Raw genomic sequence first — 121,896 nt, 5'->3', positions numbered from 1 at the left:
CAAAAGCCAGACTGAACTTCCTAAAAACAGTTGAAAATAAATTACAACTAATTATTCAAAACAGGAGCTGAGCTAAAAACAGAACTGAAGTAAATTAAAATAAATTGATGAGAACAGTGCTCAAAGATGAAAGCTGAATAGAGTTGACCTAATTTTCCTTTGGTCTCTGAAGCTGATGTTGCTGAAGAGGTCCTTCCTCTGTAATTTTAAAGAGCTTTAAATGGAGAACAGTAGGTTAAAAATAATCAAATTTTAAAAAAGCAAAGGACTAAGTCGTCAAGCCCAACTGGGTTAAAGCAGCCTTAAACGAGGCAGCTGGAGATCCCAAACTGGATAACACCCCATTCCAACTTCTCCCGTGAAGAGGTATTGCTGGAGAGCAGTGTACATGTCTGGGAACCCCCATGAGTGTACCTTCTTCTAAAGGGCTGTCACAAATGAATGTAGATTACTGCAAACCCTGGAGTCCCGTGGATGGAGAGAGGGCAAAGGTCGTATAAACCTACCTTTTGATCCCTCCCCCGGCTCTCCAGGGCCTGTAATAAGCGCCACGTGGATGAACCAAAGGAGAGTTACCAAAGGATCCTCTCTGCAAATAATCCTTTAGATAATTAAAACTGAAAGGATTTTGAAATTCAAGTGTACTTTCTGCCATTTGTGGTGGGGTTTTTTTTTGTTTCCATTTTACCATATTTTAATAAAAATACATCTGGAAAAAAAAATCTACAAAGCCGAATAGAAATGAGTCCCGGGGGAGAGGAAGGGTGGGCAGCAAGACAACCCCACACCCAGGCCCAATGCCAGCAGACGAAGGGATCCAGCCTGGGGGCCCAGTGACAAGGAGCTCCAAGGAGATGCTACTTCTTCTGTTCGGGAGCAGGTCTGTAAATCCCCACCACCACAGCTTGGTCTCGCTTGTAGGGCTCCAGCTTCAGCTGCTCCTGGGGTTTCATGTTCTCCTGCTGCATCTTCTTCGCCTCGAAGGCGAAGACGGCCTCAGGCGCCGCTGTGGAGTCGATGCAGTTGGCCTTGATGGATATGACGAAGTGCCCTCCGTTCTTCAGGAAGCTGTGAGCATTTAGGGCTACAATGTGTGACTGGTCGGGCGGGGCCATGTCAGCAAAGATTTAGTTTCCTGTTGCATTTCACGTATCTTGGACAATGACGCAAACTGTTTGGCTTTATTTTGTTTATAGGTGTTTTGCTGCTGTTTCTGGTACTCAAGCAGTAGCACAATACGATAATGTTTAGGTTGCAGACACTGCAGGAAACATTTAACTCCAAACCAAGTTATGTTTTCACTGAAATTAGTTGTTTTTAAAGCAGGGGTGGGCAAACTATGGCCCGGGGGCCACATCTGGCCCTTCAGACATTTTAATCCGGCCCTTGAGTTCCCACTGCAGAGCGGGGTCCGGGGCTTGCCCCACTCCGCATGTGCGGTGGCTCCGCACGGCTCCTCGAAGCAGCGGTATGTCCCCGCTCCAGCTCCTACGCATAGATGCAACCAGGGGCCTCCAAACACTGCCCTCGCCCCAAGCACTGCCCCCACAGCTCCCATTGGCCGGGAACCATGGCCAATGGGAACTCAGAGGCGGCGCCTGTGGATGGAGCAGTGCACAGAGCCACCTGACCGTGCCTCCACGTAGGATCCCGAGTGGGGACATGCTGCTTCCGGGAGCTGCTTGAGGTAAGTACCGCCTGGAGCCTGCACCCCAACCCCCTGCCTTAGCCCTGATCCCCCTCCTGCCCTAGGAGCCCCTTGGTCCAAGCCCAGAGCACCCTCCTGCACCCCCAACCCCTCATCACCAGCCCCACCCCAGAACCTGCAGCGCCAGCTGGAGCCCTCACTGTCCCCCTGCCCCAGTCTAGAGCCCCCTCCCACACCTTGAACTCATTTCTGGCCCCACCCCAGAGCCCTCACCCCCTCCCACACCCCAACCCGCAATTTTGTGAGCATTCATGACCCGCCATACAATTTCCTTACCCAGATGTAGCCCTTGGACCAAAAAGTTTGCCCGCCTCTGTTTTAAAGGTTATCTTATTTTAAAGAAAAGGAGTACTTGTGGCACCTTAGAGACTAACCAATTTATTTGAGCATAAGCTTTTGTGAGCTATAGCTCACTTCATCGGATGCATACTGTGGAAAGTACAGAAGATCTTTTTATACACCCAAAGCATGAAAAAATGGGTGTTTACCACTTCAAAAGGTTTTCTCTCCCCCCACCCCACTCTCCTGCTGGTAATAGCTTATCTAAAGTGATCACTCTCCTTACAATGTGTATGATAATCAAGGTGGGCCATTTCCAGCACAAATCCAGGGTTTAACAAGAATGTCGGGGGGGGGGGGATAGGAAAAAACAAGGGGAAATAGGGTGTTGGGGGCATTTAGGGCACTGGATAATGTACACAACATCCCTTATGGGTGAACACTTTTCACAAGCTATCCCTCTATCTCTGACCTATAAGTCCTCATCCTTTCAGGAAACCCACACCACACTTTCAAAAGATGAGCCTCGGATCTTAATTCATAACCTTCCTAGATACTAAAAATCATGATCCTAATAAAGACACTAGATTTATGGCTTATTACAACCATCTGTAACTCATCAATCCCTCTTTATACCCTATGACTACAGAGGAGTTAATGGGCCACTTCATCTTGAATAGTCCCTTAGATATTTGCTAATTGCTTATGCTAAACTCTGTTTGACCTTGTATTTAGCTGGGACCCTCTGAGTATCTTTCCCAGACCTGAGGAAGAGCTTCATGAAGTTCAAACACTTGTCTCACTCCCACAATGTAAATTGATCCACTAAAAGATATTACCTCACCTTGTCTCTCCACAGTCTGAATAGTGAGCTTAAATTGCCTTCAGCTGTCTCTTTATAACAAACGGCCCTTAAAGTTCTAAATGTTTTAAAGATAAAGATATGACTGACTTATAGAAAGAACATTAAAAGAGCTTAATAAGAATTATAGGCCTCCATTCAGCAAGCATTTATGAACATATTTAATTGTAGGCATGTGAGTCAATGATATTGTTTTCAATGGGACTATTCATGTGCCTAGAGTTAGTAACCTGCAGGACTCCAGACAGAGGTCTTAAGAACACTGAGATTCTTGCCATATTCTTATAATAAAACAATAATGAATGGGGGGAGGGAAGGGAGGGTACACATATACCAATGCCTTTGTAGAATCCAAAGTGCTTGGCTACACGTCCTATGCCTCAGACTGCTAAAAACCATTCTCCTGTACTAAGAAAAGGAGTACTTGTGGCACCTTAGAGACTAACATTTATTTGAGCATAAGCTTTCCTGAGCTACAGCTCACTTCACATCATGAAAGCTTATGCTCAAATAAATTTGTTAGTCTCTAAGGTGCCACAAGTACTCCTTTTTTTTTTTTTTTTTTTTGCAGATACAGACTAACATGGCTGCTACTCTGAAACCTGTCATCCTCCTGTAGTGAAAGCTGTGCCTCTGGTTTTGGAATAGAGGATCTGAATCCATCCCCGGTGTTGCCAGACAGCCCCACAGGGCCAAGGTGTTTAGCACAGGGACATTTACTAAGTCCCAAATGGTCATGGATTTGTTGACCACTAAGACTTTTCCCTTCCCTTTGGGGTGCTCAACGGGTACCCCTCACAGTCCCTGCGTCGCTCTTCTCCCCATGTCACAGACAGCCAACTCGACACAGCGCCATTAGGTAGCTTGCCCAAGGTCCCAGTGCCCCGCACCGTGGGGAAGCTGGGCTCGGGAGGGGGCTCCGGAACTTGGGCCGGGCTCTCGGGGCGCGGTGAGGCTGGAGCGGCAGCAGCGGGGGCGATCCTGCAAGCAGCAGACCTGGCAAGCAGGCGGACAACACCCGGGGGCCAAGCGACTGCTCTCTCCTCCCACACACCTGCGGCGAGCGGCCCCGCAGCACCTGATCCCTGGCAGCGCAGGGGTGCCGCGCCGCGCAGCTGGGAGGGGCCTGACGATCACATGGGCGCTGCCGCGGGGGCCATTGGCTGCGCCCTGCGCCGTGGTTGGCGGGCCCCGGGCTTGGGCTGGCGCCCCAGCTGCCGGGCCGGTCTCAGCCGGTCTCCCAGCGGAGCCGCGTGGCGTGTGGCTGCGCGGCGCGGGCTGCAGGGTGCTGCTAGCCGCCGGGAGCCCCCGTGGCCGCCCCGCCGGAGTGATTCGCCCTGCGGCTGCCCCTACCTGCCTGCCGCGCCCTCCGCCAAGGTTTGTTGCTGCAGCCCCGGGGCGCCGGGGCCGGGAGCTGCAGCCGGGGTGGTGCGGGCCCCCGGGCAGGGAGGCGGCTGCTGGTGCGGGTGCAGCAGCCGCGGGGGAGCGGTGCCAGCAGGGATCCCCCCGCCCCCGGCCCTGAGAATCCGGCTGCTTGGGGGAGCGTCAAGGTTCCCGGACAGCGGCGCTGCCCCTCGCCTCCCTCCTTTCCTCTGCTTCGCCCCTCCCGCTCTGTCTGCACGTGCGTGGGGCTTACCCGGCGGCTGTAGCTCCAGTGGCTCTTCCTTATGCAACAAACAGCCGCTTACAGGAAATGCTAAGAATAAAAGTGATGTTGCTGGCTGCCAGTGACGGATCATGTCTGCGCTGACTGACCGGGCAGCCCCAGAGGCTGGCCCGGGACTGTTAAGGACAGAGCCCGTGTCCGATTGCCAGATCAATACCGCTGCAGGAAAACTGAACATCTCTTGCCACCCCTGGTGTTCTCAGATAATTGCACAAAGTCCATATTTGTGTTGGCCGGGAGACCCTGTTAGAAGAGAGGTTAGAATTCACCCAGTACTAGCAAAGTGAACTGAAGCAGGCAGGAGCAGGACTAGTGTCCCCAGACTGATAGTTATACATACCCACCGTCATAAAAGTAGCTCTGCCTTCCCCTGGCATCAGGGGCATCCATAAACGCTTGGAATACCAGCTAGTGGAAACTGAAAGGGTAACTAGTTTTGCAGTTGACAGGAAGAATACTATAGTTCATCCAGAGAGATTTTCCTTTTTAAAATCTCTGTTTAATACTTTTACTGTGTGTGTGTGTGGAGCATTGCATGCCAGAGTATGATACTGGAGCAAGCCTTGGGTATGGAAGTGTACTTGATTTTATCCCACTGGGGATACATCCAGCTAAAAAAATCAGTCTCTTTCTGGACCCTCTTTCCCCATATTGCATTATGAAATCAGTGTGCAACCACTGATTATTTGTGGTTTTTCTAATGGGGTCAAATATTTTCTTGATGTTGCACTAGGCACAGATAAAGAAAGGGCCTTAACCTATGTAATATTAACATTTACTACATCAGCACAGACAGTCTTCTGGTCAATGAACCATCTTTATTTCCCTGCTTTTTAGGTATCCTTGCCATTAAATGGCAGTACAATAACACGTCTATAGTGTCTGTTGTATGGGAATTTCAGAGCATTGTCTATTAATCCTTGCAACCCCTCTCCAAGTTGAAGTTTTATTATCCCTGTCCTAACAATGTGTGACCTGAAGTCCAAGGTCACACAGAAAGTCTATGACAGAGCCAGTATTTGACTCTTAAGTCTAGTCTCTAGGTGATTGACTTATTGCTTGATAAAACCAAGTCTCAGGAATGCTTTTTGTAATGGTGCTGAAAATGTGTTTTTCCTGTCTATAGCAGCAGCTAAATTAGCTTCAGCACCAATTTGTGGTATATGTTGCCGACCATTGTTGTCAATGATGGTGTTCTCTCTCTTTCAAAATATATCTAGGGAAGGCTTAATTTCTGTGCCATACAAACAGGGTTATGTCCATCAGCTCTGGTAGCATTAAAGATAGAAAAGAAATTACCTATGAAGCCAAACGATAAGCAACTGCTAAGTGGACAGGGGCTATTGAGCTTCTAAAAAGTAAAATCTGATGGGATGCTACCAAGGTCCTCACACCTTCTTGTCAACTCAAGCCATCTTGATTATCACTAAAGTTTTTTTTCTCCTGCTGATAATAGCTCATTGTAATTAATTAGCCTCTTACTCCACTTTTTCGTGTTCTCTGTATGTATATATCTCTCTTCTTACTATATGTTCCATTCTATGCATCCGATGAAGTGGACTGTAGCCCACGAAAGCTTATGCTCAAATAAATTGGTTAGTCTCTAAGGTGCCACAAGTACTCCTGTTCTTTTTGCGGATACAGACTAACACGGCTGCTGCTCTGAAACCTACCAAGGTCCTGGTCCCCCAGTGTAACCTATCAAATACATTTTAGCCCTCTTTACTTCACAAGCTAAAGGTGCCCTAGTTTAAAATCTGTTAACTGTAGATCTGCTTTTCCAGTGGGTCTACACTCATTTTCTTCATGACTAAATTAAGGGCTTCAACAGTGAACGGCAATGAATGTTACATTATTTATTCACCATTGATCTTGGATCAATACACCAAGTGAAATGCTGTGAATTAAATCCATTCTCAGGGATTTATAACTTGGCTGTAAATCTTGTATTGTCTCATTAAACTTAACTTACACGGTCTTGGCCTGAGAGTAAATTATTCTGATGATATTTTATGTGCCTTTGTGATGTCTACCAATTCTTCAGCAGAGGCTACTGTACAGAAAATTAAAGTGTTAATATTAAAATAAAACAGTTTTTGTCCTAGATCCTGGACATATTACTTGTAGCCATTTTCCACATGGCATGAAACAAACAAGGAATGTCTAAACAGATACTCTTATCTGCTGTCAAGATTGCTTTGATAAGGAGACAAAGATTACATTGACTGTGCAAGGTGGGATGGAGGATGGCAAAGTATATTAAAAAAAATCGTAATCTCCAGAACATGATGCTGTGTATATGATGGGAGTTCTAAAATCCATTTAGAAGTGGGACCACTGTCTGTGTAACGTTTACAAACCCAGGGGAGATTAATAAAGCAACAACACTAATTCTAAAATAGAGAAACTTTCCATGCTGCTACCACATAGGTTATAACCATCAAAGGTAATATTGATAAGAACAAGCCTGTTCCTGTCATGACCATGTTAAGAACTGGGTAAGTTAAAGCAGTCACGCACACACAAAAATTAAATATCAAACATAGCACTACTATAACTCATTGGAACGTGCAAAATCTGGTTCCTCCATGGTATTCCATTGTTTAGCCTTGCTAAGCATTTTACTTCTGTGTGACGCGTGCAGCTTTGCTGGATGCACCAGTTTTTTACTGAGAGCACGTTTAGGTCACTTTCCTCTGACTTCAGACAAGTGTGTTTCTTTCCACTAGAAGTAGGTAACAACCAGGAGATACGCCAATTGTACATCTTCTTTCAGGGCATCTTTCCTAATTCCATTTCTGGTGAGTCATAAACTAATGCTGTTGCAGGAAGTGCTTCCAAATGCAGGAGAATAAGAAATGAAATGCATGGCAGCAGTCAGAGAAAACTAGCCAGAGCTGGCGCTAGGCATAAACAGACTAAGCAATTGCTTAGGGCCCCAAGCAGCTCAAGGGCCCCCACTCCATTATTAGTATGTGTTGGGGTGGGGGGATTCCTGATTAGGGCCAGCACTGGCTCTGAAACTAGACATATGTTCTGTGGTCAGAAGCACTTGTAACCGTGAAATAAATGTGATAGGTGTTGCTTTAATCCAATAGTGTGATTGTCCTGAAAATTGTCAGCTGAAGTTTGTTCTCTCTTTACCCCCATTCCTCATTGGTTCCCTGCTCTGTATTATGGTGCTGATTCAAAGCCTACTCTGAATTTAGTGGGAGTTGACTTCAGAGGGCCTTGGATCAGGCCCTGTGTCACTAGCTGGTTCTTCCCTCTCTCCTGATCCCATCTGTTGCTGTGTCATTTCCTCCTCTTGCAGTCTGGCAGTTGGTGGGTGGATGACCAAGAATCCTGAGTCAGTGCCTCATCGCAGTGGCTGCAAATGGTCCCTGTTACTGCACCTCTCTCAACCACAGTGGAATTGGCTAGTCTTAATCCAAGGGACCCTGGGTAATCTCTAAGGATTAGACAATGTTTTGAGGATTAAAATTCTGAATTAGAGCCTAGTGCTGGAGACAGACATCTTGCTGAAATGTGGCATACTTTGTGATGCAAGCAGTGTGGGAGCCCAGAGAAATAGACTCTAAAACCAGTTTCCAAGATACGTACTAACGAACACCTGATTATTCAATCATGTTTCTTTGGTAAAATACAAAGAATATAAGGTTTTCTTCTGCCTGTTAGAGAGACAATTTACAATTAAAAATGATTAAGTTCCTTGTCTTCATGCAGTTGCTTCTTGTTTTCACGTAGTTTTATAAATAATTTGTAGTATTACTAATAATGCACTTGAGTAGTAATATTTTTTTTTAAAATGAGCTTTTCACATTTTAGGCTGTTTCTATTTTTGTATTTCTTTCAACAGTGAAACTAGATTACTCAGTTATGTTTTTGTTTCTGTTCACTTCCATTTCCCTGGTTCTTCTATATTATCACAATGCCAAACATTGCAGGGGGAGGCTAACATCAAAACAATTTTTTCCCCCACTGAAGTGTTTAGAAAATACAAAAAATCTCCCTCTTTCCCCCCCGCCCCCTCCAAACTCTTGGTTTCTGTTAAGACTTGTAAACTCTTTTATAAATTTGAAACTCTGTGAAAGTGTTTGTTTGGCAAAGCAGACTAAAAACTGGGTTACAGGCTTTGGACCCAATCCTGCAAAAACATATGGAGGTACGTAATTTTCCACACGTGGGTCTGCTTCCCTGTAAAAGTCTTTGGCACCAGTCTTAGGAATGGATCTGCAAAAATTTACTGTTGGCCATACTGGTTGGCTTCCACAGGCTCATGTTTTTAGTGAGGCTCCGTCTACACTAGAAACTTCAAAGCGCCACCTTGGGAGCGCTCCCACTGCAACGCTTTGAAGTGTGAGTGTGGTCACGTGCGAGGGCTGGGAGAGAGCTCTCCCAGCACTCCTGGTAATCCACCTCCACGAGGGGAATAGCTCTGAGCGCTGGGAGCGTGGCTCCGAGTGCTGGGAGCCTGTCCACACTAGTCCTTTAAAGTGCTCAAACTTGCTGTGCTCGGGGGTGATTTTTCACCCTCCTGAGCCAACAAGTTAGAGCGCTATAAAGTGTAAGTGTAGACAAGCCCTAAGTGTTTGCAGGAGTGGGCCCTTAAATCATGTTTGAACACCGGACTGACATTTTCCAGTGTGATATCTGCCTCCAGCACTAGGCTCAGAAAAGCCCATTGTAATTCGTTGTTTTAAATAAATATCACAGTTTATTCATGGTGACAAGTGCTTCTTACCTTGAGAGCAATGGGTGAGTGAGGTAACACCTATTTTTGGACCAACCTCTACCTTGAGAACATCTTGGGTCCCATTTTCCAATGGTGCAACTCCTTTGACTCTATCAGAATTACACCAGGGATAGATTTGGCTCAAAATCTCTTGGGCTGAGTAAAATGGGTGCAGTTTTCTCTTATCCACTTAGCAAGAATAGGCACTGATTGCCAAACAAAACTTTTTCAGAGTCCCCATACAAATTTACTAAAGAACAAAGCCAGCATTCTCAACTTTCAACTAGCTGAGAATCATCTTGTTGTTTTTTTGACCTGTTAAAAAGCAAAGTGCGTCACAAGTGAGGTTGGCACTTTCTAACACCAGTCAGTAACGCTCATTTCCACATTGTTAATTTTAACTATCTGTTGCCGAAACTTGCTTTCATGAAAGGAATCAAGGCTCTTTTTCAGTATCTCTGTATTCTTTGTATTCTTCCAGTCTTGCAGACTGGCTTCCCATCTCCTTCGTGGAACAAACAGAGAAGACTGTCTTATAGGACCCTGATTTAGCACCTCCAGAAATGCCCTGGGGCCTAAAAATGTATTCCTCTGTGGGAGTAGATTCGTCTCTTGGAATCTAGCACGCAAAGTATCTGTTTCATTCATCTTTAAGGAAGAAAAGGGGTGGTATTAAAGTGGTATCAGTGCATCAAGCACCTGCTCGTTGCCGCTGTACAAAGAGAAAAGGAGGACTTGTGGCACCTTGAGACTAACCAATTTATTTGACAGGTTTCAGAGCAGCAGCCGTGTTAGTCTGTATCTGCAAAAAGAGAAGGAGTACTTGTGGCACCATAGAGACTAACCAATGTAGCTCACGAAAGCTTATGCTCAAATAAATTGGTTAGTCTCTAAGGTGCCACAAGTACTCCTTCTCTTTTTGCAGATACAGACTAACACAGCTGCTACTCTGAAAACTGTACAAAGAGAGATTTGTTTCCCTTTCTATCCTTTTCATCTTATCCGTGTGAATGAGGCTATGAAAATATTGTGCTGATGCATTCTTTAACGCTGTTACTGTCTACAACTTTCTCTTTCTGCTTGTGCCCCCCTCTAAGCCACCAAAGTGATGTTCCATGTAAGGGTGAAGGGGACAATTTGTACTACTCCACCTTTAAGGAACAACTGTGGTACAAAGCACTACCACCCTAGAGGAGGCTGGCAAAAATTTGCCCCCCTCTTCTTGAACAAAATGCTCTTTTTGGAAACAATGTTAGAGAGGGGAATGAGGAAATTAGCAGGCTGAATGCATAGGGCAACTAGCAAAAGAAAAGATGAGCAGAGCAGACACATTGTTCTGTGTAGTCCAGGATTTTATATTAAAGGTGACCTACAGAAGAGTGAGACAATTGAGCCTGTGACCTCTTTTACTGCTTGAAAAGTGTAAGGCTGTTCCTCCCCACCCCCCCCAAATCTTAGAAATATCAGGCCTGGTCATTCCTAGTTTTGCTGGGGAACTTTTTGGAGGACCAGAGAAGTGAAGTGGGAGCTTTCTCAGCCCTCAATTAAGGGGGAGGAGATGTTTCACACTTTAACAAGAGCTTCTCTTCCAATGTGTTTTTTTTTCTTCTGACGCTTGAATTAAAAAGCGGTAAACAAAACCCCAATAAACAAGAGTTTGAAACAATCTGAATAAAAATCTGTTTCCATCTCAATTGCTCAGGTTTGGCTGTCTTCATGTTGTCTTCCTACTAGTTCTCATCTAGATGTTTGATGTAAAGAAAGAAGCAAAGTTAAAACCTTAGGCCTTCTTTAGGCACTAGAAAGAAAGAAAAGTAAACAAACAAAAAGAGAACACAGTCTGATTTTTTGTCTTTTTCAGGTGGCCATTAAGGATATATCTTCACTGCACAGTTAACTGGATGCTTAGCACTCAGGTTAACTTAGCCCAGGTGGGAGCATTCTCACAGCAAAGCCCTACCCATGTTACTGGATCCCTGTTTTCTGCATATCCAGGGGGCATATCCTGTTGTTTTTTGTGCTGGGGCTTCCACAACTAATTGTGGGAAGACACTTTTCAGCATTTGAGTGGCTTTTGCTTGTATCCCCACTTTAACTAGGATTGGAACATGCCCTTGTTGAAGTGGAGCTGGAGCTCTGACCCACCCCGTCAGCCACGAAAATTAGCCCAGGCTTAAAGCACCTCCAAATCCAGTTTCAGAGGTTTTTCTGTGTGGTAGGATGGGGGAGAGTTTGGGCTAAAATGCAGGCAAGAGCCTGGGTTAACTCTGAAGTAAAGACATACTCTCAATGGGTTTCTCCATAAGGCTTTTGTTTTCTACAGGAACCTTGGCTTAGAACTTCCTCTAGCATTGTAAAACCTGAATGGTGCTAGGCCAGATTTCACATTTACTGGAGGCAGTACTGAATCAGTGTTGTTTTAAGAACTTATCTTGCTGCAAGATGATCTATGCAGTCATAGGAAAGTTACACAGTATTGTGACATTTTGGGGTTCACAGCAGACCAGCAAGGGGTTGTCACTGCCTGTCCTGTAAATCTGGGTGCTTTCTGTGCTATACTGCTGTGGCTAACAGTCCTGACACCAACTGCCAGCATTACAAGCATGCAGGTCCCACCCTGGCTTCACCAATCAGTTACTTTTTGCAGAGTGACCCCAACATCCCCCCCAGTCCTGAATTTCCCCAAAACTGTCTACCTCTGTAGTGTCCAGCCCTCTCCTGGACTGCTCACAAAAGTTGTTAGTCAATATGCTGCAGCTCATTAATTTAACTGGTGTTTGACAAGCAGTCTTATTTCAATCACACAACTGAAGTGGTTTATAGTAAAAGTGAAACCAGTTTATTAAACAAAAAGTCACATAGGTTTAAGCGATACCAAGTATAAGGAAAGAGATACAAGCAAACAAAAGTGAAAATATGGTTCTAAGACTAAAACTTAATTTCAGCAAGTTACAGTCTTTGCCAAAGTAGGTTTATTATCTAAACTTAGTTCCCAGAAACTTCAGCCCCCTTGGTTGAAGAACCCAGTGTCCTGTGATTTCAAGAGCTCTAGCCCCTTGAATCCCTCAAGTGATAACTCAAAGGTCTTTTTGCCCCACTTATATCACCCAAAATTCATTGTCTGTTTCAAAAGCCTGGAACGCTTCCTGCTGTTCTTCCCTTCTTGTGGACTTCCCTTCCCTCTGCTGATTTCTATGTAAATAGGGCTCCCACTGGTTTTATTCCACATTGCTTAACTTACACTAGAGAAATGTAGATAGTTACCTTCCCTCCTGTCTGGGAGAAAATTATTTTCTCCCAGTGTTTAGTCACAGACTTTAAAGCATAAGATCATGGAGTATCCATAATTCCTCACATTGTATTAATACATACATTTCACAATGACATTGATCACCAGTGTGTCATAGGCTGTCAGAAAAGACCTTACTCTATATGCTTTTATAATACAGTACTGTTGTATACAATCGGTTAATTCAGTTGCTTATCATTTAAGGTACAGATCCCCTCTTTATAGACCAGTAAACCTTTGAAACGTATATTCAGATAAAGTTCCTTTTCTCCTGCTGGGAAGAGACACCATGTGGTCTGGCGAAGACTTAATGTTGGTTCCTTCCCGTGTTAAGTTGATGGCTTTGTTTACCTTTTATGTAAATGCATTTCCAATGACTCTCGATTTACCTTGAAGACACATGCAAGCCCGCAGAACCACATTCTGGGTGGGGTGGGGTGCCTTTTAAAAACATGTCAGCATGTTTTGCCTATGTTTCCTATTCATACACCACACAATAATATTAATGGTCAGAGAGTTGTGTGGTTTTCTAATGGTACATTACACAACAACTGTTAGATGTATTGAGTATGTCAGGTCTGACAAGTTGCTGACACAGAGTAGTGAACCACCCGTGGGCCTCTGGGTCACACGTGTAAAGCCATGGTTCTAAGTAGAAAATTAATCCAATACACCACATGCCTTCTTTTTTTGTGTGTGTGTTCTAAGGCCAGCTGTAAACACAGACCTCAAGATGGGGATGAAGGGGAACTTTTACACTAGTAGCAATTGATGAAAGGTAGATACCGGGGTAAAGCACATGAATAATTGGATGATCTCTTGTGCAGAATTACTGAAGTGAGGTGTGAAAGAGAATGCAATGTTTAAAGTTAGAAGAGGGCTGATAAATGAATGGAGATCTTTATGTAACTTTTGTGTGTATATTTCAAGTTGTATTTCTTAAATGTTTGTTATTGCTAATAAACTCTGTCCATAGCCTGTTTGTTTCTGTCTACATCCAGTACTCTGATCAGCAAATAATGCATAAACGGATTGTAAATTAAGCTTTCAGGTCAAAGGTTTCAGCTGTGGGTATCAGTGTTATGTGCAAAGATATTGTGTATACAATACTTATCTGATTCTGATTAGTGCCTTGCACTGATGCAACTTTTGACACTATTATTCATTAATAAACCTTTCTCTAGTGTACTAATGCAAACATCCACTAATGATTCAAACCTGTCTACCAACTTACACAGTATAGACAGATAATGCTTTTTGCACAAATTCCCAAAAGGAAGTCAATAACCCTTTTAGTCTGACAGTTTGTATATTAAAAGTTAACTTGTTGGTCCAGACCAGTGAAAGGTATTACATTCTCTCACCTATCTACTCCCCCTCTCGCCCCCACAAGCACCACTATGGCTACACTTTCCACATAAATTAGCAATTGCCTTAATCAAAGATTCAGAGAGGAACCAGACTTCACGCTTAATCTATCCGAGGTTTAAAAATACAAAGCAGAAGCCTACATGCAGAGTTCCTCACAATGACTGCTATCCAGAAACTTGCATATGCATGCTCCTTTTCCATTTTTAAAATATATATAATAAATCCTAAGCCTTCTCAAACAGGAAGACAGCCAAAGAAAGAAACATGAAACCTTTGAGGCATTTTTTTTTCTCTTTAAAAGTTTTATTTTAGGTACTTGTTCTATAATCTATACCAGGCCTATTCAATATTTTATCTTGCCTGCATCTATGGTAGTGGAAGATGGAGAATAATCCTGTTCCTTCAAAAATACCTAAATCTCTTGTAGTACAAACACATCTTCATGTCTCATACTTCTTTCTCTGCGTCAAAAGTTGTGATTCTAGTCATTTACCTAAAATGCACAGTGAAAAAGGAGTAAGGATGGGTTGTACAATACAAGAACAGAAAAAAGTAACAGCTGAAATGGGGGAATGGATGTAAAAAGCATTAGAAGTCTGTTGGACTGGCACATCTTTGGTAGAATGGGTCATAGAGATCTGAAACTGGCCTTCCCTAACAAAAGAGTTTTAAATCTATATTATTTAAAAAGTTGTGGACACGTAAATTTTGTTGTTAATTTGGTAAGGGATTAATTGTTGCTGAATTGAGATAGATCAATCCAAGGCACTCAAACCAATTTAAGATTGTCCACAACAGACATTTACACCAGTGTAACAAAATCTATTTTAAAGTAAGACTGAAATCAGTGAAAATTCTGTCAGTATACTAGCCTTGAGTTACAGGAAAACAAGAATTGTTAGTAAATGAAGACAAAAAAGATTGGAAACAGGATCAAGTATGGCAGGTAGAGGAGATAAAGGGCAGCAATCTGACAAGATAAACACGAGTAAATTGAAAAGGCCTAGATCATACCATTCTGCAAGTGAAAGGTGGGGGGATTCTGTTTTTTAGACTAAACCTAATCTTATAATTGGAAATAAGGTCTTTGTGCCCAAGGCACTATCCAAACATGCAAGTTGCACCAATTTAACTAAAATCTATTTAAAAACTGATGTAATTAAACTGGTGCAAATGCATGGCGTAGATGTGCACACATCAGTTTCAGACTAATTATATTGATATAGCATATGCCTGTAAATTTCCTGATGCAAGCTAAATCAATATAAACCAGGTTTAAATCAAATGCAGTGTCCCCACAGAGTTTTGCACCATTTAATTACATCAGTTTAAAATTGCCTGTTCAGTTACCAGGCCAGAGTTGAAACACTGCTGGGGCAGTATTCAGGGCTACTACCCCTCTGGATTTCTTCTGTGGATAAAGAGAGGACTGCAGGCTTCAGAACTTATGTCCACTTCTCCCAAGCATTCCATTCATTTCCCTCCCACCCCCCTTTTAAGGGCTTCTTCAAAGGCAATTACATTTGTCTGAAAATATTTTTACCTGCCAGTTGACCAAGTTTGCATAGCCTTGCACTGAACTTCTCAGTTTGGGGTGTAACATGATGCTAAACCAAAAGGGGGCAGGGGACATGGAACCACTGGCATCTGGTTAGCAGCTTCCAAAATTGCCGATAGTTTAAAGAACTGGCTGATGACAGCCATTAAAGCCTTCTAAACAATCCTCCCAATGCAGTTTAAAATGGTTGGTGACACTCTGAATGACTTCTCTCCCAGAGAGAGAAAGAATAAATAAGAATGACGGACCATAGGGACTCTGGCCTGGGGGGAAGGAGACATGAGCACCCCGAGTCCTTGGTGTCAGAGGAAAGGGGGGGAATGCAGAACTCCTGGCATGGAGGCAGATTTACAGGGAGTCCCTGAAATAGAGTGGGATGGGAAGGTGGCAGCAAGCTTGAGGGGGAATGGAAGACTACAAGGAACCCCTGCTGGGTGCAGTGAGTTTGGCCACCAGAAGAGACAAACTGTGACCCTGTATTGTTACAAGTAACACCTAAGGTTCTTTCCACTCAGTGTATGTCTACGCTGCAATTAAACACTCATGGCTGGCCCAGGTCAGGTGACTCAGGCTAGGGTTGTAAAATTGTGGTGTAGACATTTGGACTCGGTCTGGAAAATCTCTACACCCCAGTTCTATAACCCCAAGAGCCTGAGTCAGCTGACATGGGTCAGCTGTGGGTGTTTAATTGCACACCTTGTAAGGCTAGAGGGGAACAAAAACTCATGATATTTTGAGGGCCTGTCTCCCATGGTTTTTGAATGCTTGGGATTAGCAATACTGGGAGAGGTTCTAGAGAAGGCTAAGATAAGACTGGAGCAAGTTCATCATTATTTTTTTAAAATAAAAATAAAATAAGGAGGGCACTTTTGAACTGGCACCCGAGATTCATGGGATTATTTGCAGATGGTGATGTCCTTGCTGTACACTTGAAGCAGCATGGGTGAGGATGTTCCTACACTTGGAAAGGTATCAAAGTAGCTATTCCAGAATGTATATTTAATGGCTCAGTATGGACACTTACTCTGGAATAGCTATTTTTGGGACATTTCCAAGTGTAGACAAATCCTCAAGGGGAGTGCTGCTGATGAAAGCACAAAGGAGGATTTATGCAGAAGGGGAAGCGAGGCACTAGGGTACACAGGCAGTGAGGTTGCCTTTTTCACCACAGCTGCAATCTCACCAAGGTGGGAGACCATAGGATACCTTATCTACCTCTGAACTGAGACTGCTTCCAGCATTGAGCAGTTGATGCAGCATAATAGGCTATAAAGGTTAATTATCAGGAAAGATTAACGGGCCTTGTCACAGCATTCGCAAAAGATCTGGGCAGGTCATAAACATACATCATCTTGCATCCTCAGGGACTCTTAGTTATTGATTTTTTTATTCTTCAGATTTCGCTGATTTCAGAAGGGAGTTAACCTATGGGTCAGTCTAGCTTGCCTATCCCTCTGGACATGCTAGACCCCGGCATTAAGTATCTAACATGTACACACGCCTTAATCCTGGCCATAAGCTGCGATATGCCCCACTCCACCTGCTGTCCCGCAAACGCCGCTACCGCGCATGCTTCGGCTAGCCCTGTAATATTTTTTAAGAGCTGTGGCGATGGGTATATGTGCTTGTTATGTGTGAGTGAGCATGATTGATGGGAAGGGGCATGCCAGTGAGCAGGAGCCGTTCCCAGCCAGCATGCAGTAAATATGCATTGCTGTCTAGTGCATCTTTCGGGCAGCAGCGAAAGTTCGCATTTTATAACCTACCTTTGTTTCAGTAACGCAATTACCTGCAACCCCCTCCCACTGTCAGCGCCTCCAGGCCGTGACACCAACAGCCAGAGGCCACCGGCAGCGGTTCGCTTTGAGCTCCCCTCCCAGCGCAGGGATCAGCCTGTCTCTCCAGCCAGCCAGCGAGGGGCAGACGTAAACAATTTCCTATCCTCCCGCTCCGTCTGGGCAGCTTTGCAGACGAGGCGGCTGCAAACTTTACGGACGGCGCGCGAGGCACAGTCTGCGGGGCGGGGGGCGCGGGACCCCGGCCGCTCGCGGAGAGGCGCGCGCGCGCGCGGGCTGCCGGCGGCTGGGGCGGGCTGCGGAGGCGGGTCTGCGGGCAGCGGCTGACAATGGCAGGGGCGCCCGGGCTGCCGGCGGAACCTCCTCGCCGCACGCCGCCAGCCGCGGGCTTTCTCTCGCTCTCTTGTCGCGCAGGAAGTGCCCGGTGGTGCGCGAGGCTGTCAGACCTGAGGGCGTGACTCTCGGCTGCTGGATTCCCGGCCCCCCGCGCCCGGAGCCCGGTGAAGCCCGAGCTGGGTCCAGCTGAAGCAGGCAGGAGGAGGAAGGAGGAGCGCAGCCGGATCAGGTACAGAGACGGGGTTGGGGGAGAGGGAGGGAGAAGCAGCCGCTGCCCCCGCGCCCCCCGGCAGCCCCCTCTGCTAGGCAACGGGGTGGGGGGGGGGTCCATAACCTGGACCATAGCGTCTGCCTTGTACAGCTCCTCCGGCGCGCGGCGCACGGGGGGCTGCGTTGGAAATGGGCACCTTGTTTTCCTGGCTCAGGACTTCGCACTGAGCATGCTTCTTCCCTGTGGCCGGCTTGTTCCAGCCTGTGATCGCCGGCTGCTGCTGCAGCTTCAAGCCCTTTGTTCCTGCAGCCTCCCTAAATGATCTTATCACGGCCGGGGAAGCGGCTAGGGAGCCTTCAAGACAATGGTGGTGTCGGCGAGTTACCGGAGCGTGAGAGAGCCGCTCTGCTCCGGGGGGAGAGATACTTAAATGTTACTTTGTTCAGTTTTCAGATGAATAAGCACGGAGTGAGCACGGGGCTGTCATTTTTCTCAGGCAGCGATCTGAGATAGGGAAGAGCTAGCTGACCTCAGCTGCCTGTGTGGAAGCAGTAAGTTACCTTTAGTCTTACTCAGCCAGACCTGAGTGTAATTGCCTTTATCGGCTGACAATCGGAATTACCTGGGAGTCAAAGCTGCTGATCCAGACTTCTCTGGATTAAGCCACTAGGTGATTGATGCTCCTTGAACATGCCCTGTTCTTGTGATGGGCAAGATGCATGGGCAAGCAGCACAGGCCTTCAGGCTTTGCTGTCATCTCCCTTCCACCTACAGACTCCCAAACAGACTTCAGATTTCTTCAGCTGCAAGAGATGGGGCCCTGCTTCCCCATCTACATCTTGCCAAAGGCAAAAGCGAGCACCTTTTTCTCTAGAAATAAATTGGAAATAGTGGTATTTGACAAGTTTGTTGTGCAGATCTTTGCTTTCCATTTTGAGGTTTAAAATTCAGCATCAGAATAATGATGATAATGAGTGTGAATAATTTCTTTTTTTGGAAGAGAGTTATTCTGAGTGGTGGGAATACATCAGTACAACTGTACTTAATCTCTCTATATAACAAACACTGCTTAGAGTATAAACAAGACTGTTATTGCACAGAATAGCCAATAAAAGGGCATGTCAAATGTATGGGATCATTCTTTCTTTTTGGAAAGCACTATTTGGCGTTTGATTGTTATACAGCCATGTAAATATACATGGCACCTTGCCATGTGTTTGTTGGAGGCTGTTGCAGTAAAGATGCTTGATTTATAATGAAATATGTTTAATACATTTATACATTTAATAGAGCAAACAAATACAAGTACAAGGGAAGTCACATATCTGTGTTATGTATTCTTTTTGCTGACCCATCACACTGCCTGCTCTATCTTCTGAATGATACTGAAGGAAATGTAACTAGCCAGGGGCATGGCTAGTGGCTGCGCTAGGAAGTAGCTTTGATGGACATAGGTTTGGTGTACATGACCAATTTATGGTGGTATAACTACATCGCTCGGGAATGTGGAAAATCCACACCTTTGAGCGATATAGTTATACCAACCTAACTCATGGTATAGGCAGCGCTGTGGCTCCCATCAACAAAGTTTACTGCCTCTTGGGGAGGCAGAGTACCTATGCCAACGGCATAGGTAGCATCTTCACTAAGCATTACAGCATCACTGTAAGTGTAGACAAGCCCATAGTACCTTTTTATCTTCTTTCATACTTTTGTTTGATAGGAGTTGTTGCCTTTTCACTCAACTGACTCCTTGACTCCTGGGTGTCCAAGCACTAAATGTTCTATGAGGGAACCTCATGAATGTGTCAGCTGTATAAAGTGTTGTGCAATGATTTAGATATGATCTAAATACTCGTGGGGCATGTAAGTGAGATGAGACTGTGATTTGCATGAAGATGCAATTTGTTGCTGGTGTAACCATAATCTACAGCTGAGATACAAGTGGAATGCCCTAGTGCAGGAAAAGAGGGGCACTTGGGGTAGGTGTGGATGAGTGAGTTGGCATATAAAAGGAGACAGGTAATATGCATTGAGTATGTAGGGCATGTGTATTCAAGATTACATCGCAGGCTTGTGGTAGTGACATAAGGGCAATTCCGTAATATTGTAGGATCTCAAATGTTTGAATATAGAAGGAGCCTAGAGTATTAAAGAGCATTATTAAAATAAATAGAGGTATGCCCTCCCTTTCATGCCCCCAACTTAATTCTGCCATAAAGTTGCTTTCTAGGTAATATGCACTGTTTACAGCATCTTAGACACCCAGGGTTGCAGCACAGCTTAGACACCCAGGTGTGCCTGAGTTTGTTTGAACACTTGTCTCAGTAACTTTTAAAACAAAAGAATGTGATACCAGCCTGACTTTCAGAACTACTGAAAACCTTTAGTTCCTGTTGATTTTAGGTGGAGTTTTAAGTGCTCGGCACTCCTGAAAATGCGGTCCATGGTATCTGATTATTTTTTTTTTTTAAGCAAGTGGGCTATATGCTTCATATACCTATAGCAGACCCAGCTATGACTCCCTGGGTGTGTAGGCTGTTCATGGTAGTGACTAGTGACCTGGTCATGTATCCTTTAGTTGCAGAAAGTCCTTTTTGCTGCTGTCATTGGTGTGTGTTATGTCAATAGGACCCTGCCCCCAACTCACAGCATACACAAGTTCTGCACTTAAGCATCAGAGAATGGGACTTATACTTGGCACCTTCATGCATGTCTAATTGACACATGGATGATGATAGTGCAGTTCACTGGCAGTTTGGATGCCAAAATCTGAATCAAGGCTCTGTTGTCAAATTGTAAGTACAAATTATAACTCTTAGTACACTTTCATTTGAAAACTTTACATTTTGAAGAGTGATTTTATGATTTTGTCAGAATTATTTTATTCTTTATGCTAACAGGGAAAATATATAGCCCAACCTTCCAGGACCGTGTTACTGGGGAGCTAAGGAAAATTGAATGTATTAGCTAGAGTGGTGCCTGGCAGTTACAGATTTTCTAGTTTTAATTAAAATGATTTAGAACAGGAAAGAATTTGCTGTGACTGTTTTTGTAAACTGAGGATTTGTACTTGCAAACAAAAGTTCCACATTGCCAGAAAGCATTGTTAGGTTTATCTACGTAGCTGTGCAAAAATGACAAACTGGCAGAATGATCCAACTTCTGAAAAAAACCCATAAAATAGCTGGATGTTCTTAATTATTTTTGACAATTGTTGTCTCTTTAATTTTAAAAAGCAGTTAGAATGGTGTCAGGGCTACTGGTGCTTTGGTTTAGTAGGGACTAGTATGCTTAGGTCCCAGTCCTGCAAAGGCTGAGCCATGTATTTAATTTTATGCCCACGAAGAGTCCCATGGGCATCAATGAAGCTACTAACATATTTAAAGTTAAATATGTCTTTGCAGGATCAGGGCCTTAGTTTACATCTAGGACTGCAGATTTTTAAGACAGATTGTTTACTGTGTATATACTGTGGGTCCAGTTCTCAATCACATTTTCTGGCCAGATGTCCCACAGCACTTTATCTGTTTACCTGATTTGAATTTATTTCAAACTAATTTGGATCCTACTTTATTTGTCTACAGAGATGGTTCATGTAAATGGTCCATTGTGAAACTGAGGGCTAGTCTACACTAGAAGCTCTATAACAGTGCAGCTGCACTGCTATGGCATGTCTGGTGAAGGCTCTCTATGCTGATGGAAGAGAGTTCTGCCACCTCCGCCAGAGGTGGTAGCTGTGGCAGCGGGAGAAGCTCTCCTGATGACATAGCGCTGTCCACACTGGCGCTTAGGTCGATGCAACTTATGTTGCTCAGGGGGTGGCTTATTCAGACCTCTGAGCGACACAAGTTTAACCAACATAAGTGTTAGTGTGTACAAGCCTGTGCCTTTTGCATTTTCAGTGAAATTTACAATTAAGGCTATGTCTGCGGTACCTCTTATGTCAGCAAAACGTATGTTGCTCAAGGTATAAGGAATAAGCCACCCCCCCAACTGACATCAGTTTAGCCAGGACACGTGGTAGTGTGCACAGTGCTATGTTGGTGGGAGAGCTCTCTCCCATTGGCTTAGAGCAGCTACACGAGAGATCTTACAGCGCCACAGCTGCGTAGGTACAGCTGTGCTGGTGAAAGCTCGCGGGTGTAGACGTGGTCTCAGTCTAGGTACATAACTCCAGTATGGTTAAGGAAAGGCAAGCTCCTTTCTGGTATGCACTGAGAAGGCTTGATAATTGAAGGAAATGGAGAATGCTCTGTTAGTGTAATTGGGGGAATATAAACCAGCATTCTTTTGATTCAGTGACTGGCTTCCTGCCCCACAGGGAAGAGGTGGTGGCTTATTCACTTGGAAACATCTCTCCAAATGAAGTGATAAACTAGAGTGTCTTTGTTAAAGAGTTTGAGGAAAGCTAGAAGCTGAATCTACAAGTAAAATAGCTGCATAAAAGGATGAGGGGATTATTGAATCGTTACTAGAAACTATATGTCTATATGCAAGGCCTCATGTATTCCACATGCAGTTGACCTAAATCCTGCAACGGGGCTCCCTAGTTTCTGCATCAGTTTGATGTGGCAGCAGATTTGCATAAAAATTGGAGATTTTGATTTAAATAAGAAAATAATGCAGCTAGTGTGTTATACCTTGAGTGAGTTTGTTTGTATTTTAATATGAAAGTTAACGTTATTCTGCCCTTACACAATCTATATTGAAAATTGGCAAGTCAATTCTGTGTTATAGAAGTTGTCACTGGGGAAGTGGGATTTTTTTGGTGCTGGGTAGAACATGTTCATCTTGCACCTGATAAGGCTTGAGAGGTAATTTGGGGGATAACTACATAAGCACATTTTGTTTGCTAAAAATGATCAGCAGTGAAATGAACACTGATATTTAAATCATCATTGTTAGGCTTCAAGATTAACACCCCATTGAGATACGTGGAGCAGTCGTACTCGTGAGGCTTTTTCAAGCTATCTGCAGGCGTGGGTTGACTACACATGGCAGGTCTACACTGGGAACGTACATCAGCATAGCGACATCTCTCAGGGTTGTGAAAAATCCACCCTCCTGAGAGACGTAGCTATGCCAACCTAACCCCCAGTGTAGACGGTGCTAGGTTGACGGAAGAATTCTTTCATCAACCTAGCTACCGCCTCTCAGGGAAGTGGATTACCTACATTGACAGGAGAACCCCTCCTTTCCTGTTGGCGTAAGTGGTGTCTTCACTGAAGCACAACAATGGCGCAACTCAGTGCTGCAGCAGTGCCAATGTAGTATTTTAAATGTACACAGCCTAAGTGTGGCCATAGCCACAGTGCTTAATGTGATAAAAGAATCCAAATAGAAACCAAAAAGCGGTGTCAGTTTATACTCTGCTCACTGCTGGGTCTGGTCTGTAGACAAATTTTCAGTTAGGGATGTGACTCTTTTGCAGTCCTAGTGTAGATGCAGTTATACCAGTATACCATATTTCCCTTCCTGTATCAAAATACGCCATACCAATATAAGCACTTCTGTACTGGTACAAATGCATCCACAATAGGAGGTTGTACTGGTTATGACTATACTGGTATATTTAAAGCAGTAGGACTTGTTTATGAAGATGAGGCTTTGGACGATTTTCTTTGCAACTATATTATAGCTAGAAATGTATATTTTAAAAATTATAAAAATAGCTTCTGTGACTGCAGAACGGTGGAATATGTAGGCATTAGCAATTATCTTCAAAATTAAATAAAAAATGTAGTTACCACATTTCACTGACCAACTCTTTTTTTTGTAATATAATTTATGTGGGTTTGTGTGTGTGGTGTGGGGGGAAAAATCAGATCCAGCTAAGGCATTATTTATATCTATTTCCTACCTTCTTCACTGTTCCTATTATAACTTCATGGATCAGCTGCAGGTTTTACTTTGCTGTGTAGACGTACCCTATCTGCACAAGGTGCTGAAAACTTGGTGGAGGTGGATTGAGGAAGGCAACAAACAAACACAAAAAGGCCTGTGGATAAGAAGTAACTTGTCTGAGGATTTTGTGTCTCTCTCCTGTCACCAGGCCTGATGCAAGTTTTTGGTACCTTGTGTAGCTGGAACTTCACATTACAGAATATCAGTATTCCAGCGAGAGAGAAAAATAAATCTAATGGATTGGTTGTTCAGTGCATCAGTGACATCCACAGTTATGAAAACTTATCAATAACAAACTCAGAGTAACTGTGGTGTCCTGAGTCAGCCTATTGTAATTTGTTTATGTAACACCAGTTTTAGTCTGTGCTGATGGGCTATTTTATTTCATGTGTCTAAGCCATGTGAGTCTTCGGCTGCAGGAGAGAGTGAGAATGGAAGGAAACTGTAGTCTGCTAAAACAACAGCTACAGTCATTAGTGCTGTTAACACCAGCTGCCAGGGGAAGGAAAAGTGGTGGAAGTGGTAAAGATGTATGTATTTAATAGGGCTGTCAAACAATTTAAAAACTTATTGTGATTAATTGCAAGATTAAGAAAATAGTCTCAATTAATCGCAATTTTAATCACACTGTTAAACAATAATAGAATACAATATAATTATTTTTGGATTTTTTTACATTTTCAAATATATTGATTTCAATTACAACACAATACAAAGTGTACAGTGCTCACTTTATACAATTTTTATTACAAATATTTGCACGTAGAAAGATAAACAAAAGACAGTATTTTTCAGTTCGCCTCATACAAGTACAGTAGTGCAATATCTTCATTGTGAAAGTGCAATTTACAAATGTAGAATTATTTTTTTACATAACTGCACTCATGAACAAAATGTAAAACTTAGAGCCTACAAGTCCACTCAGACATACTTCTTGTTCAGCAAATCACTAAGACAGACAAGTTTGTTTACATTTACAGGAGATAATACTGCCTGCTTCTTATTTACCATGTTGCTTGGGGGCTGCATCTTGCCAGAACCCACAGCCATCCCTCAGCCCTCTGGCCATTCCTGGCTCACCAGGGGCGCCATATCAGATTTTCGTTTGGGGTGTGTGTGTGTATTGGGGAGGAAGTGTGTGTGTGCGCGCATGCAGGTGCGCATGTTGGTGGAGCGCTGTCTCTTTAAGCAAAACACTCATGAGCCTGAACACTTTTTCAGCCAGTAGCAGCTGTTATCAGCAGCACTCACTCCTGAGCCACCAGCAGCAGCAGACAGGCTCCCCCTGTTCCCTAACTCCAGCTCAGCGGCGACCATGTACACAGGAGAGGGAATGGGAACACCCTTACATCACCCGTTCTGGCAGGCTCCCAGTCCAGAGCAGCTTGGCCAGGGTAGGCTCCATGCGGGAGGGAAGGTGGAAGTAGCAGTGGAGCATGGCGGTGGGAGAAGGGGCGCCCCTGCCCTGTTGGCATGCAGCAGCGCCCCCCTGAACTTGACACCCTGGGTGGTGGCCTCCCTCGCTCACCCCAAGGCTGTCCCTATCCAGTGGGGAGGTGATGGTGCAGGCGGTAAGGGCCTGGGCTCCTCCCTCCCCCATGAAAAGTGTTTAACTGGCTCTCCCAAATCGCTTCAGCCAGTGCCTCCCTCTTTTCCTGGCTGCTGCCAGTCCGGTCTTCAGAGGTGGGCGATTAACGCTTGTTTTAAAAAGAAGTGTTAATTTTGTGAGGTAATTGCAAGCATTAACTGCTATTAATTGACAGCCCTAGTAGAAAGTACATGTTGCTTTAAACAACACATGGCTTTGTTTTCATTGTAAAAAAGGTGCGTATTTATATTGAGATATCTGCCTCCATGTAAAATCTTAATGGAGACAAGGCAGATAGATTTAACTTCATTGTAGCTAGTAAAGGTCAACTCAATACTCCTTACCTGGAGTTTACTTCACAAAGCCATGTCAAGGTAAAAACTACCTGTGCCTTGTCTTCTCTAGGATTTTACATCAAGGTAGCTATCAGGATAAAAACACTCCATTTATGCATGTCATAGCCACTTTTTAGGTAATAGTAAGAGATTTCACTGATCTGTGCTGGTTTTGTGTAATGAAGATGGATAATGGCCTTATTTGCCTACTGTTCATTGTCGTTGTTTTGATCATTCCCTGCATAGCCAAGAGTTCATTTGTTGTTAATAACAAAGATAGCCATGCTCTCTCCTAAAGGAGCTAGATGTAACTGCCACCACTTCCTCTGGTGATTTACCCAGGCTATCAGCAGAACCAGTTTTATCTGGGTTGAGCTTCAGCCAGCCAGTTAGCTCTTCAAGTCAAGTTTTGGGTTAGTCACTGGGAAGTGTTTGGTACAACATCTGGGTGAGATGAGACTGGTGCAAAACTAAGTGTCATTAGCAAATTGATGATGTCCTCTCAAAATGTGCCTTGCATCAAAATGTTGCAGTTCACCATCTTAATTCCTAACTGTGTAATGTATGGGAAGCCCATCAAAATTGGGCTACACCTGCTCCATTTTCATCCTTTGCCCGGAGGGGACAGATTTTTATGGGTGTGGGGAGACTGTCAAAATAGGGTCTTACACCAGTTTTCACCCTGGTCCTAAGGAGGGCACACTTTATCAAGTATGGGCCACCCATCAAAAAATGTCCTGCCAGAAGTGAAAACTGGAGGATGAGGCATGTTTTGATGGGCTGCCACAGCTGCTTTTGTGTCTTCCTTAGGGTCAGATTCAGTGTACTTGGGAAAGTGAAACCCTTGCTGAAACTGAGGGCAAAATAAGGACAGGGGCCTCACCAAGGCTTCAGTACTCTTATGTATTTATGCGCATCCCGTATATGTGCTCTTTAGGAATGCTAAGTTTGCACATACTCCTAACAAAAAGGTTACATATTGACACTACAGTAATACTGAACCCCAAACAGTGAAGGGGTAGAAAAGAGATTTTGTGGCAGTGGCAGGCTGGCAGAGTTCTTTTTGAAGGATCATTTTAATACTGCTGGGGTATTGTAGCAATATTAATGATCTGTTAAGTCACCTGAGCCCAGATTTCAAAGGTATTTAGGCATTACTGCACCCAGCATTGCAACACCTAATTGATTTAGGAACCTAAATCTCATTTTACAGAAGGAGTTTAGGTTTTTAAGTGCCTATATATGAAGATAAATAAATTGGCCTTTTAGGCAGAATATATATTAAATCACTAGGCCAGTGTGTGAAATGTAAAAATAAATTGGCCATTTAGGTAGCAAAGGAGAATGCCCAATGCCAATGGTTATCTTTATGGTTGCATTTAAATATTATCAAATAGTCAACAAACAGCAATGCAGGTTTGAACACAGTGAGCTTAAAACTAGCTCAGATGCATACGTGCACAGGTCATCTAGTCGGATACCTTTTCATCAGCAAACAAGACAAGAGGCTGGTGTGTTTTTTCTCCATCACATGATCAGTAACTAAAGGTCATGTGTGATTCCTGAGGGTATGTCTACACTAGAAGTGCTGCAGCTGCACTGCTGCAGTGTAGGCACTTACTCTAGTGGCGGAAGGGTTTCTTCCTTTGCTGTAGTAAATCCACCACTCTGAGAGATGTTAGCTAGGGGCCTGTCTTCACAAAGGGCTTGGCTACACTTGCGAGTTGGAGCACATTAAATCAGCCCCGGGCGCCCTAACTCCTGAAGTGTCCACACTGGCAAGGCACGTAGAGCACCCAGACTCCGTCACTGAAGCGCCCTTGGTAATCCACCTCCGTGAGAGGTATAAGGCTTGCTGCGCTGTGATGCCAGTGTGGACGCCCTGGTCTGTTAATGCGCTCTGATCAGCCTTCATGAAGTGTCTCACAATGCCTGTTCTAGCCACTCTGGTCATCACTTTGAACTCTACTGCCCTGCCCTCAAGTGACCAACCGTCAGACCTACCCTTTAAATTCTCTGGGAATTTTGAAATTCCCCTTCCTGTTTGCTCAGGCCGGCGTAGAGTGCTCTCAGAGCATCTTTCCAGGTGACCATGCCTCCAATCGCCAGGCGATCCCCAGTATGGAGCAGTGGCGAGGTGCTGAACCTCATCAGTGTTTGGGGGGAGGAAGCTGTCCAGTCCCAGCTGTGCTCCAGCCATAGGAATTATGATACCTTCGGGCAGATATCAAGGGCCATGATAGAAAGGGGCCATAACCGGGATGCAGTGCAGCGCAGGGTTAAAGTGAAAGAACTGCGGAATGCCTACCACAAAGTGTGAGAGGCAAACCGCCACTCCGGTACTGTCCCTGCGACCTGCCGTTTCTACAAAGAGCTGGACGAGACTTGGGGGCAACCCCACCTCCACTCCGAAGAGCACCATGGACACTTCAGAGGCTGTGGCAGCCCAGGGTGCAACAAGGCAGGAGGAGGAAAGTGGGAGCGAGGGTGCTGAGGAGGAGGGGGGCCCAGAGCCAGAGGACGGCTTGGCATCCCTTGATGCATGCAGCCAGGAGCTGTTTTCAAGCCAGGAGGAAGGTAGCTAGTTGCAGCGGACAGTGCTTGTGGAAGAACAAACAGCAGAGGAGGTGCCCGGTAAGCGGCTTTTATTTTGGGAAGGAAGTTGTTCGGTGCGGGCTGTTGGGGCAAGGAGGACTGCAGAGAGAAGGGTTAGGGCCGCGTGCATGCCTAGATGTGGAATAGGGTGTTGATGTGCTCTCTCACATTGCGGTAATCAGCCTCAGTGATTTCATCAAAGGTCTCATGCAGAAGCTGGGCAATCCGCTTGCGCAGGTTCCTTGGCAGAGCTACTGTGATCCTTGTCCCAACAAAAAGAAAAGGAGTACTTGTGGCACCTTAGAGACTAACCAATTTATTTGCACATAAGCTTTCGTGAGCTACAGCTCACTTCATCGGATGCATACTGTGGAAAGTACAGAAGATCTTTTTATACACATAAACCATGAAAAAATGTCCCAGTAAGGCTAACATGTCCGCGCCAGTGTGCCGTGTGGGGCAGGGGGGACCATTGCTGCACACAGGAAAGCCGCATAACGGCCAGGGTGGAAACTGCATTGCAGTAGAAGACCCTCCCTTGCTTCCCAGGTCACCCTCAGCAGCGAGATATCTTCCAGGACGAACTCATCCTGTGGAAAATGTGGGAAGAGTGTTCAGTATAAGGGCCCCCTGCATCTGTTGGCTCTCCCCAAGGCACAGCACCCCAGAGGACAGTACCACCCTGAAACAATCAATGCCCCTTGCCCCTGTGGTTACTCACCATTTTGGGGCTCTTGTGGGTTATGTGCATTCGCTTTGGGATGGGCACTTTCTGCTATTGTGTGCATTGTGCTTGTCTTTAAGTTTGGCTGAATCATTGCTCTGTCTCGTGTGAGCAGTGCTGCCTCTGTTAAGCGTTGCATATTGGCTTTACAGATGCAACCTTGAGATCCCAGCCATCCTTGTTATCCATGTCCGAAAGGCTGCAAAGAATCAGGAAGTGTCTGCGAAGAAGCAAGGAGGACTTTCTGCATGAAGTCATGCAGCAGTCCCTTATTGAAAATCAAAAAGTACAGGAGTGGCGGGAGACGGAAAGGAGGCTCCGCTAGGAGAGTGCAGATCACCAGCAACAAAACACGGCGTGACTCCTAAACATTATGGAGTGCTAAGCTGATGCGATGCAGGCACTCATAGCACTGCAGATGGAGCAGATCCGCGCGCCCTCTTCCCCCCGCAGCCCTTGTCCCAAACTCTTTCCCTTGTGCCCCCATGTCACCGTCAACTCACTTTTCCCAACATCCAGTTTCTTATTGCCACCAGCTGCCTCCAACACCTGTAGCTTCAGCACCCAGCTCTGCAAATTACGACACTTACCCACGGAACTCAACTCCCCATCACCATGAATTTTAGGCAGCCTGAATTTTAGGCAGCACTCATTGCACGGCACTCCAGACAGGAAGGCTGAATATGATAACAGGACATACATAAATCTGTGATTGTCCCGGCCCCACCCCCTCCTCCCACACAGCACAGATGTGTCAAGCCATGTGTGTTTCCCCAGCAGTTCTGTTTCTTTTCAGTAAATGAATTTTTTGGCTTTGCAAACATTCTTTATTGCATTAAGTAAAAGATAGCGTAGCCCAGGAAAGCAACAGGCACTGCAAGTCAGTGCATCATACGTAGCAAACACAGATGCCTACTAGTATGGGAACCACTGCTCTTCACTCCTGTGCAGGGCACCAAACATTACTGGTGGCTTTCAGCATCAGATTTCTCCCTCAAGGCATCCCTAATCCACAGCGCCATGCTGCGCCCCTCTAATAGCCCTGCTCTCTGGCTCTTCAAATTCAGCCTCCAGGTGTTGAACCTCCATGGTCCATGCCTGAGTGAAGCTTTTACCCTTCCCTTCACAAATGTTATGGAGGGTACAGCACGCGGCTATAACCGTGGGGATGTTGTCATTGGCCAGGTCCAGCTTCCCATACAGACAATGCCAGCGGCCCTTTAAATGGCCAAAAGCACACTCCACAGTCATTCTGCACTGTTGTTGAACCACTCCTTGCTGCTGACAAGGCTCCCTGTATATGGTTTCATGAGCCATGGCATTAAAGGGTAAGCGGGGTCTCCAAGGATCAGAATGGGCATTTCCACTTCCCCTACGGTGATCTTCTGGACTGGGAAGAAAGTCTCAGCTTGCAGCTTCCTAAACAGGCTTGTGTTCTGAAGGATGCGTGCATCATGCACCTTTCCTGACCAGCCTGCGTTAATGTTCATGAAATGCCCATGGTGATCCACAAGTGCCTGGAGAACCATTAAGAAATACCTCTTCTGATTTATGTACTCGGTGGGTAGGTGGTCTGGTGCCAGAATTGGAATATGTGTGCCATCTATCGCCCCTCTGCAGTTAGGGAAACCCATTTGTGCAAAGCCAGCCGCAATGTCATGCACATTGCCCAGAGTCACAATTCTTCTGAGCAGGATGCGATTAATGGCCCTGTACACTTGCATCAACACGATTCCAGCGGTCTACTTTCCCACTCTGAACTGGTTAGCGACCAATTGGTAGCTGTCTGGAGTTGCCAGCTTCCACATGGCAATAGCCACACGCTTCTGCACCATGAGGGCGGCTCTCAGTCTTGTGTCCTTGCTCCGCAGGGTGGGGGCAAGCTCAGCACACAATCCCATGAAAAAAGAAAAGGAGTACTTGTGGCACCTTAGAGACTAACCAATTTATTTGAGCATGAGCTTTCGTGAGCTGTAGCTCACGAAAGCTCATGCTCAAATAAATTGGTTAGTCTCTAAGGTGCCACAAGTACTCCTTTTCTTTTTGCGAATACAGACTAACATGGCTGTTCCTCTAAATCCCATGAAAGTGGCTTTCCTCATCTGAAAGTTCTGCAGCCACTGCTAGTCATCTCAGACTTGCATGACGATGTGATCCCACCACTCAGTGCTTGTTTCCCAAGCCCAAAAGCAGCGTTCCATTGTGGTGAGCATGTCCGTGAATGCCACAAGCAAACTTATGTCATATGCGTTATGCGTGTCGACATCATCGTCGGACTCCTCACTGTCACTTTGTAGCTTAAGGAGTAACTCGACTGCAATTCGTGACGTGCTGGCGAGACTCATCAGCATATTCTTCACAAGTTTGGGATCCATTACTGCAGACTGAAAGGGAAGACAGAGCGTGCAGTACAAAAACCATTGGAAGATGGTGCCAAATGTGGACAGAAGCACAGGAAGTGCTGGGATGCGACGCGATGCATCATGGGATATTGGGACAGGACCCAGGATGTCCCGTGCCCCCCTTCTCCCTTCCCACCAGCCACAGCACCAGAATGGGAAGAGGTGCTCTGTGGGATAGCTGCCCATAAGTCACCGCTCCCAATGCTGCTGCAAGTGCAGCAAATGTGGCCACGCCACTGTGCTTGCAGGTGACAGTGTGAACATGATAGGAAAAAAAACCCAGAAAACGACCCTATAATCATGTAAAGCTACGCTGCTGTCTTTTTTCTATGCTTATCTGTCCTTTCTACTTTGTTTATGGATAGAAAGAATGTGAACTGTGTGTAACCTGCACTCCCTTCTTTTGGGAAGAGAATTCCTTATACAGATAAGCCTCCATGCTCGTACCTACCCCAGAACTTCAAACAGACTGGGTTAACCGGTTCGAACTGGAAGAGATATCACAATGTATGTTGAACCAAGCTATAAAAGCTCATCCCTGTTCTTTGTTCGGGGCTTCACCATTTTCCTCTGAAAAGGAATTGGTGAGCCCTTCAGCTGTCGTATTTGCTAGCAATAAAGTGCCTCACTTTATCAAAGAGCCAAGACTCTGTGTTTTGTTTGGCTAATACAGAAGTCCAGGGAAGGCTACCCTCCTAACCCTAGACGGGAGGGGAACCCTTTTTCCCTAACAAACACACGGCAGTGCTTTCCCTGCTCCGGTCTCCGAGGGCTGGTTTAACTCACAGTGCTCTACATCTGCAAGTGTAGCCATGCCCTTAAAACGCTACAGTGACACAGCTGTGCTGCTGTCGTGCTTCAGTGTAGACACTAAGTATGCTGGCTAGGAGGCGCTTCTCCTGTTTGGCATAGGTAATCCACCTCCCTGAGAGATGGTGGCTAGCTCAATGGAAGAATTCTACTGTTGACCTAACAGTGTCTACACTGGGCATTCGGTCAGCTTAACTACATCTCACAGTGTGTGAAATTTTTCATAGTTAAGGTGACCTAACTTTGTAGCGTAGACCAGCTCTGAGCTGCAGTGAGGGATTAATTCAGCTTGTTTTACGTGAATTAGGCAACCTCTAAAAGATGTAGGCTGAAATCCTGGCCCCATTGAAGTCAATGGCAAAACTCTAATGACCTCATTGGGAGTTTTGCAGTTGACTTCAGTGGGGCCAGGATTTCGCCTCCAGATTTTGTGCAGAATCTGAATTATGCAGAGAATAGGGCGGTGATGGAAAGAATAACTAGAGTCAGGGTCCCCTTCAGCAATTGGTGGTGAATGCTGAAATGGATTTCCAGTGCCCTTGCCTAAAGATAATAGTATGATACATTTTATTTTAAAACAGAAATACTAGTTAGTGAGGAAAACTCAGAACTTTTGTTGTCCTTCTTTCCAGGACAGGATCATAATATTTTGTTTTGTATTTATACTGCAATGTAAATGATAGCTATAATGATAAGGAGGATCAGATCCCTGGCGCTGTGTGTGTGTGTAGGAATAAATAGGGAAGAGAAGATTTTTTCAAATTAAATGTAATACTAAACATGAACGGGAAATATTTTTTTTTTATAAAAGCATGTAAATACTATTTTAAAGTATTGCTTGTTGCACTGCAACCTAAGGCTAATACTCTTCAACGATTTCTATGCAACCTGTTTCCTGCAGTCACGTAGAGGTCTGTGGGGCTCTGTATGAGCCCTGGGATCTGCCCACATGGTGCTCATTGCAGACCTGGAGGCTCAGTACCTCTTTACTGACTCCTCCCCCTGCTCCCATGTTGTTGAGAATTTTATAACAAAAGTTTGCTTTCTGAAACACTTATTTTGCTAATGTAAGGCTTTTTTAGACTCCTAGAAATCATCTACATGTTTAAAGAGGGAGAATCCACTATAGCTTTGGAATGATTCTGCATCTCGCAGCAATAATTGAAATGCTTAGCTGAGAACTGCTTTTTTTGATGGGCATCCTTCATTATTTATGTAGCATTCTGTCCTCTGTGCAGTCATCGCCTTTCACACTCTTTCTTTCTGTGTGCTCCCTGCCTACAGCTCTGATGAGTACTTTGTTTCAGTATGTCTCCTGTAGCTCAAACTGAAGGGAACTTTGTTAAAACAGGCATAATATATATAGGTGGAAAGGCAGGGAAAGGAGAGCTCTTATTATTAAACATTTCAAAGCTGACTTCAGCTGCTATTTCTGCTGTTTTCTATCAAAGGGACACTGTCATCTTAAAAAATATCGTCCTTCTGCCTAAATTTTTTTACCTAATCTTGTTACAAGTAACACCTAAATCTTATACAACTAATGTGTCTACACTACGAAATTAGGTCAAATTTATAGAAGTCGGTTTTTTAGAAATCGGTTTTATATATTCGAGTGTGTGTGTCCCCACAGAAAATGCTCTAAGTGCATTAAGTGCATTAACTCGGCGGAGCGCTTCCACAGTACCGAGGCAAGCGTCGACTTCCGGAGCGTTGCACTGTGGGTAGCTATCCCACAGTTCCCGCAGTCTCCGCTGCCCATTGGAATTCTGGGTTGAGATCCCAATGCCTGATGGGGCTAAAACATTGTCGCGGGTGGTTCTGGGTACATATCGTCAGCCCCCCGTTCCCTCCCTCCCCCCGTGAAAGCAAGGGCAGACAATCATTTCGCGCCTTTTTTCCTGAGTTACCTGTGCAGACGCCATACCATGGCAAGCATGGAGCCCGCTCAGGTAACCGTCACCCTATGTCTCCTGGGTGCTGGCAGACGCGGTACGGCATTGCTACACAGTAGCAGCAACCCCTTGCCTTGTGGCAGCAGACGGTACAGTACGACTGGTAGCCGTCATCGTCATGTCTCAGGTGCTCCTGGTCGCCTCTGTGAGGTCGATCAGGAGCGCCTGGGCAGACATGGGCGCAGGGACTAAATTTGGAGTGACTTGACCAGGTCATTCTCTTTAGTCCTGCAGTCAGTCCTATTGAACCGTCTTATGGTGAGCGGGCAGGCGATACAGACTGCTAGCAGTCGTACTGTACCATCTTCTGCCGAGCAGCCATGAGATGTGGATGGCATGCAGTCCTTCTGCACCGTCTGCTGCCAGCCAAAGATGTAAAAGATAGATGGAGTGGATCAAAACAAGAAATAGACCAGATTTGTTTTGTACTCATTTGCTTCCCCCCCTCCCCTGTCTAGGGGATTAATTCTTCTAGATCACACTGCAGTCACTTACAGAGAAGGTGCAGCGAGGTAAATCTAGCCATGTATCAATCAGAGGCCAGGCTAACCTTCTTGTTCCAATAAGGACAATAACTTAGGTGCACCATTTCTTATTGGAACCCTCCGTGAAGTCCTGCCTGAAATACTCCTTGATGTAAAGCCACCCCCTTTGTTGATTTTAGCTCCCTGAAGCCAACCCTGTAAGCGCCCCTCCCAGCGTCAGAGCAATGGCAAACAATCGGGCATCTGAGAGTGCTGTCCAGAGCAGTCACAATGGAGCACTCTGATGGGGCTAAAACATTGTCGCGGGTGGTTCTGGGTACGTGTCGTCAGGCCCCCGTTCCCTCCCTCCCTCCGTGAAAGCAAGGGCAGACAATCATTTCGCGCCTTTTTTCCTGAGTTACCTGTGCAGACGCCATACCACGGCAAGCATGGAGCCCGCTCAGGTAACCGTCACCCTATGTCTCCTGGGTGTTGGCAGACACGGTACGGCTTTGCTGCACAGTAGCAGCAACCCATTGCCTTCTGGCAGCAGACGGTGCAATACGACTGGTAGTCGTCCTCGTCGTGTCCGAGGTGCTCCTGGCCACGTCGGCTGGGAGCACCTGGGCAGACATGGGCCAGGGACTAAATTTGGAGTGACTTGACCAGGTCATTCTCTTTAGTCCTGCAGTCAGTCCTATTGAACCGTCTTATGGTGAGCGGGCAGGCGATACGGACTGCTAGCAGTCGTACTGTACCATCTTCTGCCAGGCAGGCAAGAGATGAGGATTGCTAGCAGTCGTATTGTACCATCTTATGCCAGGCAGGCAAGAGATGAAGATGGCTAGCAGTCGTACTGTACCATCTTCTGCCGAGCAGCCATGAGATGTGGATGGCATGCAGTCCTTCTGCACCGTCTGCTGCCAGCCAAAGATGTAAAAGATAGATGGAGTGGGTCAGAACAAGAAATAGACCAGATTTGTTTTGTACTCATTTGCCTCCTCCCCTGTCTAGATCACACTGCAGTCACTCACAGAGAAGGTGCAGCGAGGTAAATCTAGCCATGTATCAATCAGAGGCCAGGCTAACCTCCTTGTTCCAATAACAACGATAACTTAGGTGCACCATTTCTTATTGGAACCCTCCGTGCAGTCCTGCCTGAAATACTCCTTGATGTACAGGCACCCCCTTTGTTGATTTTAGCTCCCTGAAGCCAACCCTGTAAGCCGTGTCGTCAGTCGCCCCTCCCTCCGTCAGAGCAACGGCAGACAATCGTTCCGCGCCTTTTTTCTGTGCGGACGCCATACCAAGGCAAGCATGGAGGCCGCTCAGCTCACTTTGGCAATTAGGAGCACATTAACCACCACACGCATTATCCAGCAGTATATGCAGCACCAGAACATGGCAACGCGATACCGGGCGAGGAGGCGACGTCAGCGCGGTCCCGTGAGTGATCAGGACATGGACACAGATTTCTCTGAAAGCATGGGCCCTGACAATGCATGCATCATGGTGCTAATGGGGCAGGTTCATGCTGTGGAACGCCGATTCTGGGCTCGGGAAACAAGCACAGACTGGTGGGACCGCATAGTGTTGCAGGTCTGGGACGATTCCCAGTGGCTGCGAAACTTTCGCATGCATAAGGGCACTTTCATGGAACTTTGTGACTTGCTTTCCCCTGCCCTGAAGCGCATGAATACCAAGATGAGAGCAGCCCTCACAGTTGAGAAGCGAGTGGCGATAGCCCTGTGGAAGCTTGCAACGCCAGACAGCTACCGGTCAGTTGGGAATCAATTTGGAGTGGGCAAATCTACTGTGGGGGCTGCTGTGATGCAAGTAGCCCACGCAATCAAAGATCTGCTGATATCAAGGGTAGTGACCCTGGGAAATGTGCAGGTCATAGTGGATGGCTTTGCTGCAATGGGATTCCCTAACTGTGGTGGGGCTATAGACGGAACCCATATCCCTATCTTGGCACCGGAGCACCAAGCCGCCGAGTACATAAACCGCAAGGGGTACTTTTCGATAGTGCTGCAAGCTCTGGTGGATCACAAGGGACGTTTCACCAACATCAACGTGGGATGGCCGGGAAAGGTGCATGATGCTCGCATCTTCAGGAACTCTGGTCTGTTTCAAAAGCTGCAGGAAGGGACTTTATTCCCAGACCAGAAAATAACTGTTGGGGATGTTGAAATGCCTATATGTATCCTTGGGGACCCAGCCTACCCCTTAATGCCATGGCTCATGAAGCCGTACACAGGCAGCCTGGACAGTAGTCAGGAGCTGTTCAACTACAGGCTGAGCAAGTGCAGAATGGTGGTAGAATGTGCATTTGGACGTTTAAAGGCGCGCTGGCGCAGTTTACTGACTCGCTTAGACCTCAGCGAAACCAATATTCCCACTGTTATTACTGCTTGCTGTGTGCTCCACAATATCTGTGAGAGTAAGGGGGAGACGTTTATGGCGGGGTGGGAGGTTGAGGCAAATCGCCTAGCTGCTGGTTACGCGCAGCCAGACACCAGGGCGGTTAGAAGAGCACAGGAGGGCGCGGTACGCATCAGAGAAGCTTTGAAAACCAGTTTCATGACTGGCCAGGCTATGATGTGAAAGTTCTGTTTGTTTCTCCTTGATGAACCCCCCCGCCCCTTGGTTCACTCTACTTCCCTGTAAGCTAACCACCCTCCCCTCCTCCCTTTAATCATTGCTTGCAGAGGCAATAAAGTCATTGCTGCTTCACAGTCATGCATTCGTTATTCATTCATCACACAAATAGGGGGATGACTACCAAGGTATCCCAGGAGGGGTGGTGGAGGAGGGAAGGAAAATGCCACACAGCACTTTAAGCACAGCACTTTAAAAGTTTACAACTTTAAAATTTATTGAATGACAGCCTTCTTTTTTTTGGGCAGTCCTCTGTGGTGGAGTGGCTGGTTGGCCGGAGGCCCCCCCACCGCGTTCTTGGGCGTCTGGGTGTGGAGACTATGGAACTTGGGGAGGAGGGCGGTTGGTTACAGAGGGGCAGCAGTGGCAGTCTGTGCTCCAGCTGCCTTTGCTGCAGCTCAACCATACACTGGAGCATACTGGTTTGGTCCTGCAGCAGCCTCAGCATTGAATCCTGCCTCCTCTCATCACGCTGCCGCCACATTTGAGCTTCAGCCCTCTCTTCAGCTCGCCACTTACTCTCTTCAGCTCGCCACTTACTCTCTTCAGCCCTCCACCTCTCCTCCCGGTCATTTTGTGCTTTCCTGCACTCTGACATTATTTGCCTCCACGCATTCGTCTGTGCTCTGTCAGTGTGGGAGGACAGCATGAGCTCGGAGAACATTTCATCGCGAGTGCGTTTTTTTTTCTTTCTAAGCTTCACTAGCCTCTGGGAAGGAGAAGATCCTGTGATCATTGAAACACATGCAGCTGGTGGAGAAAAAAAAAGGGACAGCGGTATTTAAAAAGACACATTTTATAAAACAGTCGCTACACTCTTTCAGGGTAAACCTTGCTGTTAACATTACATACATAGCACATGTGCTTTCGTTACAAGGTCGCATTTTGCCTCCTCCCACCGCGTGACTACCCCCTCAACCTTCTCCCCTCCCTGTGGCTAACAGCGGGGAACATTTCTGTTTAGCCACAGGCAAATAGCCCAGCAGGAATGGGCTCCTCTGAGTGTCCCCTGAAGAAAAGCACTCTATTTCAACCAGGTGACCATGAATTATATCTCACTCTCCTGAGGATAACACAGAGAGATAAAGAACGGATTTTGGTTGAATGCCAGCAAACATACACTGCAATGCTTTGTTCTACAGTGATTCCCGAGTACGTGTTACTGGCCTGGAGTGGTAAAGTGTCCTACCATGAAGGACGCAATAAGGCTGCCCTCCCCAGAAACCTTTTGCAAAGGCTTTAGGACTACATCTAGGAGAACCGCAAATGCCAGGGCAAAGTAATCCTTTCACATGCTTGCTTTTAAACCATGTATAGCATTTTAAAAGGTACACTCACCAGAGGTCCCTTCTCCGCCTGCTGGGTCCAGGAGGCAGCCTTGGGTGGGTTCGGGGGGTACTGGCTCCAGGTCTAGGGTGAGAAACAGTTCCTGGCTGTCGGGAAAACCGGTTTCTCCACTTGCTTGCTGTGAGCTATCTACAACCTCCTCCTCCTCATCATCTTCTTCGTCCCCAAAACCTACTTCCATATTGCCTCCATCTCCATTGAAGGAGTCAAACAACACGGCTGGGGTAGTGGTGGCTGAACCCCCTAAAATGGCATGCAGCTCATCATAGAAGCGGCATGTTTGGGGCTCTGACCCAGAGCGGCTGTTCGCCTCTCTGGTTTTCTGGTAGGCTTGCCTCAGCTCCTTCAGTTTCACGCGGCACTGCTTCGGGTCCCTGTTATGGCCTCTGTCCTTCATGCCCTGGGAGATTTTCACAAAGGTTTTGGCATTTCGAAAACTGGAACGGAGTTCTGATAGCACGGATTCCTCTCCCCAAACAGCGATCAGATCCCGTACCTCCCGTTCGGTCCATGCTGGAGCTCTTTTGCGATTCTGGGACTCCATCATGGTCACCTGTGCTGATGAGCTCTGCATGGTCACCTGCAGCTTGCCACGCTGGCCAAACAGGAAATGAGATTCAAAAGTTCGCGGTTCTTTTCCTGTCTACCTGGCCAGTGCATCTGAGTTGAGAGCGCTGTCCAGAGCGGTCAGAATGGAGCACTCTGGGATAGCTCCCGGAGGCCAATACCATCGAATTGTGTCCACAGTACCCCAAATTCGAGCCGGCAACGTCGATTTAAGCGCTAATCCACTTGTCAGGGGTGGAGTAAGGAAATCGATTTTAAGAGCCCTTTAAGTCGAAATAAAGGGCTTCATTGTGTGGACGGGTGCAGGTTTAAATCGATTTAACGCTGCTAAATTCGACCTAAAGTCCTAGTGTAGACCAGGGCTGAATGAGATGGGAGAAAGAATACTCCTGTTTCCCTGATGCATTTGGCAACACTTTGAGTATGGTTGAATTGTCTCTGCATGGTTGTTTAGTTTCTCTTCTTACGTAGCTTTTACACTCAGCAGCATGGGTAAGAGGAGAAAGAACCCATTCAAATAGGGAAATATGATAAGGCATGGACTGTCATTTATGATGTGTTTATTCAGTGCCTGGCACAATGGAGTCCTGACCTAGTTGAAGCCTCTCGGTACTCCTGCAGTATGAATGTTTAATAATAATAATAAACCACTATAACTGGCTGAGGGACTCAGTGGGCAAGTGTGCCGCTTGAACAACTTCATTCACTTTTGAAATTGATTAGATTTCAAGGTGATAGGGTCCCTTTGAATTTGAGACAAGAGGTTCCCTATTCAAAATGTGCTTGTCAGCAAAATACCATTTTATGGTAATATATGTGTTGCTAAAGACCCCACAGCTGCTATTAATTATTCAGTGGAAAGAAAAGAAGCATATTAGGGTTGGTTTGTCTCATCTGACCTACTTTTTTCTCTATAGTAACAATCTTGCAGTAATCGTTTTGTCTGTTTTTCATATATTATGTCAATGTTCTATTACAAAAATCAGCCACACTGCTTTTAGCAAACTTAGAGCAATGACTGAAAACAAAACCACAAATCCCCAGGCTATAGTGTGGTCAAGGAGAGAGAGTTGCTAGTAACCAAGGACTTGTTATAAATGGTCTGAGGGAAGAAAGGTTATGAAAACTAATTTGACAGTAACTTTAATCTTTAGACTGATATTATAAATGTGGATGGTGCTGTGTAGCAAAACATCTCCCATCTTTTCTTTGAATAGTTGAATTTAACATGATTCTTCACAGGAAGATGCCTTGGGGCTTATTCTTGGCTTTTTGAGTATTCTAATACATTGATGGAACTGAGGTAGGGTATGAGGTCATGGCATTTTAAAAAAGGAAACTATTAGATATAATCTAGATGACCCTTTTCAGTTGGAGGTGTCCTTCAGATAAGCCATTCCGAGTGATCTGCTGCCAAAAAGACCGATTATTAGATGGGAGGAATGTAGCTGGATTGATGTACCTAGGGTTAAAATATTGTGTGCGCATATATTCTGGTTGAAAATGTTGCTCAAAATTGGAATGACTTAATAACATTTGTTACCATTGTTTGTGTCTCTTTTGATCTGTTTATCTACTGTATCAGAACATATGCAGAGGGTCTTACTTCATTTTTTAGCATTGTGTAAGGCACATAAGAAGTGCACATCTTGTTTTCAGAGCAGTCAAACAGTCTGCAGTAGCTGACTCACTGCTGTTTTGTAAGACTTGCCTTTTCTTTCATGTGGTTCTGTTTTTCCTTTCTTTGGCCGTGTTAACTTAGATTTTCTTTGTGTTGTATAGTGCTTTGGTGTCAAAACAGGCTTGTTTGGGTAGTATCTAATCTTTTTTTATACTCAGATTCATTTGATATATTCTCAAGCGTGTTAATTTTTGGTTGCTTTGTTCCTTTCTAATTGTGCCACTGTTTATAACGTGAACCATGGTGCATGGACACTTTTGTACAGCTATTTATTCTGAAAAGTATATCGTGTTGGGGTTTTATTTTGTTGGTATTGATGGTTTTCATATTTATTTATTTTTTGAAAGTTTGACTCTTCTGGGCTTGTTTTCAGCCTCTCCGGTGCATTGTCTTGCACAAATTTGCAAAATATTTGATAATCACTTGAGTCACTGGTTAATTGACCATATCAAGTTGCATCTGTATGTCTGAGCTGCAGTGATTTAGGGGAGGCTGTAGCGTGGTGGTGAAGCTTGGACTGTTGGGAGAGAGCTTCAAGAGGAGGGCTGGGAAAGAAAAATAAGAGCAGGGCTTCAACTTTGTATGGCTTTGATCCTTTTTTTACCCCCCTTGTGCCTATGTGTCCATTCTTAATATAGCACATCTTAAATTATTTAACTAGTATTCCAATACTGGGTTTTAAAATCACTTAAATGTACTTTCACGGTTTGATAACACCTAATCAGATGTTATCAAACAATTACAGTTTGATAACACCTGATCCCCTGAGTGAAATGTAAATACCTGTGATTGGCAGTAACCTTCTGATATCAAAACCTATAATTTTAGTCTTTAAACTTCAATACAAAGCTTGACCACTCCATTTCCTGTCTCTTTCTCTTGGGCCAAGTGGGAAGTTTGTCATGGCAAGTGAGGGAGGGGACCTACAGTCACTTCTGGCAGAAGTTAAGCTTTCATTTAAATAAAGATCCTCGCATGTGTGGTTGTGAATGTAACTTTCCAAATGTCCACCGACGTGAAAGATAATGCAGTGATAGCTCTCTGATGAATTTCATATTTGACACTTAAAAGCTGGAGGCTAGGAAGGATGACTGTGTCCAGGTAGAAATTGCAGATCCCTGCTAGCAGCTGTTGGCAGCAGTAGGTGGACTTCAATCTGGGTGTTTCCTCTGGAGCTTGTTGGTGAAGCCCTCCATCCTCCTCTTTTGTGTCTACTCCTGGCTTGTAGGTGTCTTGTATGGTTTTCTGTCACTGTTGACAAAATAAGAAAAGAGTGTGGGTGGGAGATATGCAAATGTGTTCCATCATTCTGAAATAATTTTAGTGCAGGAAAGGAGCAAACTGCTTTCGTAGGAATCCAAAATTAGGCTCCAATTCTGCAGCTTAATTCTTGCAAATAGTCCTGTAGACTCTGAAAGCCCCGTTCACGTACGTATGGGCTGCAGGATCAGACTGTTAGTTTTTCAGTCTCTATAAATCAACACCTACAAGGAGTGCATGCTTAAAGTTAAATCCTTTGACGTTAATAGGAATTGTCTGTGTGAGGATAACAGGATCAGACCTTTTCATTGCATGTAAACGGAGGCTGTAATTAAGAAGATCTGGTGACATGAACAAAAAATATTGTTTGTTCAAGGCCCGTAGCATCATCAGAACTGTCTACCTTATGGGTGGTTTTATTATGAATGACTGTTAGAGATGAAAGTTTTATCTCCTCTTGCTGCTATTAAAAATATATAGATCCCAAGTGTTGCTTTGATATATAGCTAATTATAATTTCTCTTAGAGTTCACTGGTAAAACAGAATTTTATTAAGAAAAACATTTAAGATGCCTTTGTCATCCTGGGTTAAATATTACAGATTACATGGTCGTATGCTAGTTGAACTATAACCCTTTTATACAACTTTAACTTTAGCAATGAGAGTGAGTGACTCATCACAGGAGGTAAGATGGATGAAAAGATTAATTAATAATTAATGTGTAAAAAAAAAAAATCCTTCCCTTATGATGTGTCCCAAATTTAAGCATTCAAATTATCCTCAGGTCCTCACATATAGTTTACTCTTTGAGTTGCACTGACATGTTTATTTTGATGTCTCTTCCTAAACCGCAAACACTGCTTCCTCTCTGCATTTGTTTAAGTGTTATTTATAGGGACATAAATGTTGGGCACAATGTTTACAGTGCTTTGAAGACATTACAGCACTCTTAAATAGCTGAGTATTGCCATTATTTTCATTTTATTTTAGGCTTGAAATTAGATTAAGGTTTCTAACCATCAGAGGAGTGAAGTTCTAGAACAGCCTTCCAAGGAGATCAGTGGGGGCAAAAAATCTAACTTGTTTCAACACTGAGCTTGATAAGTTTATGGAGGAGATGGTATGATGAGATTGCTCTACAAGGACATGTGGCCCACCTGCGACTGCTAGTAGCAAATATCTCCAGTGTGGCCGAAGATGGGACAATAGATAGGGAGGGCTCTGAGTTACTACAATGAATTCTTTCTCAAGTGTCTGGCTGATGGGTCTCGCTGACATGCTCAGGGTCTAACTAATCACCATATTTGTGGTTGGGAAGGAATTTTCCCCAGATCAGATTGGCAGAGACCCTGAGAGGTTTTCACCATCCTCTGCAGCTTGGAGCACGGATGACTTGCTGGTTAGAGTAAAAGGTGGATTCTCTGTAACGTGGAAATTTTAAATCATGATTTGAGGACTTCAGTAACTCAATCAAAGGTTAGGGAGCTATTACAGGAGTGGGTGAGGTTCTGTGGCCTGCAATGTGCAGGAGGTCAGACTAGATGATCACGATGGTCCCTTCTGGCCTTAAAGTCTGAGACTGTTGTTTTCATGTGATTTAGATCAGTGCTACTCAAAGTGGTGGTGGTCCGCAAGCCATCAGCTGCTGGTCTGCACACACATTGGAAAAAAAAATTGCTGGTCCCCGACATCAGATAACTTGAGAAGCACTGTTTTAGATGGTTCATTATACTTCAGTCTTTAACCCCTCATTACTTTCTGGCTGTAGCTGGAATATGGACAAGCTGTTTAAACCATTAACTCTGTGGGTGGGTGGGGTGGGTAGGGTATATCACGCACATACACTCAAGCACTTTTTCTCTCAAACGTTCATTTGGCTGACAATCTGGAAAACGCCAATGTTTTGCATTTCTTGCGTTTTTAAGCCTGGAGGTAAAAGGGGAGTGAACATTTGTAACTGTTTTAATATGGGGTTGCTTGTCATCCTGACATTGTAAAGGGAAATTCTGTAATTAAACATGAAGTTTATATTTTCTACTTAAATTGCTCCTGAGACACAAACTCACAAATTAAATTATGGCTGGGCTAGTTTCATGATAAGAGGAGGTGGCTCTCAGGTATTTGGCACTGTGATGTAGTTATGGCCTTGTGATGTTTGTATTTATGGCATCCCATTTTGCTGTCTGTGCAGGGGGGCATCAGCAGAGCCTTGTACTCCTTGAGGCCAAAACTTGTAAGAAGTTATCTAAATCTTCTGGTTCAGGGACAGAGGTGCATTTTGGCATACTTTAACCTTTAATTTATCTTAGATCACAATTTTAGATTTAGCTGCTGTGTAGCATGAATTCTTTAGCTGTAGTGCTGAACTACAGTTATGGATAGTGTTAACAGAAGGGGGGAGAGCATGCAGGATCATTGTAAACCTAAAAACAGTCAAAATCAGGATGGCTGTGTAAAAGCTATAATATCGCTCCTTTAATAAAATATAAATTAATCTTGGCTGTTCCTTTTTAATTTTGTGCCCTTTTTTTTTTGGCACTTGTATGAAATGAAACTGAGGACAGCAAACGTCTTTCCCACTGAATTGCACCAGTGGTGCCAGATCAGGAGGGGGCCAGGGCCTTCCCACTTCTTGAAAGTGGATGGGCTTGGTCCATCCACTTTTCGTCAGGGTGGACCCTGCCCCCTTCCCCTCCTCTTCCCCATGAGGTCCCACCCCCCGGCCAGGCCAGTGGGGAACCCGGACGGGGAGCCCAGGTAGTCGTGGGAGCTGTGCAGACCCTCCACCTGCCTGCTCTGCTGGGGAGCTGAGAGCAGACACGGCCTGTGTACCCGCTCCCTGGGCTCCCTGCCCGGCCCAGGTCAGGTGGAGGGTCCATGACTCTGTGGCAGCTCGCCACAGCTGCCCACGCGGCTCTCCCCAACCTGGCTGTACCAGGAGCCGCAGGCCGGCCATGGTAAGAATCAGGCATGGGCAGTTGTGGGGGGCCGCGTACCCGCCACCTGCCCTGGGTCGGGGACTCGGGGTGGGGACGTGGGCCAGGGACTTCTCTCGGCGGGCCCCCCGAACTGCAGGCAGGTGGCAGGTCCACCGTGGCCCTTATCATGGCCAGGCTGTGGCTCTGAGGCCCTGTCCCCTGGCTGGAGCTGCATGGGCAGCTGTGGGGAGCCTGGGTCCCTCCACCTGCCCTGGGTGGTGAGCCCTGGGGCGGGGACACAGGCAGGGGGCTGATTTCGGGCTCACTCCCACCCTGAGTGGGGGAACAGGGCTTGGTCGGGGCGGGGCCTTCGGGGGATGAGGAGGGGCCTCGGGTGGGGGCTTCTGGCCCCATGTCTCCTACTTTTGGGAAGGCTCAGACGCCCTTGCATTGCACCCCAGTTGTGAAAATCTGTGTGGGTGTGCTGTGCAGGTGGAAATGCCACTAGGAAGCCCTGAGTCATGCTAGCTCTTGGCTACTCATGCCTGACAGTGCGCCTCGACTGTAGTCGCTATTTCAGGGTTTCCCTTTTGCCTCCTTGTGCCCCTGGAACTGCCCTAAAAAGGGGATCCATTGTGCAGAGGGCTCTGAGCAAAAGTAAATGCATCTCAAGGCTGTATTTATCTTTTGTCCTATGGGATCATCGTTGGATTCCTGGTGGGTACAGAGAGGGATGATTTATGTCTTCTCCTGTCCCTGCCTTCCCACCAGCCCTTTATTCTCCCTATGCATAGATTCCTGGTCCTGTGGAGAGCTCTTTGTGGATCCCACAATGGTGCTGTGGAGGTGGCTGGATTCCCCCTTCCATGATAAAATGAGTAGATCTGCACGTAGAATATCTCTTCTGTGAGCAGATGTCAGTGGGATAATTTACTTGGCCCCTGGTCTGTTTGGAAGGAAGTAAAGGGGAAGCTTTCTGTGGAGTCTGGACCACCATTCACATCTCTGAATAGGTGACAACTGCTTAGGTCTCACTTGTTAAAAATGTAATTGGAACTGAAAACTGTTCACATGGGCCTCCCGATGTTGGCATGAGCATGTTGCTCCCATGGTGGTGGCTCCAAGAACCAAGAAGTGCTGAGATTCCGTTGAGCCTGACCTAATTTTCAAATACTTACTTTCTTCCCTCCCACTCCTGTAAAAACTAACGCAGTTGCACAGTGTTTCCATTATCATGGTGGTAAAGCCAAATGGAAAATTAGTTCAGAATGTTATTTTTATAACTATTTCCCTTCAGCATTTTTGAGTTCACTTTTTGTAAAAACTGCTTGCTTCTCTGTTAATATCAGTTGACTTGCAGTTGATTAGTTAATATCCCTCTCAGAGGAATTATTAAGATAACAGGTGTATTAGTTTCTATAGTTCCCTTTGTGATGCAGTTTTCACTGATTAGCCTAGACTTGATTTGTGCATACACTGGAGTTGTTTACGTGTTCAGAATATGCTTGAGGCAAGGGAAAGTGAAAGAGCATCTTCAATTTGGGGCAGCTAGTTGCTGTAGTGAACTTCTTCATAATATAGACCACATTTTAATTGTCTCATGGAATTCTTTTCACACACCCTCGCCCCCCACCCTGGTCCCCATTCTCTGTCAGTCTGTGTTCCTGTGGATGCTACAGCAGTTGCATACATGGAAAAGTAAGAGGAGAGTCATGCATTTCCCAAAGGACTTTAAAGCCAGAAGTCTGTGATTCTCTCTGGAAAAACGTTAACCACAGTGTCTCTTGTGTGGCAGTGGTCTGTAGCAGAGACAGAGACACAGGCTGCTGCTCCTTGGTTCCAGCTGCTTTTACAAGCCTCCAGGCTTTCTTTTGCAATGAAACAACATGGAGGAGCCCGCACCATATAAGTAGCCTGCTCACTTCTGCCCTCCGGGACGTGTTCTGTTGATCACTACTTTAGATTTCAAGGAGACATTAAATATTTAATTAAGTCCAATTGCTTTGTGGAATCCAATATAAAATTCTTGTTTCCATCTCCTCTCTTGTATCATTCCTGGTGTTGCTAAAACATCTCAACTGTTCAAATTGTTTTTTTGCTGCAGCTGTAAACTGGGATCAGTGTACAATGTGAACTTGTGATCACATAAATTGTACATTATTAAGTTTCCCAAGTACTCACCAGAATTTAGGCTTTCACTTAGTTTATTTTTTATTTTATTTTTTTAATTTCTAACCTGTTATGGTTGTGAAGAAAACCTTTTGGAATAGTCTGTGTTGATGGACCTATGTGTTGATATCTGCCTACAGCATCAAACTGCCTTGAAAGGATAGCACTGAGAAGGGTGTGAACTGATCTGTTTGTCCCAGTGAGTTGACTCTGAACTATAAATGTCAACATTAACTATGTCACTATTGATCATTGTAGCACAAACATCAGGTTAATATGCTTAATATTTCATAGTTGGATATAGGGCAAATATTAGGATGGAGTGCAGCAGAGCAAGCAATCCATTGCTTTCAAGGTTTGCTGGGCTACGAACAAGGAATTCAGACCCTTCATAATCTCTTCTCCTAAAGCAGATTCTTCCCATCCTGTATTTTTGAGCCTTTGGCTTTCACACCTGTCCTGTCCTTGTTTTTTTCTGTTGTCCCCCGTAATTAGGGCTCAGTGGATCGTCCCCTATAGGACCGACAGCCTTCTGGATATGTTGAAAAAAATTAACGAGTCAAACAACACCTCCCATGGTTCCTAGGTCCTAAGGGCCTTAGCTACCCAGCTTTCCCCTGACAACTTCTACAATTTTTTTTTTTTCAAGCACATAACACAATCTGTGGCACTTTAAAACCTGAAAAGCAGGGACAGTGTAAAATTAGGCAAGGAGCACTGTATACCTTGGACTAGATGTAGGCAAACAGATTAGTAATTCTGGATCCCTGTCTCATAATTTAGGTGTAATGTGCCGTATGAGACACAGGGATATGACTGTAAATTCACTCTTAATCTATTAACAAAAAAACCTAGCCTGTCCTCCCCATCCCCAACAAATGTTTTTAAAAGTAAGAACTGAATGGCTAAAATATTGTATATTGATTTCTTTGTTCATTTCCCTTAATCCTCTAAGACTGTGCTCCCCTCCCCGCCCCACAAAAGTTGCAGAGTTCCTGATGAACAGCAAGTACCAGACTGTGTTGAGCCAATGCGTTTTTTTTAGTTCACTGAAGTTCACCAAAAGGGACTAACTTGTACAACATACTTCTGGTCTTGATCCTGCAACTGGGTGCCTTCTGAGGTGCCACTGACTTAGGGCTGTGCATAGGTGGAAGGGCCAACCTGTGTAGATTCAGTAGTAGGGGGTGTGTGTGTCTGTGTGTGTGTTTGTGTGTACAAGTTTGTATCTCTGAGTTCATATAGAACACTGTTAATAGCTCTTACACATTATAGCTACCTTGTTCGCTTACACTTGACATTAAATTACTGACAGGGCCCCCCACTTCTGCAAGGCTGTTACATTTTTCTTAATTGCTGTGTAGAATTATGTGTAGTGAGTTTATTGCTCTTTGAAAGATACACTCATAGACACTGAAGGCTGCTAACTCCATTTTTATGTACAGAACAGTTACAGCACAGGTACAATACATCTCATCTGATCAACTTTAAAGACTGGGATGGTTTAGTGTAAACAGGGCTGGTGCAAGGATATTTTGCACCCTAGGCGAAACTTCCACCTTGTGCCTCCCCTCCCCCGGAGCATCGCTTATTATAAACTTTCAAAAATGAATACTGCATACTGTGGCATTGTTCATTAGAATTAATACACATTCGGCTTGAAAATTTATTAATTTCATTATTTAGTCTACATATTTAATGAAAATAAATGAATAACCTGACAGGGTGTGGGGCTGGCTGGCTTCGGGCAGGGCAGGGGGTGCGAGGTTGGCTGGAGACGGGGGGTGTGGGGCTGTCTGGCTTTGGGCAGGGGGGTGTGGCAGGGGCTGGCTGGAGACAGGGGCTGGCTTCGGGCAGGGCAGGAGGTGCGGGGCTGGTGCAGGCAGGGCAGAGGGGTGCAGAAAGGGCTGGATGGAGACAGGCTGGCTTTGGGCATGGGGTGCGGCAGGGGTTGGGTGCAGACAGGGCAGGGGGTGCAGAAGGGGCTGGATGGAGACAGGCTGGCTTTGGGCAGGGGGTGCGGCAGGGGTTGGGTGCGGGCAGGGCAGGGGGGTGAAGAAGGGGCTGGATGGAGACAGGCTGGCTTTGGGCAGGGGGTGCGGCAGGGGTTGGGTGCGGGCAGGGCAGGGGGTGCGGCAAGGGCTGGCTGTGGGCAGGGTGGCGGCTACTCATGGGGAGAGCATCTCGGGGCAGCAGCACATGGAGCAGCCTGAGCAGCAGGACTCAGCCAAGGCCCAGCAGAGCAGCTGGGGACCCACCGGGGGGCAGCAGCAGCAGCAGGAGCCCCAAGGCCAGGGGGACGAGCACAAGAGGGCCCATGCCCCGGGCCAGGCGGTGGCCCACATGGCTCCCGCAGTACAGCGCCCCCGGTGGCCGGAGGAGGAATGACATCACTTCCCATCAAAGTCCATCAAAGCCACAGCAACACCTCACACAGCAGCGGGAAGAGGGTTACACGTTAGCCGGCGCCAGACGAGCACCCCAGACATTTTGGACAACGCTTTTTGGCGCCCTCAAATCTTGGCGCCCTAGGTGGCCACCTAGTTGGCCTGGTGGTTACACCGGGCCTGAGTGTAAACCAGGACAGCTAAGAGTGGATATGATAGAGGCATGTGTGACAGACTGAAAATATCCTGAACAAACCTCATGGGATTAAGATAAACTTCATTGAACTAAGTTAAAACCTTATTGAATTAGGGTTAATATCTTTGCAGTTCATTGTATTAAACATGCAATTGTGTATGTGTTACTGTGGCATTGAATGTACCTTCTCTAGTAGGGAGCGGGGATGCGAATGTATTTCTTCTGTTACCACCCTTTGAATTCACTCTGCTGGACAGGTACACATATACTAGTTCAGATTGGATTCTCCAAGGATCAACAGAAAAAGAAAGGGTTTTAGGTTTTAAACTGGCTCAGGGTCTTTTTCCTGATTCAGCAAACGGACCAGACCCCTGGTCCATGGAGGGCCCCAATCCTTAGGGTAGGGATCGAAGGACTGTGAGTGCTTGTTCTGAGCTGAAGCTGTGACGAACTGGTAACCACAAGAATCCCCTTGGGTGGGGGTTTAAAGGACTGCTCCTGCCAGAGTCCATGTTAGGGTTGGGATTAATTTTGGAAAGTTTATTAGTGTGTGTATGTTAGGTTCTTCTATTGCTTTGAGTAAGTTTTCTCTGTAATGCTTTTGTACCTTAAGAATAAAGCAGGCTTGCCTAGGAAGTACTGTGTGGTACCTTATAGTTGTAGCAATTACACCTGTTAACTGTCTCTGAAGAGAAAGCACCAGGTGTCCTGGGGCAACCTGTCAGTGCTGAGAAATACACAGAGAAGGCAGGGAGCTGTGCAGTCTGGAAATACCCTGGTCAGAAGGGAGAGAGATGCAGGTCTCTGCCCGAGAGAGGTGACTGCTGGGGAGCTGGAAGCCCTGCTCTGAACTGTGGTAAAGAGACGGTGAATCGGGTGTTCCCATTTATCACTTTTTTTAAAAACAGGAATAAAGATATGTTGATGAAACTGAGCATATGTCTACACTGCATAGTAAACCCAAGTCTATGTGAACTGCACCTTCAGACCTGTTCTTCTGAAGCTCATGCTTGAGCATCCACACTACATTGTTATTTGAGTCTCTCACCCATGCCAGCACATCCACTCTACTCTATGCACATCTGAGTCAGACTTCATTGTTTCTGGGGCATGTCCCAGGATTCTTAATATCTTTGGTATTGTGGCCACTCTAGGACTTGATTCATTGTGTATTGTGGGTAACTTGTCTGTCCGTCCATCCATCCTGTGGGACTTGACCAGAAGTGGTTTGAGCCTGCCAGTGCATTCAGCCGAGCCGTTTTTGAGTCTGCATGTCCCCAGCACCAGAGTTATCAATATGGATCCCAACCCAGGAAGAACTTCTCCAGCTCACTCTTTTGCTCCTATTTTGAGAATCAGGCAGAGCATCCGTGGGAGCCTGGTGGACATTTTGGTGGTGGTATTTGTCCTACCAAAAGCGCCTCTTGGAGGGTGTTACTGACATAGTAGCTGCAACCCAGCTAATGCGGCTTATGGCTGTTGCCAAAATCGCACATTCCCCATATGTACAGCAGCACTTCTGCAGCAGGGCCACAATCACAAGCTGGTGGGACCACATATTCATGTGGACCTTGGGATGACCAGCAATGGTTCCAGAACTTTTGCAAGAAGAAACAGATGTTCCCAGACGCTTGTGATCAGCTTGTTCTGATGCTCCAGCATTCGGACACATGCCTGAGGGCAGTTGTGCTGGCCCAGAAACTGGTTGCTTATAACCAGCTGGAAGCTACCCTGGATTGCTACAGGTCCACAGCTAGCCAGTTTGGAGTTAGCAAGTCTGGGGCTGGATCCACATGTGCAACGGAAAACAGGGATGCTTTTGTTTGCCTACATAATAGGTTTGCACAGTCCCAGGCATGGAGGGAATTAAATAGAATTTGTAATTGTGCTGTTTCCAGCTATGAGGCAGCTCTGGGAGATCATTTTTATGAATTTGTATTTTGAATTTTGTGGACAATGCTAATGTTCCTCCATGCTGACTATGCTGAAATGTATGGAACTTTTTATGCATTTTATAAAAACTGGCCATGTACTTCAACCCACAGCGAATGGATTATTATGATGAAATGTTTTGAAATTTTTTATTATTTGTACTGAGACTGGCCATGTACTTCAACCCAGAGTTTACAGATTGCTGTGATGAAGTTCCGACTTCATTAAATGTAATAAAATTTTTTAATGAAGCCTCTTGTGCAGATTCATCATTTTTATTTTAAACATTTATTTAAATACAAAGTGACAATGTAAAAACCATGTACTACACAATAATCAAAATCAGTGCAAAATCAGTGAACAGTGCATGTTAAAATATGAAACGGACAACAGTGCAAATCACTCCAACTATGTATATAGCCACTGAAGCAGTTTATCTATTCCCTTTTGTTTGTAATGGCCTGTCTGGTGCATTTTGCAGCTAGACTGGAGTAGAGAAATGCACATGGTACATTTGACCATGTACTAGTGTTCATTGCCTGTGATATGATCCAGCTTACCCCTGAATTGTCCAAAGGCTGTGTAGTATGCAGTACATAATAGGGTGGTGGGTGGGGAGGGGCCTTAGGGATTGGGGCCGGAGCAGGAGCTGAAGGTGTCTGTGGAAGTGGTGCTGGAGCCTGCAGTCTGGTGACCATAAGCAAAAGCAACCGCTCAAACAGTTGCTTCTGTAGCACTCTGTCTTTCTCCCTTGACCTGCGGTCATGCTTTGCAAGAACTGGGCTGCCAATCTCTGAGCACTTTTTCTCTTTCCACCTTTCTTGCATCCTGATCACTCTGGTACTTCATCTGCTCATTGGCTTTCTCACAAGTATCCCCCATGGACTTATCTCTAACTTTTTTCCCCCCTCCTTGCCTGTAATTGAAGAGTCTCCTTCCCCCAGGCTTCTGGACCCTTGTGTGTGCCATGCAGAAGTGGAAGAGCTTGGAAAGGAACATGAAAGAGCACGTTATTATCTGGCCATGATAAAAAATTACATTTCTGCTCTTTCAAAGGGCCTGCATCAATTCAAGGTCAAAAGATGATATTTCTAATCACTGGGTCTTATTATATTCATACAAAAACCACTGGCCAGTTCAGACATCCTTTGGAGTAGTACTGAGAACCATCACACATCATAGGAAGATACATATACAAATTCAATTAAAGTTATCTATATTCCCCCACCATTTTTCCCAGAGTGGAGAGGGAAGGGGGTTCATATGAGGGGGTCTGTTACTAGCTATGGTTTTACAGTCCTTTCCAGGGCCAGATTAACCTTTTGTGCGCCCCCATGGAGGCAATGGAGCATGGTGCGGGGAATTCAGTCTGAGGGGCCAGCCAGAGGCAATGGGGCATGGCAGGGGAAGCCCCACTCTGCCCAATGTGAGGGCACTATTTACAAACCAGCAGTTGCCAGACGCACAGTGGTCCCTCAGGGGCAAGCCCAAGCCAAGCCACATAGCCCCCCTGCCCAACACCCCCCGACTCCCTATGGCCAGAGCCCCCCAGCACCTACTCTGCCCAGTGCCCCCCCAGACCCATCCACAAATGCACAGCACCTTGCACAACACCACCCCTGCCCACAGCCCCACCACAGCTGCCCAGCACCCCCCACAGAACCCCCACTCCCTAGAGCCCCAACACACACACATCCTCCCCACCCCTTCACAGCCCAGCACCTCCCCCCCATACTCCCCACAGACCCACTCCCCCACCCCCTGCCTCCCGGCCCTGCTGGGAGTCAACTGTGTCTGCCAGGCTGAGCCGCCAGTGCAGCCAGGGCTGGTCCCAGGGCCGGGAATCGATCCGGCCCCTCGGGAGTGGTGCAATAAGCTGCGGACCAAATACACCAACACTGGGACAGAGCAGTGTGTCTGACTTATCAGGTACACTGTATTAGCAAGGTTGGGTATGTGAGGCTCATAATTTTAGTGCCCCAACCCACCTTTCTAACAATCAGTGAGTATCTAGTAAAAATTTCATAATTGCTTGTTTAACTTTTTCCCCTCGGCTCCCAGTGTTCATTTTGTATCCCACGTGGTGTCGGGGGAAGGGAGGGGAGGTGCTAGGGAACTGGCATGGGTTCTGCCCTGAATGGAAGTACGCTACAACTCCTGGCTTGTATTAACCATTTCTGAGGGCCAGAAGCTAGAAACCCCTCCCATTCATGTATTAATAACAAACATGATGGCAGAAACATGCCAGGCTACGGCTCCAGATTTCTTCTGCTCTGGGTTGTGCGGTGGGCTGCTCTCCAGGGCTATTTCCAAACAGGTCCTCCTTCGAATATGGACCCGGGATGTGTTTTTGCTTCTCTGGCAGGATAGCCCTTTCAGGGACTGGCATTAGCACCAGAGTCACTTCATTAACTTCATCCAGCAATTGCTGGCTCTTCTCCAGTGGAGCCTGTGACTGTGGGGTTATCAGGGTACCATCCCTGATCTGCATATTGTCCTGTGCCATGGTGGGCTCAGTGCTTGCTGAAGTCCTTAGCACCCAGTTGAATTTCTTGCAAAAGAGATAAACAGATGGGGAGCTTTCAGAGGTGCTGTTAGCATCTTTGACTTTGTTGTAGTCTGTCTTGAGCCGTTTAATTCACTCTTTGCATTGAACTCCAGTGTGGTTGATTCCTGATGCCACCAGCTGCTCGATATAGATTTGTAGACATGATCATTTCTTGTGCTCCTGTTGAAGTCAAATGTCTTGCTTGGCATGCACCAGAGATTAACCAGAATCTGTTCCTGTGGCCAGCCAGTAGCACTTTTGATGCAGGATTTCTTATTAGTGCTGGCCATAGCTAACACACATGAGGATTAACTGTGTTGATCAGTCTGTGGAAATGAAGGGTTAAATGCTGAGCAGCTGTGTATGAAACAGAAAGTTGCTTGAGGTTGCTGGGAATTGAGTATGAAGCTTTGGGATGGATGGGCTGGGAAACACAGGCTCAAAGGATTGTTGGTTTGCATTAATGGACTGTTTGGACATGAGTCTGGTAACCCAGGCTTGAGCTTCATCCACACTGCAAATGCCTGGGCTTGAACCTGCAGCTTAGCAGGACTTGGACCCATACCCCTGGGCGGGTCTGTGGGCCCAAATTAGATGTGTGTGTTGATGTAGAGGTACTTTGGCTTAAACCTGAGTCTGAGCCTGGGTTTGCTATGCAGTATAGACATACCCTGGAAAGCAACCAACGTAAAATTGAAAATATATATATATTTTTTTTCTACATAATGCAAAATTAACCTTGGGAGTTCACTACCACAAGATTAACAATGAGGTCAAGAGCTTAGTAGGATTCAGAAAAGGATTAGACATTTGAATGGATGAGAAATTCTACAGTTCTGTTAGATAGCAATAAAAAGGATATTTAACCTTTGTGCTTCAGGGTTTAAAATCACTTTTAGGGTCAGGAAGAAACTGACCCTGTTGGGAAGGTTTTTCCATAATTGTCTATTACAGAACTTCTTGCACATTCCTCTGAAACATCTGGTACAGGCTAATGTTAAAGAGAGGATATAGGAACAGATGGTTTATGGGTCTGAGCCAGTATAAACTAACTTTAGAAATGTAATACTGTGGAAGCTCTGTTCTTGGTATTTACTTGTCATAATAAAACTACTCAATTTTCTCCTTGTAATTTTTCTCTTAATTTGAACACTATGACAAAACAAACAAGATCTTCAATATAATGTATTTCATTCTTAGGGTACGTCTACACAGCCGATGTTGAAGCACTGCCACAGCAGCGCTTTAATGTGGGTAACCACCTTTCTGTATACAGTGCTATGAAATCCCTCCTGACCAGAGGCAAAATCCTTTCACCTGTTAAGAAGCTAAGGTAACCCCTCTGGCACCTTACCCAAAATGGCCAATGAGGGGACAAGATTCTTTCAAATCTGGAAGGGGGGACAAAGGGTTTTGGCTGTCTGTGTGATACCTTTGCCGGGAACAGATCAAGGATGCAAACCTTCCAACTCCTGTAAAGTTAGTAAGTAATCTAGCTAGAAAATGCTTTAGATTTTCTTTTGTTTTTTGGCTTGTAAAATTCGCTGTGCTGGAGGGAATGTGTATTCCTGTTTTTGTGTCTTTTTGTAACTTAAGGTTTTGCCTAGAGGGATTCTCTATGTTTTGAATCTGGTTACCCTGTAAGGTATTTACCATTCTGATTTAATAGAGGTGATTCTTTTACCTTTTCTTGAAATAAAATTCTTTTAAGAACCTGATTGCTTTTTCATTGTTCTTAAGATCCAAGGGTTTGGGTCTGTGTTCACCTGTACCAATTGGTGAGGATATTATTATCAAGCCTTCCCCAGTAAAGGGGGTGTAGGGCTTGGGGGGATATTTCGGGGGAAGATGTCTCCAAGTGGTCTCTTTCCCTGTTCTTTGTTTAAATCGCTTGGTGGTGGCAGCATACTGTTCAAGACAAGGCAAAGTTTGTACCTTGGGGAAGTTTTTAACCTAAGCTGATAAAAATAAGCTTAGGGGGTCTTTCATGCAGGTCCCCACATCTGTACCCTAGAGTTCAGAGTTCAGAAGCTTGACATGGTGGTAGCGGTGGGATAAGGGGTGTAATTGTTGCAGAGCAAAGGGCCAGTGTACATAAATGGCTGACACTCTTGTCTCCTGGCAGCTAATGGCCTGGGCCCTTCCCCCCTGCAAGGTGATAGCTAAAGGGTTGGAGAACAAAGGAATCAGGTGACCTCCTGGCCCGGGAAAGGGACAAAGCCCAGAGGAGAAGGGGATGGAGGGTCAGTCAGTTGGGGCAGTAACTGAAGAATAACTATATGTTGCTTTGCATATATCAACCTTCTGCTGCAGGGAGAGTCTATACTTTTATATAGTGTAAATTAACTTTTAGCATCTCTGTAGTAACGTCACGGAGAATATCTACTACTTATTACTTTTTAGTTTTGTCTGTGCAAGTCATAGTAACCTTTTGCATCATTTTAACAATATGGAAATGAATAATAAAAATTTGGTGATAGCTAAGATTATTTGTCCTCTCCCTCCAGTTGCAAGATCATTTACCTCAGATGACAATGTGATGTGTTTGGTGTAGGACAACAGTTTGAAAGACCCTGAATAAAAGTAATAGGGAAAGTTTTACACCAAGAGTAACTTGCTGTGGCACTCTGTACCTCAAAACAGCATGCTGGAACTCCCGTATTCACCCATCATATAATTAGGATATATTTCATACAAAGCATGCCATGTAAGATATCATATGAAAGGTCATGATCTGTTGAAACCCATTGTTCTGTCAAAATATGTATATCGTTAGTGTGCATCAAATTATGATATTTAGCTATATGGTTGTTGCTGAAATATGTTGTAAGTTTGTCATAATAAAATTACTCAATTTTCTCAACAAAGTAACAACAAAGGAGGTGATCCACACCCACGAGGGTTGTAAATGACCATTAATTGGCAGGGGAGTTGTATATAGGGGATTTACAATGCTGTAAGAGAGCTGGGCAAAATCACACGCTGGGCAAGCATCACACATCTGGGATTGCCCAACTCTGTGACTCGGCAAAGCCCACCAGGATATATCTGGGCTAGTGTCTTCCAGGCACATGGACTGAGGATATAAAATAGGGGACAGTGGTATTATGTTTTGGCCTTTCTCCTCCCCCACCTATGCTGGAAGCACCAGGAATGCAGGGAAGACAAAGACTTGAACTGAGGAAATTGGTCCCAGGCTTAAACGGGAAGCCTGTGTGTTAAGAACTGTAACTTACCTGCAACATCCAGTGGGGTGAGAAAAACTGCTTGATCCAAATACTGCCTAATCTAATATGGTTTCAGATTTAGCCTGTGCACTAACCTTTTCTTAGGCATAAAAGGTCAGAGATAGTTACCAATCACTTATAATCACTCAAAATCTATCTTTTTTAGTTAATACATCTGCTTTATATTTTACTTAAAATAGTGTGTTTTGCTTGAAGTATCTCAGCTCACTTTACAAAGGCTAGGGTGGCTCCTCTCTACATTGAGGGGGGGCGGACTGGGTAATAAGCTTACACTCGTCAGGCTTCTGACCAGGGCAAGATGGTAGAGTTCTGGGGTCAAGGCTGTGGGCTTGGGAGATTTGCTGGTGCCTTACTCTTTGTGATTTGGCTCTGGGAGCATTTATGCAACCTAACTGGGTGTGGGGCTCCACATGCTGTTGTACTTAGTGATAACAGCACCTGAAGGAGTTTGCTGCTTGTCACTTGTAAAACATTGTGAGAGACAGCCCAGGCTGGAGAGTTAAGGGGGCACAGAGGTATCCCAGTTCCAGGTTGTACCCCGGGAACCCCATCACACTTGCAAAGGGAAAAACCTGTGGTTTTATTTGGTGGCTTCATGATATATAAAAAAGGGTCTTTTGGGTGGGAGGGGTGGCAGGAGGAGGGAGATGTGAGGCGGGGAAAGGTTCTACTTGTTTTATCTAATGTAGATGTTCTTATCTTCCTTCTTGCTGTAGGAATCCTTGGAGGACTGGAGAACTAGTGAGCTTATACCATTACAACTTGGTTAATACTAGAGATATTATACCAGTTAAAGCCGTCTGTACATTTATAGAACACTTTGCATCAGCACAAACACTTCAAACAGCCTATGCAATGTTTTAATCATCAGAACAGCTCTTTTGTCAGCGAGAGTAATAACTGGTTAAATGACTGGTTCCTTCTGAGTTGGCTTCGGACCAGTGTGGCTGCAAACAAACTGAAATGGTTCAACTAGTCCTCTCATGCCCACCTGTTTTACTTAACTTCTCAGAAACATTTGGGAGAAAAGGTCCTTTTGTTAAGATTAAACTGCACCCTCCCTTAAACTGAAGGCTGAGGAAATCTCACACTTGACCTCCATTCATCCAAGGACAACTTACTGGTCTTATGCCTCTATTCCATGTAGAACGTATGGCCTTCACTACTGCCTTCCATCTTTGGTGGTCTCTTGCTGCAGTTTCCAAATTGTCCTTGGTCTACCCCATTGCCTCTTGCCCTAGGGATTCCAGTCCAACACCTGTCTTATGTTATTTTATTTGTTCCATAATGTCCTGTACTGTCAGTTTCTGTTTCATCCTCTTGCAGAGTTCTTCATCTCTGGATTTTTTTCTGTCCATCTGACATTGAGGATTTGTCTAAAGCAGCTGTTTATAAAACTTGGAGCTTAAATGGTAAGGTCTTGATAAGTCTCCATGTTTCCGTGCCATATAATAAGGTAAACTTTACAAGGCATTAAATATTTGAAGTTTAGTTCAGAGGACAAGGTTTCTGTTTCTCTATATTGGGTTAGGGTTGCAAAGGCATGTCTGGTTTTTGTTGTTCTGGCTTTAATGCCTTCATCTCTTCCACCTATTTTGCTTATGATGCTGTCAAGATGTGAAGTGTAGGACCTCTTTAATGTCAATCCCAGAAAGTGTGATTGGCTTTCTTGTTGTATGGGTTTAGTTTTCTTGGTGTTGACTTTCAGCCCTACTAACTGTGCATACATCTGGAGATGATTTGTTTTAGCTTGCATATCTCTGTGGGTATAGGACAGCAGGTTGATGCCATCTGCAAAGTTGAGGTCTTGTAGCTTCTGTGTAAAAGTTATTCCTAAGGCTATGTTTTAGTCATGGGTATTTTTAGTAAAAGTCATGGACAGGTCACAAGCCATGAATTTTTGTTTACTGCCTTACCCTAACTAAAACTTGGGTGGGGTGACCTGGGTGCTCGGGGCGGGTGTGGTCTGGGACTGTTGCAGATGCTGCGGGAGGTGGCTCGGAACCCCGCTGGTGCTGAGCGGGGGAGGCATTGGCGGGGCTGGCAGGGGCTCCCTACCTGGTTCCATGTGTCCCTGCAACTCCTAGGCGGCGGAGGGTCGGGGCTCAGTGCGCTGCTCCCACCACAAGCCCCGGTTGCGCGGCTCCCATTGGCCAGGAGGTGCAGGGCCATGCTGATGGGAACTGGGGAGCTCCCCACCCCAAGGTAAGTGCCCCCCCCCCGCAACTCCCTCACCCTGAGCCCCCTCCCACACACCCAAACTGCTGCTGCTGGCCCATGGGCTGCCCAGCTTGGGCAGCCCCTGTGCCAGCACCAGCCACTGCAGAAGTCATGGAGGTCACGGAAAGTCATGGAATCTGTGACCTCCGTGACAGACTTGCAGCCTTAGTTATACCCCTTCGTTGTTCTGTGGTCTTTCTAAATACTCAGTCAACAGGAAAGTCATGGGCGACATGCATCCTTGTCTGATACAGGTAATTATGTCGAATGGCTTGGTCAATTTGTTGCTATGTATTAGTTGACATGTCATATTTTCATAGAAGTTCTGGATAATATTCACAAATTTCTGCAGCATTTCATAAAGGCTATTCTATCGGCTGTGTCAAAGGCTTTTGGAAATCTATGAAATTCATGTATATCAGGGACTGCCATTGGATTGATGGTACTGTGATGATACACAGGGTTATAATTTGATCTGTGCATGATTTCTCCTGCCTGAACCCTGCCTGTTTTGCCATAGCCTTGAATCTACTGTGTTCCTTAGTCTGCCTAAGATAATGCATGTGAATATATTAAAGTTGGATGCCTCTCCAGTTTTTTGCACTGTCTGAGTTCTCCTTTCTTTGGTGCCTTTATTATATGACCTTTTTCTACTCATTCAGTATTTTTTCTTCTTCCCATATCTTTTGTGAGAGGCCTGTCAAAATGTCTACTTTGTTCTTCAAGTCATTAAGGATCTCCATTGGGATGTTGTCCAAATCTGGTGCCTTTCCATTTTTTAACCAATTAACTTCCCTCTCTACTTCTACGTCCACTTCTAGTGGTCAGTACTAGTTCGGCATCTAGAGCTTCTCCATCCTCTGTGTCTAGGGGGTTGACTAAAGTCCTGCCTCCATATATTTAAGTTTTTGTTATTTTCATTGTTACATTACCTTCACTGCCTTGGATGCTTGGTGTTTGTTCTCCCTGACAGCTGTCTAGTGATGTTATACAGGGTCTTCATATCATTTATGCTGTGGCAACCTGTGCATCTGTTGCCATTTTGCCTATAAAATTTATTTCTGTTTCCTGGCATTCTTTTTGATCTCTTTGTTCTTTGTGGCATATTCCTCCTGGAGTCACTGTTTGTGTTCTTGTTCTTGCTTGAATTAATTTCAGTTTAATTTTACATCTTCTATCTTCTGCCATGTATCCTCAGACAACCATTCATTATGGTGTTTCTTCATGAAGCGCCGCACTTCTTTGCAGGTTTTGGTGAAAGTTTCCTTTACATGTTTCCATTTGCCTTCTGCTGTTCTGTTGTCTTCATTTCAAGTGCCTGGTATCTATTTTCTAGTGCAATTCTAAACACTCGTGGTGTCTGTTCTAGCCTGGCAATGTTATAATGTGCAGATGTCTCTGACAAGTTCTCTCTTTACTTTGTTCTTATTTTTATTCTCAATTCAGCTACCACTAATGTATGGTCCATTCCCACGTCAACCCAATTCCTGCTACGTACTGTTGTATTAATATAGATAGACTATATGGGCCTAACGAGTCTAAGGTGTTAACATGACCCAGTCACTATCTGTCCATCAGTTTTAAACAAGGTTCAGGGTTTGGTATACAGGTTCCTCAGCCTGCTTAGTACCATGGCAAACAAATCATTAAACATTTCACCTTTTAGTAAAGATACACAAAAGAAGAAAAAACAGAACATTTGAAATGTAAAATATTAAGTAAGACTTTCATTTTAGCAACATCCCTTGTTCCTTTTAGCAGGAGAGTTTTTAGAAGGAAAAAAACTCCCTTGTTTGACAGTCTTTTAGACCATATCAGAGATGGCAATAACTGTCCTTTTTGGGGAAAAGAGAAGAAGTTAGTTGAGATGGGCTGGAATTGTTATTGTTGCGGTTGTGAATGTCTTATCCCATTTCCGAAGAAGACAAAACAAGACAAACACAAAAGAGGAGAGAAAAGAATAGTAAAGATAGAAAATGCAGCTTCTGTCTCTGCAATCTCACTGATAGAAAAGAACAAGTATGGTGCATGGTCTTATCAGTCACTCTTGAGACCTGTCAAACTTGTAGTAGCAACCAGCTGTTTAGGTCATTGCTTTTAGTTTCCTCTCTGGTCACAGGTTCACAGCAGCGTTACAAAATGTGTAACACTTGGATGGCTAAGCCAGACTCTTATTAAACAGAAGGCTAAAGGAGAGAGATAGGAAAGAAAAGAAATAGGGTGGGGAAGGGAAAGGACACAAGGTGGGGGGAGTGGGATGAAGTCTCACATCCTAGGTAGTGTTTGGGATTTAGTCGAAGCCGCTGGAGGTGGTGATGTCATCTGGCTCCATCTCTCTGGCCTAGTCTGGTCAGGATGTCTTTCAAGATTAGGATGAAGAAGGTCTGGGGTTCCAGGACATGGTGGGGGTGGAAGCCCTGAGAGTGAAGCTTGCTCCTTCCCCTTTCATTCAGTCAATGTAGCATAGCCAGCTTTCCCCTCCAAAATCTTTTTTTTTTTTTTTTTTAAAGAGTGGTGGGTGGAACAGTGCATCCCTTCATCATTTTGTCCACCAATGAGGCCAAATTTTCATCACACCAATTTTGCTTCATTGACTTCCAGTTCCACAATTCTCTTATTTACCAAGCATGATCTTAAGACATAAAGTCCTGCAAATCCGCAGATATCCACAAACCATTTTTGCAGATCGGATACGGATACAAATTTTGTATCCACACAGGGCTCTATTAACACAGTTGTATTGAGTTGTATCAGTAGGCATTTTTGTTTGGACTAATTCAGTTTTTGTCTCTTTTTGCACCTTTTCCTGTCAGCATTTATTGTTATAAGTTATTGTGACATTTTACAAACTTACACTTACTTCTTACAGTCCAGCTCACAAGTGTGGTAAATTTGTAGGCCCAATTATCACAACAGTGCATCCTCTAAAACTGTTCTCCATTCGTGCCAAATTGTAATATGATTCATTTGGTGACCTCCAAGTTGCCTTGTGAATAGTCCGGTGATGGAAAATAGTACCTCTAATGACCGGATCATTCATTCTACAAAAATCAGCAAAGATTTCACCATTTCCTTTTATTTCACTGAGGCCTTCCCCCTAATTACTTCCCTGTCAATATTATTGCTCCCCACTTCAGTATTCATGTGTCCAGTTGCTAGGGGGACATCCTTATTCAGGACCTTGTTTACTGTGTTCTGGAGTCGTTTGTAGAAGTTTTCTTTTTCTTCTTGGCTAGCTTGATTTGTTAGAGCAAGGGTTGGCAAACTTTTTGGCCCGAGGGCCACTTCAGGATGCAAAACTGTATGGAGGGCGGGTAAGGAAGGCTGTGCCTCCCCAAACAGCCTTGCCCCTACCCCCTATCCGCTCCTTCCCACTTCCCGCCCCCTGACTGTCCCCCTCAGAACCTCCGACCCATCCAACCTCCCCTGCTCCCTATCCCCTGACCGCCCCTTCCTGGGACCCCCACCCCTAACCACCACCCGGGACCCCACTCCCTATCTAACACCCTCCCACCCCCTAACTGCCCCCCCCGAACCTCTGCCCTATCCAACAGCCCCCTGTTCCCCATCCCCTTGGAACACTAACAAGACTGGCTTTGTTTTCCTTTTCTGACTCAGTTCTGCAAAATTGCTAAACTATATTTAATCAAACTTTCAAAAAATTCAACCTGAGGCACAGATGAGGAAGGAAAATTTCAGATCCAAAAGTTACTGTTTGACAACATTAGAACCTACTAAAAACAGAAGGTTGCTATGGAAGTTGTTAGGTAACCTTATTAATAGGCATTGCTATGTGTGCTGCATTTCGCTAAATAACCCAGGTGTTGTGTGTGAGTGTGTCTTCTCTACTCCACAACAGACAGCTGTAGAGTGAGGGATAGAATCTTAATGTATACATGATAGGGGCTTTATGGCTCTCTGAACTGGATTAGAGAACATGGTGGTAACAGTACCTGCACCATGTTTTCCTACAGTTTACAACATTGGTAACACTGGTGCAGAAACCCTAATTTTCCTTTGTAGATGCACCCTGAAAGGCCCTGTCTACCCTAGAGCATTTGGCGTTACCATAGCAACATTGCATAACATTTACTTGCAGTGGTGTAAAAGCAATCATGCTGCCATTGCAATAAGCAAAGCTAAGCCCTATTGCATCCCGCCCTGGGGCTTCCTGCACATTTGATTTGCCTGTATGGACATGAAATGCAAGCTCTCTGGTAGCGCTGGGACTCATTGCAGCATTGCAACTCTACAGTCCTTCTGCTTGCCCTTCAGTAGTATTTCAAAGTTGCAACACCTGTCAAGCCTACGGTATGGTGGCGTGAGAGCAGCTGGCCTGGTTCTTGGTAGATGTACATGCTGGTTGGTCCCCTACTTCTCCAACTCTTCCTTGACACCCCAATCTTCCTTGACACCCCAAATTTTACCCAAACAAGAACATAAAATAATGCAACAAAACTAAATTCATAAGTATTGAATTAATGAAAACTAAGCATAAACTCAAGCTCCTTAGTTTCTCAGGCCCACCACCCATAGGTGTCAGGGTTATCAGAGTCTGTGACTCCAGGCCCACAATGGATTCAGCAGAGTTTGAGGAGAGACTGGTGGCTCTCTGCCCTGACATCTGCAAGTCTGAGAGTGTAGCTGTAGCAGGGCATAGTACCTACCCTTTCGTGACTCAGGTGCCTATCTACATGCCTCACAGAACCAGCCAAAGAATCCAACAGGACATGCCGAAAACTCTGAACAGGTGCAAATGTCACACTAAAACCATAGACCAGTGGTTCCCAAACTTGTCGGCATCACGCCCCCTGATACTTGTCCCCTGACCCCCCCTCCCGTCACCCCCACCCCTAATGCCCCCCCCTGGGACCCCACTCCCTATTCAACCCCCCCTGATCCTTGTCCCCTGACTACCCCCTCCCGGGACCCCACCCCCTATCCAACCCCCCCTGCTTCCTGTCTCCTGACAGCCCTGACCCCTATCCACACCTCTGCCCCCTGACAGGCCCCCCGGGACTCCCATGCCTATCCAATCCTCCCTGTTTCCTGACCGCTCCCCCCAAAGAACCTGTGCCCCATCCAACCGCTCCCTGTCTCCTGACTGCCCCCCCGGGACCTCCTGCCCTTATCCAACCCCGCCCCCCTGCTCGCCACCCCCTTACCACGGCAGGACTGGCTTATTGGAAAGCCTGAGGGGTGGGCAGGTGCAAGCCACGCGGCCAGCACGGCGGCGTGGCTTCAGGGGAGGGTGGACAGGAGGGGAGGGGCGGGGTGGGGGCTACCCTCCCCGGCTGGGAGCTCAAGGGCCAGGCAGTGCCCCCCTCACCCCAGTTTGGGGACCAATGCCATAGACCCTATGCATCTGCTCCAAGGAGCTGTGCTAGGGATTGTGGGAGAGGTGCAACAACACACTGGCCTAGTAACATTTGCCAGAATTGTTGTGTGTGGAGGCAGAGCACCTGGAATAGGTTAGCTAGTGTATAGTATGTATGCTGCACCTTTGTAATTTGCAGTGTGTTCAGTCACAGTGGCGCAAGTCGCAGTTCTGAAAAGGGAGGAGTGTTGATTTTGAGACATGAAGAATATATGAGGCAAAAAGGTTCCTACAACACTAGGTGCAAGAGAAATTGTATTTGTTAAATGAGTTTCTCAGTTCATCGATACATCCAAATATACTGCTGCTTGCATGATGGTTTGCAGTGCATGTGACCTGGACTGTGAGAGTGCATGTGTACTTAATTAATTAGTTCACTTGTTAAACAGTGGTAATATGTTTTGTTTAGTAGAGGCTTTTAAAAGAAAAAATAATTAAAGAGTAAGTCACACGTTAAGGACATTTAGTTAATTGACCAATCCCAAATATAAACTGCATTCATAGTTCTTGGTATTCTTGTCTGCCCACAGGAGTCCCAGGAACTGAAAGAGGTCATACAGGGGAAAGTGTTGCTGCTTTCATTCTTCATTTGGGGAAAGTACAATGAACTAAGTAATGACACGCATGCATTAGAAGACAGCATGACTGCTGAGATGTAGAAGTGATCTGTGTGCTTCTACCAAGGAGCACATTGCTGGGATTTTGAATTTGTGCTTTAAAGCAATCCATGCAATAAAAACTAACCAAAAAAGAAAAGCATAGACCCATTGCAGTTTTTTTCTATACAAATGATTAAAGTCAGTTTGTTACCTTAAATTGGCATTATATGGTTGTGATAGTGCAATAATTTCATAATTTTCTATCCTATAATTCTGTAAAATCTTAATATACTAAACTCCTATGTTAATTTCACTTGTAGCATATTGTGAGCTATAGTTACAGATTATGGAAATGTTAGCCCCCAGGTAGCTCTTGCTTGAGCTTTGTCTCTCAGTTAAATTGAATGTTTCAATTATTTTTTTTTAACAATGTTGACAGTTACTGCTCTATTGTGTCAGTATTTAAAAATGCTGAGTGCCTTGTTCCAAAGGGTTTATTACCTGTCCTGATTCCTGTGGAATGGCAAAGCAGAGTGTATGTAAAGCCCTGTTTTACTGCTCTTGGAAAAGGTGTTCGAACTGTGGGACTAATTTCAATAGTGTCTGGGCAATAGTGATGTATCACTGTGACACTAAACACCCCTGTATTCACACCCTTCAGACTGTTGTAATCATTTTTGTACAAAATGTATCTTCTGGGATGGCATATGAAAACTAATAGCTCACTGATCATTAATATTCTTGTGTGATGTATGTATGTAATGGGTATTTCTAGAGCCCTGCGTGGATACAACATTTGTATCCTCATCTGATCTGTGATCCGCAAACATGGTCCACAGATATAAAGCGGATATCTGCAGATTTGCAGGGCTCTAGATATAAATTTTGGATCCGCATCCCTCTGTAGTCCTCAAACATGGTCCGTGGATATAAAGCAGGGATATCTACAGATTTGCAGGGCTCTAGGTATTAAGAGTTATGCATATATGCTAGAATTCTGACTAAAGTATGTTTAAACCAGGCATGTCAGGGGAAGTTAGTAAACATAACTGCCTTTGACAAAGGAATGTGGATTTGATTCTCTGACCAGCCTGATCTTCAGGCAAAGTCAATGAAAGTCCATACAGGAGTGCTGGAACAATTTGTATAGTGGGGGTGCTGAGAGCCATTGAACCAAACTGTAAACCCTGTATATCAGAGGTGGGCAAACTACAGCCCGCGGGCCACATCCGGCCCGCAGGCCTCTCCTGCCTGGCCCCTGAACTCCTGGCCTGTGAGGCTCACCCCCGACCCCTCCTCCACTGTTCCCCCTCCCCTGCAGCCTCAGCGCGCCATGCTGCCAGTGTCATGTATTAAACTGCTCCGCGTTGGAATGTGCCACTGGTAGCAGTTCTGGAGAGCAATTTACTACACTACACTGACACAATGCTCTGGGTGGCTGGGCAATGCTCTGGACGGTGTGGCTGTAATGCCACCAGCCACCGGTGCTCTGTGCTGCGCGGTAAGGGGGCAGGGAGCAGGGGAGGTTGGACAGAGGGCAGGGGAGTTCAGGGTGGTGGGCAGGGGGCAGGGGTGTGGATGGGGTTGGGGCTATCAGAGGGTGGGGAACGGGGGGGAGGGGTTGAATGGGGCAGGGGTTCCCGGGGGGGCATTCAGGAAGGAGGGGAGGTTGGATAGGGCAGTGGGGGGCAGTCAGGGGCAAGGGTTCCGGGGGCAGTCAGGGGACAGGGAGCCGGGGGGGGGGGCGGTGGATGGGATGGGGTCCTGGGGGGGCCATCAGGGAACAGGGGGGGTTGAGTGGGGCAGGAGTCCTGGGGAGTGGCCGTCAGGGGGTGAGAAGCAAAGGGGGGGCGGATGGGGGCAGGGGCACAGCCTAGCACAGCCTCCCCTAACTGGCCCTCCATACAATTTCTGAAACCCGATGTGGCCTCAGGCCAAAAAGTTTGCCTGCCCCTGCTGTATATGATGGAAACCATTTCAAGCCAGGAGGTGCGGCTGCACCCCCAGCACTGCTAGTTCCAACACCTATCGGTCCCTATTTACATATAAGCAGCAAACAGCAAGACCATCAAGACAGCAGTGGGAGGAGAGGGCAGGAAACAACAATCTGTATGTAAGCTAACTTGGGGGAGGAAAGAGCATGAAGCTTCCATCACCACCAGACTCTGTGTGCCCTTTCTCACTGCTTGAATAAACTTTAATTTGAGGGGTAACCCTCAGAAGAACGTATATCAAGGGTTTACTGGTCTGTAAAGACAAGTGACTGAACATCAAGTGATACACAACTGAATCAACTGATTGAATACAATAGTACTGTATTATAAAAGTGTATATAGAGTGAATGACTTGCATGCTTGTACCCTGGTTGTGAGCATCCCAGGTTGGGAAGTAGAGTGGCAAAAAAGTGTGAGGGACCCAAGGTTACAGGGCATATGGTGACTCAACCCCTCCTGGTGTGGATTGCACCCCAAACCCCATCACAGAGGTCTATGCCAGAGTAAAAGGGTGTTCAGGTTCTTATGGCTGAACCTTTTTTGAAGGGGGATCAGATGCTGAGACCCTATATAAAGTGTCAGATTTTTGCTTTGTTTTTTCCTGCTGACTCCTCCTGGAAGCCAGTCCAGCTTGAACCTAGGAGCATAAAAGTGTTTAAATGTCTCTGGAGCTGGACAGGGACTCCCGCCAGGTCACAGACACAAAATACATACTAGTTGTAGAGTCCAAAAGTCACCCTTCTTGTGGCCTGATTTTATTAACAAAGGTAATTCTAAAGGTAATATTGGATAACTGCAGCCTAAAGCCTTTTCCCCAGGCTTAGCTCTGCCTAGGGTTCCTACTCTGCGGACCAGCTTGTCCCAGAATCACGTTCCCTTTCTGAAGGGTATTCCCACCTCTTTTCTATGCAGGGTGGAGTTTAAGGAGTCATGCCTGCCCTAGTGAATAAGCAGTAATTAATCTGCAGCATTCCAACACTTGCTGGCAGGGATGGGGCAGTAAGAGAATCCTACCTCCTGTGAAGAAGAGGAAATAGGGTCCGGAACAGAGGGGCACTGTAGAAACAACCTTAAGCACTGCCAAGTTTGAGAGAAGGCTTAGACTTGGGTTTATGTCCTGTTGTTGTGTAGCTTAACAGTAAACTCAAACCAAAGAACGGGAGTAATTTGGAAGGTATCTAGAGTGTTTGGAGCAGGGTGGGAACTCAACATTGCTGTTGCTGAACTGGATCAGACCAGTGATCCACCTTGGCCATTGTCCTATTTCAGAGGAAGGTTAAAGAAACCCTGCAGTGGACAGTTACAGAATAACCTGGCCAGAAGGGGAAATTCCTAATTCACTGCTGTCAATTAGTGGTTGTCATATGTCCTGAAGTGTGTGGGAAGAGGTTATATCCCTTCCTAGAATTAAAAAATAAAAAAATAAACAGACATTTTTTTCTTAATCTGATTGTTACAGTTGAAGCTTCTTCCATTATCCATATCAGTTTGTTTACCTGTCCCTGATAAGCTTTTGGAACACTACATCGCTTTAATTTTGATTTATAATAAATTATATTGAAAAAATATTAATCCTGGTTCTCTTTTCAAATCACAATCAGGTGTAACCAGCGAATCATTAGGAAGACTTAGTTTTGTGTGACTGGAAACTGGCTTTCATCATGAGAGCCTGATCATCAAGTGAGTTAGTTTATTCACTGTAGGCAGTAAAGAGTTTTTATTAGTTAAACAAAAATTGCATTATTTGCTTTTATTTGTATGAATGTGGACTTTACCTTCATTAAAGTGTTGTGATTTTTTTAAAGCCACTCGATTACTCATATTTGCTCTTTGTATGTAAACATTCCCATCTTCTCACTTTAGTGATCAAAATGAGTCTTTACTGTTGCCTCTGCAGAGCCAACACAGTTAAGAGCTGGATTCCGTTAGTTTTCTTGCATTGCCAGCAAATCTGTTTGTTAAGTTTCAATCAAGATGAAATTGCACTGGTGTCAGTTGAGGGTCTGATTTAGCCAATGACCCTTTATTATTGGTGAAGATGCATAAGGAAAGCACCCAGCTTGACTTTCAGATCCCAGGGAGAGTTTAAAGGGCTGGCAGTTAGAAAAAAATTTTTTACTTATAAACTATGCATGTATATGGAAATAATGAAACACAATAAAATGGGAAATTCCACTGTTACTTTTACCAAGTTATGTTGTGAGTAGAACTTCACAGTAAGAAACACCACTTAAATCATTACCCAGATAAAGACTTGGATAAATAATCTCACCAGATCTTGATCATACAAAACAGTTTGGTGACTTTATTTTCAAGTAAATAAGACAGTGGTGATGTAACTAGGCATTGGGTAGTGTAGAATTAGATCAGTGTTGCTGTCTTGCTCTCCTCAGTCTAGAGATTATACCAGGTATTGCTTTCTGGGGTTAAATAAATCTGCTGCTATAAAAATTTGCTTGAGTCATAATTTGGTGTGCAAGTTCTCAGCCACAGAGAGAGGAGCTGTTGCAAAATTTTAGTTAATCAGACTATTTTGTCATTGTTTTGGTTTGTCTTGCTAGATCATGACAAACTTTTAAAATGAAGGTCTATAGGAATTTAATCATGTATAAAAGCTTTGTGTACCCACATTTGCAAGCACTAGTTCAAATTATGCATCTGTACTAACAGTAATATAAGAAAGCAATTGATGTATTGGTTAGCTGTCTTAATATGAATTCTAGATTAGCTCCATACGAAAAAGGTGACAGTCTAATTTATAAGTAAATCGATGTATCCTAGATTGAAATAGGATGTTATATTGTGACATAGGTTGATACTTTGTATCCATCCCCCCTTTATTTTTTTTGGCACAGAGGGAGGGGGAGGTGTCAAGAGCTTGGCATAACTTTCAAATTAATTTTGCAATAGCTTCCAGGGTTGCTACTCTTAGAATCACAGCGTGCCTTTGATAGTCCATCTTGTTCCAAGGGGGGTGAGGGTGGGAAGGGAGGAAGAGTACCCCTGTCAGGACTATACCTGGTACAGCTACACTAGCCAGTGCATTGGGGGGTTGGAGTAAGGCTCTTCCCACTTGTAGGGGGGGGAACATAGCAGCCCAGAAGAGGTTTCTCTCTTCCCTACATTGTTACCTAGGATGTAGGTAGCTGGTGCAAGCAAGTTAAGGGGTCAGAGAAAAGCCACAAGAATGATTTAAGATTTGGGAAAACATGCCGTATAATGATAATCTCCAGGAGCAAAATCTGTTTAGTTTAACAAAGAAAAAGTGAAGGTATGACTTGATCACTGTCTGTAATGATACCTACTTGGGGAGCAAGAGTTTGATAATAGGGACTCTTCAGTCTTACAAAGGTATAAAAAGATCCAGCTGGAAATTGAAGCTAAACTAATTCTGACCAGAAATAAGGTGCAAGTCTTTAACAGTGAGGGCAATTAACAATTGGAACAATTTACCAAGTGTTGTAGTGGATTCTCCATCACTAGAAATTTTAAAGGAAAGATGGGATGTTTTTCTAAAAGACAGGTTTCAGAGTAACAGCCGTGTTAGTCTGTATTCGCAAAAAGAAAAGGAGTACTTGTGGCACCTGAGAGACTAACCAATTTATTTGAGCATAAGCTTTCGTGAGCTACAGCTCACTTCGTCGGATGCATACTTTGGAAAGTGTAGAAGATCTTTTTATACACACGAAGCATGAAAAAATACCTCCTCCCACCCCACTCTCCTGCTGGTAATAGCTTATCTAAAGTGAGATCACTTTAGATAAGCTATTACCAGCAGGAGAGTGGGGTGGGGGCAGGTATTTTTTCATGCTTTGTGTGTATAAAAAGATCTTCTACACTTTCCAAAGTATGCATCCGACGAAGTGAGCTGTAGCTCACGAAAGCTTATGCTCAAATAAATTGGTTAGTCTCTAAGGTGCCGTAAGTACTCCTTTTCTTTTTTCTAAAAGAGATACTCTTGTTCAAAGAGGAGCTAATTCAGTGAAGTCCTATAGCCTGTGTTATGCAGAAGATTAGCCTAGATGATCTGGCCTTATAATCTATGAACTTTATGCCACTTATTCACCTGCATTCATGTCTGAGACAGGCAATAATTTGGCCCAAAATAAATTCAGATACAGAAACATAACTAAAATAACATTAAAGAAAAAAAGGAAAATTCAGTTGAAGGCTAAGTCTCAGATCTTAGCATTGTCCTGGTGTGTTAGCCCACAAATACATTTGAGCATAAGATCTCATCTCTTTCTGAAGCCCTTCTCAATACCTATAGTTGAGGGCAGAATAAGAGCTGTGGTAGTGAAATTTGTGGCATTTTATCAATGTACTTTGTCAAGACTTATATGTTTATGTATCTTATTTCCCTTTAAAAATTTGAGCATGTTGGCAAAATGATGCTCCATGGGAGACAAAGCTAGAAAATAGGTTGTAAAGAAAGTGATCTTTCTTGTCCCAGTTGTTCAGATATTGCTGAATTATCATCTCATGTCTATTATTTTTTTTTTAACTTGGAGATTATAAAGAAAGTAGAAACATTTTTGGTAGTCTTACTTTAGCTTGTTTTTATGTATGAAGATTAAATTTCTTTTGGTTACATGTTGAAACAAAAAACTGATATAATTTGTTTTCCTCCAAAGAGAGGGACAGATCTTCTTTATGTTGCTGGAGAAGTTAGGAAACTATTATTCTGCTGTCTTAAATGGTGTGGAAAGGACTTGCAGGAACAAATTCAAATGGAAAACATGTTATTGGATGAGTGGGGCGTGGAAGTGCCTGGGGAAAAAGTAAATGTTCTGTCTCTGAGTTGATTCTTTGCCTGGCTAACTAAATAGTCTCCATATTGGTTGTAAAATCCAGACAATGAAATGGAGCAATAGTGGGTACCTCTGACAATGCCTGTTGGAAAGGTTTTTTTAGTGCATCAGGTTAGGGCTCTGATAATCATGACTCTAGCAATAAAAATCTGGAACAAGTCTAGCAGTGCCAATGGGGAAATTCTACAGGCATGAGTTTCCTATTTTTCAGTCACTGCTGAGTAGAGCATCAAACTGGGTTTAATGCTAGGGGGAATGAGAGTCTGTCTGGAAGTGAGATTAAATAAGACTTTTTCTCCCTGCATCCATGTGTCTTATTTCTTCATGGTCTGAACTAACGCAAATATTTAGAATGCTTCATTAACTCTGTTAAAACAAACTTGACTAGAAAAGGTAGTTTTAAAGAAGGTAGAGCTTGTTTGTTTCCATGTGCCTTATTTTTGAGATAGTATCATTCTAAAAGCAGTGGAAAGAATGTGGCTAAGCATATAGGAATGTTGTACTGTAAAGGGATTTACAAAGACACTTTGCTAACCCTTTTCAAAGATGACTGCCTAGAGGAAGGATGAATTAGAGTGATTAAGCATACAATATGTTATCCCAGAGCTTTTTTTCTGTTGTAGTCTGTGATAAATCCTGTCTGTCTTTTTGTCTTGAACAGCAGCCAACAGCAGCAGTGCCTAATAAATGATCATTTTTAGATTGTTAGAGCTCTAGAGCAGGAATTGTCTGGTTTGTGCCGCACCCATCACAATAAAGCCATAATCCCAATTAGGGCCTTTGAGCAAAACCATAATATAAAGATTTACTGCTGCCACTACTGACTTTAACTTGGGATCCCACTGAATCAGAAAGTTGGAAAATCACTGAGGAAAATACTCTGAATGCTAATGTTACTTCTGTAGCATAAGATCACCATTACCTGTGTTCTGATTGGTTCATTTGCCAGCACCAGTTGTGGTGTCATGGGCCCTTGTGAAACTTATTGGCGGGGATAAGGATGTTGCTTTTTAAAGCAGGGTTTAGTGAGCAAGGAGGCTGCAGACCTAGAAGAGAACAAGTCTGTCAGAGCAGTTTTCTTCGTGTTGTTTTACTTCATCATTTTGTGCAGGTTTTTGAAGAAGTATATCATAAAATACAGTTAACGGTCTGTGCATGTCAGCAGAATCCCAAGATAAAAATACAGTCTCTAGGCATATGTATAGTGTGAGTGTATTTTATTTATTCATGAGTACTGAGAATAAAGCACACCTAGTGCACCCAACAGTTATTGTGCTGGGTCAATGTCTGATAGAAAGAACATGTTATATTTGTAAGAGGATAAATCTACTAAGTTTAAATACAAAAACAGCTTCCCCCTTCTTCCCCCCCCCCCCCCCCAAAGAAGTCCGGATTCAGAGGGTCCTCTGGCAATAAAACCAGTGGTGTTCAGCAGAGTGTGTGGGGAGGGGCAACAGTGATCTGCACCCACTATTTGACATAGGCCATGATCTGGATAGCTTGCTTGTATGATAAGGGCAGGCACGGATGAGAGCAGAGGTATCTGCTACTGACTGGATCTTCCAGTCTCTGCATTCACACACACACACGTTTTGAATAGAGGGGAGAGGTCACAAAGACTTCCAGCTGTTGGGCTGTCATGACCACATGGGCTGAAAATAAACGTAAATTCAGCAAACACATCAGGGAGTAAGGTCCTAAATATCCTAGGGGCTTCCGTGTTTTTTAGATGTCTAAAGTGATTACAAGGGGGGGAGGAGTTTCTTTATCCTACAGTTTCTTTAAATGAACCTCTGTTTTAATGGTGGAGAAACAAATGAAGGAAAATGGTGCGTATGTAGAACCACAGGCACTTCACTGGAAACCAAAGACATAGCGGTTCTTGGCGAGGCAGCAGGCTGTATGTATGATGTTTACAATCTGTTGCTCTGGACAGACGGGGGGACGCACCCTGCAGAAATTTCACTGTCAAAAAGAGAAAGTGAAATAGTGCATTTTGAAAATGGATGAAATATTTAAATATTGCCTGCCTCTCAACCCACATACATGGATTATAGACTGCCATAACCTTACGTGATCATATAATATGCCCAGTCAGTCCAGGTTAAACGAAGAGCAGTTGTATTTAGTGGTGCCTTTACTTGGGTAATTAACAAGAAGTTGTTTTGCCATATTTTCTGTCGGTCTTGTGTACACAAATCCATTCTGTATCTTTATCAGTATTGCTGGTTGTGGCATACATAGGTGTCGACTCCGTGGGTGCTCCGGGGCTGGAGCACCCACAGGGAAATATTGGTGGGTGCTCTGCACTCAATGGCAGCTCCCCGCCCCAGCTTGCCTCCGCCTCTGCCTCCTCCCCTGAGCATGCCACGTCCCCGCTTCTCCTACTCACTCCCAGCGCTTGCCGCCGCAAAACTGCTGTTTTGTGGCGGCAAGCGCGGGGAGGGAGGAGGAGAAACAGGGACGCGGTGCGCTCAGGGAAGAGGCAGGGCCAGAGATTTGGGGAAGGAGTCCAATAGGGTAAGGGAGGGGGCGGAGTTGGGGTGGGGACTTTGGGGAAGGGGTTGGAATGGGGGCGGGGCAGGGGTGGGGGTGAGGCGGGGCTGCGGGGGGTCGAGCACCTACCGGCGCCAGGAAGAGTTGGCGCCTGTGCTGGCATATCTTAAAAATTCTCTGGAATGGGATGTGAACTTTGGGTATATCTACACTGCACACTCCTTATGGTGGCCTGTCGCATACATACCCTGCACGTCCCCCTAGCACAGGCATAAATAGTAATGTAAATGGTCTTACCAGAGGTAAACATGCACCTGAATCTTTATGGACTCTTCACAGCTCTCTACACACCCAAGCAGGTCTTCTCCATCTACACTGCTATTTTTAGCAATGTGGTGTCCCACTGGTTCCCCCACAAGGGCTTTTCACTGCCGCGTGTAGCTACACAATGTAGTGTGGATGCAGCCTGCTTTTCACTGTGGCTATACATACCCTACATCCCACTGTCAGTGCTGTGCAGTGTAGACATACTCTGTCTATCCACAATCTCAATGTAGTCTAATTATAGATCATGTCAAGATACTAATTACTGCATAAGAAACACACGGTCACTTGTGATGCTGTCATTTTACCTGAAATCAATGCTACTTCTATTGTCTCTGCTCAGATCTTTTTCTCTTGTAAAATGTGAGTTAATCTGGTACTCATGTAAATGAGGGACATTTTAGCACTAGTCTGAAGCTGTTTGTGCATAGCTCTGGTGCACTGTCAGTCTTGACCTGCAGCACCAAGTATTGTTCTTGTGTAGGTTGGGCGATAGTCCCTGAGATCTCCCTGACACAGTTTAGGAAGGTAGCAAGCCAGTCCCTGGTATCAAAAAGGTTGAGAAAACACTATTCTAGTATACTTATTTGGTAGACATGAAAAACTGTGCCAGTTTGATCATTGTGAATGTTTCATGTTGTGCATGAGCAGGAATTAGAATCAATCCATCAAATTTGTTTCCTGGTGACTGAAGCTAGCATTTAATTCCAGATATGCAGCGGTGAAAGGTCAGTACACAAGATCATTGTGTGGCTTAGTTCCATTAACAATATCTCTTAATTTTGAGTGTCCTCCTTTCCTAGGTGGTGAGGCATATATGGCTTTTAAAACACTGACTCTAAGCTCCTACTTAGATTGTAAGCTTTTGGGGGCAGGGACCAGCTTTTGTTCTATGCTTGTACAGCACAATAGGGGCCTGTGACTGGAGTTCTAGGTGCTATCATAGTTAATAACATTTAGCAAAGCAATGGGAGTCTGCAGTAAAGACAGTGCTAATGCTGTGGATATATACCACAGGCATTATATATACCAACAACTGCAACAGGAAATGCTTTCTGCTCCCTCCCCTCTCTATTCTTTATTACCCTCTCTTGATTAGCTGTTGGTGTTGTGCTTGAATGGGAACAGTGAACACTGACTAGTATGAAACTACTATTGAGAGTCCTGTTAATGAACCTGAATCTCTACCTTTTCCTTTGTTCTTCATGACCTCATTTATTGGCTTCCTGCAGCTCTACCGTTGTGACCTCTGCTCAGGCTTTCCGCTCCCTTATACTCCTGTTCTTCAAAGCTTGTGCTTTCTTCCTACTCTGAGATTCCTATTCCCCACCCACCACTGCCTTGGCACCTTTTATGACCCAACTGGGGATGGGAGGGGGCCAAAGATACAGAGGCATGTGTGCACATGGCAATTGCAATTGGAATACTATTTGAAACCCTGCCTCATGTACCTCTGGTTGTACAGCTCTCCCCATGTGAAGGGGTCACTCTTTCAGATGTATGCTGCCCATCTGGCCTGACATTCCATTGATTTGCTGCTGCGACTGGGGAGAAGGCAGAGACAGTGACAGTTAGACCAGCAGAAAGGGACCTTTAGTGTAACTGAGAATCAGGCTCATAGGCGTTCTCTGAATTGTTGTTCATAAATCAAAAGAAAACTGTTAAATAGTTTAACCCTAATGGGCCAAAACCTGAGAGGTGCTGAGCACCTGCAGCTCCCCTTGAAGCCTGTTTTGGACCAGGATGAATAGAAATGTTCGGAAACTTTTTTTTTTTTTTGGCCCTGTAACATTCCCCTCTGGTGTGAGAGATAATTTTACTGCTCGAAGCATAAGCAACACTGATTAGACCACACATCTGTGTATGGTCGATTTATATCTCAGTACATTAAAGCAATTATTAAGTAAATGGGTGGTATGCAGGGATTATAGAAAGTAAACAGTAAAACAGCAGGATTGAAAGTTAAGTTACAAAGTGTTACATAACCAGAAAAAGTCTAGTTGTGAAGTACCAAAAACTTTTGAGGGGGAGAAGAGAGGGGTTTTATAGGATTTTTTTAAGAAAAATATTGAGCAATAGTCTGACATTGTTTGTTTATAAAAACAGGAATCCCATTTTTGACACAAAGCTAATGAAGCACAAAGTTTACATACCCAACATATATAAGGAATAGTAGACGAGGGTGGGTTAGTTGGTAGTCATTTATTGCACACTATCAGCATGCTCAGTGCTGTATGGAAAGAGGAAGATAATGGCTTTGAGGCATTTATGTATAGTCTAATCCAGACAGAGGATATTTTTCAGACCCAGTGATATGCTGTGAGAAGATCCAGCCCTATAGCTGTGCAGTTATCTTTTGATTCACTTAATGGGTTATGATTAATTAACATGATTCTTTTTCTCTTCTTTAATCTTCAGGTACAAGTTGTAAATATGGCATAGGGCAATAGTGTAATTTCTTTCCTTTTTTAAGGCTAGAGTGAAACTCTCATTCCTAATTTTTTTATTTCTCTTTGTTTGGAATTTCTCCTTCAACTTTCCTGAACCAATATTTTCCTTGTCCATTTGGCCCCAGTTGTTTTTCTGAATTAATATCTCATGCTTTACAGTATAGCAGGTCTCAGAGAAGTGCCTACCCTGCTGTACAGTAATTTTAGTACTGTAGAATAAATTACTTTAAATATACTGAAATCAAATGAAGAACAAAATTCCATCCTTCATAAGATTGCCTAGCCTAAAATATCTAATAAATGAAAATGATAACATATGCTAAGTTAAAAGACTGAATTAAAAAAAATTTAAAAAACAATCAAACCAAAACCTTGTGAAATTTAAGTTCTAATGGCTCTTAAGGAAGATAGTTGCAAAGGCAGGAATTGTGAGTGACATCACAAGTAGCAGAAATCTCGTTGCAGCTCTTTCACTCACAGCTTTGCTGTGAGATGATGATATATTCTGTCACCCAAAAAGTATCAAAAAGCAGAACTGAGAAACATTTAAAATAGTTCTTTAAAATGTGTATATACATATATATTTCTGTGCTGAATTCTCCCCCAGGCCTGATGAGTAAGAGCACTCAGCATAGAAATCTGCACTTTGATGAATTATCAGTTTTGATTTGTAGGTCACTTACAAAGATAATAGTCTTCAGCACTTCGAATTGTACTGGAATGGAATAGGTACCAAAGCACAATTGTCATGTGCTTATAACTATTTATCCATCCTATTTCTCTTCAATGGGAGACGATATTGGTAGGTTGACACTGCTTCTGTGAAAAACTAGAAGCAGCGAGTGATCCAATGTGACAGGAGACTTTAAACCATGCTAGGAAAGGGTGATGCTACACACCCAAGTAAAGTTCCAGGCGCAGTCTCCTCTGAAATGAATCTGTCTTCTGGCATTGATTATGCCTTGTCTAGGTTAAACTTCAGGAAGTTTGCTCCCATCCAGATTTGAACTTCCACTAGGTTCGGTAACCCTGTAATCCAAGTTTGGTGAAAATGAGGCATAGAGGTAAAAGTCATCTGTATGATGGTGCCACTGGGTCCCATACTGCCTCATAATCTCTCCCAGGTTCTCTGTATACACATTATCCAAGAGGGAAGAAAAGATCAAATCCTCTGGCCCCTTGCATTAGGTTCCTTGGGAAGAAGAGAAGGTGCTCTCAATACCCTTCTCTGAGATCTCTCTGCGGAAGTGTGGAACAACTGTAATACCTCGTACACCAGTAAGACACTGCAAGTATCAATCTCATCATCCACTATATTAAGTTCACTTCTAGTCACCCCATCTTCTGTAGGGTATAGCACAAACAGAAAAGCTCTAGAGAACAGCAGTGGCAATGATCAGAGAGGCATGGAAAGACTTCCATATGAGCAAAGAATAAATATATTGGGACTATCTTACCTTTCTGAAGGTGATGACTAATGGGTAGGGCTGGTCCAAAAAAGGTGTGGGGGACAAGGGGAGAATAAAGTGTGTGTGAATAAGTGAGAGAGTGAGTGAGCCTTGGGGGAAAATACTCATTTAGTTCAAACAAGGATTTTTTTGTTGGAAAAGTTTTGGCAGAAATATTTGACCAACTCCAGTGAACGACATTGATTAAGTCATCTTTCCATTTTCAGAGGGGTACAAAGACAGGTGGGCTCATTTTAGTTGTTGGGAACCTGAAAGTAAAATGGGTGGGGTTGTTTTGTTTGTTTGTTTTCCCCCCTGCCTCCTGTGAAATTATTGAAAATATGAAATGATTTATCAAATAGGGCCTGTACAGAGACAGCCAGATGAATTTTTGATCAATGAATACAGGAAGCAGTGAGATGTAAATAAACATAAAGAATGCAAACCAAGATGCTGCTTTCTATTCCAATGATTCCTTTAGATTTTAAACTGATCTTATTTACAAGTAGAATAATTTAATTTGTGACCCCAGTAAGAAATATCCCAACATGTCCACTCATTGTTTGTTTGAGTAGTTGCTTTCTGAGGTCTGCCAACAAAACTCCTGAGCTGTTAATCACATCTCTTAGGGGCTGTGCTAATACTTACTTTTCAAAAACTAATTAAAGGGAATTTAATTGGATAGGCAACACAATTTATGTAATAATGGTTACAGTTGTTGATTTATCTGAAGCCTGTAATTTAGATCAGTAGTAGTATTATCTTTCTATCTGTGCATATGTAATTGCCAGCAGTTCTCATTCTGCTCTGATTGTTTTAACTGCAAGTAATTTATTTGGTTTTTTACAATCACATCTAAGAGAAAGTACGACTTTATGGAGAATATTTTCTTTTTCAATAAAAGTACAGGTACATTATACTCAGATTAGGTTGGAGCTTTTAGGAATCATTAAATTGCCCTGATATCTACCTATATAATAGAATAAATTAGAATATTTTCAATTCTAGACCTCCCAAGTCACCTTCACAATGAAAGGGGAGTTGGTGCACTCATGCTGCCAGGACTTTGAAGGTTCTTCCTAAGATTTTAGGAGGAGATGAGAGCAAAACTGAGGTTCCTAACCTAGCTAACCATAATTTATCAGAAGAAGAGAGAATTCTCACAGAAAATGGCTTTCTAAATTGGGACGTGTCATTGCTGATAAATAATGATTCAAAGAGAGATTCAGGCTCTGTCTACACTACGAAATTAGGTTGAATTTATAGAAGTCGATTTTTTAGAAATTGATTTTATACAGTTGATTATGTGTGTCCCCACTTAAGACCATTAAGTCGGCAGAGTGCGTCCACAGTAACAAGGCTAGCATCGACTTCCGGAGCATTGCACTGTGGGTAGCTATCCCACACTTCCCGCAGTCTCCGCCACCCATTGGAATTCTGGGTTGAGATCCCAATGCCTGATGAAGCAAAAAACATTGTCACGGGTGGTTCTGGGTACATGTTATCAGGCCCCCCCTGCCCCCCTCCCCCCCGGTGAAAGCAACGGCAGACAATCGTTTCATTCCTTTTTTCCTGGGTTACCCCTGCAGATGCCGTACCACGGCAAGCATGGAGCCCCCTCAGTTCACCATCACCGTACGTCTCCTGGGTGCTGGCAGATGCGGGACTGCATTGCTACACAGCAGCAGCTCATTGCCTTGTGGCAGCAGACGGTGCATTAGGACTGGTAGCCGTCCTTGTCATCTCCTGGGTGCTCTTGGCCGACCTCAGTGAAGTCTGTCAGGGGCTCCTGGGCAGACATGGGTGCTCCTGGCAGATCTCGATGAGGTCTGTCAGGGGCGCCTGGACATAAATGGGAGTGACTAAGATCATTCTCTTCTTTAAGTTTTGTCTAATGGAGATTCAGTCCTGCCTGGAATATTGGCAGAGGGATAGCTCAGTGGTTTGAGCCTTGGCCTGCTAAACCCAGGGTTGCATCGCGAGCACCCAGGAGACGATGACAGCTAGCAGTTGTACTGCACTGTCTGCTGGCGAGCACCCAGGAGACAACAACGGCTAACAGTCGTACTGCACCGTCTGCTGCCGGCCTACCCCTTCCTCCCTCCGTGAAAGCAACAGCTGACAATCGTTTCGCGCCTTTTTCCGTGCAGGCGCCATATTGCTGTCAGCATCGGCATCCTCTCTCCGCTTCTGCTGCCACTCTGCTCTCCTGCAGACGCCATACCACGGCAAGCATGGAGCCCACTCAGATCACTGCAGCAGTTCTGACCGTTCTAAATACCATGCGCGTTGTCCAGCAGCATATGCAAAACCAGACCCAGAACCTGCAAAAGCAGGCAAGTAGGTGACAGCAGCGTGATGAGGAGAGTGATGAGGACATGGACACAGACTTCTCTCAAAGTATGGGCCCTGGCAATGTGGACATCATGGTGGTAATGGGGCAGGTTCATGCTGTGGAACGCTGATTCTTGGCCTGGGAAACAAGCACAGACTGGTGGGACCGCATAGTGCTGCAAGTCTGGGACGATTCCCAATGGCTGCGAAACTTTCGCATGCATAAGGGCACTTTCATGGAACTTTGTGACTTGGTTTCCCTGCTCTGAAGTGCCAGAATACCAAGATGAGAGCAGCCCTCACAGTTCACAAGCGAGTGGCAATAGCACTGTGGAAGCTTGCAATGCCAGACAGCTACTGGTCAGTCGGGAATCAATTCGGAGTGGGCAAATCTACTGTGGGGGCTGCTGTGATCCAAGTATCCAGTGCAATCACTGAGCTACTGCTACCAAGGGTAGTGACTCTGGGAAATGTGCAGGTCATAGTGGATGGCTTTGCTGCAATGGGATTCCCTAACTGTGGTGGGTGATAGACGGAACCCATATCCCTATCTTGGCACCGGAGCACGAAGGCATTGAGTACATAAACCAAAAGGGGTACTTTTCAATGGCGTTGCAAGCACTGGTGGATCACAAGGGACGTTTCATCAACATCAACGTGGGATGGCAGGGAAAGGTACATGACGCTCGCATCTTCAGGAACTCTGGTCTGTTTCAACAGTTGCAGCAAGGGACTTTCTTCCTAGACCAGAAAATAACGGTTGGGGATATGGAAATGCCTATAGTTATCCTTGGGGACCCAGCCTACCCCTTAATGCCATGGCTCATGAAGCCATACACAGGCAACCTGGACAGTAGTAAGGAGCTGTTCAATTATAGGCTGAGCAAGTGCAGAATGGTGGTAGAATGAGCATTTGGACCTTTAAAAGCATGCTGGCACAGTTTACTGACTCGGTTAGACCTCAGCGAAACCAATATTCCCACTGTTATTACTGCTTGCTGTGTGCTCCACAATATCTGTGAGAGTAAGGAGGAGATATTTATGGTGGGCTGGGAGGTTGAGGCAAATCGCCTGGCCGCTGATTACGTGCAGCCAGAAACCAGGGCAGTTAGAAGAGTAGAGGAGGGCGCAGTGCACATCAGAGAAGCTTTGAAAACCAGTTTCATGACTGGCCAGGCTATGATGTGAAAGTTCTGTTTGTTTCTCCTTGATGAAAACCCCCACTCCTTGGTTCACTCTACTTCCCTGTAAGCTAACCACCCTTCCCTCCCCTCCCCCTTTGATCACTGCTTGCAGAGGCAATAAAGTCATTGTTGCTTCAAATTCATGCATTCTTTATTAATTCATCACACAAATAGGGGGGATAACTGCCAAGGTAGCCCGGGAGGGGTGGTGGAGGAGGGAAGGACAAGGCCACACTGCACTTTAAAACTTATTGAATGCCAGCTTTCTGTTGCTTCTGCAGTCCTCTGGGGTGGAGTGGTTGGGTGCCCGGAGGCCCCCCACTGCGTTCTTGGGAGTATGGGTGAGGAGGCTATGGAACTTGGGGAGGAGGGCGGTTGGTTACACAGGAGCTGTAGCGGCGGTCTGTGCTCATGCTGCCTTTCCTGCATCTCAACCATAGCCGGAGCATATCCGTTTGATCCTCCAGTAGCCTCAGCATTGACTCCTGTCTTCTGTCAGCAAGCTGATGCCACCTATCATCTTCAGCCAGCCACTTATTATCTTCCACCAGCCACCTGTCCTCGCGTTCATATTGTGCTTTCCTGGACTCTAACGTTGTCTGCCTCCACGCATTCTGCTGGGCTCTTTCAGTGTGGGAGGGCTGCATGAGCTCAGAGAACATTTCATCGCGACTGCTTTTTTTTCGCCTTCTGATCTTCGCTAGCCTCTGGGAAGGAGATGATAGTGTGAGCATTGAAACATTTGCAGCTGCGGGAGGAAAAAAAAAGGGAGAGTAGTAGTTAAAAAGACACATTTTAGAGAACAATGGGTAGACTCTTTCAGGGTGAACCTTGCTGTTAACATTACATAGCACATGTGCATTCGGTACAAGGTCGCATTTTGCCTCTTATATTGAGGGCCTGCCAGTTTGGTGTGAGAGATCACACATGCAGGGCCGGCGGGCAAAAGAATTCAGCTTGCAGGCAGCCATGATAAGCCACAATCTTTTGGCGTCTTTAACCTTCATAACATGTGGGAATGGTTTCAAACAGCAGCGCCCTCATTTCCCATACCAAACAGCCATTGGGTTGGCCATTTAAAATGGGTTGGCAATTTAAAAGGAGGGGCTGTGGTTTTCAGGTTAACATGCAGCACAAACCCAACTAAACCCCACCACCCAATTCTCTGGGATGATCGCTTCACCCCTCCCCCCACTGCGTGGCTAACAGCGGGGAAGATTTCTGTTCAGTCACAGGCAAACAGCCCAGCAGGAACGGCCACCTCTGAATGTCCCCTTAATAAAATTACCCTATTTCAACCAGGTGACCATGTATGATATCACTGTCCTGAGGATAACACAGAGAGATAAAGAACGGATGTTGCTTGAATGCCAGCAAACACTGGGACCATGCGCTACCATGCTTTGTCATGCAATGTTACCAGACTACGTGCTACTGGCCTGGCATGGTAAAGTGTCCTACCATGGAGGACGAAATAAGGCTGCCCTCTCCAGAAACCTTTTGCAAAGGCTTTGGGAGTACATCCAGGAGAGCTTTATGGAGATGTCCCTGGAGGATTTCCGCTCCATCCCCAGACATGTTAACAGACTTTTCCAGTAGCTGTACTGGCCGCAAATCAATCATTAAACATGCTTGCTTTTAAACATGCCTGCTTTTGTATTATATTTACAAAGATACACTCACCAGAGGTCCCTTCTCCACCTGGCGGGTCTGGGAGCCCGCCTTGGGTGGGTTCGGGGGGTACTGGCTCCAGATCCAGGCTGAGAAACAGTTCCTGGCTCTCAGGGAAAATGGTTTCTCCGCTTACTTGCTGTGCGCTATCTTCAACCTCCTCTTCCTCATCCCCAAAATGCACAATCCATTGATGGAGTCAAAGCACAGGGGTAGGGTAGTGGTGGCTGCACCCCTTAGAATGGCATGCAGCTCATCATAGAAGTGGCAACGTCTGGGGCTCTGACCCCGAGCGGCCATTTGCCTCTCTGGTTTTTTGGTAGGCTTTCCTGAGCTCCTTAAGTTTCACGCAGCACTGCTGTGGGTCCCTGTTATAGCCTCTGTCCTTCATGCCCTTGGAGATTTTTTTTCAAATGTTTGGGCATTTCATCTTTTGGAACGGAGTTCTGATAGCACATATGCATCTCCCCATACAGCGATCAGATCCCGTACCTCCTGTTTGGTCCATGCTGGAGCTCTTTTGCAATTCTGGGACTCCATCATGGTCACCTCTGCTGATGAGATCTGCACTCACCTGCAGCTTGCCACGCTGGCCAAACAGGAAATGAGATTCAAAAGTTTGCGGGCCTTTTCCTGTCTACTTGGCCAGTGCATCTGAGTTGAGAGCATGGCCAGAGCGGTCACAATGGAGCACTCTGGGTTAACTCCCAGAGGCCAATACCGTCAAATTGCAACCACGCTACCCCAAATTTGGCCTGGCAAGGTCAATTTCAGCGCTACTCCCCTCATCGGGGGAGGAGTACAGAAATCGATTTTAAGAGCCCTTTAAGTCGAAGTAAATGGCTTCATTGTGTGGACGGGTGCAGGGTTAAATCGATCTAATGCTGCTAATTCGACCTAAACTCATAGTGTAGGCGAGGGCTAAGATAAAATTCTATCATCTTGACTATTTAGATTGGCCAAGTCAATGAGTATTTTGTTGGAAGGTTTAGGTAAGGAGAGGAGGTTATTCATCAAAATACAAAGATTTCCTGTAGATAGCTTTCTTGTATATTCCAGTTATGTATGTAGCATTAAGCTGTCATGTTGTAATAGCAATAATTGAAATGACTAGTTTTACATCAAAACTGAACTTAACCACACACGCTTAAAGTAAGTGTCTGCCCTCTAAACTCTGTGCTAGGGATTGAAAATCACTGAAAAACATCTTCGGGAACCAGGACATTCTAGTTCAGTCCTGGACTATGGTGTCAAAAACGCAGTGCTTCGACTGGGAGACCGGAGGCCTGTTTACCATTCAGTGTCTGATGAACCACAAGGGCTAGAAGTAGATGGTTTATTTAACCACAAGAAATCTGGTTCTTAGCTTTCCAATGAAATGGTATGTGTTCTCCAATGTTCTAAGATGCCAACCTACAGAATAGGCTGCCCTGGATCTTTGCACAGAACACTCATTGACTTCAACAGGAAGCCTACTATAGCCAAAGTGTTGTTTATGCCCCTGGTTTTCTAACTCCAGGCCTCAGATCCAAATTTATACTATAGTTTGTCCCCCAATGCAGAGTGAGTCTGATATTCCTACTTTAGATTAACATCAAACCTAATCCCTATCCCCAAAATGAAGATGAAAAATGGTTGTGAAAGAAATTGCTTTCCAGCTTATGAAAGGGTATTCACAAACTATAGAACAAAAACATGTTAAAACTGTGCAAGTACTTAAAGCTGGCCTTTTTAGTAAAACAATCATAAAAACAGTGGGTTGTATTTGGCAAACTTACTGTCCTGACTTCAATTTAAGTCTCAAATCCTCCAAATCTGCAATAGATGGAATGTAAAAAATTAGCATTGAAGTATGAGTTCAACTTTTATGGTTTTAGTTCAGTGAAACTGAAAGAGGAGAGTGAAGACTTGTTGTGGAATATATCAACTTCACTTGCGGCTTGTCAGAATGTGACTTATGAACTGTGTGAGTTTTTTATTATATTTTTGTTTTTAACTCAGGGTGCCTTTCAGGTGTATATTTTAGAGGTGGGGAAAGGAGAGCTGGTTTTCAGTTCATAGACGCAACGATACTAGGTAGAAACTGTCTGCCTCTCTTTTTATGACATTCTGAATTTTAGATTGTAAAATAACATCATTTTCCATGTTTCATAACTGCTAATCTCTGTTGAAACAGCAGCTCTTCTTTCAGATTAGCAGCCGTGTTAGTGTGTATTCGCAAGAAGAAAAGGAGTACTTGTGGCACCTTAGAGACCAACAAATTTATTTGAGCATAAGATTCCGTGAGCTACAGCTCACTTCATCGGATGCATTCAGTGGAAAATACAGTGGGGAGATTTATGTACCTAGAGAACATGAAACAATGGGTGTTACCATACACACTGTAACCAGAGTCGTCACTTAAGGTGAGCTATTACCAGCATGAGAGCCGGGGGAGGAGGACCTTTTGTAGTAATAATCAAGGTGGGCCATTTCCAGCAGTTAAGAACGTCTGAGGAACAGTGGGGGGTGGGATAAACATGGGGAAATAGTTTTACTTTGTGTAATGACCCATCCACTCCCAGTCTCTATTCAAACCTAAGTTAATTGTATCCAGTTTGCAAATTAATTCCAATTCAGCAGTCTCTCCTTGGAGTCTGTTTTTGAAGTTTTGTTGTTGAAGTATTGCCACTTTTAGCAGTTCTTCTGTGGGTTTCAGTAACTTGAAAGAAAAGAGAGCTGTTCAGAGAGCTGAATGCTGTTCTTGTGTAAAGCTCTTGTTACATCACACTGGCTGCAGCCTACAGTAAGAGGATTAAAGCAACTATCAAGTTTACTGAAATTTTTGAAATAATTTTGTGCATAGGACAAAGTCTATAATTATTTAAAAAAAAAAACAACAACTTGAACTCTTGTGCTCTGTCTCTGTTTTACTCATTTCTCCCCCAGCTCCCTGGATGACTCTTAACTTGCTGATGGTGGCCAGTTTTCCGTGTTATACATATGTTCTCGTGGCATCCTTTCTACACTGTGAAATTAAGCCCTTGGTGGCAGTGGTTTTAGGAATAGGTTCCCCTAACCTGAAAATGGCTTCTGCTAGTATAGACTGAATGAAACCATTTTCAGCATAGTTAGCCTGTGTCTACAAAAGGAAGGTTTTGAGAAAAATGCTGCTATTGTACTACCCCCCAGTAGCAGTAGTACAATGGTGGGAATGGTAGAATAGACTGGCAGCTAGTTCTCTGCCTTCTGCATCGGCTGACCATGCTCAGTGTAGGTCTAGCTGACAATGGGCAAAGCATCAGTAGCTGTTGGTGGCCTGTCTTTGCTAGCTGTCTCACCACTGCTACCGTTCATGGTGGAGAAATTTTACAAAAATTCTAGTGTAGACCAGACCTTGCAGAAAGTATCTGAGACCATCAGAAGCCTCATTTCAAAGCCCCTTTGAAAGATCTATACAGGAAAAAAACATTATTAATATTCTTTTCCTTTCCCGTGCTGGGTGGGATGGCCATTGTGCCACCTGTGACCTCAGCCGTGAGGGATGGGGAGGATCATTATATGTTTATCTATCTATATAAATTACAAATGACTAACATACAGTGCCTGGTTCTGGTCCCATTGAAGTCAGTAGGAGTTTTGTCATTGACTTCAGCTGGAGCAGTAGTGGGCCTTTCCAGCCTGGGGATGTATTCTCTTTACTGTGGAGGCTGTTTGCTTTGGGATTCCCCCAAAGCATTCATGGGTGCAGGAATCCTTGGTAAAATGGCTCCAGTGGAGCCACGTTGAGTGGATGGTGTCAGTGAAGGCCAGCATCAGTCTGGAGGTACTGGGTCGCTAAGCAGATGACTAGATCCACCAAGTTTGTGGGTGGTCCCCACACCTTGTTTTGACAGAAAGAGGGAAGGAGAAAGGAACATGCTGTCCTCATCCCCTCGTACAGATCCTCATGGAAGACTGCCTCCCACAAAGCTGCTTCCTGAGAGTTTCCCCACAGGAGGTGATGATGTGGGCCCTGGCTTTCGTGTTCTGGCTACAGTGTAGGTAGTTGTAGCAGCATGATGCCTCTGACTCTTCCATCCTGGGCCCCTATTTTCAGGTGCCTATAACTTTCTGACTAAAATTTGACTTTGGCTGAAATGTCACCTGCTCATTCTCAGCCTAAAGGTGAACTCTTTTTGTAAGAAGTTGGCCAAATGGAATGTGGCCAGTTTGAGTTCTGCACACTGATGTGAGCAAGAGGCAACTATTAATTACACTATTTGGCTTACAAATATTCAGTGTCTTAAAATACAGTCCTGCTATAAACTCCGTCCAAGCTTACTTGACAAGTATGAAGAAATATGGATTAGAAATAACCAAGTGATCACATGCTGTGCATGTACACTTGTGACTGTACCCCCTAAGTAACAAACAGCAAACTGAGGTGTACTTCTGCATAGATCTGAACTGCCACACTGTTAAAATAATTAACCCAGCTGGTCCATCCTAGGCCTGTCTGCTTTGGATTCTCCTAGTATCCTGACTGGCCATTCTCACCATTAGCTACTCCTACTATGTTAAACTGACTATGTGATACAGATTTCCCTTCCTCTCCTCTCCCCCCCCCCACCCCGCCGCTTGTGTGGGTCTATGTGATGCATGTGACACATGCACTACACAATTACAGTAGAAATTACAAATTTTAGTCATGAATAAAACAGTTAAACCACATCCTGGTTGCAAGGGAAGTTTATTCTTTGCACAGATAAGTTCAACCCTCCAGACTGCATAATAATAAAAGGAAACAGCCTATTTGATGGGCAGTAAACTATGCTACAACAAGGACTGGGTGGGAATCCAAATCAGATTTACAGTTCCAGGTAGCAATGGATAAAATTTAATTGGAAAAATAAGTCTTGCAACTAGTTTGCTATCTAAACTGATTTCCAGATAATTGTCTTTTTTTTAATTTTCATTAACTGAGAAATATCCATTTTCCAGACTATTTTAAATAGTTTGAATATCTTGCTATAAAATAAATAAAAATATTGAAAGCAGCTCTTTTAGTGTAGTATTTTTATATACTAGTTGAAACATTAACATTGCTAAGACATGAGTGGTGGTACCTAAGGAAAAGGATCGGATAGCAAAGGAATGAAATTTATTGATTTTTTTTTTTAGCTTATTTGAATGAATTGGAAATGAGAGGTTTTGTCATATTGTTATAAGAGAGTGCAGAATGTTTTGCAAAATGTTTTCTATTTTTTATTATTTAAAATATTTTTAATTAACACTAATATAGTGCATATTCAAAGTACACAGTCCAATCACTTTTACAGAAACTGATTTTCACAAGGTATATTCTATTTGCTAGTCACGTTTTTAAAATATATCAACGACAGCTCTTAACAGTCCAGATAGTTATATCATACAGTGCAAACCTTTCGCTCTTGTAATATTAAGTGGTGGCTCTCTCTAAGTATAATTTGACAGTAAGTAAAGAGAGAGATTTTGTTGTTGTTTTTATTATTCTAGAGACACCGTACACCCTTGAAAGGATCCTGCCTGGCTTGCTTCCATTTTATGGAGTGGTGGACAATAGCGTACAATTCAACAAAATACAAAGAGCAGTGGAAAACTTTTTCAGATTCTACATATCTTGTGATGTTATGCTGTTCAACAGAAAAAAAATTATACCAGTCTGTCAACAACAAATGATAGTAACGTATGTTTTGTTTTGTTTCAGGAATGTTTACCCTTGCAGAAGTTGCATCACTTAATGACATTCAGCCAACTTATCGCATCCTGAAACCATGGTGGGATGTATTTATGGATTATCTTGCTGTTGTTATGCTAATGGTTGCCATCTTTGCTGGAACCATGCAGCTGACCAAAGATCAGGTGGTCTGCTTGCCAGTATTGCAGTCTGCTGTAAATTCAAAAGCACAACCCAGCATATCAGGGAATGCTGATGTTACACCAGGATTTGAAACAACCACTGATCAAGATAAAGGAATGGCAATGAGAACAGTTTCCTTTGAAAGTGCACCTACCATAACACCAGACATACCACTAAGCAGAATGACCTATTCTCAGTTGCAATCTACTGTATCAAATCAGGAGCCGAAGAATGAGAAACAGGATTCTTCAGGCCGAAAAACCAATTTGGATTATCAGCAATATATATTTATTAACCAGATGTGCTATCATTTGGCTCTTCCTTGGTATTCAAAGTATTTTCCCTATCTTGCTCTCATACATACTATTATTTTAATGGTCAGTAGCAATTTTTGGTTTAAATATCCCAAAACATGCTCAAAAATTGAACATTTTGTGTCTATATTAGGAAAGTGTTTTGAATCCCCTTGGACTACAAAAGCATTATCTGAAACAGCATGTGAGGACTCTGAGGAGAACAAACAGAGACTAACGGGTGCCCAATCCCTGCCAAAGCACGTTTCCACTAGCAGTGATGAAGGAAGTCCAAGTGCTAGTACGCCCATGATAACCAAGACTGGCTTCAAGTTTTCAGCTGAAAAGCCAGTTATTGAGGTTCCCAGCATGACTATTTTAGATAAAAAAGATGGAGAACAAGCCAAAGCCCTGTTTGAAAAAGTTCGAAAATTCCGGGCCCATGTGGAGGACAGTGACTTGATTTATAAACTCTATGTTGTCCAGACAGTCATCAAGACAGTCAAGTTCATATTTATTCTTTGCTACACAGCTAACTTTGTAAACGAGATTAGTTTTGAGCACAACTGCAAGCCAAAAGTGGAGCATTTGACTGGCTATAAGGAATTTGAGTGTACACACAATATGGCTTACATGTTGAAAAAGCTGCTTATCAGCTACATTTCTCTCATTTGTGTGTATGGTTTTGTCTGTCTGTACACACTCTTCTGGTTGTTTAGAATACCCTTAAAAGAATATTCCTTTGAGAAGGTCAGAGAAGAGAGCAGCTTCAGTGATATTCCTGATGTCAAAAACGATTTTGCATTTCTTTTGCACATGGTAGATCAGTATGACCAGTTGTACTCCAAGAGATTTGGTGTCTTCTTGTCAGAGGTAAGTGAAAACAAGCTGCGTGAAATTAGTTTAAACCACGAGTGGACATTTGAAAAACTTCGGCAGCATGTCTCCCGCAATGCACAGGATAAGCAAGAGCTGCATCTCTTCATGCTATCCGGGGTCCCTGATGCAGTGTTTGATCTGACAGACCTGGATGTGCTGAAACTTGAGCTGATTCCTGAAGCAAAAATCCCAGCTAAAATCTCCCAGATGACCAACCTTCAAGAGCTTCATCTCTGTCACTGCCCTGCAAAGGTTGAGCAGACTGCTTTCAGCTTCCTCCGTGACAACTTGAGATGCCTTCACGTGAAATTCACAGATGTTGCAGAAATTCCTGCTTGGGTGTATTTGCTCAAAAATCTCCGTGAGTTATACTTGATAGGCAACTTGAATTCTGAAAACAATAAGATGATAGGGCTTGAATCTCTCAGAGAGTTAAGACACCTTAAAATTCTCCATGTGAAGAGCAATTTGACCAAAGTCCCCACCAATATCACAGATGTGGCACCGCATCTAACAAAACTAGTAATTCACAATGATGGCACCAAACTTGTGGTACTGAATAGCCTTAAGAAAATGATGAATGTAGCTGAGTTAGAGCTACAGAACTGTGAACTGGAGAGAATTCCACATGCCATTTTCAGTCTGTCTAATTTACAGGATCTGGATTTAAAATCAAATAGCATACGCACAATTGAAGAAGTCATCAGCTTCCAGCACTTAAAAAGACTTACTTGCTTAAAGTTGTGGCACAATAAAATAGTCAACATTCCTTCCTCCATTACCCATGTAAAGAACTTGGAGTCACTTTATCTCTCCAATAACAAACTCGAATCCTTGCCAGTCGCAGTGTTCAGTTTACAGAAACTCAGATGCTTAGATGTAAGCTACAACTCAATTGCAGCAATTCCAATGGAAATTGGATTGCTTCAAAATCTGCAGCATTTGCATATCACAGGAAACAAAGTGGATATTTTGCCAAAACAGTTGTTTAAATGTGTGAAATTAAGGACTTTGAGTCTGGGGCAAAACTGTATTACTTCGATCCCAGATAAAATTGGTCAGCTTGTGCAGCTAACTCACCTGGAACTGAAGGGAAACTGCTTAGATCGGCTACCAGCTATGCTAGGACAATGTCGGCTTCTCAGGAAAAGCGGGCTTGTTGTGGAAGATCACCTCTTTGACACTTTGCCTTCAGAAGTTAAAGAAGTATTGAATCAAGACACAAGCATCACCTTTGCTAATGGAATTTAAAAACAGGTGTAATCCTCAAGCAACTGACTTCCAAGCAGCAAATGCTAATGTACAAGTTATTACAAGATCATGAATTTTAGAAATACTGGAATCTTTATAAGAAAGAACTATTAGCAGGATGATAGGTGATGTAACTGAGTGTTCAGTGTTTGTAGCATTTTAAATGATCATTTCCAATTTTTTTGAAAGAAAAAACCCTTAATCTCAATTCTTTTTCTTTTAAATTGTTTGTAACTTGGATGCTGCCGCTTTTGAATGTTTACAAATTGCTTGCCTGCTTAAAGTAAATGATGGATTAAATTGATGACCTTTTTCTTACTATATAAGTTATTCTTTAATGTCTGGACTTTATTTCCCCTTCCCCCCCCCAATAATGCACAAAAGTAAGTGGTTTCTACTACAGTATTATCCTAAAAGCACTTGCAATGCACATTGGTGTGTAATGTAGTGTTAATTCTCATACATTTTTAAGGAAACTAATCTTTGTAGCTGCTGCCTCACTAACTGAGGACGTATGTCTGCATTTGATGTTGTGAACTGCTGCAAAACTTCCAATTGTTTTACAAAGGGGTATGTGATTTGCTTGTGGGACCAAAGCTCTCCACATCCCTCACCAACAAGGCCTGATTTTTTGGATGGGATTCCCATCATAATCCACCAGTACTAGAGCCCTCGTCCTTTGCACACAGTGCAATTTCTGCTAAGCAGTGAAGGCCTTTCCCCATTTCAGAACTGATTTGTGTTGCCCCACTGTGCTCCCAGATACTGCTAACTGGAGTGGTGATAGATGGTCAAATGTAGATCTCTACAACTAAACTGTTGGATTGGCCCTAGGACAGGTACTGAACTTCATCATTTTGAATTGTTTTGCAAGGTGATGGTGGAAGGTCTTTAGATAAAGATACAGTGGTTTTACTACTGCTGCTTTACTCCTCTGCAGAGCCTTCCATCCAGAAATCTCACCATGCTCTAGAAGTACTAATGAATGTTTTGTCTTACAACACCTGCGCAAAGGAGGTGGGAATCAGCCCTATTTCTCAATTGTGGAATGTGAGACACAAAGAGGCTATGACTTGCCCAGGTGCACACAGGAGGCCTGACAGTCTGTGCTTTTAACCGCAAGATAATCCTTCCTCCAAACAAATCCAATTTTGGGGTCATTTAAGCATTGAAAATGTTAGCCCAGGAATCTATAAACACTTGCCAGATGAGGCATGAAATAAATTGAGAAAAAGCAGCCAGCAGAGTGTATTGTTTTTCAATTGACTTAGTATTGCCTGAATCACTACAGAAGTAAATGCAGAAGTGTAAACTGTTAATCTGCAAAATCACCTGCTGCAAAGCTTGTCCACTTAAGTGCCATCTACATGGAAATAATTACTGTGCTGGGAGATCTGATTACAAGTTAGACTCCTGTAATGGCTAAAACAGTTCTCTACTGAAGAGCGGTTGGGTACTGAACTGTGCTACAGCCTTACTAAAATCCAAGGGCCTGATTCTCCTCATGCACCAGTGCTGCTGTGGTGGAACTCCACTGACTTCTGTAGAGCTACTCCCGATTCATGTCACTGTAAATAAGGGCATGTCTGCATTTGAAACTTGCTTCCGGTTTTGTGTATCTGTGTTAGGTGATCTGCAACAAGTGTTGCATGAGCGGTTCAGACGCATGACATTATTACCTCATGATTAAGGTAGGTTTTGCCTTATATCAGTTCTACCATAGAGCACAGCAATGTTTTGAAACAAGCATTCAGCATTCTGGTCAGGCATCCCATGGTGCATTGCTCTGCTTCTGTGCTCAGTGCTTTCTGGGAGTGTTTGCATTATGGGACTGTGACATTTTGAGGATCGCTCAGGCCAGTAAGGTGCTCTGTCAGTGCCCATCTTGGAACTTCGGGTGCCATAATGCTGTGCTGCTATGGCTCAGAACCCTGGCACCAGTAGCCCACCCCCAAGCATAAAGGTCTCAACCTGGCCTGTACCAGCCTCGTTGTCACTTGCAGGCTGGTGTCACCTGATGGCCCTTGTCACCTGATGGCCCTTCCAAACCTAAGAGTTCCCAAATCCGTCCACCCTGAGTTCTTGTCTACCAGACACTCAGACTTCCCCCTCTGGTTCATCATTCCAAAGGTATGAAACCTGACCCCCAACACCAGCTTATTTGGGCACACACACTCCACACAGTTTGTACACCAGAGACTGCCTTGGGGTAAAAATAAAGAAGTTTATTTAATAGAAAAATCACTGATTCAAAGATGAAATAATAAGGAAAAGCAAACACCAGTTACAGAGAAAATAAACATAAAGACACAACTTCAAGCTTTGCACTTCTATATTATATAAATTTCCTTTTCTAACACAAGTTACCTAGTGCCATTGAACAATTTCCCAGCATGACCACCTCCATACAGGGGATCCAGCATTGACAGGAAGCCACATCTCCTCCCAACCTTCAAGACTGTTCCTCCAGTTCTGGATCAAGAGCTCAGTTTCAAGCCTCCTTTTCAAAAAGACTTTTTTCCTTTTTTTCCTCCTGGCATGGTGACCATGGTTATGTGGGTGGGGAAATTCTAGCCGGGGTGTCTGTGTTCTCCCATTAACTTTGCGGCCCATCATTTGTCTTTTTCTGGGTTGAACAATGCTAAGTGTTTGGGGCTAGTCTCATTGGGTCAGGAAGCAGCCCTTTCTTGCTTGGCTGACCACTGCCCTGCTGTGAGATGGAGGTAAAGCTTTAAGAACCCAGTTCTCTATATACATAAATTCATAACCACTATGTCTATACATATCTTGTGATGACCATCAAGCTCAGAACATTACAAGCTTCCATAAAAGACCTTACTCAACATATTTTTATACATAATAACATTATATACAACCAGTTGATTCAGTTATTTATTCTTTGGAGTCATATCCCTGGGGGTATCTGTACCCTGATCGTCATGGGGATACCTACGGAAAGGCACTAGAATTCTGAGGCTTGGTTCAAACTATGTATTTGCCATGATTCCTCTCCTTTCACCCCATCATACATTGGGCTTTGCAAGCCAATGCCTTCTTTAAAGCTCTGTGAGGCAGCATGAAGCACTGGTGAGCTCTGCAATCATGGTGATGACTATAAACAGGCCACTACAGGTCTGTGTACAGTTGTGCAATGACCTCACAACCAGGCAGTAAGGCACCAAGGGATGAGGCTCACATTGAGCAGACACTTCTCCTAGACCTTTACATGGAATGCTTCATTCAGTGGACTGCTGCTTTTTCTGGGCTTGACCAACAGGCATGGACCGATGGGACAGGATAGTGCTACAGGCTTGGGATGACCAGTAGTGGCAGCAGAACTTAAGGAGGAAAATGCCACTTTCCTAAAAACCTGAGCAGAGCTCACCCTGGAGCAGCAGACCTCCTACATGAGAGCTTCCCTCAGCATAGCAAAGCACGTGGCCATCAATCACCTTCTGGAAGTTCACCACTGCCAGTTGCAAGTAGTCCATATTCCCACTGCTCCAGCTTACAGTTAAAAACCCCCATAACTTGGTTCTGTAGAACTAGACCATTGCCTTGACCTTGAGGGCTAATTCTTTCAGCCAACTGAGCCTTGTCACTCAGCTTCCTCTGAAACACTCAAATTTTTTCTTTAGTGAGGAGGTGATTTCAATCCTGACCTTTACTTAGCATAGCAGCAGTTCTTAATTCAAGGAGAACCTTTTCAGAAGGGGAGGAAAAGGTAGTCTTCCTCATCATACATGAAGTGGTTAGTTTTCCCCATTATTTTCCCGTTTCTAATCTGACTATGTCCTGTTTAAAGCCTTGAAGCCATCCCTCTTCCAAAATAAGACTTCAAAAGGCACGTACTTTTTTTTTTTTTTTTTTTTAGGAGAAAATATTACAAACCCTCTCCCTGTCTGTTCTATTACGCAGTCAAATCCCCAGTTTCAGGAATTCCAACCCTAGAGAATGTTTTGGTGTTTCTAAAAATAAACAGGTGTGGAGAGTTCTTTACTAGGGTAGGGTAGACTTGAACATGGCCTCTTGCTGTACAATAGTAAATGAGGCTGTGTAGTCCTCTAAGGATTAGGTGGGGGGAAAACTAGTGTATACAGGAATACTTTTTGATGATAACTTTCCCATTGCCATATACAAATTTTTGTCACTGGGAGCCCCTTTCATTTGGCTAGAGGAATTATTTTCTTCCTCAAATCCTGTGCATTCCAGAGGGAGATTCTCTAGGATATGTTTGCCTTTTATAGAGTTTGGCAGTCAATTCACCAGGTCTTCTAAAATGAGCATCTTAATGCTATAAAATTAAGACAGTGCTCATCACCTAAAGGATTTACAAAATTCTTTAAAGATCTATAAATGTAACTTGTCTGGAATTTTTACTCTGTTTCCAACTTCTTTGCTGGACATGCAAACATCCCACTACAAATGTAACAGGTTGCCTAGAGAGAGGCCAGTTCAAGCAGAGGTCATGCTCTTTACAAACTAGTTGACTGTCTCCCTTGCAGTAAAGCCAGAGATTCAGGATGTATACTTCCAAACCACTACTCCACCTAAGTTTCCCCCTGCCCAAATTGCTCTGCCACTCCCTTGGAGGGGTGGGCTCTTCAGGGGGAAAAGGGACAATATCCAGAGCTAGTGTAGGTCTGTCATCACCATACAGCTAAGGTAGCTTAGAATTCCTCCTTACCTGTAAGGGGTTAAGAAGCTCAAATAACCTGGTTGGCACCTGACCAAAAGGACCAATGGGGAAAGAAGATACTTTCCAATCTTGGGGGTGGAGAAGGCTTTGTTTTGTGTGTTCTCTTGGGAAGCAGAGAAGCATCAGGTCAGAAAACTCCTTCTCCTATAAACCATCCTAAAAGTCTCTCATATTACAAAAATTGTACGTAAAAGCCAGGCAAGGCGTGTTCGATTATCTTTTGTTCTGCTTGTGAATTTTTACTTTGCTGGAGGGAGGTTTATTCCTGTTTTTTGTAACTTTGAAACTAAGCCTAGAGGAAGTTCTGTTGTGTTTTTGAATCTTTTGTTACCCTGTAAAGTTATTTTCCATCCTGATTTTACAAAGGTGATTTTTATCTTTTTTAAAAATAAAATCCTTCTTTTAAGAACCTGACTGATTTCTCTATTGTCCTGAGACCCAGGGGTTTGGGTCTGTGATCACTTTGTAAACAATGGGTTAGGATATTATTCTCAAGCCTCCTCAGGAAGGGGGGTGTAAGGGCTTGGGGTGATATTTTGGGGGAATAGGAACTCCAAGTGGTCCTGATTCTTTGTTAAATCACTTGGTGGTGGCAGCGTACCGTCCAAGGGCAAATAATTTGTGCCTTGGGGGAGTTTTAACCTAAGCTGATAGAAGTAAGCTTAGGAGGGCTTTCATGGGGGGTCCCCACATCTGTACCCTAGAGTTCAGAGCAGAGCGGGAACCCTGACAAGGTCTTTGCAAGGGGACTCAGGAGAAGGCCAGATAGACATTTGCTGTTGGGGAAGGAAGGAAATAAGAGGAAGTGGGGAACTGTAATGTACCCCTGCCAGCAGCCAGCACCATGAAAAATCAGGAAACATCTTGATGATCAAGTTATCATCACAGGGTAATCAGCACAAAGCAGGTCATATTCTACGTAAGGTGGCACCACTTATTTCACTAATGTTTCAACCTGCCCTTGGGTATGGTGCCCCCTGGTGATCCAGTACTCCCCATGTCTGAAGGTTCTGGCCCTGGTCTAGAAAGGATATCCAGTATTTTGTTAAATGTATATGACTTTGTGTCAGACAAGGAAATCAGATCATATTCCACTTCTTGAATTATCTTCATCATCAGTCATGTGTATCTTTGTTTGAAGAGGGAAATATTACCCATTGTGTTCACTAAGTCACTATAATAGGTTCATGTTAAAACAATTTTATTTTCCAAGTGGAATACCCTGCCAGAAATACATCACAAGATTTAATCTAATTAACCTTTTCCTCTTTTCATTTATTAATGTCAAAAATTGAGCATTTCAAAATTTAAAATCATAGTAATCATGAAAATGGTGTTTGGCTGCTGTATTAATTACAACCAGTCTCATGTGATCTGCTCCTGTGTTGAGAGGGGAGGCTCTGATCCATGCAACAATGTCGAGTGGTTTTTTTGTTCAGTTGGTCACAAAAATCTCAGGGAACCTTAAGAGCCCTAGCCTGGGCTACACCTAGCAATGGTCAGTCACTGTCTGGATAGGTTTCAGTAGGGCCTCCATCACTGGTAGCTGAGCACCTGCCAAAATTATATAGCATACGTATACAGAGAGCAACTGGGCTTTGTTTACTTGGTGTTGGGGTTTTGGGGGGTTTTATGTGTGTGTTTGTTAGTTTTCTCATTTTCGGGGTTTTATTTTTAATGTGGTATTACTGCCAGAATAGTGGGTCAAAGCAATGGCATTTGTATTTACTTCTGAAAATTCTGGGGTTAGTAGTCATCCGAATCTCTTGTAGGAGTGAGTTCCAGATTTCAATCCTCAATCACCAGGAAAATAGCACTCATGTGCCAGAGTTTAATATTTGAGGATAGCTATTCCATGGGTCTGGTGGAATGTAGCTGTTGCAGGAAGCCAGGATTGTGCAGAACGCAACAGTCCCTCAGGTCACTTGGGACAATCCCATGGAGGGTTTTGAAGAGGAGGACTGAAATCTTGAATTTGACCTGGTAATCCAGTGCAAAATGTAGAGCTATGGGGCATCCCATAGCACCCCTATGTTGCTGAACTCATGGGTTGCTGTTCTGAACCAACTATATCAGGTTGCCTAAGTACAAAGAAATACAATAATTAACCTGGGGGTGGGGGGCATTCATATGTGGATCATTATGGGGAAGTCTAGAACCAGGTAAGAAGGATGGCTTAGTGGATAAAGCATTGGATTTAGCACTTAGGAGATCTGGGTTCATTTCCTAGTTTAGGCACAGACTTTGTCTGACCTTGAGAAAATCATGTATGTTTTCCTCTGCCTGAGTTCCCCATCTATAAAATGGAGATAGTACTTCCCTAACACACCAGTCTGCCTCAAAGGTAAAATCTATTAATGAATGTGACATGTTCAGATACTATGGCAGTGAGGCCATATAAGTACCTGTATAAATAGAAATGCAAGAGTTTTCTTGCTAGCTGCAGATAGACAACAGAGTCCATTGACATAGTTGTATTTGCAGTGTAGGCGATGCCAAGTCCTATTCTTGTGCACAAGTAAAGAAACTATTTGATTTAGATAATAAAGTAGCATAGTCATAGCTCATAATAGATTGCTGTCTTCCTAACATTTGGCTTGGGCCATCCCATTCCAAGCAATTAGAATCTTGGTGCAATAGAAGGACAGAAGATTTCCCAGTTGATACTGCATGAAAGCAGTTACACAGTTCTGTTTTGAGTACTTCAAGGGAGCGGCATGTTTACAGATCTTGCTCAAACTGGGTGCACAGATTACTACAGCCTACAGGCAGGTTTAAACTGCAAAACTGGCACTTGCCCAACAAAAAGTCAGTCTAAGTCCTTTTATTTAAATAGATGTTGTCTAATTAAAAATGTTGTTCAAACTTTTGTTACGAGTAATCCTTAAGATTACTAGAATTGAAAGATTAAGGGGGGCACGAACTCAAATTTTTCCTAGTTTGTTTTTTTTTTAGTCCACAATGGTAGCCAATGTAAATGGCACAGTTAACATTCAGCTTAGGAAATTCTTTGCAACCCATTAGGTATTTTAATGCTACAGAACAGTGACCAGTTGATACTGGATAAATGTAGTTACACAGATCTCTCTTGAGTTGTTAAACTAAGGGAACAAAACATTTCTGAATTCTGCTGAAACTGAGTATGTACATTAATGTGACATATGAGCAGGCTGGAATTGCAAACTGGCATTTGCACAGCTAGTCAGCCTCCCTTTAACCATGTTGAGGGATCCCTATGGTTTAACGACATTCCCTGTAATGGCTGTATTTGTAGCATAGGTGGGGCTTTAGAACTAAACTCACAAATAGATTTGCAAAAAGACAATTTACAGCCATGTATATATTCCAGGGAAAAGGGTGGATATACAACACATCTAAAGGAATACCCCCTTGCCTTCTTGTTAATGAAATGCAACCAACTCTGGGATGTAATTTTGGCAATTGACCATGTGCAGTACACCATCACTACACAATTCTTTAGGACAGGAGTTGAAGAGCCAATATCTGTTTATAACCACAGGTGGAATCTTAGGCAGTGAGAATATAATTAAGCAAACTGGAATTCAGCCAGGCTGCATCCATTCCCCTTAGGGCTGAAGATCTTTAATAACTACAAGGGGTCAGGACCCCAGTTTTCTGTCTTATGTAAAGTGGATGTCTCCAACGTCACATTGCCCCTTGATACCTTGGGTAATGCTGGGTGATTGGTTTAGTAATGACTGATTAGGAAGAATGCCACCAGCTAAATCACCTCCACAATGTTCTGCAGCAGGTCTCATTCAAGCACAGATCAAGTCTGGTTCTGCTTAACTTGAAATCGATGCAACAAGTTGTACACACAAACAAAAAAGCTTTAGTTGAGATTTTTTTCTACCTGAATTTGTATTGCAAATAAATGTGCACAGGTGAGTCATCTGTCAACAACCAATTCTGTGTGTTTGTGTGTTATCTGCTCCTGCTAAACTATCTGTTCCATCTTATATTTAGCTGTGACATTCTAAGTTTCCCAGCCCTGGTCTACACTAGGACTTTAGATCGAATTTAGCAGCGTTAAATCGATTTAAACCTGCACCCGTCCACACAATGAAGCCCTTTATTTCGACTTAAAGGGCTCTTAAAATCGATTTCCTTACTCCACCCCTGACAAGTGGATTAGCGCTTAAATCGACGTTGCCGGCTCGAATTTGGGGTACTGTGGACACAATTCGATGGTATTGGCCTCCGGGAGCTATCCCAGAGTGCTCCATTCTGACCGCTCTGGACAGCGCTCTCAACTCAGATGCACTGGCCAGGTAGACAGGAAAAGAACCGCGAACTTTTGAATCTCATTTCCTGTTTGGCCAGCGTGGCAAGCTGCAGGTGACCATGCAGAGCTCATCAGCAGAGGTGACCATGATGGAGTCCCAGAATCGCAAAAGAGCTCCAGCATGGACTGAACGGGAGGTACGGGATCTGATCGCTGTTTGGGGAGAGGAATCCGTGCTATCAGAACTCCGTTCCAGTTTTCGAAATGCCAAAACCTTTCTGAAAATCTCCCAGGGCATGAAGGACAGAGGCCATAACAGGGACCCGAAGCAGTGCCGCGTGAAACTGAAGGAGCTGAGGCAAGCCTACCAGAAAACCAGAGAGGCGAACGGCCGCTCTGGGTCAGAGCCCCAAACATGCCGCTTCTATGATGAGCTGCATGCCATTTTAGGGGGTTCAGCCACCACTACCCCAGCCGTGTTGTTTGACTCCTTCAATGGAGATGGAGGCAATACAGAAGTAGGTTTTGGGGACGAAGAAGATGATGATGAGGAGGTTGTAGATAGCTCACAGCAAGCAAGCGGAGAAACCGGTTTTCCCGACAGCCAGGAACTGTTTCTCACCCTAGACCTGGAGCCAGTACCCCCCGAACCCACCCAAGGCTGCCTCCTGGACTCAGCAGGCGGAGAAGGGACCTCTGGTGAGTGTACCTTTTAAAATGCTATACATGGTTTAAAAGCAAGCATGTGAAAGGATTACTTTGCCCTGGCATTTGCGGTTCTGCCTTTGCAAAAGTTTTCTGGGGAGGGCAGCCTTATTTCGTCCTTCATGGTAGGACACTTTACCACTCCAGGCCAGCAACACGTACTGGGGAATCACTGTAGAACAAAGCATTGCAGTGTATGTTTGCTGGCATTCAACCAAAATCCGTTCACGCGGTGGGAGGAGGCAAAATGCGACCTTGTAACGAAAGCACATGTGCTATGTATGTAATGTTAACTTTCAAGGTTTACCCTGAAAGAGTGTAGCCACTGTTTTATAAAATGTGTCTTTTTAAATACCGCTGTCCCTTTTTTTTTCTCCACCAGCTGCATGTGTTTCAATGATCACAGGATCTTCTCCTTCCCAGAGGCTAGTGAAGCTTAGAAAGAAAAAAAAACGCACTCGCGATGAAATGTTCTCCGAGCTCATGCTGTCCTCCCACACTGACAGAGCACAGACGAATGCGTGGAGGCAAATAATGTCAGAGTGCAGGAAAGCACAAAATGACCGGGAGGAGAGGTGGAGGGCTGAAGAGAGTAAGTGGCGGGCTGAAGAGAGTAAGTGGCGGGCTGAAGACAGGGCTGAAGCTCAAAGGTGGCGGCAGCGTGATGAGAGGAGGCAGGATTCAATGCTGAGGCTGCTGCAGGACCAAACCAGTATGCTCCAGTGTATGGTTGAGCTGCAGCAAAGGCAGCTGGAGCACAGACTGCCACTGCAGCCCCTCTGTAACCAACCGCCCTCCTCCCCAAGTTCCATAGCCTCCACACCCAGACGCCCAAGAACACGGTGGGGAGGCCTCCGGCCAACCAGCCATTCCCCCACAGAGGATTGCCCAAAAAAAAGAAGGCTGTCATTCAATAAATTTTAAAGTTGTAAACTTTTAAAGTGCTGTGCTTAAAGTGCTGTGTGGCATTTTCCTTCCCTCCTCCACCACCCCTCCTGGGATACCTTGGTAGTCATCCCCCTATTTGTGTGATGAATGAATAACGAATGCATGACTGTGAAGCAGCAATGACTTTATTGGCTCTGCAAGCAATGATTAAAGGGAGGAGGGGAGGGTGGTTAGCTTACAGGGAAGTAGAGTGAACCAAGGGGCGGGGGGGTTCATCAAGGAGAAACAAACAGAACTTTCACACTGTAGCCTGGCCAGTCATGAAACTGTTTTTCAAAGCTTCTCTGATGCGTACCGCGCCCTCCTGTGCTCTTCTAACTGCCCTGGTGTCTGGCTGCGCGTAACCAGCAGCCAGGCGATTTGCCTCAACCTCCCACCCCGCCATAAACGTCTCCCCCTTACTCTCACAGATATTGTGGAGCACACAGCAAGCAGTAATAACAGTGGGAATATTGGTTTCGCTGAGGTCTAAGCGAGTCAATAAACTGCGCCAGCGCGCCTTTAAACGTCCAAATGCACATTCTACCACCATTCTGCACTTGCTCAGCCTGTAGTTGAACAGCTCCTGACCACTGTCCAGGCTGCCTGTGTACGGCTTCATGAGCCATGGCATTAAGGGGTAGGCTGGGTCCCCAAGGATACATATAGGCATTTCAACATCCCCAACAGTTATTTTCTGGTCTGGGAATAAAGTCCCTTCCTGCAGCTTTTGAAACAGACCAGAGTTCCTGAAGATGCGAGCATCATGCACCTTTCCCGGCCATCCCACGTTGATGTTGGTGAAACGTCCCTTGTGATCCACCAGAGCTTGCAGCACTATCGAAAAGTACCCCTTGCGGTTTATGTACTCGGCGGCTTGGTGCTCCGGTGCCAAGATAGGGATATGGGTTCCATCTATAGCCCCACCACAGTTAGGGAATCCCATTGCAGCAAAGCCATCCACTATGACCTGCACATTTCCCAGGGTCACTACCCTTGATATCAGCAGATCTTTGATTGCGTGGGCTACTTGCATCACAGCAGCCCCCACAGTAGATTTGCCCACTCCAAATTGATTCCCAACTGACCGGTAGCTGTCTGGCGTTGCAAGCTTCCACAGGGCTATCGCCACTCGCTTCTCAACTGTGAGGGCTGCTCTCATCTTGGTATTCATGCGCTTCAGGACAGGGGAAAGCAAGTCACAAAGTTCCATGAAAGTGCCCTTACGCATGCGAAAGTTTCGTAGCCACTGGGAATCGTCCCAGACCTGCAACACTATGCGGTCCCACCAGTCTGTGCTTGTTTCCCGAGCCCAGAATCGGCGTTCCACAGCATGAACCTGCCCCATTAGCACCATGATGCATGCATTGTCAGGGCCCATGCTTTCAGAGAAATCTGTGTCCATGTCCTGATCACTCACGGGACCGCGCTGACGTCGCCTCCTCGCCCGGTATCGCGTTGCCATGTTCTGGTGCTGCATATACTGCTGAATAATGCGTGTGGTGGTTAATGTGCTCCTAATTGCCAAAGTGAGCTGAGCGGGCTCCATGCTTGCCGTGGTATGGCGTCCGCACAGAAAAAAGGCGCGGAACGATTGTCTGCCGTTGCTCTGACGGAGGGAGGGGCGACTGACGACACGGCTTACAGGGTTGGCTTCAGGGAGCTAAAATCAACAAAGGGGGTGCCTGTACATCAAGGAGTATTTCAGGCAGGACTGCACGGAGGGTTCCAATAAGAAATGGTGCACCTAAGTTATCGTTGTTATTGGAACAAGGAGGTTAGCCTGGCCTCTGATTGATACATGGCTAGATTTACCTCGCTGCACCTTCTCTGTGAGTGACTGCAGTGTGACCTAGAGGAATGAGTCCCCTAGACAGGGGAGGAGGCAAATGAGTACAAAACAAATCTGGTCTATTTCTTGTTTTGACCCACTCCATCTATCTTTTACATCTTTGGCTGGCAGCAGACGGTGCAGAAGGACTGCATGCCATCCACATCTCATGGCTGCTCGGCAGAAGATGGTACAGTACGCCTGCTAGCCATCCCCATCTCTTGCCTGCCTGGCAGAAGATGGTGCAATACGACTGCTAGCAATCCTCATCTCTTGCCTGCCTGGCAGAAGATGGTACAGTACGACTGCTAGCAGTCCGTATCGCCTGCCTGCTCACCATAAGACGGTTCAATAGGACTGACTGCAGGACTAAAGAGAATGACCTGGTCAAGTCACTCCAAATGTAGTCCCTGCGCCCATGTCTGCCCAGGCGCTCCCAGCCGACGCGGCCAGGAGCACCTCGGACACGATGAGGACGACTACCAGTCGTATTGCACCGTCTGCTGCCAGAAGGCAAGGGGTTACTGCTACTGTGCAGCAAAGCCGTACCGCGTCTGCCAGCACCCAGGAGACATAGGGTGACGGTTACCTGAGCGGGCTCCATGCTTGCTGTGGTATGGCGTCTGCACAGGTAACTCAGGAAAAAAGGCGCGAAATGATTGTCTGCCCTTGCTTTCACGGGGGGAGGGAGGGAACGGGAGGCTGACGATATGTACCCAGAACCACCCGCGACAATGTTTTAGCCCCATCAGGCATTGGGATCTCAACCCAGAATTCCAATGGGCAGCGGAGACTGCGGGAACTGTGGGATAGCTACCCACAGTGCAACGCTCCGGAAGTCGACGCTTGCCTCGGTACTGTGGAAGCGCTCCGCCGAGTTAATGCACTTAATGCACTTAGAGCATTTTCTGTGGGGACACACACACTCGAATTTATAAAACCGATTTCTAAAAAACCGACTTCTATAAATTCGACCTTATTCCGTAGTGTAGACATACCCCCAGACTTGAAGAAGAGCTCTGTGTAAGCTCGAAAGCTTGTCTCTCTCACCAACAGAAGTTGGTTCAATAAAAGATATTACCTAACCTATCTTGTCTCTGCTCTTAAGGTCTTAAAAATTGTAGACGTTTCTACAAGCATCTCTTCCCGCCACTTTAATGCAATGTCTGTTCAGTGAACATCTGTATGGTGCAACTTGAAACGATAAGAACACCCAGGATCGCCCTTAGGGTAGTTTCCCCAGCAGATCTTAGAATGGGGAAGAGTTTTGCTGTGTTTTAGCTCTTATTTCAATCACTACTAGATCGCCCCTCGTAGTGGTTGACATATTTGTCTAATGCCCTGAGTGTACTGTATCTGAGAGCTGTCCTGAGAAGCTGCACCCATACATATAATGTAAAGATAATTTCATTTATACTTGTTGCCACTCTAGTATATTTGCAAAGAAGAAATCACCATAAGGCACAGAAAATATACAATAGGAAAGGGATTATACAGTTGCCACTTTACTGTTTCCTACCTAAAGGATGTTAGTGCTGTTGGCAAGTTTTGAAGTTTCATGAAGAACATAAAGTTGCATGTAAATTATAAAACCCCATTTCGAGAGGCCTGAGCCTGACCTCAATCCCAGGCATATTGGATTCTATGGAAACAACTTTCTACTTCAGACTTATCTTTCTTTCTCTCAGTTGGAGATCTGAAAGTATCTGTCTACCTAGGCATTTATATGGCTCCCTACCAGAATCCCATCTGAGCACCATATTCAGTAAAGATATCTGTGCTTTTAAATGGTCACCCCAATAGGTCCAGTTAAAATGATTGACACAATGAGATCGTACAAATAAGTGCATGTATCGTTACCACCCTTGCCACGTGCTTAGGCAACTTAAGTCAAGGGGAAATTTCCCACATTGGAGCCAAAAAGTCCAAGCTTGGGAAGCTCTGTTTCATAATGGTTGTTACCCTTTGATTGGCAGGCTACACACAAGGTGATGCACAACATTTTAATACCAGGATAAGTACATCCCTCTTAAAACCCAGCTTCCTGTGTTGAAACCATTGTGAAAAATGGCTGAAAGTCCTTGGGACTTGAGCCATGTGCCCCTGCAGAAGCCCATATCTTTGTTGACCTCATCCCCCAGTTAGCAGAATCCAAAATTTCTTTTATGATTACAGAGTGACTGAAAAGGGAATGACAAAAGGATGTTACCTGCTATTGGGGCTTTATTTTAAGTAGGATGTTTGCTCAGAAAATAGTGACTCTGCTACTAATATATCTTTTGCCTTCCTGACTCACTCCTTGCCAACTCTCCTCTCTAGCTGCCTGGAGCCTTCCCCCTCCTGATCTGTGAATCTCCAGGGCAGGAGAGAGGCGAGAGCAGCAGATTCATCACACTACTCTGCTGGCCAATTAATGTTCAGCTGATTTATCACAAACACATTCTTGACTTGTGCTGCAGCTCCACACAAACCCAAAGGCTGAACTGTCAAGTGCTCCCCCTGTTTCTGCTCAGCCGTCACTCTGGCAAACTTGCTTTAAGGTTGATTGGAGTTTTCCAGAGTAAGGCATGAGTAAAAGCCGGGGGGGGGGGGGGGGGGGGGGTCTGACTCCCCACTGCCTTTCACTTTGTGTAGTGACTTACACCTCTAAATGTTGACCTGGTGACCAGATAGCAAGTGTGAAAACAAAAGTCAGTGTGTGTAAACGCTTTTTTCGGTACTTTCTCGGCACTTTTGCCAACAAAATACTTCCAGCCCTGCGAGCGGCATTAGCTTTGTCAGCAGGAGAGTGCTCCTGTCGACAAAGCTACGTTCACACTGCCACTTGCGTCGGCAAAACTTTTGTCTTTCGCGGGGGGAGGGGGGCTTTAAGTGCCTGTGAAAGACAAAAGTTTTGTCAACAACTTTGCAGTGTAGACCAGCCCTATGTGGAGATTGAGCCCTGGTCTGCACCACGGGGTTAGGTCGAGCTTAGCCATGTTGGGTCGATTTTAAAATGAATGCGTCTACACAACCAACCCTGTTCCGTCTACCTAAAGGGCTCTTAAAATCAACTTCTGTACTCCTCCCCAGCGAGGGGAGTAGCGCTAAAATTGATCTTGCTGGGTCGAATTTGGGGTAGTGCAGACACAATTCAACGATATTGGCTTCCAGGAGCTGTCCCAGAGTGCTCCAATGTGAGCGCTCTGGACAGCACTTTCAACTCCAATGCACTAGCCAGGTACACAGTAAAAGCCCTGGGAAATTTTGAATTTCATTTCCTCTTTGGTCAGCGTGGTGAACTCAGCAGCACAGGTGACCATGCAGTCCCCCCAGAATTGCAAACGAGCTCCAGCATGGACTGAAAGGGAGACACTGGATCTGATTGCTGTAGGGGAGAAGAATCTGTGCGGGTCGAACTCTGATCAAAATGAAGAAATGCTAATATGTATGCCAAAATCACACAGGGCATGGTGGAGAGAGTCACACAGGGACACACAGCAGTGCCACATGAAAGGTAAGGAGCTCAGGCAAGCCTACCAAAAGACAAAGGAGGCAAACAATTGCTCTGGGTCAGAGCCCCATACATGCTGCTTCTGTGATCATCTGCATGCCATTCTAGGGGAGGACCCTACCACTACCCCACCACTGTCCGTGGACACCTGCAAGGGGGGAATCTCATGCAACAGGGAGGAGGATTTTGTGGATGAGGAAGAGGAGGAGGAGAATGCACAGCAGGCAAGGGGTGAATCCGCTCTCCCCAGCAGTCAGGACCTTTTCATCGCCCTGGAGCCAATACCCTCCCAAGGTGGGATCCCCGACCCTGAAGATGGAGAAGACACCTCTGGTGAGTGCACATTTGTAACTACAGTACAGGGTTTAAAAGCCATAGTGTTTAATGTTTGATTTGCCCTGAAGACTTGGGATGCATTCACGGCCAGTACAGCTACTGGAAAAGTCTGTTAACGTGTCTGGGGATGGAGCGGGAATCCTCCAGGGACATCTCCATGAAGCTCTCCTGGAGGTACTCTGAAAGCCTTTGCAGAAGGTTTCTGGGGAGGGCTGCCTTATTTCGTCCTCCGCCGTAGGACACTTTACCACACCAAGCCAGTAGCAAGTAGTCTGGAATCACTGCAGCACAAAGCATGGCAACGAATGGTCCCGGGTTTTGTTTGCATTCAAGCAACATTTGGTCTTCATCTTTCTGTGTTAGCCTCAGGAGAGTGATATCATTCATGGTCATCTGGTTGAAATAGGGGAATTTTTATACAGGAATAGTAAAAGGACCCCGTTCATGCTGGGTTGTTTGTGCTTGGCTAAAAGGAATCATCCCGGAGAATAGCCACGTGGTGGGGGGAGGGGTGAAGGGCTCATCCCCGAGAATAGCCACGCAGCGGGGGGAGGGGTGAAGGGATCATCCCAGAGAATAGCCATGCAGTGGGGTGGGTGGAGGTGTGTGATGCACATCCACCCAAAAAACACAGCCCCTCCTTTTAAATGTGAAACCCAACTGGCATTGCGTGCTGTGGGAAAGGATGGCGCTGCAGTTTGAAACCATTCCCACATGTTATGAAAGAGGAAGAAGCCACCCCCACATACCAAAAGGCTTACCATGCCTGCCTGGAAACTGAATTCTGTTGCCCAGCCATGTGTGATGTGTCACCATACTGGCAGGCGCTCAATATAAAAGGCAAAATGCGACCTTGTACCTAAAGCACATGTGCTGTCTGCTGTGAATTGCTTGATTCACTTGATTGAAAGAGTCTCCCTTTTGTTCTCAGAAATGTATCATCTTAAATTTTACTCTCCCTTTTTATCTCCCCCCAGGTGCAAATGTTTCTTTGCTCCCCCTATCATCTCCATCCCTGAGGTTATCGCAGATTAGAAGGCCAAAAAAACGCGCTCACGATGACATGTTTTCCGACCTCATGCAGTCTTCCCACACTGATAGCTTAATGCAAGGAGACATTCAGTGGCAGAGGCCAGGAAAGCATTAAGTGAGCGCGAAGAGCAGAGGAAGGAGGCGATGCTGAGGCTAATGGGGGAGCAAACGGACATGATGAAGCATCTGTTGTAGCTGCAGGAAAGCCAACAAGACCACAGACCCCCCGCTGAATCCATTGTATAACTGCCTGCCCTCCTCCCCAAGTTCCATATCCTCCTCACCCAGACGCCCAAGAACGCGGGGTGGGAGGCTCCGGGCATCTAGCCACTCCACTCCAGAGGATGGCCCAAGCAACAGAAGGCTGTCATTCAAACAGTTTTAATTTGTAATGTGGCTACAATAAGCAATGTGGCCTTATCCTTCCCTCCTCTCGCACCCCACCCCACCCGGACTACCTTGTCAGTTATCTCACTTTTTTTTTTTAATTAATAAAGAAAGAATGCATGGTTTCAAAACAATAGTTACTTTATTTCCTTTGCCAGCTGTGATCAAAGGGGGGAGGGTGGTTGGATTACAGGGAATTAAAATCAACCAAGGGGGCAGGTTTGCATCAAGGAGAAACACACACAGCTGTCACACCGTAGCCTGGCCAGTCATGAAACTGGTTTTCAAAGTCCCTCTGATGCACAGCATGCTTACCTGTGCTCTTCTAATTGCCCTGGTGTCTGGCTGCTCAAAATCGGCCTCCAGGGGATTTGCCTCAACCTCCCACCCTGCCATAAATGTCTTCCCCCTTACTCTCACAGATATTATGGAGCACACAGCAAGCAGTAATAACAATGGGAATGTTGGTTGCGCTGAGGCCTAACCTAGTCAGCAGACAGCGCCAGTGAGCTTTTAAATGTCCAAAGGCACATTCTGCCACCATTCTGCACTTGCTCAGCCTATAGTTGAACTGTTCCTTACTACTGTCCAGGCTGCCTGTGTATGGCTTCATGAGTCATGGGAACAAGGGGTAGGCTGGGTCCCCAAGGATAACTATTGGCATTTCAACATCCCAGACCAGAAAATTACCGTTGGGGAAGTAAGTCCCTTCTTGCAACTGCTCAAACAGCCCTGAGTTCCTAAAGATGCGAGCGTCATGCACCTTTCCCGGCCATCCCACGTTGATGTCGGTGAACGTCCCTTGTGATCCACCAATGCTTGCAGCACCATTGAGAAGTACCCCTTGCGGATTATATTCTGGTTGGCAAGGTGGTCCGGTGCCAAGATAGGGATATGTGTTCTGTCTATTGCCCCATTACAGTTAGGGAACCCCATTGCAGCAAAGCCATCCAGTATGACCTGCACATTTCCCAGAGTCACTACCCTTGATAGCAGAACATCAGTGATTGTACTGGCTACTTGGATCGCAGCAGTCCTCACAGTAGACTTGCCCACTCCAAATTGATCCCCGACTGACTGGTAGCAGTCAGGCGGTGCAAGTTTTCACAGGGCTATTGCCACTTGCTTCTCAACTGCCAGGGCAGCTCTCATCTTGGTATTCCAGTGCTCCAGGGCAGGGGAAAGCAACAAAGTCCAAGGAAAGTGGCCTTATGTATGTGAAAGTTTCGCAGCCACTGTGTATCATCCCATACTTGCAGCACTATGTGGTCCCACCAGTCTGTGCTTGTTTGCCGGGCCCAGAATCTGCATTCCACTGTATCAACCAGCCCTGCTGCCACCATGATGTCCCAATTGCCACAGCCCGTGCTTTCAGGAATGTCTGTGTCCATGTCCTCATCACAATCGTCCTCGTGCTGGCGTCTCTTAGCCAGGTTCTGCACATACTGCAGTATAATGCGCAAGGTGTTTACAATGCTCACAACAGCAGTGGTGAGCTGAATGGGCTCCATGCTTGCTGTGCTATGGCATCTGCACGGGTAACCAAGGAAAAAAGGTGAAAATGATTGCCTTCAGTTGCTTTCATGGAGGGAGGGAAGGGAGACTGACGACATGTACCCAAAACCACCTGCGACAATGTTTTTGCCCCATCAGGCACTGGGAGCTTAAACCAGAATTCCAATGGGCAGAAGAGACTGTGGGAACTGTGGGATAGTTACTCACAGTGCGCCGCTCCATAAGTCTATGCTAGCCACAGTATTGAGGGGACACACTGCCGACTTAATGCGCTTAGTGGGGACATATGCAATCAACTGTATAAAATTGATTTCTAAAAATTGACTTCTATAAAATCGACATAATTTCATAGTGTAGACATATCCTTAGGTTGGCTTAATAATGCTGCTCAGGGGTATGGATTTTTCACACCCCTGAGTGACACAATTAAATCGACCCAATTTTCTAGTGTGGACCAGACATAAGTGCCCATGAAAGGGAATTGCACTGATATAATTAGATCAGTTTCTGAGGTCTGGCCTACACAAGGAATTTACACCAGTATAGCTAGTCTGTCAGAGATGTAAAATATCCACACCCCTCAAAGGTGTGGCTATACTGACCTAACCCCCAGTGTAGAGAGCGCTAAGTCAAAGGAAGATTCTTCCATCAACCTAGCTCAGGGAGGTGGATTTACTATAGCGATGGGAGAAGCCCTCCTGTCGGCATAGGTCGTGTCTATACTGAAGCGCTATAGTGGCGCCGCTGCAGTGTTTAAAGTGTAGACATACCCTAAACCAATTTAGTTAAATTGGTACCATTTTCTCATGTAGCCAGGACTATACCAATTAAATGCACCCTTCTAATAAGGGCGTGGCTACACTTCCATTTTATAGCGCTCTAACTTGCTGGCTCAGGGGCGTGAAAAATCACCCCCCTGAGCGCAGCAAGTCAGAGCGCTATAAAGCGTTAGTGTAAACAGGTTCTGAGCGCTGGGAGCTGTGCGCTCACGTGCGACCACATTCACACTTCAAAGCGCTGCCGTGGGAGCGCCCCCGGGAGAGTGCTTTGAAGTTTCCAGTGTAGCCATGCCACAAGCAAGGCCTCAGTGTTGTGGTGGCTTTGTTTATCTTCCTATTCCTGTTGGCTTGCTTTAGCTGTTTGTTTACCTACGAATAATTTGTTTAATTGAATGTTTTTAACATTCACTGTCATTCTAAAGGGCTACTAATTACTGATTCATTCAGTGGGATACAATAGCAGGAGGTGTAAAGCACGGAACAATTGTGAATGTATTGGACAGTCCACGCAGGAGAATCAATATAATTGAAAGCTAGTGTAAGGATAAAACAACCTGCTATTTTACTTTTTGCAAAATTCAGCATTAAGAGAATTAAGAGATTCAGAAATTGTTGTAGTTTTCTCAGCTTGTAGAGTAGTCATTCTAAGACCCTAAATTGCTGCTATCATGTTGACAGTGTGATTAGCACTGTATGAGACTCAAGTCCCTGTTGCAACTTAGAGTCTGAATATATAGAGAAGGATCAGGCTCAGATGCATTGGAGAACCTGGAGCAGGTCTAGATGGCCCTGCAGGTGGTGCTAACTTGTGGCCCAATTCTCTAACCTTTACTTGCATTGAGTAGCACTTACTCATGTGAGCAGTTAATGGAATTCCTTGTGAGAGTAACGGTGCTCAGTGCAAGAGCTGGAGAATTAGATACTATATGATGCCTACACTGGTTTCAGAGTAGCAGCCGTGTTAGTCTGTATTCGCAAAAAGAAAAGGAGTACTTGTGGCACCTTAGAGACTAACCAATTTATTTGAGCATAAGTTTTCGTGAGCTACAGCTCACTTCATCGGATGCATCCGATGAAGTGAGCTGTAGCTCACGAAAGCTTATGCTCAAATAAATTGGTTAGTCTCTAAGATGCCTACACTGTCATTGCTGTGGAAATTTCCTACCATAGCATGATGCTGGAAGCACGAGTGTAGTCGGCTTAGACTTTTTTTGCCATCACGCTGTCTAGAGCTGCTCTGAGCAGGTGTATGGGACATGCTGGTAAAAATGCCTTGAACCCTGAGTACAACGGTGCTCTCTGCATCACTGCCACCCAGGGAAGCTGGCTTGATTACTGAGGAGGGCAGTGAAGTACATGCACCCTATTGTCTGGGAAGCTATTCTTGTGTTACCCGACTACACAAAGTGTACCCACAAAATATGGTGGATAAATACTCATTATAAGAAGTTACTGTTTCTAATAAAAAAAAAATTTCTCTTTTTAAGGCTTTTTACATGGATGCCAACCTTTCAATGAACTTGAAACCAGTCCTAACATATCATGAAAAGCAAAGGAATGTAAATGTCCTGCAATACATGGGCATTCAAAGTGCTAACTGTTCTCTCTGACACAGTGTGTTGCAACTCTAGCCTATGAGGCATATAGTTAAATGAGCACCATTGTCTGAGTCTTTTAAGAAACCTGGGCTGTTTCTTAGAACTTGATCAATAGCTGAGATACAGTGGTGAAGTATTTCAGCCCTTCCCCTTTTAATCTTTTTTTTCTTTTCTTTTTTTCCCCTGTTTCCAAGACTAGCTCCTGTGGCTTTACAGTCCCTAAGAAATGGTTCCAGTCTTTTTCCAGATGCCTCTTTAGAAATTTGCACACTTGAACCATTGTGCAGAGCAGTTCCTATTTTAACCTGCTAAAAGTTTGACAGCACTTGAAATACTCTCTCTGAAGTCTCTTTATTTTTCCCCACTGTGATTTTGTTTTTTCTTGCAAAGATTTCTTCGTTACATCAGGTTAACTCCAGCCTCTGAGACCTTTTGTTAGACAAAAGAAGAGAAAGCATTTAGAGGGGCCCTTTATATACTTCTGAATTCCAATTATCTCCTCCATGAGAAACAACATGCTATCTTGGGGTTGCTCAAATAAATCACTTGGGAAAACACTTTTCCTCCTTTGCTGCTGGTTTGGAGCTGTACAAGGAGGAAATATTTGGTCTGATCCTGCTCCTACTACAGTCTAAGTCTAAATTTCCATTGACTTCAGTGAGATCATTCCAATTCTCTCTGTGAATATTGATTCTAGGAAAAATGTCAGTTTTCTTTCTAAATTAGTTTGCCACACATCTAAGATGACTACATCAGAAGCTTCAGGAATCTCATAGTTCTAGAATTTGAGATAAAGTGGCAAAATTCCCATGATTTAATTATCGTCTACTTTTCTGGGGAATAGGAAGCCATCAAATTGGCTTCAATGGAATTATTTGCCCGAGTAGGTGTTCACCATTGTGAGTAAGAGTTGTACAATCTACCACATAGCTTCTGTAAAAACAAATTTTACAAAGCCTAAAATCAATAGAAATGTCTCCATTGTCTTTTTATTTCACTGGAGACTGTTGTTTGTGAAACAAATAAACATTTGCCTACAGTCTTTCCTGGTCAAGCACAGCATCTTTCTAAATGAAACTGACTTCACTGAGTCTTATTGTCCAAGAAACTCAAAGAGCAAATAAAAAAGCCCAGTGTTGATTGTAATCTGGGTTTTAAATTATTCTGTTCTAAAAAGCCAAAGGTGCAATTAGTAACATAGACTAAGAAATGTGTTTACAACATATGAATTTAACATTGTCCCTTTTATTCACAAATCAAGTGCGGCATGGTGGGAGCCTATTTATGCTGTGCCATCATTGGGCCTCACCTCTGAACTGCAGAGAGACCATACCTAGAACAGTTCATTCCCTCTACCCATGGACTCCTCTTTGCTGCAGCTGCCAAGAAGGGTTCCAGCTAGTGCCATCCATGACGAAGGTTTTGTGATGTGACCCCAGCCTGTTGGGAACTGCTCTGACACCATCGATTTATTTCACATCCAGCAGTTCATTGAACAGCTTCTAGATGGTAAGAGTATGTGATAGCTGGTGATACGATCTGCATTACTGACTTAGATGTGAAAGGTCTTGATCCCTCATCTAGCCATTTTTTACTACCCTTAAGCCACAGAGTCTAGAAAACTGCCTTAAATGGGTAGCTAGTGATTCCCCTTATGTAGGGAAATCTCAAGTTGATGTAGAGATATTTATTCTTTGTTTGTACAGCACCTGGTACAATGGAGTTCTGGTCCATGATTGTGACTCCTAGGTGCTACAGTAATAAATACTACTAATTAATAATAATAAATATGCTGGCTCTATGCCACTCCCGTTCAGCCCTCTGACGTACGAGTGTGCCAAGGATGATCATGGGCTTGTGGAATGGTCCCTGAGGCAGTGTTACAGCAAGTTTAGGATAGAACAGCCTTGAAGTTTCTTTAATTAATGCTGGAAGCCAAACTAGTCCCCAGCTTCCCCAGGATCAGAGCTTCTCAAAGATGGCTTTAAGTCACTTTTTCCCTGTCCCCCCTGAAATTTTGTATCAAATATAGTTTGACCAAACCTGAAGATCTGGTCCAAAAACTCCAAGTCCTACTACTAACCAATCCTCTAAGCCAGCCAAGACCACCTTTCATAGCATTTAGTTTTCTGTTGTTTATAATGATTGGCTATATAGACGCATTGGGATTTCTGCTCTTGACAATTGGATACCCCAGACTTTTGCAAAGATGAATTTTGCAAATCTTCTGTGTAACTTGGATGACCATCTTATTTTGCTCTTCCATGGGTATGTTTTTCTTTGTCTATCTTGGAGAGTTTTAACAGACTTTTGCAAAGGGTGGAGGAGGGAAGGCATTGCCCAGAAAAGAGAAGGGAATGAAGCACAAAGAGGTGGGAATCTCCAAAACTAACAATTGAGACCAATTTCCCTGAAGATCCAGCTCCAGGTATCTAAATTACAGCAGCGTCTAGTTACATCCTCAAATGGTAATACAATCATATCGAGCACATCACTGGAAAATCCTAATCTTCACTGTAGCCGCAACGTGGCTATCTCCAGAGAGTTTTCTACAAGCTTGCATTCCAAAAGGAAGGCAATATTAGAGAGGTGTTCCAGGGGACAGGCTATGGAATGCCATCTTAGGAACTACAGATTTTTTATAAAAGTATTGAGCAACCTTTGGTTCAGAAGTCTGAATTTTGATTTTAGGAGTACTGCACAAGAAAAGTTCCTTCTTCTGTTTTATAGGTATGTCAATTAGAGTTTTCTGTTTATTTTACTATGTAATAATTCATCTGTGTAATAACTACCCAAGGATCTCTGTGATAGTTACACAGGAATTGTGTATGCATGGGGCATGACTTTATACAATCAAAGGTCTCTGTTCTAATCTTAGATGATATACATCACAAGATACCCCTTTCAGATAAACCACTGTTGTCCTGTTTGCACACATGCAGTAGAAGACTGTCCAAATTGCATAGTGGTCCCATATACCTGAAATGTAGAATCTGGTCCCTAATCTTTGTGCCTAACACTTTACCAGATGTTGGTTATTTGCCATTTGCTTTGACTGCAGACACTATACTGGACAAACTATGGGTCAACCCACTCTATTGCTTACTCACATTTGTGTTATTTATGAAGGCATCCCTAGATACCCAGAGCTTGGAAGAGAAGGGCTGGGGCAGGCATGCTGATATATCCCAATTCCAAGGGCTGTAATTATGTATGTACATTTTTACTTTGTTAATATGTTCTTCATTAATAACAGTGGGCTCAATCTAATTCCCACTGAAATCAATAGAAAGACCCCCCCATAGGATTTCAATGAAATGGGCTCAATATGTATATTTTCAAAAATTGTTTCATTTCAGCTTGGTCAGGATAATGATCACCTGACCAGGAAAGTAGCCAAGAGCAACACCCATTCCTATATAAGGAATAGTTTTATTTACAGGGCTGGCTCTAGGCACCAGCAAACCAAGCGCGTGGTTGGGGCGGCACATTTCAAGGGGCGGCATTCTGGCCTCCCCCCCCCCTTTTGTTGTTGTTGTTTGTTGTTGCTTGGGCAGTTGTGCTCTCGGAGCTTGGGGCGGCAAATGTTTTGCTTAGGGCAGCAAAAAACCTAGAGCTGGCCCTGTTTGTTTGAGACAGAAGGGTTTGCAAAGGAATAAGAACAGCGGATGGCAATGAAGAAGTGTGTTTATGCTAATATAATAACATATCATACAGAATATTCTCTACTAAACTTCTTGAGGGAAATGGGAGAAAAGAGCAGCAGTTAAGTCTGGGCTGGTAAAATGCCCAGAGGCACCAAGGTACGGTAGGTCCTATTCCCTCCCTTATCTTCACTGTCTAATTATGCCATGCTTCTAAGCAGGTGGGGTGGTCAAATCAGAAGGATAGAATTCAATTTTTTTACAGCTAGTTCACATGTGGACCGTGTCCATGCATTGCAGAGGAACTAGGTGAGCTACACAAGCTTTTAAAAATGGCTGTTGCTAGTAGGTCTCTAGAACAGCTTTCCCACAGCAGTGTGGGCAAGGATCTTCTTTTCGTATGGGAACCATACTGTTGTGAAGCTAATCTAACGGCTTACTATGTGGTCTAGTCGATAGTGTGGAGTAGCTAGCATCTTGGACACAAAGACCCTCTCTGGAAAACTGTGCTCGAACTATACCAGCTGCAACTGGATAGCTGTACCTGGCGTGGCTGTGCTGTGGACAAAGAGGGGACTAAGGGAAACTGGTGATTGTGGTGTTCATTTCAAGGTAGTTCTCCATTCACTTATTGTGCTTAGTTTTCTTCTTACATATGGGATTTGGTTTAAATTTTAATTTGCCATTTGTCTTTTTGGCTTTTTTGAGAAGGCCAGATGTATTTGGTTTGTTGGCTTGTCTTTTTTCTTTTGGGGGGGAAAAGGAAATATTATTGTCTGGAATGATTTGTCCCCACCACCACCATGCTGTTTTCTTCTGGGCTTTTGAGTTGGGGTTTTTGGAGGGTGCTCTTTTAAATCTTTGTTATGTGGGTGTCTATGCATACTGAGGTTGCTTTTTAGCACAAATTTCCACAAGAATGTTGCACCACACAGTGGCTGTTTTTATAATTCTGAGATTTCCCTATTGTCCCCAGAGCCCTTGGTACAACACACGGAAGTTCACTATTCCCACTTTTTTGCATGCATGCATGCTAGTCTCTGCCTTAAGAGAGGTGACAGTCTGGAAAAGTGGGAGTGAGGCACTTAAGGACAGACCTGCTGTGGCAGGACTGTGTGGTTAAGCTTGCAGAGTCCATGCTTGAACTAGTCTGATTCATGCAAATACATTTCTCTCTTTCTTACATTCAACAGCATTAAATTTAAATAAACAGACCCCAACTGGAAAAAACAACTCAGAAACGGGTATTGTATATGCAGGTTTTACTCCTCTTGAATAGTAAATTGTCTGCTGCAATTTGTGTCTTCCTCAGAGCAAAAGAAAACTTGTGTGTGTGTGTGGTGTGGAAAAAATGTAGCTATTTTCTTATATGGTAAATTACAAAGAATTCTGCCTACATTTGTAGTAATGTGTCTGTAAAATGTAGATGATTTGCCAATAAATTGCAACCTAAAATCTTCAATATGTGCACTGTGTGACTACAGTACATAACAAACCTGGTAAAGTCAGCTGGCAGTTTCTCCCAGGTCTGTGAAAAGTCCCTCCTGCAGCAGTATCTGGCAGGGCTGTAATATGATGATGTTCCTCTGAATGTTCCAGTTGGAAGTAGAAAATGATGATAGTCAGGGATTTCTTAGATGCAATTTTGTTTAGTTACAAAGAATGTACAAAATCTTGTGTCTCTGAACACAGAAGGAATCAATTTCTTTTGCTCATAACACCCAGAGCACTCTTTTCAGCCTACAGTCCTGACACAAAACCTCTTTTTTTTTTTTTTTTTTTTTTTTTGAGGGTCAGCCACTGTACTTCCAGCTGCTCCTTTTGGCTCTTTCTCTCTCTCCCAGACTTCTTTCTTGTCCCTTCTGAGTTTCTTTGTGTTATGCCTTCCTGCACACCGCCCCCACCCATAACAGTACTCAGCAAAAGCTCTTGTATGGGTTCACACACATCTTTTTTCTTAGGTGGGGCGTGGGGCATATGCTTACCGTTATGATAGTCAAAGAGTGAGTTCACACCTATCCACCTCAATCCTTAACAAGGTTTCACGCATCTCGTAACACTAAATTAAATGAAGGAGACACTGTGCATTCTCTTGGCTGGAGGCAAGGTACCAGTCTGAAATTGCTTCAGCGAAGGGAGAATTGGAAATAAAAAGCAAAAATATTGAAGATATTAGCACTTTCACATGTTGCCAACTCTTATAATTTTATCATGAGTCTTGCAGTAGTTAGTGCTTTTCTTAAAGCCCTAGCTGCTAGAATCAAGAAGCTCAGGCTTTGTCTACACTACCAAGTTTTGTCGACTACACTTAGATTGACAGCCAAAAGTTGACTTAATAAAAATTGGAAAAGCTTATTCACACTAGCCCCCTCTGGTGACAGATCATGTCCACATTGGGGGCACCGTCACTGACAGTGTGAGCAATGCACTGTAGGTATGTATCTCACAGTGCAGGGCAACACCTTTTGTCCCTTGGAGTTGTGGGAAGGCAGAGCTGATCGCGGTGCATCTTGGGACTGTGCTAAATGTCCCATCACGCATTTCTTTGTGTCCCAGCCCTCCACTGGCTTCTGGCTTTCTTTTGCACCATTTTTTCAATGGCCATTCTTTGCTGTGCTCCCCGGCATCTATAGTGAGAAGGGATGGATCCTGCACTTCTGTCCTATGCTCTGTTAAATGTCACGAGGACATCGTGCATGACAGTGCAGGTAATCGTGAAATTACTGACAGAGGAAGACTCGCAGGCGCCCGACATTCTGCATGATATGGATAGCAGCAACTTTAAATTGCTTTTGGCATTCACAGAGCAGCTGCATAGGGTAAACCGTCACTTTTGGGCTAGGGAAACCAGCACTGAATGGTGGGATCGCATTGTCATGCAGGTGTGGGATGAAGAGCAGTGGCTACAGAACTTTCGGATGCGTAAAGCCACCTTCCTGGAATTGTATGCTGAGCTGGCCCCAGACTTGTGGCACAAGGACACCAGAATGAGAGCTGCCATCTCAGTAGAGAAACATGTGGCCTTGCAACCATCTCAATAGAGCATGAGCTGGCCCAGACTGTGGACCTTCAGGAAGCAGTTCAAATCTTTGCATGGAAGAGGGCATGGAAAGCACCACTTTGATTATTCAAACAGATAAAAATGCCAGTGTTTACTATGCAGACAAGAAAAGTTACATTTGCTGTTCAGGCGTTTGAAAGTTAAGTGTTACTTAAAATTTTTGAACAAGGCATTTTAAGTTGTTAGTTCTCCTTTATTGGGGTAGGTAGCGGAGCAGTACCATGAGAGGAGGAGAACAGGAAGAAGGCAGAATTGAGACCTTTCAAAGTTTTGGCCCAAGCGAGGGAGCATGGGGGCGTCATTTGAGCTCCCCGCCTGAGGTGTCAAAATGTTGTGGGCCGGCCCTGAAGAACATTTCTTCTTTGCTGCATCTTGGCCTCTTTTTCTTATCTGGCAGAGATGGTCGCCAGGGGTGCATGGGGTGTTCCTGATGGCCACATCTGGTGAAGCACAGGGGACAATGCACAGATGTGGGATTGTTAAATTCAAGCACATCACTGAAACATTTCACTTACATGCACCTTTTGCAACATACCAATCACTTTCTCACAGACCCTTGCTGTTTTGGGCAGGGGTGAGTGGGGTGGGATGCTGCACCTGGACTGAAGAACATACAGTTTTTGCAGGGGTTGCGATGCAGCTTTACAGGTAAATAATTCTAAAATTATCCCACACTATTCCACAGGCAGATATCATTCTACCAGACATCTCACTGCTGAGGGTAAGCAGGGAAACCAGGGTACATCTACTGCATGCTTATGGCTTCTGCTCTGCTCTATATGCAGCTTACCTATGTGCTGCTTTGGTTCCTGCCCAAGTGATTGCTGAATGGTGCGGGACAGTGTCCTACAATGGGGGAAGGAACAAAGCTGCAGTACCACAGAACCATGCGGCAGAGAATTACTGAGTACCTCCAGGAAACTTTCCTGGAGATCTCTCTGGAGGATTC

General features: G+C 44.6%; 1 protein-coding gene across 8 annotated transcripts; it reads left to right on the top strand.

Moving 5' to 3' along the window:
- Window positions 1-4,032: 4,032 nt before the first annotated feature.
- LRRC8D (leucine rich repeat containing 8 VRAC subunit D) lies at window positions 4,033-93,020 on the top strand. Of its 8 annotated transcripts, none has more exons than XR_012669699.1 (4): window positions 4,033-4,226; window positions 17,679-17,829; window positions 18,258-18,362; window positions 81,373-82,992. XR_012669699.1 is itself a non-coding variant. In XM_048861013.2 (4 exons), the coding sequence occupies exon 4, from the start codon at window positions 90,121-90,123 to the stop codon at window positions 92,692-92,694; it is 2,574 nt and encodes an 857-aa protein (XP_048716970.2). In that variant the 5' UTR covers window positions 4,036-4,226; window positions 17,679-17,829; window positions 18,265-18,362; window positions 90,119-90,120; the 3' UTR covers window positions 92,695-93,020. The 8 variants fall into 8 exon arrangements, 5 of the variants coding, with proteins under 5 accessions (XP_048716970.2, XP_048716967.2, XP_048716968.2 ...); XR_007358019.2 differs by lacking the exon at window positions 81,373-82,992 and adding an exon at window positions 65,631-65,838; XR_007358018.2 differs by lacking the exon at window positions 81,373-82,992 and adding an exon at window positions 29,113-29,773.
- The last annotated feature ends 28,876 nt before the right edge of the window (window positions 93,021-121,896 follow it).

The sequence above is a fragment of the Caretta caretta genome, chromosome 8 (assembly GCF_965140235.1).
Source record: "Caretta caretta isolate rCarCar2 chromosome 8, rCarCar1.hap1, whole genome shotgun sequence".
Taxonomy (NCBI): Eukaryota; Metazoa; Chordata; order Testudines; family Cheloniidae; genus Caretta; species Caretta caretta.
This window is presented reverse-complemented; position numbering and strand designations above follow the sequence as displayed.

Bases quoted from the DNA above. Each gene is read 5' to 3' on its own strand.
- LRRC8D (XM_048861011.2), top strand. From the start codon at position 90,121: ATGTTTACCCTTGCAGAAGTTGCATCACTTAATGACATTCAGCCAACT.